The 144179-nt window shown below is 42.4% G+C and overlaps 2 protein-coding genes and 1 pseudogene across 3 annotated transcripts; 2 read left to right on the plus strand and 1 right to left on the minus strand.

Annotated features, from left to right (window-relative positions):
• Nucleotides 1-2371: 2371 nt before the first annotated feature.
• SLC2A3 (solute carrier family 2 member 3) lies at nucleotides 2372-91486 on the plus strand. Of its 2 annotated transcripts, XM_087855585.1 has the most exons (11): nucleotides 2372-2405; nucleotides 4586-4663; nucleotides 79573-79665; nucleotides 80206-80366; nucleotides 82068-82308; nucleotides 82841-83003; nucleotides 83314-83501; nucleotides 86196-86300; nucleotides 86688-86789; nucleotides 87255-87458; nucleotides 88968-91486. In XM_087855585.1, the coding sequence occupies exons 2-11, from the start codon at nucleotides 4643-4645 to the stop codon at nucleotides 89205-89207; spliced, it is 1518 nt and encodes a 505-aa protein (XP_087711711.1). In that variant the 5' UTR covers nucleotides 2372-2405; nucleotides 4586-4642; the 3' UTR covers nucleotides 89208-91486. The 2 variants fall into 2 exon arrangements, with proteins under 2 accessions (XP_087711711.1, XP_045637238.1); XM_045781282.2 differs by lacking the exons at nucleotides 2372-2405; nucleotides 4586-4663 and adding an exon at nucleotides 77779-77975.
• A 21383-nt stretch (nucleotides 91487-112869) lies between these two features.
• On the minus strand, nucleotides 112870-117770 carry NANOG (Nanog homeobox). Its single transcript, XM_045781102.2, has 4 exons — nucleotides 117453-117770; nucleotides 115150-115415; nucleotides 113965-114051; nucleotides 112870-113827 (listed from the first exon to the last, which is right to left on the minus strand). The coding sequence occupies exons 1-4, from the start codon at nucleotides 117601-117603 to the stop codon at nucleotides 113384-113386; spliced, it is 948 nt and encodes a 315-aa protein (XP_045637058.1). The 5' UTR covers nucleotides 117604-117770; the 3' UTR covers nucleotides 112870-113383.
• Nucleotides 117771-125186: 7416 nt separating this feature from the next.
• On the plus strand, nucleotides 125187-129193 carry LOC123781599 (UMP-CMP kinase pseudogene; annotated as a pseudogene).
• Nucleotides 129194-144179: the final 14986 nt, after the last annotated feature.

The raw sequence follows: 144179 nt of genomic DNA on the forward strand, positions 1-144179 counted from the left end.
CCTAATAACCCTCGACCTGGATTTCAGCTTGTAGAGTCTACTTACTTCCATTCATCCCCTTCAGAGGCCCGGATGTAATAAAGCACAGATTTTTTTTCATGTCACTCTTCTTGTTCAAAAGCATTCCGTAGCTACCAACTGTCAATAAAATATAATCCAAACTATTCGGCTTGGCATTCAAGGCCCTCCTCAAACTGATCCTAATCCTTACCTGATCCGCAATTCCCTGCCCTTCAAAAAACAACTGGTACCACCTGAATGGGTGCCTTTATTTGTTACCTAATTACCCCCCATTTTATTTCAACAAATATTCATTGAGTTTATTGAGCATCTTCTATGTGCCAGACTCTGTGTTAGAAACTTCAGGTTCAAAGATCAATCAGGGGGCGCCTGGGTGGTTCAGTCAGCTAAGCATCCAATTCTTGACTTTGGCTCAGGTCATGATCTCAGCGTTGTGAAATCGAGCCCTGTGCGGGGCTCCAAGCTCAGTGGGGAGTTTGCTTAAGGATTCTCTCTCTCCCTCTGCTCCTCTCCCCTTCTCAAGAAACAAAACAAAGCAAAACAAACAAACAAAAAAAAACAAAGATGAATCACTCTCAGCCCCTATTAGAGTGACTACCCATCCCAGGTTGCCCAGGACTATCCTGGGGGTTTCCCTTAGTCCTGGGAAAACTGAGACAGTTGATCACCCTAGTTCCTGTTCACAAGAAATTATAAGGATCTTAATATCTGTTTTAACTCAGAAACTCTGCCTAGATGCATATTTTTTCCCCAGCCTTCTTCAAGAGTAATTATTTTGGATTTCCCTAACAATTAGCATAGTATCAAAGACTATTCCCCATCAATGTCTTTTATGTTTGTACCACCGCCTAGATTATAGAATCCTGGAAGGCAGCTACTTCTTTCCAGGACTCCACAATGCCTACTAGAGCCTTATAATGATTGTAAAAGAAATGTAGGTTGAATTGAACAGAGAAGTTGGACAAATTCATATGTCAGGCCTTTTTGTTCTTAATTGACAACTTTTTAAGGTAAAACACATCAGGAAAAATGTTTCATTGTATGATTGTTTTTATAGAGTTAACAGCATCCAGACCAAGTGACAGAATAGACCCCAGGAGCCCTGCTGTCCCTTCCAGTCACAATCCTCCAAAGGGTAACCAGAATCTGGATTTATGACACCATAGATTAGTTTTGCTGTTTTTGACCTTTATATTTAAATAGAATCTTTCAGTACCTTCTCTTTTGCACCCTGGTTTCTTTCACTAAACTTTGTGAGATTCGTCCATATATCGTTGCATGTCACCATAATACATTTGCTCTCATTGCTGTATCCTACTTCGTTGAGTGAATATACCACCATGTATTTATCCATTCTTCTCTCAATGTGCATTTGGATTATCTCCAGTTTGGGAGCTATTATGAATACAGCTGAGATGAACATTCTAGTACCTATGTTTTGGTGAGTATGTATATGCATGTCTATTGAAATACCTTGGAATGAAATTGTTGGGTCACAGGGTAGGCCTATGTTCTGTTTTAATAAATATTGCTAGTTTCCCCAAGTCATCGCACCAATTTATTAATGTATACCACCAATTAACAGTGTATGGGAGTTCTGGATGCCTCATATCCCCTCCCACGTTTGGCATTCCTTCTTTCTTTCCTTTTCCTCCTCCCTCATTTTAACCATTCTGGTGGGTGTGCAGTGGAATCTCATGTAGTTTTAATTTGGAGTTCCCTGATGACCAATTCAATTGCATACCTTTCCATGTGTTTATTGTTCACTGGGACAATCTCTTTTGTGAAGCTCAGTGTAGATCTTTTTAAACAAACGAACGAACAACAACAGCAACAAACCGTCACTCTTGCCTGGCCTCGTTACTAAAGGCCAAGCCATCACCGTGAGGCTCCAAATAATTCCAAGTTAGGTTCGGGGAAGAACAATCTCTCCAAAACCCTTTTGTGTTCTCTCGGGCCCTCCCCTCCCCTGGAGAGCACCAGCAGGGCAGCAGGGCAGCAGGGCACGACTTTTATTGGAAACTCGGAAGAGTCCTTTCTGGGAGGTGGAAAGAAAGACAGTTGGGCTTTTCATCAGAAAACAGCCACTGGGGCCAAAAGAACTACCAGGAATTGCCCCCCACCCCCGCGCGCCCCCCTCCACCCTCTCGGCGCCCACTGCGGCCCGCCCCGCGGGGATATCTGGGGGCACCATCTCGGGGGCGAGGGGGCGGTGAGGGGGACGGGTATCTCTTAAAGCAGAAATGTTAACACCCTCCTAACGGCGACTTTAAGGGTGGTGGGGCCCAGCACTGTTTCCCCGTAAAGGGTTCCCAGCCGCCTTCGTCCGAAGACGCCGGATGGGTCTGGCGGCGGCCTCCAGGGCTGGTCAGTTTGGTGCGAAGGTGAGAAGTAGGGCTGGGGCCGCGGTGGCCGGGACTCGAGAGCGGGACCCCGGCGCAGCCCGCGGGTGGGAGCGCGCGTCTTCTTTCCGGAGGGAGCCGGATAAACGAGTCACGTTTTACTACCGCATCAACGGATCCATCAGAAAAGAATCCTTGGCAGTTGGCAGCAGAGCGGGGGTCCTAACGGCTGCTCAGCGAGCCCGGCGGAAGCGCAGTGGCCCCGTCACTGCCACTCCCGGGCGCGGCGGCCTGGGACCAGCGGAAAAGCCTGGGGGGCCCCGGAGATGGGCGGTTGAGCGGAGCCGCAGGGCCCAACTGCAGTTGCCGGGTCCGGGTGGTGGGCGCGCTGCGCTGTCCCAGTGGCCGGCAGGTGGGAGGACCAGCCCGCGAGCTGGGATCGGGTAAAGGGGGGTGGTGACCCAGACTTGGGCTGGGCTGAGGGAAAAGGGGTCCTGCGGCTCTGGAGAAACCAGCAAGTCGCCTCTGAGTATTGGAGAGAATATTGGTTATTTCCCGAGGACCTATTGTGTCTCAGTTCCTGTTCTAAATACTGGGGATCCCACTGTGTACCAGGTAGACAATGGCCCTGCCCTCCTGGAGCTTATATTCTAGCGAAGAGACAGACAAGAAAACACGGTGATAAATCTTATGAAGAAAATACACAGTAAGAGATGGGGAGGGAACTGTTGTATTAACCCGGGCGAGGGAGAAGGGATGGTATATATTAAATCTGGGGAAGGGAATGCGGTGGGTCTGAGAAGTCCTTTCCAAAGAAGTATCTTTTGACCAGAGACCTGAAGGAAGTGAAGGAGCCACGAAGAATGGTCCAGGCAGAGGGAACTTGAAAGATGTCTACCAGGAGTTTAACTTCTGTGCAGATGAGATTAATTTTGTAGGTTTTTGCAAGATGAAAAGTGGAATTTTCTTAGAAAATTATGGATCATCCATTCCTTTAGTGCTTTATTCCTGAACTGTAAGAGAAGGGGAGTAAGGCCAGGTGCCCTTGGCAAAATGCTCTTATTAATTTTGTCCCAGTTTAATACATAGACTAAATTTAGAATTTCCATTTGTTTTCAAGAAGAATTCATCTGAATTTCATAAATAACCAAGTAGCATCTCCCTTTTTAAGAAAACTATATTTACTCGAGTTTAAAGAGTTATGGGCCGTTTTTGTTTGTTTCTGGTTTTGTCCCCTCCCCCCACCCCCTATCCCAAATGAGGATGACTTAGAAGATAAGAAGTAGCAGACAGAGGAAAGGAGAGAGATGAGACTGGGGTGAGAAGTTTGAAGAGAGAAAGGGAAAGGAGAAGTAACAGGGAGGGTATGGAATAGTCCGAGGAATGGTCTGTCCTAATTCTCTGCCTCCTCCTGATAAACTCAGGAAATAACACTGGTGCTTCAACATGTGTCATCCCAGCTGATCCCCACAGCTATGCATCCACTTCAGGAGAGGAGGGAACAGACTCACGACTTCGTAACTGGTTAAGCAGAATCATGATTTTTTTTTTTAAGATTTTATTTATTTGACAAAAAGACAGCCAGTGAGAGAGGGAACACAAGCAAGGGGAGTGGGAGAGGAAGAAGCAGGCTCCCGACAGAGGAGCCTGATGTGGGGCTTGATTCCCGAACGCCGGGATCACACCCTGAGCTGAAGGCAGACGCTTAACGACTGACCCACCCTGGCCCCCCAGAATCATGATTTCTGACGGCACTGCAGCTCACTGAAGCACTTTAGGCCATTTCCAAGCCAAAAGTGGCTTATTTCCAATATTTTAAATTTTATATGACAAAATAAGCCACAGTAAGTCCCAGAATTTTGTAACAGCAAGATTACGTAACCCCTGCTTATTTTGCTAATGGGGAAACCACTAGTTGATGACAAAGCAATGACTCAAAATATAGAGGTTCCATTTTCACCATATCCAGCTCTGTCCCTTTTCTCTCCCCAGAACCCTTAACTTGATAAAATTCTTCCCACCGGCTACTGAACAAGAGGAAAGAACTTTGTTGAAGACCCCAGAATTGAGTTAATCTAAGACATCATTAGAATTCTGTCAAGGTTTCACATTCTTCCCCAAGTATTTATTGGTGTGCCCAATGGTGGGCTAAGTCATACTTAAGCTCTCAAGGAGTTTAAGTAGATAGAGCGAATAAATAACTAGCCAATTACAATTTACAGGAAGCAGTACCCTGAAGAGGAATTGGAGGGAGAATCAATTCTTAGTATAGCAGAGAGATGGAGAGCAACAAACAGGATGTGAGTATTAAGAATTTGTCAGATTGGTATCAAACTGTTTTGTCATGGTTGTGTTAATAATCATAATACCTATCATCTTCCTAAACTTTTGTTGTCTTGATCGTGTATGACATACATAAGTGGTGGTGGGAGAGACTATTGCAGCCAGTAGACTTGGTACATTCCCACATTCTCTCTTTTCACAATTAATTAGTATTTGCCACTGGTGGTGTTTTATGCTTTAATATTATCAAGAGTAATAAGAATGATAGAATATCCATGTTCAGCATTGTAATTGCAAACAGGCCTTGGTAAAATTATACATAACTGGTCTTGGGGGAATGTCTTTGAAAAGAAGTGTGGCTGTGGAGGTGTGAAGAGTAATACAGAGTAATATATGAACGCACGATGGTAAGAACTCTTATAGAACAGGCTCTAGAGGGAAACTGAGTCCTCTTACTTGCGAAGCATTGTGATAAGCATCCCCAAAAAGGTATTCATGCTTTGGAATGAGATGGGATAGGGTAGACATCATCAGGTGGCTAAAATCACATATTGCCTGAAGTCAGGCACTTGTGATTACGTCTAGAAAGACTTTAAATAAGGTTGTTTCTGGGAATTCATTGGTATCTTGAATGGCTGGCATCTCAGACTACCTGATTCTTTTTCCCTGAACTTTTTAATAGTCATACTAAGGGAAGAAAAGAGGGGGAGCAATCGCTTTCCCTTAGCCTATTTTCCAAAAGATGTACATTTTGGAAAAGTATAAAAGTCAACACATTTTAAAAGACGATACATTTACATGACAGTTGTTGAGACTACTTTGGAGAGACGTTAGAGGAAGCGCTACAAGAGCAAGATATGAAACACGGAAATTAGAGTGGTTATTTTTTACAATGTGTTCACTTCTCGACCAATTAAGAGGAAAGCCACCGTGCCCCTGCCATCCCAGACCCCTATCTAGTCCCCCCACTGCATATTTATTTAATAATTAGATTAGACCCTTTACTTTGATTTCCGTTTCAAAAATCACAGAATTGTCTACATCTGTTATTTGTGGGCTTCTAATTATGCCAGCTTTATCATTATTAAGATATCATATATTGTTGTTGTGTTATTCTAAAAGAATTACATATCTATGAAACATCCCAATAATTCAGAAATTAAACATCCCAAAGTCTCCTGAATCTTGATGGTAATTAAGGGTAAGTAAAGGTTTAAGATGGTTGTTGCTGTTGTTACTGGCATTAAAAACAGTGACTTTACTTTTAAGAAGGTCATTTTGACATAGCCAGATACAAATGGCTGTGCAAGTTTGTCCTATTTCATATCTATTAGCTACACCATAATTAGCTCTTTGCATGACATCTCTCTTTGCCAGTTATTGTAACAATTAAACTAGAACATATATTCTAAGTACTTGGCAAGGTATTTAGCTCTGTAGGGAAAAATCCGGTTCTCCTCTGCTGTGATTCTTTCCTTTGGATCTTGTTTACTACTCACACAAAACACGTCAGTTCTGGTCACCAAATGTGTGGAGGGTTTTCCTCACACCAAGCAATTTTCTGTGACACCACTTAGTTGTCCTACAATTTAATTCAATTCGGACGCTATCGTACCTGGAGACAGTATCAGATTCCACAGGTTAGGGGCCCAGTCCTACGAGACTGACCCTCCCCCCAACACACTCACACACTTTAGACACCAGTTGCAAGCCCTGGTTATACCCGTACTTCTGACCAACTGGCGGTAGATCAGAGGTTCCAGCAACCCCCTCTTTGGGTTTGACTAATTTGCTGGAGCGGCTCACAGAACTCAGGAACACTTACGTATGTTTACCAGTTTATTAAAGAAGATGATAAAGGACACAGATGAACAGGCAGATGAAGAGATACATAGGGCAAGTCTGGGGGTTCCCGAGTGCAGGAGCTTCTATCCTCCCGGACTTGGGGTGAGTCACTCTCCCAGTATGCGTTTGTTCACCAGCCTGAAAGCTCTCTGAAACCCCTACTACTGGGATTTTATGGCGCTTCCTCACGTAGGTATGATTAATTATTAACTCGTTTCTAGCCCCTCTCCCTGCTCTGGAGGATGAGGGGGTAGGGCTGAAAGTTCCAAGCTTCTGACCATGGTTTGGTCTTTCTGGTGACCAGCCCCCATCCAGGAGTCCTCTCATTAATGTAATGAGTCACTTCATTAGAACAAAAGATGCTTCTAGTGCTCTCATCACTTAGGAATTTACAAGGGTCTTAGGATCTCTGTGTCAGGGACAGGGTCAAAGACAAATATTAGAACAAGAGATGCTCCTAGTATTCTTATCGCTTAGGAAATCACAAGGGTTTTAGGAGCTCTGTGCCAGAAGATAGGCATATAGAAAATATTAAACTTCTGATTATTTACATACATTGATTTGTGAGGCAGATGTTATTATCTGAATTCAAGGTTTAAGATCTTGAGATAAATTTTCAAGGTCACTTAACTAGAGCATGCTAGAGCTGGCCTGTGATCAGTGTCTTTATACCAAAGTCCTCTTTCTTTTCTTTTGTTTTACGTTGTTCGAATAGACAGATCAAGAGGTTTAGAATCCAAAGACAATCAGGAGAAATCAATCACAGCGTGAAAAATATAACTTACAGTATTATTCACCCATTGGATTTTAGTTTAGGTTCAAGAGGAGATCAGGAAGGACTACAGAGTTAGAAAACTAAATCTAGGGGCACCTGGGTGGCTCCGTCGGTCGAGTGTCTGCCTGAGGCTCAGGTCATGATCTCAGGGTCCTGGGATTGAGGCCCACGTTGGGCTCTCTGCCCAGCGGGGAGCCTGCTTCTCCCTCTGTCTGCTGCTCCCCCTGCTCTATGCCCTCTCTCTCTCTCTGACAGATAAATAACTAAAATCTTAAAAAAGAAAAATAAATCTAAAGACATTCAAACATCCTTGCCTTCTAGCCCTCTGTAACTCCTCGGCTTACTATGTTAAGGAATACCACAGACGTAAAATGACACATAAACATCACTTATACAAATTATGATGGGAATCAGATACATAGTTCTTTTATTCAAGTATTGTTCCCCTAATAAAATAATTTATGGAGTAAGATTGCTTTTCTCAAAACTGTGATGGTTCTCTATGATTCATTTATCCATTCAAATATTTCAAATAGTACCTCTGGTAGGTACTGTTGGTGCCAAGAACTACCCTCATGTAGCTTATATTCTGGCAAAGGAAGTGATACATTCCATGAAGAAAAATAAAGCCAGGGAAAGGCCTAGATGCTGGGATGAGAAGATAGGTTGCATAAATAATGTGATCAGAGAAGGCCTGTCCAACATGAATTTGAGCAGGAAGCTGAGTGACAATAAGCAGCCGGCCATGAGAAGATCTGAAAAAAGTGTTTCAGATGAAGGGAAGAGTAGATGTAAAGGTGCTGGAGTAGAAAGGCTTAGCAGATTAGGGCAGGGAGTCCACAAGGTTTTCTGTAAGGAGCCAGACAGTATTTTAGGCTATTCAACTCTGCTGTCATATGTTAAAGCAGCCACAGACATTATGTAAACAAATGGGCATGGGTGTGTTATAATGAAACTTTATTTATAAGCACAGGAAGAGGCTTGACATCAAAAGCATAAACCATAAAAAAAAAAAAAAGAAAGATAAATTGGGCCTCACCAAAATTAAAAGCTTTTGCTCTGCAAAAGACCCAGTGAAGATGGTAAAGAGACAGGCTACAGAGAAAATATTTGCAAACCACATATTGACAAAAAGCCCTCTCAAAACTCAACAGTAACTGTAGTCAAAACATTGTGGTATTAGCATAGCATTAGACATAGATCAATAAAATAGAATTGAGAGTCCTGAAATAAACTCCCATATACCTATATTCAACTTTCAACAAGGATGCCAGGACCATTCAGTGAGGAAAGAATAGCTTTTCAACAAATGGTGCAGGGACAACTGGATAGCCACATGCAAAAGAGTGAAGTTAGATCCTTACCTCACACCATTTACAAAAATTAACTCAAAATGAATCACAGACCTAAATGTAAGACCCGAAACCATAAAACTTTTTTTTAAGATTTATTTATTTGAGAGAGAGAGAGAAAGGTGAGGGAGGAGCAGAGGGAGAGGGAAATCCTCAAGCAGATTCCCCAATGAGCACAGATCCCAGGACCCTGAGATCAAGAGTGACACCTGGACCTGAGCCAAAATCAAGAGTTGGCCAATCAATGAAACACCCAGGTGCCCCTAAAACCATAAAGTTTTTAGAAGAAAACATGTATGTAAACCTTTGTGATCTTGCATCAGGCAATGGTTTCTTAGATAACATACCAAAATCATGAATAACAAATTAAAAAAATAGATATATTGGATATAATCAAGGTTAAACACTTGTGCTTCAAAGGACACCATCAAGAGTGTGAAAAGATGGGGCGCCTGGTTGGCTCAGTCGGTTAAGCATCCACCTTTGGCTCGGGTCATGATCACAGGGTCCTGGGATTGAGCCCCACATCGGGCTCCCTGCTGTGCAGAGAGCCTGCTTCTCTCTTCCCCTCTGCCTGCAGTTCTGCCTGCTTGTGCGCTCTCTCTGTGTCAAATAGATAAATAAAATCTTAAAAAAGAGAGAGAGAGTGAAAAGACAATCCACAGAATGGGAGATAATATTTGCAAATCATGTATATGGTAAGGGACTTGTATCTAGAATATATAAAGACTAATTACAAGTCAATAATAAAACCAATTAGAAAATAGCCAATGATCTCTTTGGACATAGCTCAGAAGATTAACACATGACTAATAAGCACATGAAAACATGCTCAATATCATTAGCCCTTAGGGAAATGCAAAGCACAGCCACAGTGAGATACTATTTAACACTTACCAGTTGTCTATAATTGAAATACAGACACTGAAAAGTGTTGGCAAGGATATAAAAAAATTGAAAACCCTTTTTATACATTGCTGGTAGGAATATAAAATGGTACAGCTGCTTTGGAAAATAGGCTAGCAGTTCCTCAAAACATTAAACATAGAATTACCATAGGACCCAGCAATGCTGCTCCTAGATATATACCCAAGAGAAATGAAAACATGTTTACACAAAAAACTTATACTTGAGTGCTCATAGTAGCATTATTCATGATAGTGGAAACAACTCAAATGTCCATCAACTGGTGATTGGATAAATAAAATGTGGTATATCCGTACAATGGAATATTATTCAACAATAAAAGGAAACAGGGTGCTGCTGATACATGCTACAATATGGTTGAACCTTGAAAACATTGTACTGAGTTTATGAAGCCAAGGGCAAAAGTCCACGTATTATATAATTCCATTTATATGAAATGTCTAGAATAGGCAAATCTGTGAAGGCAAAAAGTAGATTAGTGGTTGCGTAGGGCTTGGAATTTGGGGAAAATGAGAGCAGCTGCAGATAGGTATGGAGTTTCTTTTTGGGTGATGAAAATGTTCCAAAATTGATTGTGGTGGTGGTTGCACAACTCTGTGAGTATACTAGAAACCACTGAATTGTACGCTTTGATAGTGAATTGTATAGTGTGTGAGTTTTATCTCAATAAAACTGTTATTTAAAAAACCTTAACAGTTTTTAAAAGAATGCACAAAAAGGGGAACCTGGCTGGCTCAGTTGATAGAGCATACCACTCTTGATGTTGGGGTTGTGAGTTCGAGCCCCATGTTGGGTGTGTAGAGATTACTTTAAAAAAAAAAAAAGGAATAAACTATGGGTACATACAACAACTTAGATGGATCTCAAGGGAATTATACTGAGTGAAAAGAGGCAATTTCAAAAGGTTACATATTATATGATCTTGTTATGGACTGAATGTTTGTGTCTCCCCCCCACCACCACCACCAAATTCATTATGTTGAAATCTCATCCCCAGTGTGAGGGTACTTGGAGGTGGGGCCTGTGAGAGGCTATTAGGTTATAAGGGTGGAGCCCTCATGAATGGGATTAGTGCCTTTATAAGAAGAGGCCAGAGAGGTCCTTTGTGTGCTCTCTGTCTGCCATGTGAGGATACAATGAGAAAGTGGCTATCTGTAAACCAGGAAGAAGACCTTCACCAGAACCTAGCCATGCTGGCACCCTAATCTTGGACTTCCAGCATTCAGAACTGAGAAATAAGTTGTTTACAGTACCCAGTCTACAGTACTCTATTATAACAGCCCAAACTAAAATAGGTCCCATTTATATAACGTTTTTTTAATGACAAAAATATAGAGATGGAGGACAGACTAATGGTTGGGATCAACCAGTAGTGGTTGGGATCAATAGAGAAATAACTGGCTATACGGTGAGTAGATTGACCAATAGCAATCCCCTGGTTGTGATACTGCACTATGTTATGCAAGACGTTGCCTTTATAGGAAACTGGGTAAAGAGTATATGAGATCTGGGTATTATTTTGTACAACTAGATATGAATCTATAATTACTTCAAAAAGTTAAGAAAACAAACTACAGACACAACAGAAAACAGGTGGTAGGCTGCATTTGGCCCTCAGACCATTGTAAGAACAGCAAGGAAGGAGTGCAGTACGTCAAGGAGAAGACTAGGAAATGAGATGGGGAGACAGCCCAGGGCCGGATCACCTACAGTCTAGCAGACCATGGTGAGATGTTTGATTTTTTTTTTTTTTTAATATGATATAAGGCCACTGGAAAGGTTTTGGCTAGGGGAGAAATAAGAGCAGATTTATGTTTTTAAGAGGTCACTAAGGACGCCTGGGTGGCTCAGTCAATTAAGTGTCTGCCTCTGGCTAGGGTCATGATCCCAGGGTCCTGGGATTGAGTCCCAAGTCAGGCTCTCTTCTCAGCAGGGAGTCTGCTTCCCCCTCTCCCTCAAATAAATAAAATCTTTTAAAAAAATCTCTTTTTTAAGAGGTCACTAAACATGTTGGTTAGAGAATAAACTGTATGGGGGCAAATACAAAAGCAGACAGGTCAGTTATTGGCATACTGGTAGAGCTCATGTTGACTTGAGTAAAGGTGGTAGTAACAGGTAGTGAAAGCAGTCAGTTCAGCAGGCAGGACTTGCTAATGCATCAGGCAGAGGGTGTGAATGTAATACAGAACTCAATACTAGTTCCTTTGTTTTTAGCTTAAGTGGTTGAGGTAGGAAAACTGGAGGAAACACAGATTAGTGGAGGAGTGAGCAGGAGCCTAGAGCAGTCCTGGGTTTGAGATTCCCATTAGCCCTCCTTGTGGAGACATCCAATTCTGTAGCTTAGAGACCGGGTCCAAACTGGAGACTGAGCTTTTATATAAATGGTACTTAAAGCCATGGGTCTGGAGGTGACAAGCCAGCGCGTGAGTGTATGTAGAGAAGGGTTTTAAGGACTGGAACACTGGGGACAGTCCCAGCATTTAGAAATGGGAAGAAAAGGCAGTAACTAGAAACCAGGGCAGACTGATATATCAAAAGCCAAGGGAAGAAACTTATTTGATTAGTTTTGTCAGAGGTTTTTGAGAGGTTGGGTAGGAAAGATAGAGAACTGGCCATTGGAGCCCAGATATGGGGTGTTCATCCTGAGAGTGACTTTATTTCCTTCCTGTAGAGATAAGAATCATTTCCTCTCTATCAAGGAATATATGTGTTTTCGGAATTTTTATGGTAAAAATATATAAACATATTTAGAATTAGCCGGCTAGACTCAGTTCACATGCCCCAGTTTCATTGGCAACATCCAAAGCATCAGTCAGGAGCCGTTGAACACGTACCTTCTCTCCATCAGGCCCGATCAGGGTGTTGGCTTTGGCTGTGTCAGTGTCACACAGCTTCCTCACAGCCCCTTTTGGTCTGGCACTTGTTGGCTTTGACATCCACAGCTGAAACCAAGAAAGTTGTGGTCTTCTTTCTTCTTCATGGCTGAGTCAGTGGTCGAGGGAGACTGATGATGGCATAGTGGTCAAGCTTGTTTCCCCTGGGGTGCTCTTCTGAGACGTTTGGGCTGCCTTTGGAGCCGTAGTGTGTGGACACCTCTTAGCACTGCTTTTTTGGCCTTTAAAACCTTTGCTTTTGGCTTCAGCTTTGGGAGGGTGAGGGGTTTCCTTCTTCACTTTCAGCATCATCTTGGTAAAAAAGGCAAGATTTTTTTTAATGAACATCTTACACCCACCTCCCTGCTTAAGAAACAGAATCTTGTAGGGGGGTGGGGGGATGGGTTAGCCTGGTGATGGGTATTAAGGAGGGCCCGTATTGCATGGAGCACTGGGTGTTATACGCAAACAATGAATCATGGACCACTACGTTAAAAACTAATGATGTACTGTATGGTGACTAACATAACATAATTTTAAAAAAAAAGAAAGAAATAGAATCTTGTAGGTAGTGTAAGACTCTCTAGCTTCTCACCCTGCCTGAAGTCTGCACCTTTCTGAATTTTGTCTTTATCTAAGGGAAAGTCTTGGTATGGAGATGCCCGGGTGGCTCAGTCCGTTAAGCATCTGCCTTCGGCTCAGGTCATGATCCCGGTGTCCTGGAATCTAGCCCCACATCATTGGGCTCCCTGCCTAGTGGGGAGTCTGCTTCTCCCTTTGCCTCTGACCCTTCCCCCTGTTCGTATTCTCGCTCGTATGCTCTCTCTCTCTCTCAAATGAATAAATAAAAATCTTAAAAAAAAAGAATCCTTGAGTAAGACAAGGAAAGGGATCCAGTTCTCTAGTGGAGGGGCTGGCCGTAACAGATGGGAGCAAGAGACACGTCATCCATTTTAACAGCAGGGAAGCTGCATGTGTGGATACTGACACAGGCAAACTAGTAGATTTGATAGCAAAGTACAAAAATGAAGAATTTCTTTTCTCTAGGTTTCCAATGAAATTAGAAATGAGATTATCAATTGAGAGTGAAAAAGGAAGACGAGATCTTAGACATTTCAACAGTGAGGAAAAGGTGTGAAATTGTTTTCTTGGAGAATAGTTAATTGATTTTGAAAAATAAAGCTTTGCAGAGCAGTGCTGAGAGCCCACTTGAGATTTTCATCTAAATTTAATATGAGACCAGTTAGCACGGTTGTGGATTTCCCCACCTGTGTTTGCTTAGTTAGTGAGTGGAAGCAAGCAGAGTAAGTAGGGCTGGAATTAACCAAGGGTTGGGATTTCACCAAGAAATACAACAGGAAGGGAAGAAGTGCCAGGGAATTGCAAGTTTGTGCAGAGGAGTGTGTACCGTGATGAGTGAAATAATTTAAGCTGGGTGATGTGGGAAGTAAAAATAGAAGAAGTGTAATCAGCAATGAAAGCGTAATAGAGCTGATGGCTTAGAGATCCTGCGTCTACTAAGAAGCTGTTGCAGAGGGGGTGATTAATGGTCAGTGTGGGATGCCAGAAACAGAGGTTTTGGAAGGAATGCATTTATTATTAATGACCCGGACTGGGGGGTCACCATGGGAGTAAGTGACGGAGGTGGGCTGGAAAACGAGATGACTGGAAATGAGTGGACAGAGAGTCCAGAGGCCAGCACACTGTTTCCATGGATGACAAAGTCTCTAGGAATGATGATGGTAGGAGTGGTGTAACCAAAGGAATGAATCAGGTCTTAAAATTTCCACGGAAAGCGGGGAAGTAACCCAGGATATCAGCAGATGATTACAGTATCCTGATGGCATGTACCTCAAAGGATCAGAGGTTTTGAGAATATCGTTTGGAATAGGCAATGTGGAGCTCCGTAAGAATTACAAGGGAGATGCCGAATCAGTCACTAGTACTTTAACAGGAGTGAGATACTCTAACTTGGAAGTTCAGAAAGGGGATCATGGAAAGAGTGGCACTTACGCCGGACTTTGAAAGGTGAGAGAATTTTGAGAGAAATTTTTGGAAAGATCTTTCCAGGCAGAGAAAATATTATTACCAAAGAAGACGGAGTTCTCTCTGTCTGTTCCGCCCACGACTCGCGCTTCTGCGCATCCGCCTTCAGCTCCGTTGCTAGGTTGTTAATAGCGCCCTGGCGTCGCCCCCTCTCTTTAATAGTTGGCCACCAGGTGGCAGTGTAGATCCTTGAGGCACCCTGCCTAGTACAGTGGGTTTGGGAGGCCCAGAAATGGAAATCTAGCGCAGTATAGCTGAAGCGAGGCAAGGGACGTGTGGATTGGTGTATTTACTAAGGCTTGAAATGTTGTCATGGACCTAGTAATGGAAGTGGCAAGGCCCTCAAGAGAAGAGAATAAACCTGAGAACATTTAGGCAAGGAATCAGGAAGAAAATGAAAGGAAGCTGTCTCAACATAAGGATATGATGTGTAAGAAGTAAAGGCCGGGGGGCGCCTGGGTGGCACAGCGGTTAAAGCGTCTGCCTTCGGCTCAGGGTGTGATCCCAGCATTAAGGGATCGAGCCCCACGTCAGGCTCCTCCACTATGAGCCTGCTTCTTTCTCTCCCACTCCCCCTGCTTGTGTTCCCTCTCTCGCTGGCTGTCTCTATCTCTGTCAAATAAATAAAAATAAAATCTTAAAAAAAAAAAAAAAAAGAAGAAGTAAAGGCCGTGTTTTCTTACACCCCACACAACAATAAACTCAGTGGATTAAAGACCTAAATGTGAGACTTGCAGCCATAAAACTCCTGGAGGACAACATAGGCAATAATCTCTTTGCCATCAGCCTTAGCCACATTCTCCTAGGCCAGGAAGCAAAAGGAAAAATAATCTATTGGGACTACACCAAAGTAAGAAGATTCGCACAGAGAAGAATGTCATCAATGAAACAAGAAGGCTGCCTACTGAATGGGAAAAGATATTTGCAAATGGAGATGCAGTGTGTGTATATATAATGAAATATTAGCCATAAAAAAAGAATAAAATCTTGCCATTTGTGACAACACGGATGGAACTAGAGGTTATTATACTAAGTGAAATAAGTCAGACAGAGAAAGGCAAATACCATATGATCTCACTTATATGTGGAATCTAATACACAAATGAACAAACACATGAACAACAACAACAAAAAGGCAGAAACGGACCCATAAATACAGAGAACACACTCTTGGTTGCCAGAAGGGAGGTAAGAGTTATGAGGTTGGGCAAAATGGGAGAAGGGGCGTGGGAGATACAGGCTTCCAGCTATGGAATGAATAAGTCATGGGAATGAAAGGCGGTGCAGATGGTAACCACACTTACTGTGAGTATAGCGTGCCATACAGACTTGTGGATTCGCTATATTGTACACCTGAAACTATTTTTACGTTGTGTGTCAAGTATACTTAAGAAGAAGTAAAGGCCAAAAGACGGAACCACAGAGAAAGGAAGAGACTTGCAGACCTGCGGTATTACAGTGGGAAGTGGACACCAGAGCAATACTGAAAGAAAGACAGAAGCAGTGATCATCTTCTTCTCCTTCTTCTTCTTTTTTTTTCTTATTTACTCACAATTTTGAATAATTTTGAAAAAGTATATATCCTCCTCACACATTTTTAAACTAACATCTAAAATAAAAAAATTTAATGTTTAGGGGCGCCTGGGTGGCACAGCGGTTAAGCGTCTGCCTTCGGCTCAGGGCGTGATCCTGGCGTCCTGGGATCGAGTCCCACATCAGGCTCTTCTGCTATGAGCCTGCTTCTTCCTCTCCCACTCCCCCTGCTTGTGTTCCCTCTCTCGCTGGCTGTCTCTGTCTCTGCCGAATAAATAAATAAAATCTTTAAAAAAAAAAATTTAATGTTTAAATAGCTTCCAGGGATTAATTTTTTGCAGTCTAGTATGTTAACTATGTGCTTTGAGGGCCATTGCTAGACTTTACAGTGCCTTTGTGCAAATTTGGAAAAGTTGTCCCTCTGGGAAAAAGCTGAATGAACAGGTTTTCTAGGGATGATGCCCTTGTGCAAAGAAAAAGATGTCCCTCCTTTCGGCGGAAGAGCAGGGCCTGGCCAGTGGACTGCAGACTATATTTCAGCCTCCCTAGAAAGCTGCACAATCGTGTTTCAGCCTCCACTTCCCCCCCCTCAACGGCACAGCCATACACATAGGCCTTGTAAAATTTTGTGTCTGGAAACCTTTAGATAAAGACATAGCTCATTGAGTTGGGAGAAATACGAACTAAATGGCAAACCAGTAAGCCCATTCACACTTTCTGTCCAAAAAGTCTGAGGTTTTTTATTTGAAGTAAAAATGCTAATTTATATCCGTGTCAGCCGTCTTCCTTCTTAATTCTAAGAGCGACAAAAGCTATGGAACTCTGCATAGTGTTTCTTTCCCAGTTGACGCTTCTAGAACTTTAGCACAAGTGTCTGCCTTCGGCTCGGGTCGTGAGCCCAGGGTCCTGGGATGGAGCTCCCTGCTCAGCAGGGAGTCTGCTTCTCCTCTCCCTCTACTTCTCCACCCGGCTCATGCTCTCTCTCTCTCTCAAATAAATAAAATCTTTAAAAAAAATAAATTGTGTTACAAATAAATAAAACTTTCGCACACTTAAGAGTCACTTGGAAGGTTTATTAATACAGATTTCTCGGCCCCACCCTGCAGGCGTTCTGACTCTGCAGGTCTAGGGTGGAGCTGGAAATGTGCTGGTCTTCTGAACCCCCAGGAAATGCTGATGGTGTCCATCCGTGGATGATCACACTTTGAGTAATGCTGGATGAAGGCAGGGATTGCCTGCTTTAATATTTCCCATCAGTGCCATAATGACTGCCACAGCTCTGTCCCTCAGGAGCTGTGCGCGCTCGGATTTTGCCTATCGCACCACAGCAAAAATTTAAGATGGGTTAGAGATATGTTTTTCTTTTACAAAGGAGGAGAAAGCAGTGACAAGTGGGAAAGAAAAAAGAGCAAATCAGGCACATTCGTAAGAAAAGCTGTTTTATGAAAGGAAACACATGAAAGTTGAAGATGTAGAAAATTATTTCATTAAAAGTGGGTTGGAAGGGAAGGAAGGGATGAGTAGGTGGAGCATAGAGGATTTTTAAGGCACTGAAACTACACCGCATGTTACTGTAATGGGAGATACAAGTCATTATACGTTTGTCCAGACACATAGTATGTGCAACACCCTAATGTAAACTATGGATGTTGAGTAATGATATGTCAGTGTCGGTTCATCAGCTGTAACAAATGTAACATTCTGGTGAGGGATGTTGACAATGGATCTTTAAACAACAAAACCCAAAAGCCCTGTCATCAGAAAATAGGAACTGCAATTGGCATGAACTGCAATTGACATAACTCTCTTAGGAGGTAAAGACGGGTTGCCTAATGTCCAGAGTGGGAGTTAAGAAGGAGTTACCCAGGGAAAAGATGAAGTCATTTTGCTGTGCAAACAGCACTCTGATTTCCGAAGCTACATATGAAGAGAAATGCCTCTGAAGAATGACCCCTGTGTGATGAAGCCATCTCCTGACCTCTGGTTCAAGGAATCCTCACTTCTGGTGCTTTGTGGGACTCTGCCAACAGCGCAGAGCTTTACAATTTCCAAAGAACTTTAATACGTGTTATTCAGTCCTCCCATAATTCAATGCCTAGCACTGATTCTATGGATCTAAACCTTAAAGCAGAACTCAGCCAAGGCATACAGCTTGTAATAAGCCTTTACACTTACATAATAAATTCTAACGTCTGAAGCTGTGTAAGATAAAACTGATTGTGCTAATGGAAGCTATTGTACGCTTAAACCACAATATTTATGACCACTATCCATTAGCAGATTTCCTTTTATTTATTTATTTTTAAAGATTTTATTTATTTGAGAAAGAGAGAGAGGGAGAGAAAGAGAGCACAAGTGGGGGTGGGGGGTGGGGGGGAGAGGCAGTGGGAGAGGGAAAAGCAGACTCTCTGCTGAGCAGGGAGCCCAATGCTGGGCATGATCCCAGAACCTGAGCCAAGAGCAGATGCTTAACTGACTGGACCACCGAGGCGCCCCTCCAATTTCCTTTTATACTCATGTTTCACTCAATACTAAGTATTTTTCTTATGTTTCATTTCTGTAGCTGAGCTAGATGGATGGTGGGGGTGAGGCAGAAATGAACCAGAAGTATGCTGGGTGACTGAGACAATCTACACATGAATAATTGAAAATTATTTGTATCATATTCCTCAGCCTAAGGAGAGGCAAGAAGAACTTTTATTTATTGTTATTGTATTAGGTACTTTGCCGCTTTATCTGATTTAATCCTCCTGACAACCTATGAGATGGAACTTTAGCAGCCTGGTTAGGGTTGCCAGATAAAATAGTCTTTTGGCATCAGTATGTCTCAGACATTGCATGGACGTATTTATAGTATAAAAAGTATTTATTATTCATTTGAAATTCAGCTTTGGGCGCCTGGGTGGCTCAGTTGGTTAAGCGTCTGCTTGCAGCTCGGGTCATGATCCCAGAGTCTTGAGATCGAGCCCCGCATCGGGCTCCCTGCTCAGTGGCGAGCCTGCTTCTGCCTCTGCCTGCAGCTCCCCCTGCTTGTGTTCTCTCTCTCACTCTCTTTCTATGTGTCAAATGAATAAATAAAATCAAAGGAAGGAAGGAAGGAAGGAAGGGAAAAAGAAAGAAAGAAAGAAAGAAAGAAAGAAAGAAAGAAAGAAAGAGAAAGAAAGAAAAAAGGAAATTTAATTTTAATGGCATTCTGTTTGTTTTTTGCTAAATCTGGCAACTCTCCTTGTTTCTTTGATCCTTCATGGTAAGAATGAATTACTTTTCTTCAAGACACATTGCACTACTTAAACAAACTGCCTAGTTAATACAGACGTATCTCAGAGATATTGCAGGTTCAGTTCTGGACCAGCACAACAAAACATATCACAATAAAGCAAGTCAAATGAATTTTATGGTTTCCCAGTGCATACAAAATTTATGTGTTCACTATACCATAGTTCATTCAGTGTGTACTAGCATCATGCTAACAGAACAATGTACATATCTTTTCTTATAAGTAAGATTTTATTTATCTGTCAGAGAGAGAGAGAGCACAAGCAGGGGTAGTGGCAGGCAGAGGGAGAAGCAGGCTCCCTGCTCAGCAAGGAGCCTGATGCAGGACTCGATCCCAGGACCCTGGCATCATGACTTGAGCCGAAGGCAGGTGCTTAACTGACTGAGCCACCCAGTTGTCCACAATATACATATCTTAATTTAAAAATATTTTATTCCTTGAAAATACTAACCCTCATCTGAGCTTTCAACGAGTGGCAGTCTTTTGCTGGTGGAGGGTCTTGCCTTGAGGTTAATGGACTGATGACTCATCAGGGTGGTGGTTGCTAAAGACTGGGGTGGTTGTGACAATTTCTTTCTTTCTTTTTTTTAAGTAAGCTCTAGGCCCGACATGGGGCTTGAACCCAAGACCCCAGATCAAGAGTCACATGCTCTACCAACTGTGCCAGCCAGGTGCCCCATGGCAATTTCTTAAAATAGAAAACAGTGAAGTCTGCCCCCATTGATTGACTCTTCCTTTCACAAATGTTTTCTCTGTAGTGTGCGATGCTGTTCGTTAGCATTTCACTCATAGAACTTCTTTCAAAATGGGAGTCAATCCTCTCAAACCCTGCTGCTGCCTTATCGGTAAGATTATGTAATATTCTCAATCCTTTGTTTTCATTCCAACAATCTTCACAGCATCTTCAACAGGAATAGATTCCATCTCAAGAAACCACTTTCTTTGCTCTTCCATAAGAAACAAGTCCTCATCTGCTCAAGTTTGATCATGTGATTGGAGCAAATCAGTCCCATCTTCAGGCTCCACTTCTGACTGTAGTTCTCTTGCTGTTTCCACCCCATCAGCAGTTCCTTCTCCACTGAGTTCATTACTTCTCAAAGTCATCAATGAGAGTTGGAATTACCTTCTTCCAAACTCCTGTTCATGTTGATATTGTGAACTCTTCCCATGAATCACGAAGTTTTTTTTTTTTTTTAAGATTTTATTTGTTTGACACAGAGAGAGAGAGCACAAGCAGGTGAAGAGGCAGGCAGAGGTAGAAGACAGACGCTTAACCAACTGAGACACCCAGGTGCCCCAAATCACAAATGTTCTTAATGGCATCTAAACTGGTGCATCCAAATGAGTGAATGAAATAAATAAATAAATAAATAAATAAATAAATAAATAAATAAAATGGTGAATCCCTGGGGTGCCTGCATGCCTCAGTTGGTTAAGCATCCAGCTCTTTTTTTTTTTTTTACATTTTTTTTAAAGATTTTATTTATTTATTTGACAGAGATAGAGACAGCCAGCAAGAGAGGGAACACAGCAGGGGAGTGGGAGAGGAAGAAGCAGGCTCCCAGAGGAGTCTGATGTGGGGCTCAATCCCATAACGCCGGGATCACGCCCTGAGCCGAGGGCAGACGCCCAACCTCTGTGCCACCCAGGCGCCCCAAGCATCCAGCTCTTGATTTTAGCTCAGGTCATGATCTCAGGGTCCTGGGATCAAGCCCCCCATTGGGCTCTGCACTCGGTAGAGAGGCTGCGTAAGGATTCTCTCCCTCTTCCTCTGCCCATCCCCCTCCTCACACTTACAGTCTCTCTCTTCCCCCCCATCAAAATAAATAAATAAATCTTAAAATGGTAAATCCCTTCCAGAAGGTTTTTGGTTTGCTTTGCCCGGATCCATCAGAGGAATCACTCTCTATGTTAGCTATAGCTATGTTAGCCTCACAAAATGTATTTCTTAAATAAGACTTGAGGAGTGCATGGGTGGCTCAGTTGGTTAAACATCCAACTCTTTTTTTTGGTTTAGGTCATGATATCGGGGCCCTGGGATTAAGCCCTGCATCAGGCTCTGTGCTCAGCAGGGAGTCTGCTTGAGATTCTCTTTGGCTCTCCCTCTGCCCCTCCGGAGCCCTGTACATTCTCTCTCTTTCTCAAATAAATAAATAAATAAATAAATAAATATTTAAAAAATAATAAGGACACCTCGGTGGTTCAGTCAGTTAAGTGGCTGTCTTCAGCTCAGGTCGTGATCCCCGAGTCCTGGGATAGAGCCCCGCATCAGGCTCCTTGCTCAGCAGGGAGCCTCCCTCTCCCTCTGCCTGCCACTCCCCCAGCTTGGGCTCTCTCTCTGTATCTGACACATAAATAAAATATTTAAATAATAAATAAAAAATTAAAAAATAATAATAATAGGACTTGAAGTAGACTTATTCTTTGATTCACAGGCTACGGAATAGATATTGTATTAGCAGGCATGAAAACAGCGTGAATCTCATTGGACATCTCCATCAGAGCTCTTGGGTGACCAGGTGTATCATCAATGAGCAGTCATATTTGGAAAGGACTCTCTTCTTCTGGGCAGTAGGTCTCAACAGTGGGCTTAAGATACTCAGTAAACCATGTTGTAAACAGATATGTTGTCATCCAGGCTTTGCTATTCCATTTAGAGAGCACAGGCAGAGTAGACTTAGCATAATTCTTGAGGACCCTAGGATTTTCAGATGGTGAATGAGCATTGGCTTCAGCTTACTCACCAGCTGCATTAGCCCTTACAAGAAGGTCAGCCTGTCCTCTGAAAGTTTGAAGCCAGGCGCTGACTTCTCCTTTCTAGCTATGAAAGTCCTAAATGACACTTACTTTTCTTTTCTTTCTCTTTCTTTCTTTCGTTCTTTTCTTTCTTTCTTTCTTTCTTTCTTTCTTTCTTTCTTTCTTTCTTTCAGATTTTATTCATTTATTTATTTGACAGAGAGAGAGAGAGCATGAGCAGGGGGAGCCTCAGGCAGAGAGAGAAGCAGGCTCCCCGCTGAGCAGGGAGCCCAATGTGGACTCGATCCCAGAACCCTGGGATCATGACCTGAGCCAAACGCAGATGCTTAACTGACTGAGCCACCCAGGCTTCCCAACCCCCTCTTTCTGTAGAAGGCTGTCTGTCTCCATTGAACATCTGTTGTTTAGTGTGGCCGCCTTCATGAATGACTTGAGCTCGATTTTCCGGAGAACTTGCTGCAGCTTCTCCAACAGCACTTGCTGCTTCACCTTGCACTTTTATGTTATAGAGATGGCTTCTTTCCTTGAACCCCGTGAACCAGCCTTTGCTAGCTTCAAACTTTCCTTCTGCAACTTCCTCATCTTGCTCAGCCTTCCTAGAATTGAAGAGACTTAGGGCGTTGCTCTAGATTAGGCTTTGGCTCAAGGGAATGTTGATCTTCTATCCAGATCACTAAAACTTTTCCATATCAGCAACGAGACTGTTGCATTTCCTAATAATTTCCGTGTTCACTGGAATAACACTTTTCACTTCCTTCAAGAACTTTTCCTTTGTATTTACAACTTGGTTAACTGTTTGGTGCAAGAGGCCTATCTCAGCTTTCAACGTGCTTTCCACACTAAGCGTAATCATTTTTAGCTTTGATTTCAAGTAAGAGAGTTACAACTCTTCTTTCACTTGAACGCTTAGAGACCATCGTAGGGTTATTAAGTGATGTCATTTCAATATTGCTCTGTCTCAGGGAATTGGGAGGCCCGAGGGGAGGGAGAGAGTCAGGGGAATGGCCAGTGAGTGGAGCAGTCAGGATTCACACAACATTTCTCTGTTAAGTTCATCATCTTATAAGGGCACAACTGGGGGCACCCCAAAACAATTACAATAGTAGCATCAAAGATCACTGATCATAGGTCACCATAACAAATATAGTAATAATGAACAATTTTGAAATATTGTGAGAATTACCAAATATGACAGAGATACCAAGTGAGCAAATGCTGTTGGAAAAGTGGTGCTGACAGACTTGCTCAATCCAGAGTTGCCACAAACCTTAAATTTATAAAAAATGCAGTATCTGCAAAGCACAGTAAAGCAAAGTGCAGTAAAACAAGTTATGCCTGTAATTTTGTCTCCCTGGCGATTGGATTATAAGAGGAGCCAAAAGTTAGAGGCAAAACGTTGTTAATGTTTTGGGTAACTTGTATAGGAAGCTACTGAAGGAACTGTAGGGAATCCCAGAAATTTAACTTCTGTTATTCCAAGATTTTTCTGAGTCTCAAGTCCTCAATCCTAATTTCAATGAAGAATGATTTCTCTTTACCTGTCTACCTTATGAATAGATATGTTGGTGAAATCTTTCAGTGCAAATTGTAAAATTTTTAAATTGGAAGACCTTAGAGACTGTCTAATTTTTTGTTTCTAGAAGCTGACTCTGACTCTTAAGCAAGAACCATTGTCCTCCAGGACTTTGCAGATGGACATTCCCCTACCTACTGCCAGGGGGTGTCAGTGTACCTCATCTTTTCCCTTTTCTTGCCTAGGCTCCCTCCCAGACACCTCTCCCTGTCTGAGTACCCAACATTCCAAATAGTTTTTGTTCTTAAGTTATAAAGTGTTATCTATGCCTCCAAAGTGACGGTGATAAAAGCCAAGCAGGACAAAGAAAGTGATATGGAACAATTAGAGATGAAAATAAACATGCCCCAGACATGGGGAAATCCCCATGGTGAAAGTGTGGCGTGCCTGAGGAAGAATAGCTCTTTCCAACGTGGGGGGTGGGGGGGGTGGGGAGAGGTCAATCCGCACAGGCTCCTTGTAGTGGATAAATGAGAGGTTATTCTTCCCAAGCCAATAGAATTCAAGGTCATGAATGCTAAAGGGGAGTTAGTCAGCACCTGATCTTCTAATGAATATATAACCTTGCCTGTGTTCTGGAGAAACAAACTGAGATTAGCTGAAATATTTTCTAAAAGACTTTACAAGGAGGGCCGCCAGCTCTCAGAGGTCTCTTCTCCATGATCAGCTAGCTCATATCTTCGAGCTTACCAGAGGCTTTCAGTCATAAGAATGTCTGTCTACGGGTATACAGAGAATTATGCCAAAGACTCAATTTATAATAGTTGATCAGTAAATGTTTATTGAATGAAGACCCCCAGGTCAGGTTCTGTATTATTTTTCCTGCTTTGTCACAACTATTTTTATATCTTATTTTTGTCATCAGAAGTCTAGGAAAAACCGGGACGCCTGGGTGGCACAGCGGTTAAGCGCCTGCCTTCGGCTCAGGGCGTGATCCCGGTGTTATGGGATCGAGCCCCACATCAGGCTCCTCCGCTAGGAGCCTGCTTCTTCCTCTCCCACTCCCTCTGCTTGTGTTCCCTCTCTCGCTGGCTGTCTCTATCTCTGTCAAATAAATAAATAAAATCTTTAAAAAAAAAAAAAAAAAGAAGTCTAGGGAAAACCAAATCAAACAAGAAATCATAGGATCTGCCTCTCAAGGAAATTTATTTGAAAACAGAGGTTGGCATGAGGTTTATGTTTTAAGTCCTTTCGATACCTGGTATTCTGAGCCCACTTGCCAGTACCTCAGTTCAAGTCATTGTCATCTATTCATATAAAAGCCCCCAAAGAGTTTTAGTAATCTTAGTCAGTAATCTTTCTAAAATTCATGCTCATGTTATTAGTGTGCTAAACCTGCTAGATCTCTGTGGTACTCAGAATAAAGTCCAAACTCCTTAACCTAGCATATTAGGCCATGCGTGATATGATCCCTTCTTGCTTCCCAGCCTCTTCTCATCCCTTGGTCCTCTACACTTCGATGCAGAAATTTTTGCAGGATCACAAACATACCATACTCTATCCTTCAAGCTCTTTCTCACACTGTATCCTCAACCTAGAACACTATTTTCTGCTATCTCCCTCCCTCCTATATTGTCAGGGCAACTAGTTGCAAGCCTTCAGGTCTTTCTCAACTTATCTTCTCAAAGAGGAAGCCTTCCCGGACACTGTCACACCCTTTCTTCTGCCTGAATTTTGTATCTGTCCCCCAAGTCCCCCATGCGTGATGGGAAGTCATGCACTGCTGGGGTGTGGGGGAAGCATCACGTAAACTCAGATGCGTGTGGTAATCTGGGCTGTGCAGACACAATCTGCAGTCTTCTGTGGTGTCACCATGGGAGTTTATGAGTCTCATGGGTGTCCTATGCTTCTCTCTCTCGTAAGGCTGGTAATTCTGTAGTGACATGGCCTATTGCCATTCTGCCCTACATAACTACTGCTTTATAATTCTAGGCCCTGTACTGAGTGCTGGGAGAAGACGAAGGGAAACTAAAGAAATTAATGTGTGCATTCAAGTTTAATACATAACAAGGTTATGGCTAGTCTTATAATAGAACTGTAAAAAAAAAGGTACAGTGTAAGTACTCAGGGGAGCATAATTAATTGTTTCTGGGCACTGAAAAGAGCACAAGTGGAGGGACTTTTGAGCTGGGCCTTCAAGGTATGGCAACTGGCAGAAGCAGTAAGTAACCATATTTCAGAGAGAGAAAATATAACACAAAGAGGACAGAGGTAGGGCTCACGGGCAGCTCAGTCAGTTAAGCGTCTGACTCTTGATTTTGGCTCAGGTCATGATCTTGGGGTTCTGGGATCGAGACCCGCATGAGGCTCCCTGCATGGCAGGGAGTCTGCTTGTCTCCCTCTCCCTCTCCCCTCCCCCTGCTCCCTCTCTCTCTCAAAAAAAAATAAAAAAATAAATAATAAATATTTTTTTTTTAAAAAGAGTACAGAGATAATCTGTGTGACCAGATAAAGTAGGAGTGAATGAGGAGGATGGAAATAAAGGTCAGTTGTGTAAGATTTTTGAGTACCTCATTAATCAATATGAATTTTATACTACAGGCAGCAATCATTGAAGAATTTTGAGCACAACAGTGATGTAATTAGATCAGTGTTTAAAAATATTTTTCTCTATTACTTATTACCACAAAACAAAGCATGCTTAATTCTTTTTTTTTTCCTCCATTTATTCCAGAAAAATATATGTCAGATAAAGTGCTGAAAGGTCTTTATAATCTCACTCACTGGAATTAACCATTTGGTGCACTGTTCCATATTATTTCCTGTGCACATGTACATGTGTGTAATGTGTTTATATATAACTCATTAATTCACAAGAATGAGATCATTCTAACCATATTTCGCCTTTTTTGAAGTAATAGTATCTTTTTTTTTTTAAGATTTTATTTAAAAGAGAGAGAGAGAGACCACAAGTGGGGGTTGGGGGGGGCAGGGAGAAGCAGACTCCCTGCTGAGCAAGGAGCCAGACCCAGGGTTGGCTGTGGGGCTCCACGTGGGGCTCGATCCCAGAGCCCTGAGATCTTGACCTGAGCCGAAGGCAGATGCTTAACCGACTGAGCCACTCAGGCGCCCCGTAGTGAGTATCTTCCATGAGGAGGCAGATCACATACACATTATCAACTACAACAAAAACAGGAGCATATGTTAATATACTCCACTAATAATAATCAGCATAAACATGATATCCTATTTTTACCCATGAGACTGGGCAAATTTAAAAGAATGATTAAGGGACATCTGAGTGGCTCAGTCAGTTGCGTCTGACCCCCGATTTTGGCTCAGGTCGTGATCGCAGGGTCATGAGATTGAGCCTCGTGTTGCATCAGGCTCTGTGGGGAGCCTGCTTAGGATTCTCTCTCTCCCTCTGCCCCTCCCCCCCATGTGTACTAGCTCTCTCTCAGAAAAAAAAAAAAGAGTGATCAATATTTAGTTTTGGTGGAGATATAAGAAACACTACACACTTCGTAGGAATAAAAATTCGTACCTTAAAGGGAAATCTACCAGTTTTTTTCAAAATTTAAAATATGTCTACCTTTGAAGTAGTAATTTCATATCTATAAATTTTTCCTACAAAACTCTCTCAGAAGTTCACAAGGATAGGGGCGCCTGAGTGACTCAGTCGTTAAGCGTCTGCCTTCTGCTCAGGGTGTGATCCCAGCATTCTGGGATCGAGCCCCGCATCGGGCTCCCTGCTCAGCGGGTAGCCTGCTTCTCCCTCTCCCACTCCCCCCGCTTGTGTTCCCTCTCTCACTGGCTTTCTCTCTGTCAAATAAATAAATAAATAAAATCTTAAAAAAAAAAGTTCACAAGGATAAATGCACAAAGATGTTTACTGCAGCATTATTTGCAATAGCAATGCATCCTAAATGGACAAAAAATTATGGTGTCTGCTACCATATTATGGGCCACTGTGTAGAATATGGAAGTGTACTGATACGAAAGAATGCTCGTGATACATTGTTGAGTGAAAAAAATATCAGAATGGTAAAATGATATATGTATTTATATAGCACCATTTTTTAAATTATACATAATACAGAGAGCGTGTGTATGTATTCACCTATAATGTGTGTATATGTATGTGTGCTCACGTATTGTGTATATACACCCCCAAAGTTCAACCAGCTAATCTTGAAATTGAATAGGAATGCAGTGCCTGTCTTTAACTTTTTACTTTTTATATTTGTGTACTTTTTACCTTTTTAAACAATGAATATATATTATTTTAAAACTATACAGTGAAGAGGGGCACCTGGCTGGCTCAGTCAGTGGAGCATGAGGCTCTTGATCTCGGGGTTGTGAGTTCGAGCCCCATATTGGGCATAGCGTGCACTTGAAAAAAAAAAAAAGAATAAAAAAGACAGTGAAGAAACATATACCTAGACATGTTTTCAATCAGTAGATGTAGTTATATTTTATTCTTTTTAATAATGACATAGTATTTTTATTGATAGCTATACCATTTATTCATTCTACAGTTATTAAGAGCCCACTCTACAGCAAAGAGACCAAGCTGGGCATTGAAGGAAGCAACAAGCACTTAAAACAGAAATTAACAGAGAAGGATCTTCTTTAGGAAGAGTGAGAAGGGAAGGCCTTTCTTAGACATTGAAGTTGGGACCTGAAAGAATATGCTAGCTTTGGAAGAAAAGAGCATTCTTGGCAGAGGGAACATATTTCTAGGCCCCTAAGGTGCAACAGAGCTTGGTATTTTTTGGGAAATTGAAAAAAAATATCAGTGTCATAACTGGTAAGTAAAGGAGAGTAATAGTGCAAGATGAGATTATAGGCAACATTTTTTAAAAAACAAATTTCCTTAGACATTTGTCTTGTTTCCAGACTTTTCCTCCAATTCAATGCTACAGTGGTCATCTTTGTACTTTATTCTATTATACTGCGGCAGTATTTTGTAGGATCACTGCACAGTAGAAATCATGGGTCAAAAAGTATAAATATTCAAGTTTTAGTAGATATTGTCAAGCTGCTGTTTAAAAAGGTTTATAAATTTTACATTTATTCCAAGTGTCTATCTTCTAAAACTTGAGCCAGGCCTCGGTATTGTCAGTCGTCATAATTTTTACCAATCCCTATAGGAGAAACAAAAAACAAAACAAAACAAAAAACAAAAAAACAAAACCCTTTTTATTTTCATTTGTTTTGTTACTCAAATTTGGGTGTCTTTTTGTTTTGGCCATTACTAATTCTTCCTGTACGAATGCTTGTTCCTGTGTTTGGCCTATTATTGTCGTTTATTGTTTGCTTTTTTTTTTTATTGCTCTGAAAGATTTCTTTGTATATTATGAAAATTAAGCCTTTGTCCTATGAATTGCACACTTCTTTGCCAATTTTTTTTTAATTTGATGGTGTTTTATCACAAAAGAAAGTTTTAACTTTATGTGGTCATATTTATAAGGTTTCTCCTTTATAATTTGCACGTTACGTGTTTTGCTTAGAACAGATTTTAAATTTTTAAATTTTTTAAAAAGCAACTATAGGGGCGCCTGGGTGGCTCAATAGGTTAAGTGTCTGACTCTTGATTTCGGCTCAGGTCATGATCTCAGGGTCATGGATCAAGCCCTGAGTTGGGCTCCCTGCTCAGCTCAGTCTGCTTGTCCCTTTCCCTCTGCTCCTCACCCCTCCCCCAAGCTCTCTCTCTCTCAAATACATAAATAAAATCTTTTAAAAAAGGCAACTATAGTGTTGTGAGTTTTATGATTATACCTGGGAAAATTGAAGAAAATGAGACTAGTTAGTATTCACTGCAAATAAAGGCAGTGACTATGAGTATGGGGAATAGAACTCACCTACTTAAAGTGTTACAATTCATGGGTTTTTAGTATATTCACAGAGATTTGCAACCATTAATCAATTTTAGAACATTTTATCACCCAGAAGAAGCCCCATAATCATTAGCAGTCTTTCTGCACTCCTCCTTAATCTTTCCCAGCCCTTGGCAACCGTAAACTACTTTCTGTCCCTATGGATTTGCGTGTTCTGGACATTTCATGAAGGGAATCATAAAATACATGATCTTTTGTGACTGGCCTCTTTTACTTAGCATGATGTTGTTCAAGATTCATCCAGGTTGTAACCTGTACTTCATTCCTTTTTATGAATAAATAATATTTAATTATATGATGATTATACTGCATTTATTTATCCATTGATCACTAAATGAACATTTGGGTTTCTTCCATTTTTGACTATAGTGAATAATGCTGTTATGAACATTTTTGTGCATGTTTTTTTGTGAACAGAGGTTTTCAGTTCCCTTGAATACATACGTTGGAGTGAAATTGCTAGGTCATATAGTAACTCTGTATTTAACTATTTTCCAAAGCACCACACCATTTTACATACTCCGCAGTAATTGTGAAGATTCTTATTTCTCCATATCCTTGGAACAGTCGTTATTTTGTCTTTTTTATTATAGCTATTCTAGTGCGTGTAAATTGGCATCTCAATATGAATTCAATTTGCATTTCCTCAAAGACTAAAGATGTTTTTTGCTTATTGGCCATTTGTGTATCTTCTTTGGAGACATGTTTATTCAAGTCCTTTGCCCATTTTTAATTGGATTATCTTTTTGTTAAGTTGTAGATGCTTTTTTTTTTTTTTTGGTGAGCTCTACGCCCAATGTGGGACTCAAATTCACAACCCCAAGATCACAAATCACATGCTCTACTGACTGAGCCAACCAGGTGCCCCAAGTTGTAAATACTGGTTTTTTTGTTTTTTGGTTCAAGATGGGGCTTGAACTCAGAACCTTGAGTCAAGACCTGAGCTGAGGTCAGGAGTCAGACACTCAACCGACTGAGCTACCCAGGTACCCCCCAAGTTGTAAATTCTTATATATTCTAGATATATTCTTTATCAGATATATGAATTCTATTTTCTCACACTATATAGGTTGTTCTTTTACTTTCTTGGTGGTATTCTTTCAAACACTAAAGTTTTATGTTGATAAAGTCCAATTTATCTCATTTTTCTTTCCTTACTTGTACTTTTGATATTATATCACAAAAAGCTTCTTCCTTGGGTCAAAAAGGTTTACATTTAGATCTGTGAACCATTCTGAGTTAATTTTTATGTATAGTGTGAGGAAGGAGTCCAACTTCATTCTTATGTTCATGGATATGCAGTTGTAAACAGCACCATTTTCAAAGTAAAATTTGATCTTGTCAATAACTAGTCCAGTATTGAGGGACATTTTTTGAAAGCAGATTTGAAAGTACTTGGCAGATTGAAAGTGAAGGAAATCGAAGCATCAGAAGTTTTCGTTTAGGAGCTAGATAATTAGTAATGCCATTAACCCAAGTGGGGAAATCAGTTCGGGGAGGAAAAGCACAAGCAGATTTGGAAGATCAGTTTTGAGCATGTTGAGCTTGAGGTATGTATAGGATATCCAGGCGGAGATTCATAACAGGCAATTACACATTTGGTCTGGAATTGAAAAGTTTGTTTGGGGTGCCTGAGTGGCTCAGTCATCTGCCTTCGGCTCAGGTCATGATCCCAGAGTCCCAGGACCGAGCCCTGCATCGGGCTCCCTGCACAGAGGGAAGTCTGCTTCTCCCTCTGACCCTCCCTGGTCTCGTGCTCTCTCTCTCTCTCAAATAAATAAGTAAATAAATAAAATCTTAAAAAAAAAATATTTTGAGCGAAAACCAAATTTTGAAGTCCCTTCTTCTGTGAGAGAGGTTGAGAGCACAAGAAGCTGTTCGAAAATGAACCTGATGTTTAAGAGTCATTGAGGAAGAAGAACCAAGGGGAAAAAAGTAGAACTAAGAATTAGAAAAGTTGAAGACTACCTAGAAAATGGTGTGGAAACTGAAAGAGATTGGGGGGCTCATAACAGTTTAAATGATGAAAAGAGTTTCCATTGGACAATAGCTAAGAAGATCACTGGTTTTACAATCAGGTTATTCATGTCTTTTGCAACTGAAGCTTCAGCAGAGAGGTTGCAGTGGAATGTGGGGAAGAATGCTTGAACCTTCAAGCAAAAACGTTTTTTCTTTGGAAATTATTGCTAAAGACACTACCTACCATCTTGGTAGCCTCAAGGAAGGGGCACAAGGAGGGCAGAGTGCTTTTCTTTTCCTCTAGTTTTGTCTCTACACTCCAATACTTAATATAACTGAGATAAGCCTGGAATGTCGTAGCAAGACTTTCCAAAGACTAGGAGATAAAAGAAGAGAAAAAGAACATTACAAAAGTTATGATTAATAGATACTTCTCTTTCAGTGAAGTGGTTCAGGGAAGACCTATCTTGCTGAGAAGCCCTTGGCCTAGTTCCATGTATCAGAGGCCAACCTTGTACTTCTTGGCGGGTCCTCAAACATCAAACTCAAAGTCTAAGGGAACGAGGTCTAGTTTCCTCATACATACATGTAAGAGTTCTGGTTTCCTTTTTATGGACCTACCTCTTTTCTCCAGATGAAAGAATGTCTGCTTGAGGGGAAACCATATCTTCTCACAAGCATGTAGCCATAGGCAGAGGCCATAGCCTTATTTCATAAAATAAATAAAATTCTAGTCTTACCAAAGATATTGCTGGTGGCAGGTATGTAATTTCATATAAAGTTCTGAACTTCTATGCAGACCACTAGCTATTCTGAAATATGTTGATGCTAAGTGGGAGGGTAAGAAATAGAAACAGGAAGTATAAATCACTCTTTTGGAGGAATTCAATAGTAAGGAGTACCTTGACAGAGTACTTTAGAGAAGTTGAGGTATAGGAAGAATTTCAGGATGGAAGTACTTTAGAATTTCGTTGGCAGCAAGAGAGGACAAGCAGAAAGTGAGAAAATTAAGACAGAAATGGAAATAATAGATGGAACAGTGTCCTGGATCAGAGATGGGATAAGATATGGAAGATAAAAATTTCTAAAATAGGCAGGATTTTAGAATGAATTGGATTAAGGGTAAGGTGAGGGTAAGGTATGAAAACTAACCAAATCCGTTTTCTTAAAAAGCATGGGTTCTGGTCATCTGGGTAAATGCGGAAGACAGGGGTGAGACTGGAGTTTGAAAAGGCTGGCAAAGGTTTGTTTCTCTGGATGAAGTATTTTCTCCGTACCTTAGAATCTTGCGCAATACTCCTGTAGAGAGATGTCATTTCCTGTACTTAAACCCTCTGCATATAACTGCTTGGTTGTCGGAATCTTTTTTCTGTCCTTCTATTATATTAATTTCATTTCTGCCACAGGGCCTGCCTGGAGTTGTCTTCAAATACCAGATTCCTGAGACTCTTGCCCAGTAGTCCTCACCACCTTAAAACCCCCAGGATTGGTTTAGGCTTCTTTGACACTACACCCTGCATGCTGAAAAAAGTGAACAAACTAGAAAGAGGATAGATACTGTTATAAATGCACAGTCATTGGGTTACCCAGGCGGCTCAGTTGGTTAAGTGACCAATCTTGATTTCTGCTCAGGTTGTGAGATCGAGCCCCACGTCAGACTCCGTGCTCTGCACAGAGTCTGCTTGAGATTTTCTTGTTCCCTCTCGCTCCCCCATCACTTGTGTTCTCTCTCTCTCTCAAATAAATAAATAAATAATTTTTTTTTAAATTTAAAAAGGGGCACCTGGGTGGCTCAGTCAGTTGGCCATCTGCCTTTGGCTTGGGCCATGGTCCCGGAGTCCCAGGACTGAGCCCTGCATCAGGCTCCCTGCTCGGTGGGGAGCCTGCTCCTCTTCCTGCCCCTCACCCCACTCATGCTCTCTTGCTCTCTCTCTCTCACCCTCTCTCTCAAATAAATAAATAAAATCTTTTTTAAAAAATAAAATAATAATAAAATTAAAAAATAAATTCACAGTCATCAATCTCACTGAGTCATTCATAATGCTCAGCAATCTGTAATTATCCAATTTCCTACCAAATGTAAGAAGTTAATTCAGTTCATCTATATTATTATTTGATTATCCATTTATTCAACAAATATTAATTGAGCATCTAGTATGTGTCAAGTTCCTTTTAGACATTAAGAATATGGGTCAAGTAATGTTGATAGACAAGGTCCCTGTTGAAATAGGGACAGACAATGACCAAAGAAATAATTTCAGATAATGATAAGACCTAAAGGAATCTGGCATTTGAAGACATCTCCAGGCAGGCCCTGCAGTAGAAATGGAATTCATATAATAGAGGGACAGAAAAATGGCCTAATATGGCTGGAGCTTAGTGAATCAGGGGAATAGTGGTAGAAATAAGGCAGGAAAGAGAGAGAAGTAGGGGCCAGATCTAGTTTTGATACCTCTGTGAAGAATGAATTATAGGATAAGAATGAATCAGTAAGACTGATTAAAAGACTTATTGCTGGGGTGCCGGGCTTGCTCAGTCAATAAAGCATGTGGCTTTTGATCTCAGGGTTGTGAGTTCAAGCCCCATGTTGGGTGGAGAGATCACTTTTAAAAAATAAATAAAATCTTTAAAAAGAGAGAGCCTTTGGGCGCCTGGGTGGCGCAGTCGTTAAGCGTCTTGCCTTTGGCTCAGGGCATGATCCCAGCGTTATGGGTTCGAGCCCCGCATCAGGCTCCTTGGCTGGTAGCCTGCTTCTTCCTCTCCCACTCCCCGTACTTGTGTTTCCTCTCTCACTGGCTATCTCTCTCTGTCAAATAAATAAATAAAATCTTAAAAAAAAAAAAAGAGAGAGACTTACTGCAATAGATGAAGTGACAAATTATGATGGTTTTGACAAGGGTGGGGCAGTAGAGAGTGGAAGAAGTCTGGGTATATTTTGGAGGTAAATCTGACAATACCTGCTGTTGTGTTAAATGTGGAAGGTATGGGAAAGAGAAATCCTGAAGAACTCCTAGCATTTTGGCTTTTGTAAAAGGATGAATAGTGATAATGTTTACTAAGATGGAGAAGACTAAGGAAGGAAGGAAACCATCTGAAGATTTGGGAGAGGAATCAGTACTTCTCTTTTGTCTATGCTTAGTCTGAGATGCCTTTTAGCCACTGAAGTAGAGAGAGCAGACAGGCAATAGATGTATGACTCTGGAAATCAGGTCAGCAGTGAGAAACTTATCACCTTACAAGGCGGCCCATTTTTGGATGGCTTTAATTACTAAAAACTTCCCTCTATGACGTTGAAATTATTAAAAATGAAATATAATTGTGATACCTACTTCCATTTGGGATTACTGAAAAATACCTATTTTGGGAAGCACGACATATTTGAAGAAAGTTATCATGTTGTCCCCCATCCTCTTATTCTCTAAGCTAAATAACCCTAGTTCCCTCAGCTGTTCTTCATTACCTTCTTTCAAGATACTTCATCATCCTAGTCATATCTTTTGTAAAGTAGGACCCCAAGGACTAAAGTGATCTGGATAACACATCCCAACCCAAACATAAGACTAATATCCCTCTGATTTGTTATTCTTTCCAAAATATGTTTGTTCACTTTTTTAAAAAAGATGTTATTTATTTATTTGAGAGAGAGAGAGAGAAAGCAGGAGTAGGGGGGAGGGGCAGAGGGAGAGGGAGAGGTAATCTCAAGCAGAATCCACACTGAGCGCAGAACCTGATGTGGGGCTCAATCCCAGGACCCTGAGATCATGATCTGAGCCTAAGGCAGACGCTTAACTGACTGAGCCACCCAGGTGCCCCTATGTTTGTTCACTTTTTATAATTTGTCAGTTTCCTTTCCTGCTGTCATTAGTGTGTTAGGCCCCTGCCAGTGGCATAAGACATTCTTCTAATTTTCTTCTAATATAGTGTTGCTGATTTGGAAATCAGATAACAAACTTATGCTCTGCATCAGATATTAACATTTTGTATTGTATGTTGGGAATAATTTATAGTAATTTAGAAAGAGAGAAAGAGTATGGTTTCTGAGAAGGGCCAACAGAGCCCTCCTATGAAGAAGACTTTACAATCTAGTGAAAAAATCTTTTTTCCTTTGTTTTTCATAACTTATATTCAAAATAAGTTAGTTTCAGACCCCTGGGTGGCTCAGATGGTTAGGTGTCTGCCTTCCGCTCAGGTCATGATCCCAGGGGCCTGGGATCCAGTCCCACAGCGAGTCCCCCATCATCATCATCATCATCATCATCATCGGGCTCCTTGCTCTTCGGGGAGCCTGCTTCTCCCTCTTCCTGCCCCTCCCCCTGCTTGTGTGTGCAAGTGCTTGGGCGCATGCTCTCTCTCTGTCTCTCTGATAACTAACTAACTAACTAAATAAATAAATAAATATAAGCTTTAAAAACAAAAACAAAAACAAACCCAGAAGAAGTTAGTTTTCCAAATAGTTGAGTTCCAGATGGGTTAGGTATTGCAGTCTTTTACCCAAGGATCTCATTAGAGATTTCCTAAGGGAATGGTTCTCACTCAGCAGTGATTTTGCTCCCCAGGGACATTTGGCATTTTTCTGCAGACATATTTGGTTGCTGAGATCATAGCAAAGAGAATGCTACTGGCATCTAGTGGGTGGAGACCAGGGATGCTGCTAATCATCTTACAAGGCACAGGACTAGCCCCAGTAACAAAGAATTACCTGGCTCAGAATAGTACCTAGGTTTTAAAACCCTGTTCTGTGGTATTTCTTTGCCTTTTCTTTCTTTCTTTCTTTCTTTCTTTCTTTCTTTCTTTCTTTCTTTCTTTCTTTCTTTCTTTCTTTTGGCTAACCTTATTGGAAAAAAGGTTAGTAAAACCTTAGGTGAAAAATTGATATGATGTAACTTAATGAGTTAATTCTGCATCCAATTAATCACTCCTCTTTCCTTTTATTGCATGTCAATCATGTTAGTAATCTTTCTAGAATTTAGTGGGAAAATAATAAAGCAATACTTTTTCTCACTTCAAAAAATTTTCATAGCTTCCAGTTTGTTGTTGTTGTTGTTGTTTTGCTTTTTAAGTTTGTTTATTGTCTTTTTAGTAATCTCTGTACCCAACGTGGAGCTCAAACTCATGACCCCAAGACCAAGAGTCGCATGCTCTTCCAAGTGAGCCAGCCAGGCACCCCTACAATCTTTTGTCACGTCTCCCAGTCTCCATAATTTTTAGAATAGTAACAAGTGTAAAAAAAAAAAAAAAAAGAATATTAATTAGTGTTCAGTGATCCAATTTGAGTATTTTTATATCCTTTTTATTTAAAGGAAAATTACACTCTCATTTTTCTCATTGCCATTCCTGGCCATTCGTTTTTCTTCCCCATACTTCGTTCATTTTTTCCAGTAGAAAGGTCATGTTTCTTGAGAAGAGGAAAAATCCTGCTTTTCTTCTGTCGTCTCTTAATATTAGATAAATACAATACAACTGAAACTGGAAGCTTTGTTCTCCTTATCTTTCAGGTGCTCCAATGAGGCGCGCAGCTATTTTGGGATGTGGCTATACTCAGAAAGCTCCCTAGTTTGTTACTAGTGAGACAGGCAGGGGCAGAAGTCACCGTCCTGTCACTGTTTGTACTTAGAGGTAGAGGTGTGGGAGACAAAAGAATGCTGTTCACTGCACGTCCTCCACGGTGGGAACGTGCCAGTCTTTTCCTGGGGCTGTTTCATTTCTTGGTATTGACTGCAGGTGTCAAGATCAAAGAGGAAATAATGAGACAGGAGTAAATAGCTTCATTCTCCACGTACCTGAAAGGAGTGAGGGCGGACAGAAACTAAAAAGTAATAGGGAAGAAATAAGTTCTTTCCTCAGCCATACCCAAAAAGAACAACCAGGTAGCTCTTTTCAGATGCTTCTAATTTTTCAAATTACAATTGTGTTACCACCCAGAATCTGGTGGTAAAAATAATCCTTCCCCTATCCTCTTATGTTTAGAGCTGGAAATTCATTCATTCATTCATTCTTTCATTCAGATATGTATTGAATGTGTCTATATATACCAGGCACATAAATGAACCAGGGAAGCTTCTAAAAACTTGGAAATTTCAAGTGTATATTTGAAATAGGAATGATAAGTGAGTACCTAATTAATAGTCAAAATACTTCTCTAATTTATCACCTTTCTTCCTGGGGGTAACGAATCACTAAGCATTTGTATAGGCGGTATACTTGTGGAACTCTTGAGATCACAGAGAATAAAACAGCTATGTCCTTCTCCTTCAACCTTATGACCACATTTTAGGGATGCCTGAGTGGTTCAGTTGGTTAATTGTCTGCCTTTGGCTCAGGTCATGATCCCAGGTCCTGGGTCTCGTTCTCTCTCTCTCTGACAAGTAAATAAATAAAATATTAAAAAAAAAAAAAAGACCACATTTTAGAATGAGGGGACCGAGACACAGGTCGAATGACTTAACGAATCACTAGCTAGTGTGTAGCACAGCAGGTCAGGACCATAGCTGAGCTGCTACCTGGGTTTTCTAATTTTCAACCTTGTCTTTGTTCTAAAAATAGAAGTGAGAGAAGATAGTTTGCAGAAAGTGCTTTCCACCACCACGGCACCAGGTTGGTTTCTATCCAGAAAGCCTTCTGACCTGAAACAGTGGACAGGATAGTGAACTGAAACAACAGAGTTTGGGGTTCAGGGGTAGGGTTGAGGGAAGCAATGGAAAGAGGAGGTCAGAAAAAGCTCAGAATGAAGGGAACATATTTTAGTTGGGACAAGGCGTGTAAGATAAAAGTGACACGTCTCGTATCTCTGGACGACAAATAGTCCTGTAAAAAAAGGAAAAAATGCAGTAAGATTTTACTTCATTCCCCACCTAAGGGCATAGAGTCAAAGTAGCATGTCTGGTATTCAAAGACTGCAGCAGCATAGACTGAACTTGCTTTTCCAGCATTATCTCTCACTGGCCTCCTGTAGGCACCCTGCTCTTCAGCTAAATTGGTCAGAGCCCTATTTCCCGACCCTCTGCCCAAACTTCCTGCCACCATGTCTTTGCCAGGGCCCTTCCATTTTCCTGAAATACCCTTCTGTAATCTCTGCCTCTCTCTTCTCTCACTCATCTTTCAAGACCAAGTCCAAATTCTAACTTCATGAAGCCTCTCTGGATTCTTCCCACATGAAGAGAATCTCTTAACACATTGGCTTCCTTCAGAACTTTTTTATCTTGTCCCCTCCATGGCCAGATTGTAACCAACTTGAGGGGGAGGGACTTTGGTCTTCTGCATTATTCCGTAGAGTGCTGTGCATTTTCTAGGCTCTCTGGATACATATTTATGTATATATCTTCATTTTTCTCAATGTTGCCTTTTTAAAAATTCATTAAAATTTTTCTGTATTCATGGGACTCCTGAGTGGCTCAGTTTGTTGGTTGTCTGCCTTCGGCTCAGGTCATGATCCCAGGGTCCTGGGATCGAGCCCCGAGTCAGGCTCCCTGCTCAGCGGGGAGTCTGCTTCTCCCTCTCCCTCTGCTTTTCCCCCTGCTTATGCTCTCTCTCTCTGTGTCAAATAAATAAATAAAATATTTTTTAAAATTTGGTTCTGTATTCAGAAAACCATTGCTTCTTATTGTTTTTATTAGATATTATCTTATCCAAAGATGGAGAGGTCCAGGTAAGCACGCAGCTAATAGGTGAAAACGAAGAATGGAATTCAAAGAAGCCCAAGTTTCTGGCTAGCGTGTGGGGACAAGCCTGACTTTTGGAAAAGAGAGATATTGGAAAAGAGAATGGGATAGACAAATGGAATATTAAGATGGTGGCTTGTAGCCTGGGAGAAATGGAAAGAAAAAAAGAAAGAGAAAGAATTGTAGAAATTCTGAGATACAAACATTGAAAAGATGGAAGGAGGAGTAGTCAAGAGACCAAAAACGTTAGGTCTAAGGGAAAGATCTTAGCCTTTGTTGTCTTTGGGAGGTTCCTTTCAGAAGACCACAAGCAAGAAAGGGAAGTGAAAACCAACACAGAAGTAAGGTTATCCGCTGTATAACCTCCCACCGGTCCCTTCCTTGGAAATAAGAATGACTCAGGAAGGCATATGAGGATAAAAAAAACACTTCCTTGGAACTGCCGCTGTTCTCAGTGAGGTTGTGTGTGAAGCTGTTTTCACCAGAATCCTGTATGATCTGGTTCAACCCCTGACTGTGTGTCTCCCCTCCTGTGTCTCTACACATATTTCAGGTCCTGGGTTTGCTTATGTCTGTTGCCTTAGAACAACCTCTAATGTGTGCCTCAAACTGTGGGCAGCATGCCCCCATCCATTTCTGTAAGGTGTTGATGGCACCTTATTACTTATGCAGTTCCTCATTTGACTGTATCAAGTCTCATCTGTGTCTGTGTCTTTCTGTTTTGTCTTAATCTTGTATTTTTCTCTCTGCCCTCTCTCCCATTCTGCTTCTGTCACAGTTTTTCTAACCAGCTGGCTTACTATGATTTCATCTCCATAGCAACCCCTCCCTGGGGAAGAATGAGGGGAAAAGGAAGGAAGAGAGAGCCTAGAATAGATGGACAATGAGAAACAGGATTGGAGTTGAGGACAACCTTCTGTCCGGGAACAGAGTAGAAACAAACTATGTGGGTGGGTTCCAGTGAAGTCACACGAAAGCCTAAGGGAACACAAATTGGAGGCCGACCCCAGCCCCTGCTAGCATACTCATTCAGCAAATTCCTTCTATTTATGCCAAGCTGTCATCTGTTTATCCCTCCCCCGGGATCCAAATTAACTAGTCTTTCTTTCTCTGTTTCTAGGCTTCATAGTTCTTATACATGTATAGTTTCTGATAATGTTAAACTTGAAAAGTGATTTTCTTTAAGATTCATGAATATTCACATTGGAACCACAAGGCCTTTATTTTTTATTTTTTTAAGATTTTATTTAGGAGCGCCTGGGTGGTTCAGTGGGTTAAGCATCTTCCTTCTTCTCAGGCTCAGGTCATGATCTCAGGGTCAAGGGATCGAGCCCCACATCAGGTTCCTGCTCAGCAGAGAGCCTGCTTTTCCCTCTCCTCCCTGCTCGTGCTCTCTGTCACTATCTCTTGTCTCTCTCAAATAAATAAATAAAATCTTTTAAAAAAGTAAAAATAAAAATAAAAAATAAAATAAAGATTTTATTTATCTGAGAGAGAGAGAGATCAGGAGCAGGGGGGAGGGGTAGAGAGAGAAGCAGACTTCCCGCTGAGCAGGGAGCCTGATGCCAATGCCAATGCCGATGCCGATGCTGTACTCCATCCCAGGACCTTGGGATCATGACCTGAGCTGAAGGCAGATGCTTAACCGACTAAGCCCCCAGGTGCCCACAAGGTCTTTCTTTAGATGTGCTGTAGTTTTTCCCTAGAATTCATTCTGGACATTAAGCGATCATTAAGTGATCATGAAGAACTCTTGGAATGGCCTTAGAAAAGGACAAAAAAAAAAAAAAAACGGGGTGCCTGGGTGGCTCAGTCAGTAAGCGTCTGCCCTCGGCTCAGGTCATGATCCCAAGGTCCTGGGATTGAGTCTGCCGTCAGGCTCCCTGCTCAGAAAGAAGTCTATTTCTCCCTCTCCCCCTCCCCACTGCTCTCATGCACACGCATTCTCTCTTTCTCAAATAAATAAATAAAATCTATTTTTAAAAAGGACAAAAAAGGGGCACCTGGGTGGCTCAGTTGGTTAAGAGCCTTCTTCTGCTCAGGTCATGACCCCATGGTCCTGGGATTGAGTCCACATCAGGCTCCTTACTCGGTGGGGAGCGTGCTTTTCCCTCTGCCTGTCGCTCCCCTGCTTGTGCTTGCTCTCTCCCTCTCTCCCTCTGTGTCAAATAAATAAAATATTTTTAAAAAAATTTTAATGATATTGTGCACTCACATGTAGGACCAGAATGTTAGATATGAGATTCAATAAGCGGGAAAAGGTTTTACAGGGGCGTCTGCGTGGCTCGGTTGGTTAAGCATCCTACTCTTGATTTCGGCTCAGGTCTTGGGGTCCTGGGATCGAGCTACATGTCCAGCTCCACACTTAGTGTGGAGTCTGCTTGAGTTTCTTTCTCTCTCCATCTCCCTCTGACCCTCCCCACTCTCTCTCTCTCAAGTAAATAAATGGATTTTACCAAAACAACAACAACAAAAAAAAACTTTAAAGAAGGTTTTGCAAACAATGGTATTTGTTTTACTAAGGAATGTGAGGTAGTGGAATCATTCTGCCCAGAGATTTTTTTTTTTTAAAGATTTATTTATTTATTTATTTGACAGAGAGAGAGGGAACACAAGCAGGGGGAGTGGGAGAGGAAGAAGCAGGCCCCCAGCAGATGAGCCTGATGTGGGGCTTGATCCCAGGACCCCGGGATCACGCCCTGAGCCGAAGGCAGACGCTCAATGACTGAGCCACCCAGGCGCCCCGTGCCCAGAGATCTTTAAAACCAAATAGGTATCCTTATATCTTTAAAGGAAATTGGCTAGATCAGCAATCGCCTTTTAAGCTCTGTTTTCCCACAGCTTCCCTTGACCTTAACCTGGAGAGCTTGTTAAACACACATTCCTGAGCCCTAACCTTCGAGATTGGGATAGCATCCTCCTGGGGCTGGGGGAGGGGTGGTGGAAGGGGTATGAATCTGTATTTCTAACAGGCTCCCTGGAGATGATGGGGCTGATCCATGGACACATTTGAGTAGCGCTAGTCTAGATGATTTCCGACGTCACGGAATACAGTTGACGTACGTGGTACGTGAATGCGTGGATACTGGATATTGCATTCCTCTTGGGTTAAAATATCTTTTCTTTGGGAGTGGAAGAGGACAAATGAGCTAACTCATACAGGTTTTGTTTTTTCCTTTGCAAACTGTGATATCCATTTGACAACTTTTTTTTGTTCTGTAGCATGACCAACCATCCCCATTTGCCCAGGCCCTTTTTCAGGGCTTAAACTGGGACAGTCCAGGGCACAGGGTACATTTGGGTGACTTCTCCATTCACACGAGGCCAGTGAAATAAGAGGAATATATTTTTTTAAAACAAATTTGACTAGAAATCAGAAAACGTGGTTTCTAGGGGCGCCTGGGTGGCTCAGTCCTTAAGCGTCTGCCTTCGGCTCAGGGCGTGATCCCAGTGTTCTGGGTTCGAGCCCCGCATCAGGCTCCTCGCTGGTAGCCTGCTTCTTCCTCTCCCACTCCCCTGCTTGTGTTCCCTCTCTCGCTGGCTGTCTCTCTCTCTGTCAAATAAATTAAAAAAAAAAAATCTTAAAAAACAAAAAAAAGAAAATGTGGTTTCTAGTTCTAATTCATAATGTGTTAATTTTATGACTTTAAATGGGACATTTAAATTGTCTTTGTTTCACTTTCTACACCAGTAAAATGGAGATAGTATTATCTATTCCACTTACTTCACAGAAATGTTTTAAAGATCAATTGAAACAATGTGTATAAAATTTTTTTATTAAAACACCATACGTATATTAAGACACAGATGTAGCTCACTTGTTTTTATTTAGAATTGATTACTTACTGACAAAAAATAGCAACCCAGCAATTCTGTTCCTAAGTATATAACCAAGAGAAAGGAATTCATACATATGGCAAATGCCAAGAATGTTTATGATAGCTCAAAACTAGAAACAGTAATGTGCTTGTCAAAAGGAGAATGGATAGATAAATTTTGGCATATCCACAAATGGAATACTACTCAGCAGTAGCAAGGAATGAACTCGTGATACACACTATATAATACAGATACTATGTTGAGTGAAAAAAAAAAAAATCCTAGCTCAAAAGAGTACATACTATATAATATGACTCCATGTATATACAGATCAAGAACAACGTAATTCATCAATGATGATAGAAGTAAGTATAGTGGGGCGCCTGGGTGGCGCAGCGGTTAAGCGTCTGCCTTCGGCTCAGGGCGTGATCCCGGCGTTATGGGATCAAGCCCCATATCAGGCTCCTCCGCTATGAGCCTGCTTCTTCCTCTCCCACTCCCCCTGCTTGTGTTCCCTCTCTCGCTGGCTGTCTCTATCTCTGTCAAATAAATAAATAAATAAATAAATAAATAAATAAATAAAAAAGAAGAAGTAAGTACAGTGGTTACCTCTGGGAAGGGAGGCTATATACTGGAACAGACATGAGGAAACCTTCTGGGGAGCTGGAAGTGTTCTGGGTTCTAGATCTTGATCTGGGTAGTGGTTATACGGATGAATACAGATGTAAATCTTCACCTTCGTGCATTTTTACCTGCTTTATTATATATTAAAAAGAAAAAGAAGGCATAGAGAAAGAACTCAGTCTCAAATCTGAGCCCACTAGAAGACACATTCTTTTTGTTGAACTGTTTCTAACAACCTTCAAAGAGGCTTGCTTTTGTGACTCGTACATCTACTTTGTGATCTAGAGGTCATCCCCTCGTTCAGCAGCTGTCTTGGTTTCTAGACTTGAGTAATATGTGACAGTAAAGGGAAGTGGAAACCCTGTGTCACTGGTGAGGAAGAGGGCCAGGTTTACATCAACATTGCAACAAGTCTTTGTTTTTATTGCCTCTTTTCTTTTTTTTTTTTTTTTTATCTTGGTGCCCCTAAACCTGCTTTTCTTAGATTGATTTTTCACCCTTCCGGATACATCATACCCTTTGGTGGAGGGGAGTGGGGGTTGGCCTTCACATTTTCTTTACGTCTCGTCAGTAGCGTACTTTCCCATATTTTCTAATACATCTCATTAAACTCAGTGAGTTTTCTTTTATGAGTCCATTCTGGGGATTCACTTCCTGTTCCCCTGCCAAGGAGACTTCCAGTAGCCTTTACGCCTGTGTTCCTAGACTTGACTTGTTTTTGAAACAGTGCCTGGGATATGCCCAGTACCAGCCCCCTGGGGAATTCTTCCTGATGTACCCTTCTCATCTCACTTTGTACTCAGCAGAATTCTGTGTCTGGTATGTTGTATTCACCCTCAGCCTGCCTTAGGTAAAAAAGAAAACTGAGGAAAAAAGAAATCATTTATTTCTCAGGAAGGTTTAGTCAGGTGACCAAGTTGTCAGGGGTCTAAAAAGGAGAGATTATCAAAAATACATACTAAGTGGAGGGAGAGCAGAAAGCATGAATGCCATTGCATGTGCTTCCCCCTTTTAAACTGTGCTGCTCTAGTTTCTTACTTATTTCTGCAACATCAGTGTTTGTTTCATAGAAGGCACTTAAGTGTAATGCATGAGAATATATGTAAGGTGCCACTGAAGAAGACAGAGTAACTGCAGCAAGGATCAGGGGGTTAGAGGAACTTTCCGAGATGCAAATCTGCAGGGTTACAGTGTTTGCGTGCGTGTTTATATCTGTCAGAAGTCATGACCCTGCACCTAAAATGTATGAATTGTATCTATTTTATACATGAAATTGACTTTAAAAAACAGAATCAAGGTGCTACAAGGGCATAAAGAAGATTTGTAAAGATCCGAGGCCCGATGACATGTGAAATGTGGACCGTACATAGGAGAGAGGGAGGGAATAAGAGGTGAGAAAATAAGAGAAGAAAAAAAGAAAAGACCAGACCGGACACGGGGCTAAACAGGCATGGTTGGGGGGCAAAATGGAGGAGTAGGGGGCTTGCAGACTGACCGATACCGATGAGTGATGCCAAAAGGGATGTTTGGGGATTAGTTGTGCAGAACAAAAACATGTGCCCTTGAGGCAAAAACCTTTGTATAACCTTTTGCATCTCTCTAGAGATGCCTCGGATTCCTGGAAATTGTAACTCTCTCTGGCCAATGGGGTGGCGGTTCCTCCAAGCCCTCTCGGCGGCTGAGCGGAAGGGCGGGCGCGGCGGGTGGCCGGGTGGCGGGCTCGGAGCTCAGCGTCACCTTCTCGTCACTGCCTGGGACGTGCCGCGTGGCACGGCGCCCGCGGCGCGCTGGCATCCTGTCCCCCTCCCCCCAAGCTGGGAATCCCTGTGAGGGGCTGCACCCCATAGAGTCACCTGCACGCGGTCTTTTCCTCCGGACCAGTTTTGGCCAAGGAGGATATGCAGTGAAAAGAATGAAAGTGGAAAGGGGCACGGGGAGCTTAGGAGAAAAAGACCGAGCAGAGTGCAAGGCTGGGGAAAGAGGGGACATGGAAACCGGGTAGCAGAATGTGTGTGAGGAGGAGGGAGAAAGCGCAGTTAGGGGAAGAGGTGGACTGAACTAGTAGGAGAAGAGACAGAAAAGCAATGATTTTGAATTAATCAAGATGCCGAGAAACGTGTGGCAAGGTTGGGAGTGGAAGAGCAGTGAGGATGGAGGCCTCGAAGAAGAGAATAAACTTGTAGAGGGAAATGGAGAAAAAGCACGTTGCAGATGTAGGGCCCAAGGGCAGGCTCCCCCCAAATATGCCCCTTTGGGATATTCATTAATTTAAATAAAAGTTAGGTGTTGGGTTTTTTTTTTTTTAAGATTTTATTTATTCATTTGAGACAGAGATACAGAGAGAGCCTGAGCAGGGGAGAGGCAGAGGGAGAGGGAGAAGCACACTCCCTGCTGAGCCGGGAGCCCCATGTGGGGCTGGATGCTAGAACCCCAGGATTATGACCCGAGCCAAAGGCAGTTGCTTAACTGTCTGAGCCACCCAGGCGTCCCTAAATAAAAGTTAGTTAAGAGGGGCACCTGGGTGACGTAGTCGGTTAAGCCTCTACAACTGGGTTTTGGCTCAGGTCGTGATCGCAGGATCCTGGGATGGATTCCTCCTCTCCAGCACTGGGCTCCCTGGCTTGCTCCTTTTCTGCCTCTCACCCTCTCCCTCTGCCCCTCCCCCCGCTCGTGTATGTAGGTGCGGACGCGCTCTCTTTCTCTCTGATAAATAAATCTTTTTTTTAAAAGTTATTTAAGAGACAGCCTATGCAATAAAGACATTCAGACATCCCTCTGTCCCCTGCAAGCAGAAAATAAATCTCCCGTGTGAAAGGTAGCGTCCCTGTACCAGGAGCTGAGGAGACATCCTTATCACTAGACATAGGAAATGTAGAGCCCAGAAGGCTGTCCAAACAACCTTTGTTACTTTGTACTAATTTACCATCCCAGCCCAAATTCTGCTTAGAATTCCTTACTGATTGAAGCTCCCAAAGTTAAATTTTCTCTGTATTGTCAATTCCTCGGATTTATTGTCTCTGTCTAAACAGTGTAAAAACTACCTACCTTGGTTATTTCTTTAAGTCTCAATTTCATTATTGGGCCTCTCTGTGCACATAATAAAACTTTGGGGTTTGGTTTCTCCTGTTAATCTGTCTCATGTAAATTTTTTAAAAAGATTTTATCTATTTTTTTTGTCAAAGAGGGAAAGCACAAGCAGGGGGAGCAGCAGCAGGCAGAGGGAGAAGAAGGTTCCCTGCTGAGCAGGGACCCCCCCCCCCATGGGGGACTGGATCCCAGGATCCCGGGATCATGACCTCAGCAGAAGGCAGGCCCTAACCCAACTGAGCCAACCAGGTGCCCCTGTCTCATGTAAATTTAATTCTTAGTACAGGTGGAAGACTTTGAAGGATACAGGAAGAATCTTTCCTACCATTCACAAGCAAATGGGTTTGCACACCCCTTGCCATGGCAGAAGGGGTGCCTGAAAGGAGAACAAGTAGAAACCAGGAAAGGGGGAAAAATGTAAATCAAGAACTCCCCTTTTCCTGCCTCAGTTCCCTTACCATTCAGGTGTAAATTCCTCTGTTGGTGTTTATCTTTCTTTCCCTTCTTGTACTATGGAGAAAAACAAGCACCATGTTTTAAAAACAAGATGACTTACATATCATGACATTCTATTTGTATATTATATTTTAGTTATGCACTTGGTAGTATCCCTTCGTGCCAGTTAATGTAAATTTCTATGACTTTGGGTAGATATATTCAGCATATATGTGTCTTCAAAGCAGTATTTGTCATATTGCAGAAAGTCAATCATTAGAAAATTCAATTATGTTCTACTTTAAACACACCGACTGTGCCACATTAAAATCTGAATTTGTAGAGAAATGAATTAGAAGAGTCATTTATATTACAGAATTATGCAGGGCTTTAAAAATTATTAGTTTTACTTTTGCTTTTTATAATACGCTTTCATAGTATATTTAAAAATATGATTCAGCAGGGCCCCTGGGTGGCTCAGTTGGTTAGGCGTTTGCCTTGGCTCAGGTCATGATCCCAGGGTCCCAGGATTGAGTCCTGCATCAGGCTTCCTGCGCAGTGGGGAGTCTGCTTCTCCCTTTCTCTCTGCTACTCACCCCTCCCCCGCTTGCGCTCTCTCTTGCTCACTCTCTCAAATAAGTCTTTTTTAAAAATAAAAAAATAAAAATATGACTCAGCATCTAGCAGTGACAGAACCCAGTAAGTGTAGGATCAACAAATTAATGATCTGTATTTAATAATGTATTCTATTTATAATGATTTATTCAGAGACCTAATTCCACTAAGGTCCTTATTCCTCTGCTGTTCTCCACAGAACCCCATTTCTCACCCATCACTTCATTAGGTAAATGGGCAACGAGTGGTAACATTTTGGCTCCAGCTTTTACAACTTGCACTTCACTGGAAAAATGGGAGTTCCCTGGCAACAGGGCATTACATCTCTCAGTGCGTTGCTGTACGCTTCGGACATCCCCACGACCCTCTTGCCTGTACCATTTTCGGCGGCTATATGAAATGCAATGTGTCTGCTACCTTTTGGGGTCACAAAAAATGACCATGGAGCTAAGAAAGACAGAGAGATTGGACTTGAGCATTAGCCATCAATCCGTCTTTCATTAACCACTTCTCTAATCCAGGTCTTAGTTTTCCTCTCCCTAATAATTTGGAAGTCAGATGTTCACTATGTTTGGAGGTCACTATGTTCAAAATGGCCACCTGGGATTTAGGCGTTATTATACACACTGTGTTTCTAGATAAGTAAAAAGAACCAGGTGAACCTCTTAGCCCCCAGTAAACCTAGGGAACCAGTTTGAGAGGGCACTCTCAGCACTAGTAAGTGTTCCTCCCATTCCCTGTTACAAGAAAGGAGAGAAATTTGGGGCGCCTGGGTGGCACAGCGGTTAAGCGTCTGCCTTCGGCTCAGGGCGTGATCCTGGCGTTCTGGGATCGAGCCCCACATCAGGCTCCTCCACTGGGAGCCTGCTTCTTCCTCTCCCACTCCCCCTGCTTGTGTTCCCTCTCTCGCTGGCTGTCTCTGTCTCTGTCAAATAAATAAATAAAAATCTTAAAAAAAAAAAAAAAAAGAAAGAAAGGAGAGAAATTTGGAGAATAAAATCCTGTCCTAGTCTCTGCTTTTTACACCTCCTTGGTAGGCCCACTTTTTTTTTGCATTCCCTAACATGAATTCCTCAGAGATTGTTACTACTCAAGATGTCTGTACCCGCCCTCCTGCCATGTATTCCATTCTCCCCTTACTCTGTAACCCAGCTGCACTGCCCGTTGCCTTCCTTCCCCTGACTTGGACCTGGATAACCCCCAGGATTCTCACAACTTTATGAAACTGTTTCATTTGATTCATCTATTGTCTAACTCAGGAGTTGGCAAATTTTCCTTAAAAGGTCAAAGACTGTGGGCGCCTGGGTGGCTCAGTTGGTCAAGTGTCCCAGGGTCCTGGGCTCGAGCCCCGCATCCAGCTTCCTGCTCCCTGCTCAGCAGGGAGCCTGCCTGTCGCTCCCCCTGCTTGTGCTCTCTCTCTGTGTCAAATAAATAAAATCTTTAAAACTGAACAAAAGGTCAGATACTAAATACTTAAGGCTTGGTACGGCCCTATAGTCTCTTGTCACAACTGTTCAACTCTGACATTATAGGGCAAAAGCAGCCATTGACAATATATAAATGAATGAGCGTGGCTGTGTACCAGCAAAATTTTACTTATGGATACTGGAATTTGAATTTCATATAATTTTTTTGCAGTAATGTCTGTGCCCAACATGGGGCTCAAACTCAAGACCCTGACCGAGATCAAGAGTCACATGCTCCACTGACCGGGCCAGTCAGGCAGCCCAGAATTTCATAGAATTTTTACAAGTCACAAAATACTATTCTTTTTTTTTTTTTTTTAAGATTATTTATTTATTTATTTATTTGACAGAGAGGGAGACAGCCAGTGAGAGAGGGAACACAAGCAGGGGGAGTGGGCGAGGGAGAAGCAGGCTCCCTGCAGAGGAGCCTGAGGTGGGACTCTATCCCAAGACGCCGGGATCACGCCCTGAGCCGAAGGCAGACCCTTAACGACTGAGCCACCCAGGCGCCCCACAAAATACTATTCTTTTAAATTTGTTTTCAACCATTTAAAAATGTAAAAACTATTCTTACTTTTTGGGTGGTACAAAAACAGGCTCTCCAGATCCATTATTCCTGAAGTTAGTGTGGCCTTTTTCCCCTTTGGTATATTCTGTTGTCAGAGACAGCACTGATAAGGAGCAAGAGCTTTCTTTCCCTCACGTAGCCTCCTTCCCTGCTGTCCTCATCTCTCTCCACCTATGAGGATCTCGCCATAGCCTGAAAATAAGGATCTTTACTACAGCAGTCGGGGAGGTTGGCTCCCTTTCCCACAACTCTTGAACAGCCACATATCATCAGCCTCCAGATTTACTGCACCCCAACCATGCTTCCTGTTTATGACCAGTGGCTTAACTAAGAAGGGAGCAAACACGGGCTCCACTTCTAGGAGGAAAGAGATGGGGGGTGGGGATGGGGAAACACTGGCTATCCCAGATACTTTTTTCTAAACCCACATTTGACAGTATCTTTCTTGGAATATACAGCAATATAGCGTAGAAGTACATTCGAACTAGTTCTGCCCCAAACTGTGGTCATAAGCAAATTACTTGTAGATTTCTTTTGGGAAATCAGAATGGTAATACTAAATTTAAAGTACTGTTGTGAATTGTAAATGAGGTAACATGATAAGTACCTGGCACTTAACAAATAACAGCTTCATTTACTACAGAGAAGAATATTTGAGTTTCTCACAAGCAATTGGAGAATCTTTGGAAAGTCTTTAGGTTCTTAAAAAGAATGAGGATCTAGACTTTTTTTTAAAAAAAAGATTTTATTTATTTATTTGAGAGAGAGAGAGTACGTGCAAACGCAGCTGGCTGGAAGCAGCAGGGGGAAAAGCAGACTCCCTGCTGAGTGGGGAGCTGGGCCAGCTCAGTGCAGGACCCTGAAATCCTAACCTTAGCTGAAGTCAGATGCTTAACCCATTCAGCCACCCAGGCACCCCATGGATCTAGACTTTAACCCAAGACCTACAGTAATTTATCTCTGAGCATACATATTCATCTGTGAAATTCGGTAGATATGTCTGTTTCTTTTTTCTTTTCTTTTTAGACAAACACTTATATGATGTTAAATATGGGGGACTGTTCTAAGTGCTTTACACATATTAATTGATTTAATTTAATCCTCCTTACAAATCTGATGAAGTAGACTCTATTATTACCTTCATTTTACATATGAGGAAATAGAAGCACAGTGAAGTTAAATGACCTTCCCAAGATCACACGGTGTAGGTAGCAAGCAGAGCTAGGACTCAAACCCGGGATGTCTGGCTCCAGAATCCATGGTCTTAGCTACACTTGCTTTAAAGTAATTTTTGAGGGACAGCCTGCTGGCTCAGTCGGTGGAGCATGTGACTCTTGATCTTGGGGTTGTGGGTTGGAGCCCCACGTTGGGTGTAGAGATTACTTAAGAATAAAATACTAAAAAAAGAAAGAAAGAAAATATTTTATTTTATTTATTTTTTTAAAGATTTTATTTATTCGATAGCTAGAGACACAGAGAGAGAAGGAACACAAGCAGGGGGAATGGGAGAGGGAGAAGCGGGCTTCCCACTGAGCAGGGAGCCCGATGCGGGGCTCGATCCCAGGACCCTGGGATCATGACCTGAGCCAAAGGCAGATATTTAACTACTGAGCCACCCAGGTGCCCCAGAAAATAATATTTTAAAGCATAGAAATAAAAAGTAAAAATATGTACATAACCTCAATACACTTGAATTTAAACTCCATTCAAGCAGCAAATGGAGTTCTCCTACCACCTTCACCACCGTATCCCTGATATCTAAAACTGGGCCTAGCAACATAGATCTGTATGAATGAATAAATGAATTAATCCAGACCCATATCCCATTGTAGATTTTCCAGGCCATTTGTCTTTCTTCTTCACTATTGCTGTCAGTGTGTTTATCTGCTGTTGCTTCTTAATAGTATTAGGAGGGAGAAAGCCAGTGAATATCAAGTTAAGGCCCAAAGCCCTGAAAGGGCCACAAGTCAAGAGTGTAAGATTTAATGGACGACCTGTTTTCCTTTAATTTTGTAAAAACGTGTGTAAACTTATTTCTAGTTATCTTAAAATAGCCATCTACACGTAACTGGAATTAAATTGGGTTAAAAAGTCCCCCTGGAACCGAATATTTAAAAAATTTAGATTGTGATTTTAATCAGAGTAATACATTTGAATAGTTACAGGATTATAGGGACAGACTATCAAAGTCAACATTCCTTCCACACATTTTTTCTATTAGGTACATATTCATTCAGTAAATCTGCACCCAGCCATGCAAGAACAACTCAGGGTTTTACACACCCATGAGATTGTACAGATTCATGTCAAATAGAGAAGAACCAAAGAGGATGAGGAAAAAACAGGACAGTAAGGGACATACAGATATTGCCTGCGTCCCTGGGTAGCATCAGCGTAAAAATAAATTCCGCGGCAGGAGGGGAGAAGCAGAAGAGTACAAAAGAGACGGGAACCTTTGGTCAGCCCTGAGTGATGGAACTAGTCACTTAGGAGATTTGGCAGACGCTCTACAAAGCACGTCTGCACTCGATGATGTAGCCTCCTAAAAAAACGCAGGCAGGCGGGGCTTAACCTACGGGGTAGCACAGAGGAGAGGAGATTCTTGGGTTTCTGGGCCCGCCTCATCCAAATACTCCAGGGACTTCCTGATTCAAGTGGAGGCTGAAAACAAGAAGGCCAATGGCCTCGACTATTTGTAAAAAAAAAATAGATGTGTAAATTAGGGAAGCTGGTTTTTCACAGAAAGATAACATGGCACTTGTAAATGAAGCATGTATAGGAGACATAAAATGATTATAAGTACAGTGGCTAGAAGACTGTTTAGCACATAACAGACACTGGATAAAATTTGCTGAGCGCACATAGTATGGACAGTTTTAGTAAGAAGAAGACACGGTTCTGTTTAGCTCCAGAGAACTTTACCTCCGCTGCTTCACATCTCTTCCTTTTTGAGTTGCTAAAGGCAAAAGCTAAAATATCAAAGTGGCCGTTTGGATGAGTTAAGGTGAAGATTTTTAGTCTCCTCCAACTCTGACCCGTGATGAGGTTCGGCTGTACTTCTCACTAAAGTCCCCTAATAATCAGTGGCCCTGTGACTGCTTGCTCTTAACCTCCCCCCTGCTGGGAGGGAATTAGAGCCTCTGACTTGAAAAGGGCAGGTTCTTTGTGGGGCCACCTGCAGCTCAGACCAGCTCTGAGTGGGTGGAGAACTAACTTGAAAGCAGACAATGCCTGCAGTTTCCATCCTGTAATTCCACTGATGACCCAGGAGAGGTCAGATTCTTTTCCTCCCCCTTCTTACCACACCCAAGGTTTGGCAGCAACTTTGGCTGTTTTCTGGGTATTGTGCTCCTTTCTGAGCCTGTGATAAGAGCTTGTGCTCCCCCTGCCCCCTCAGAGTAGTACTCTGAAATCCAACATTTGCAGTCACTTTAAGGGCATTTTTGTACTGTCCAGTCCATCTTAGTAAAACCCCACATTAATAAACACCCTAGGGCTTCAACAGCCTTTTCCTAGAGAGCTTGATAGATTTTTTTTCTGAGGACTTGGCTTGTACTGGGCCGGGAGGGTCACCAAAGCTGGGGAAGTGCCCTAATAAAAGAACGCAAAACTCTAATTATGAAACATTGTATTGAACAGTAGAGGCATTGCTCCCGACGTCATCCACAGATTGGCACTTGCTTATGGTTTTCTGAAAGGGTGGATATGAGTCAGTTCGGTTATCAGTATTCAGTAGCTGTCTTCCTGTAAATGAGCCAGGCAGGGGTATCCTGGTGATAGTGTCAGACTAATAGCCACAAAGGGAACGCAGGACATTTATGGTTTTAGAGCACTGCCAGAGTCAACTTAAGGAACCTAAAGAAAGCTGTTTGCTTCTTGCAAGCATCTATGTTCTCTACCAACAACTGATTAAAAGTTGACACTTAATAATACCTGTTTATGATCCAGCAGTCACACTCCTTGTTATTTACCCAAATGAATTGGAAGTCAATATCCACAGGCGCACCTGTGCATAAATGTTTATAGCTTTATTCATAATTGCCCAAACTTGGAAGCAACCAAGATGTCCTTCAGTAGGTAAATAGGTAACAAGATGTGGTATGTCCAATGAAATATTATATAGTGCTAAAAAGAAATGAGCTATTAAAAAGAAAAGAAAAGGAAAGAAGAAAGGAGCTTATCAAGCCACAGAAAGACACGGGAGGAACTTTCAATACATATCAGTAAGTGAAAGAAGCCAATCTAAAAAGACTGCGGACTCTCTGATTCCAACTGCAGGTATACTTCATTTTCTTTTCTTTCTTTTTTTTAAAGATTTTATTTATTTATTTGAGAGAGAGAGCACGCACAGAGGAGAGCGAGAGGGAGAAACAGACTCCCTGCTGAGCAGGGAGCCCCATGTGGGGCTCGATCCCAGGATCCCAGGACCCTGACCTGCGCCAAAGGCAAACACTTAACCAACTGAGCCACCCAGGCACCCCATACTTCATTTTCTTGAGCTTCCCTTCATTGTTCTCCACAGATACTACTTTTTTTTTTTTTTACAAATTGTAGCAATCTTGGATCAGTCAAGTCTATTGGCAGCCATTTGCTGATTTGGTGTCTCTGTGTCACGTTTTGGTAATTTGCACAGTATTTCAAACTTACTCATTGATGGTACATTTGTTATGGTGATCCATGATCAGTGATCTTTGCTGTTACTATTTTTTCTTTTTATTATTATCATTATTATTTTAGAGAGAGCACAAGTGGGGTGGGGAGGGGCACAGAGAGAGGGAGTGAGAATCTTAAGCAGGCTCCACACCTCCACGCCCAGCACAGAGCCTGATGTGGGGCTTGATCTCATGGTGCTGAGATCATGACCTGAGACGAAACGAAGAGTTGGACGCTTAACCAGCTGAGGCACCCAGCCGCCCACCCCTAATATTGCTATCGTAATTGTTTTCAGGTGCCCCAAACCACACCTATACCAGATGGCAAACTCGATACATGTTTTGTGTGTTCTGATTGCTCTACCAGCTGGCCATTCATTCCACTTGCCCTCTCCTCCGACCTCCCTTTTCCAGGAGACCAACAATATTGAAATTAGGCCACTTAATAACACTACGAGGGCCTCTCAGTGTTCAAGTGAAAGAGTCATATATCCCTCACTTTAAATTGAAAGCTAGAAATGAATGTGTTTAGTGAGGAAGGCATATTGAAAACCAAGCTAGTCTGAAAGCCCAGTCTCTTGTACCAAACAGCCAAATTATGAGTACAAAGGAAAAGTTTTTGAAGGAAATGTGTTATTCTAGTGAACACGGAAATGATAAGAAAGTGAAACGGGGCACCTGGTTGGTTCAGTTGGTTAAGTGTCTGCCTTTGGCTCAGGTCATGATTCTGGGGTTCTGGGATCGAGTCCCATGTTGGGCTTCCTGCTCTGCTTCTCCCTCTCCCTCAGCTGCTCGCCCTGCTTGTGCTCTAGCTCTCTCCTCTTCCAAACGAATAAATAAAATCTTAAAAAAAAAAAAGAAGAAGAAGAAGAAAAGAAGAAAGAAAGAAAGTGAAACAGCCTTATTACTGATATGGAAAAAGTTTTAGTGATCTGGGTAGAAGATCAGACCAGCTACTACATTCCCTTGAGCCAAAGCCTCATCCAGAACAAGACCATAACTCTCCTTAATTCTATGGAGGCTGAGAGGCAAGAAGGCTGCAGAAGAAAAGCTTGAAGCTAATGGATGTTGATTTGTGGGGTTCAAGGAAAGAAGCCATCTTTATAACATAAAAGTGCAAGGTGAAGCAGCAAGTGCTGTTGGAGAAGCTGCAGCAAGTTCTCTGGAAGATCAAGCTCAGATCATTCATGAAGGCGGCCACACTAAACAACAGATGTTCAATGGAGACAGACAGCCTTCTGCTGAAAGAAGGTGTCATCTAGGACTTTCATAGTTAGAAAGTAGTCAGTGCCTGGCTTCAAACTTTCAGAGGATAGGCTGACCTTCTTGTAAGGGCTAATGCAGCTGGTGAGTAAGCTGAAGCCAATGCTCATTCGCCATCTGAAAATCCCAGGCCCTCAAGAATTATGCTAAGTCTACTCTAAATGGAACAGCAAAGCCTGGATGACAACATACCTGTTTACAACATGGTTTACTAAGTATTTTGAGACCTACTGCCCAGAAGAGAAGATTCCTTTCCAAATATGACTGCTCATTGATGATACACCTGGTCACCCAAGCCTCTGTTGGAGATGTCCAATGAGATTCACGCTGTTTTCATGCCTGCTAATATAACATCCATTCCATAGCCCACAGATCAAAGAATAAGTCTACTTCAAGTTTTATTATTTAAGAAATACATTTTGTGAGGCTATAGCTAACATAGATAGTGATTTCTCTGAGGGATCTGGGCAAAGTAAATCAAAAACCTTCTGGAAGGGATTCACCATTTTATTTATTTATTTATTTATTTATTTATTTATTTATTTAAAGATTTATTTATTTATTAGAGAGAGACAGCCAGCGAGAGAGGGAACACAAGCAGGGGGAGTGGGAGAGGAAGAAGCAGGCTCCCAGTGGAAGAGCCTGATGTGGGGCTCGATCCCGGAACACCGGGATCATGCCCTGAGCCGAAGGCAGACGCTTAACGACTGTGCCACCCAGGCACCCTGGGATTCACCATTTTAGATGCCATTAAGAACGTTTGTGGTTCATGGGAAGAGGTCACAGTTTCAACATGAACAGGAGTTTCGAAGAAGGTAATTCCAACTCTTATTGATGACTTTGAGAAGTTCACAATCTCAGTGGAGAAGGAACTGCTGATGGGGTGGAAACAGCAAGAGAACTACAGTCAGAAGTGGAGCCTGAAGATGGGACTGATTTGCTCCAATCACATGATCAAACTTGAGCAGATGAGGACTTGCTTCTTATGGAAGAGCAAAGAAAGTGGTTTCTTGAGATGGAATATACTCCTGTTGAAGATGCTATGAAGATTGTTGGAATGAAAACAAAGGATTGAGAATATTACATAATCTTAGCCAATAAGGCAGCATCAGGGTTTGAGAGGATTGACTCCCATTTTGAAAGAAGTTCTATGAGTGAAATGCTAGCAAATAGCATCTCACATTACAATCATTTGTGAATCAAGGGGTGGGGAGGACTTCACTGTTTTCTTTTTTTTAAGAAATTGCCATGGGGCGCCTGGCTGGCACGGTTGGTAGGGCATGCAACTCTAGATCTGGGGTCTTGGGTTCAAGCCCCACATTGGGCCTAGAGCTTATGAAAGAAAAAAGAAAGAGAAAGAAAGAAAGAAAGAAAGAAAGAAAGAAAGAAAGAAAGAAAGAAAGAAAGAAAGAAAGAAAGAAAGAAAGAAATTGTCACAACCACCCCAGTCTTTAGCAGCCACCACCCTAATCAGTCATCAGCCATCAACATCAAGGCAAGACCCTCCCCCAGCAAAAAGATTACCACTCACTGAAAGCTCAATTAATGGTTTGCATTTCTAACCAATATTTTTTAAATTATGGGATTTACATTGCTTTTTAGACATAGTGTTATTGCACATTTTAAGATTTATTTATTTATTTTAGAGAGAGACTGTGAGCAGGAGGAGGGGCAGTGAGGGAGAAAGAAGGAGAGGGGGAGAATCGCAAGTAGACTCTGTGCGAAGCCTGGAGTCGGACAGGGGACTTGATCCCAGGACGCTGAAATCAGGACCGGAGCCAAAATCAAGAGTCCAATGCTTAGGGGCGCCTGGGTGGCTCAGTCGTTAAGCGTCTGCCTTTGGCTCAGGGCGTGATCTCGGTGTTCTGGGATCGAGCCCCACATCAGGTTCCTCTGCTGGAAGCCTGCTTCTTTCTCTCCCACTCCCCCTGCTTGTGTTCCCTCTCTCGCTGGCTGTCCCTCTCTCTGTCAAATAAATAAATAAAATCTTTAAAAAAAAAAAAAAGAGTCCAATGCTTAACGGACCAAGCCACCCAGGTGCCCCTATTGAACATTTAATAGACTACAGTATAGTGTACACATAACTTTATGCATACCAAAAAAATTCGTTTGAGTTGATTTGTTATGATATTTGCTTTATTGCAGTGGTCTGGAACCAAGCCTGCAGTATCACCAGGGTATGCCTATATATGGCATTCTGCAAGAGGCAAAACTATGGAAACAATAAGAGCACTGGTTGCTAGGGGTTGGGGTGTCGAGTGGAGGATGGATGAATAGGCAGAGCACAGAGGTTTTTTAGGACAGTGAAATTATTCATTATGATACTGTGATGATGGAGACATGTCATTATACATTTGTCCAATCCCATAAAATTTACAGTGCCACGAGCGAACCCTGATGTAAAGTGTGGACTTTGGGTGACTCTGTTGTACAAATGTACTACACTCAAGCAAAATGTTAATAATAGGAAAGCTGAGATGGTATATGGGAACTCTATGTACTTTTTTTTTCCCTCCTCAAAAATTTAATTTAGTTATTTATTTGAGAGAGAAAGACAAAGACAGAGAGCATGAGCAGGGGGGAGGGACAGAGGGAGAAGGAGAAGCAGGCTCCTCGCTGAGCAGGGAGCCTGATGCAGGGCTCGATCCCAGAACCCTGGGATCATGACCTGAGCTGAAGGCAGACACTTAACCAGCTGAGCCACCAGGTGCCCCTGTATGTACTTTCTTCACTGTTTATCTGTAAATTTAAAATTGCTCTCCCTAAAATAAAGTCTATTAATAATAACATTAATAATCAAAACACAAAACACTGGTTTATATGTTTCTCCATCCCCTTCCATGGGACCTTAAAGAGAGAAACCGTATTTTTTGTTTCTTTATAATCCCAGAATTTTAGGATGAGAGAAGAGTGCCCTATTGTTAGGCCTATTGTTAGATATTGGTTTGTTTTTGGTTTTGTTTTTTTTTAGATTTTATTTATTTATTTGACAGAGTGAGAGACAACCAGCAAGAGAGGGAACACAAGCAGGGGGAGTGGGAGAGGAAGAAGCAGGCAAGCAGGCTCCTAGCCGAGCAGGGAGCCCTATGTGGGGCTTGATCCCAGGATCCTGGGATCACGCCCTGAGCCAAAGGCAGACGCTCAACAACTGAGCCACCCAGGCACCCCTATTGTTAGATATTGTTAACAATATCTCAGACTTTAGGGATGCCTGGGTGGCTCAGTCGGTTAGGCGTCTGCCTTTGGCTCATGTTGTGATCCGGGGGTTCTGGGATCGAGCCCCACATCAGGCTCCCTGCTCATCGGGGACCCTGCTTCTCCCTCTGTCTGCCGATACTCCTGCATGTGCTCTCTCTCTCTGACAAATAAATAAAATCTTAAAAAAAAAAAAAACCGACACAATATCTCAGACTTCACATGTCTAAAACAAAACTCTTGATTTGACTTCTCAAATATGCTCCTTTCTCTGCCTTCCTGATTGAATAAATGGCAACCCCAACTCTCCAGCTGATCAGGCCAAAACCCTGAAGATCGTTTTTTACTCTTTTTTCTTCTCTTATACCCAACATGTAGACTGTCAGTTAACCCTGTTGGTTCTAGCTTTTTTTTTTTTTTTTAAGATTTATTTGAGTGAGGGAGAGAGAGAGAAAAAGAGAGAGAACATGAGTGGGGTGGGGACAGAGAGACAAGCAGACTCCCCACCGAGCACTGAGCCCAATGCTGGGCTCTGATACCAGGCTTGATTCCAAAACCCTGAGGGGCGCCTGGGTGGCTCAGTCGTTGGGCGTCTGCCTTCGGCTCAGGGCGTGATCCTGGCGTTATGGGATCGAGCCCCACATCAGGCTCCTCTGCTGGGAGCCTGCTTCTTCCTCTCCCACTCCCTCTGCTTGTGTTGCCTCTCTCGCTGGCTGTCTCTATCTCTGTCGAATAAATAAATAAAATCTTTAAAAAAAAAAAACAAAAAACCCTGAGATCATGACCTGAGGCAAAGTCATATGCTTAACCAACTGAGCTACCCAGGGACCGCCTTGTTGGCTCTATCTTAAAAATATCTTTCAAATCCAACAACTTACTGCTTCTACTACTTCTACTACTCCTACTACTACTCCTACTACCCTCTTTCAAGTCCTGCCAACTTCAAGTCCTCATCATTTCTTACCTGGCCCAGGAGCTTCCTAATGGGTTTCTACTCTTGCTCTCCACCAGCAACTTCTCTATTCAACAGCAAATACTTTTTTGGAAACATAAATATATTCATCCTAAGGCAGGATTTCTCTCCAAATATGAACCCCTGAAACCAAATAAGTTATGTGCTTCCAAAATATAATAGTGGGACAGGCGTACGACAGACGTTCTCTTTCCAAAAGGGAGAAATTAGAAAGAAAGGGATGACAAGTACCAAACAAGTCTAAAATGTAGCAAGGTAAATCCCATTGGTTTTTTTCTTTCTTTCTTATTGTGGTTTAAAGCACATAACATAGGGGGGCGCCTGGGTGGCACAGCGGTTAAGCGTCTGCCTTCAGCTCAGGGCGTGATCCCGGCATTATGGGATCGAGCCCCACATCAGGCTCCTCTGCTATGAGCCTGCTTTTCCCTCTCCCACTCCCCCTGCTTGTGTTCCCTCTCTCGCTGGCTGCCTCTATCTCTGTCACATAAATAAATAAAAAATCTTAAAAAAAAAAAAAAATAAAGCACATAACATAAAATTTACCATCTTAACCATTTTTTAGAATATTTTATTTATTCATCTGAGAGAGAGAGAGCACAAGAGGGTGGAGGGTCAGAGGAAGAAGCAGACTGCCCCCTGAGCAAGGAGCCTGATGTGGGACTCGATCCTGGGACTCTGGGATCATGACCTGAGCTGAAGGCAGTTGCTTAACAGACTGAGCCACCCAAGTGCCCCATCTTAACTATTTTTACGTGAACAGTTCAGTAATGTTAGGTATATTCATATTGTTATGAAACAGATATCCAGAACTTTTTCGTCTTGCAAAACTGAAACTGTATACCCATTAAAGAGCAACTCCCCTTTTCTTCCTTCTAGGTTACTAATCTAGTGTTTGTTTCTATGAACGTGGCTACTTTAGATACCTCCTGTAAGTGGAATCATACAGTATTTATCTCTTTATAACTTGCTTATTTCACTTAGCATAATGGCCTCAAGGTCAATCCATGTTGTAAGATGTGACAGGATTTCCTTCCTTTTTTAAGGCTGAATAATATTCCCTTGGATATTTATCTATTCATCTCTTTATGGCCACCTCGATTGCATCCACCTTTGGCTATTGTGAAGAGTACTAGGTGTGCTTCGTGAGCGGGCATATATTTCTGTTTAAGACCTTGCTTTCAGGGCGGCTGGGTGGCCCGGTCGTTAAGCATCTGCCTTCAGCTCAGGTCATGATCCCAGAGTCCTGGATCAAGTCCCACATCGGGCTCCTTGCTCAGCAGGGAGTCTGCTTCTCCCCCTGCCCCTCCCCCCACTTGTGCTCTCTCTCACTCTCTCAAATGAATAAATAAAATCTTTAATTAAAAAAAAAAAGAAGACCTTGTTTTCAGTTCTTTTGGATCTACACCTAGAAGGGAGATTGCTGGATCACAGGGTGGTTCTAGTTTTAATTTTTTGAGGAACTACCATACTGTTCTCCATGGCAGCTGCACTACTTACAATCCTACCAACAGTATACAAGAGTATCAGTTTCTCCACATCCTCACCAACACTTGTTATTTTCTGTTGTTGTTTTTCATATTGACCATTACAAGAAGTGTGAAGAGATTTCTCATTGTAGTTTAGATTTGAATTTCTTAATGATCAATGATGTTGAGCATCTTTTCATATGCTCATATGCTGTTGGACATTTGTGTATCATATTTGGAGAAATGTCTGTTCAAATCCTTTGCCCATTTTTATTTTTATCTTATTTTTTAAAAGATTTTATTTATTTATTTGACAGAGAGACAGAAACAGCCAGTGAGAGAGGGAACAAATGCAGGGGGAGTGGGAGAGGAAGAAGCAGGCTCCCAGCGGAGAAGAGAGCCCGATGCGGGGCTCAATCCCAGGACCCTGGGATCATGCCCTGAGCCGAAGGCAGACGCTTAATGACTGAGCCACCCAGGACCCCCCTTCGCCCATTTTTAATCAGGTTATTTGAGTTACTGTGTTGTTGAGCTCTTTACATATTCTGGATATAGCCCCTTATCAGATACATGATTTGCAAAATTTTCTTCCATTTCAGAGGTTGCCTTTTCACCTTGTTGATTGTATCCTTTGATAAACAAAAGTTTGTAAGGTTAATGTAGTCTCATTTGTCTATTTTTGCTTTTGTTGCCTGTGCTTTTGGTGTCAAATCCAAGAAATCTATGTTTCATTAGAGTTAAGTCTCAAGATAACCCTCAGAGGCTCACTGCTCTGCCCTCAAGTCCCACTGAGGTGACTGTTGTCCCTTCAGTCGTGGGGGCCAGTCCAGCCCACTGAAACTGAAGAGTAGATGGCCTTGTCTTGAGGGCCCTTGTGCTCTGGGCCTGTGGTGGGGGTAGCAACTCTGCTGACCTCAGAATCAACTTCAGTGACATTCTTACCTCTTATTGAAAGATAGGAAATTTTGATAGCTCTATTGTCCCATTCTGTGGAATCCTAGCAGACTTAGCCTTCCTTCATCTTGTCTTCTCTCTGTGCCCTTAGTCCTAGCTGGCAGTGTGTCTGCTGGCATAACACCATCTCCATTCCTAGATTCTGCTGAGATGTCTGATGAAACCCATGAGTTGTGTTCATGATCTCTTTATCAAATGATTTTCCAGTCACACCCTTGGTGTCTTCAGAGAAAGCATTCTTGTTTTTGTAATACAGATAGGTGAAGAATTTTCCAAATCTTCACCTTCTGGTTCCTTTTTGCTTGACAATTCCTCTTTCAATTTATTTCACTCCTCTCAGGTGTTACTATAAGCAGCAAGGAGAAACCAAGTCATACCTCTAACAATGTGCTTAGAAATCTCCTCAGCTAAACATTCTATTTCATTACAAACAAGTTCTAATTTCCACAAAACACGAGAACACAATTCCACCAAGTTCTTTATCACTTTATAAGAAGGATCAGCTTTCCTCCAGTTTCTAATTGAGATTTCACGAGAATCACCTTTCTTTTTTTTTTATTTTTATTTTTATTTATTTATTTGAGAGAGGGAGAGAGCACAAGCAGGGGGAGGGGCAGAGAGAGAGGGAGAAGCAGATTCCTCGCCAAGCAAAGAGCCCGAAGTGGGGCTCGATCCCAGAACCCCAGGATTATGACCTGAGCTGAAGGCAGATGCTTAACCAATTGAGCCACCCAGATGCCCCCAGAATCACCTTTCACATTCATATTCCTAACAACAATTTCTTCAAGGCAATATAGGCTTTTTCTAGCATGTACCTCAAAATTCTTCCAGCCTCTATCCATTACTCAGTTCCAAAGGCACTTCCACATTTTTAGGTATCTGTTACAGCAGCACCTACTTCTTGGTACCAAAATTTATCAGGGTTCTCCAGAGAAACAGAACCAATAGGATGTGTGTATATGGAGAAAGATTTTTGTTTTAAAGAATTTGCTCACATAATTATGGAGGCTGGCAGGTCCACACAGGTGGGCCAGCAGGATAGAAACTCTCTAAAAGCCATCTCCGCAGAATTCTTTTTTGCTTGGAGGCAGGGCAGTGGAGGTTAGTGTTAGTTCTATTCAGGCCTTCAACTGATTGAACATGGTCCACCAACATTATGGAGGGCAATCTGCTTTATTCAAATTCCCTCAATTTAAATGTAAATCTCACTTGAACACACCCCCACAGAAACATCTAGAATAATATTTGACCAACTATCTAGGCACTGTGGCCCAACCAAGTTGACATATAAAATTAACTATCACAGAGGGACCTGGCTGGCTCATTCAGTAGAGCATGCAACTCTTGATCTCAGGGTTGTGAGTTTGAGCCCCATGTTGGGTATAGAGATTACTTAAAACCAAAATCTTTAAAAAAAAATAACCATCACATATGCCTTCCATATTAAAATTTAAGGTTAGGGTATGGACTATGAGCATCACTTGTTTCGGTGATATTTGTATTACTTAGCGTATAGTGGGTAACAAATTGACTGGCTAAATGAACAAATGTATATAATTGCCAGGCCTTTAGAGTTTATCAGTTTTTTTCTTTTTTTTTTTTCTCATTTCTCCCAATAATTCCATGAACTGCATATTACGGCCGCCAACTAAAATCCTGAAGTTGAGACATAGGAAAGTTAAGTGACCTGTTCATATGCCTAAATTCTAGTTCATGTTCCAGAGCTGGGACTCAGATTCTGTTCTTTTGACTTCCCATCCTCTGGTTAGTCAATTACACTAAACTGTAATTCTCTCTCTCCTACCTGTTCTTCCTGGTGTTGATAATAAGAGGAAGTAGATAATGTAATAACGGCCAACCTCTGCTGGGTGTTAAGAAGCATATATGATGAGTAAGGATGGTATGTGTGCCCCACCCAAGGCAGCTGTAATCAGTAAGGGGAGGTGTGGGAAAGGGAGCTTCAGCTTTAGTGGGAGATGATCATTTCAGGGAAGCACTAGATGCTCTGCAAGGAAAGAGTGTCACTTGCTTCTCTAATCCTGAAAGACCAGTTAAGTAAACACTAGAAACTGTCTATAAATATAAACCCAGATATTTTTTTCTGTGTTGCTTATCTTTCAGAATTAGGTTGGCATGGGGGGAGGGGAGAGTATGGGGCTACTTGTGGGCAGCTATTGTATAAGGTAGTGGTATTTTTTAGTTTGAATTGTGACATAGATACTTCCTTTTCTTAGTAGCCTGGTTCTTCCTTTTTCTTCAGATCTTCCTTTGTCAACTATAGTGACCTACTTATCTATCTAGATAATGTTTTGAGCATATTAAGTCAATATTATTATTGATTATTAACAATAAGTATCATATACATGATGTTTGGGCACGGCAAAATCAATTTAAACTCTGCCAAGTATTAAAAAATACTTGATTCAAAAAAATAATTATTTGGTATTGGCAAGCAGACTTAAAAGCATGAAGTGACGTTTGTAAGGAAACGAGTACCAAATAAAAGCACATATTCAAATTAGTTTAGAGGTACGCCATTCACTGTTCTTTTCATGGGACATTCTTACAAACCGATTAATTGTTCAACAGAAATTAATCATTGGAGGGGCGCCTGAGTGGCCTTGGGTGGCCGGTCCGTTGAGCCTCTGCCTCTTGGTTTCACTTCATGTCATGATCTCAGGGTGGTAAGATCGAGCCCCGAGTCAGGCTCCATGCTCAGCATGCAGGCTGATTAAGACTCTCTCTCCCTCCCCCCACCCCCACCGTGTGCTCTCTCTAAAATAAATAAATTTAAAAAATTTTTTTTAATCTTGAAAAAAAAGAAATTAATCATTTGATTTCATTACAGAGGTAACAAGGAACAAGCCTAGCTGACTGATTAGGCAGGGCTTAAAGGCAAGTTGTGCTAGTGAAACTGAAAAGAGATAGATTATAAAAAAATTTTTTTTAAGATTTTATTTATTTATTTAACAGAGAGACAGCCAGAGAGAGAGGGAACACAGCAGGGGGGTGGGAGAGGAAGAAGCAGCCTCCCAGTGGAGGAGCCCGACGTGGGACTCGATCCCGGAACGCCGGGATCACGCCCTGAGCCGAAGGCAGACGCTTAACGACTGCGCCACCCAGGCGCCCCAGATTATAAAATTTTAATTGGCATTCTGGTCTCCAGTAAGAGTGAAGAGTTTACGTCCGGTCAATATATTCTCTCCCATAGAGAACCGTCTGCCTCCAAAATGAAACTATTTAATTCCCCCCAAATACTTATCAAATGTCTACTGTACCAAGTATTGAGAGGGTGATGGAAATGATGTTGGAGGAAGAGACACAGAAATGAAATAAGCACAGCCTCTACTTTTAAGATTGGATAAGATTGTATAGGAAACTGGTCACCTTTCCTTTTTCTTTTTTTTTTAGATTTTATTTTTTTTAGAACAGTTTTGGTTCACAGCAAAATTAAGAGGAAGGTACAGAGATTTTCCATATACCTGTTGCCCCCACACCCGCATAGCATTCTCCATTATAAACATCTCTCACCAGAGGGGCACACTTATTACAATTGATGAAGGTACATTGACACATCATAATCACCCAAAGTCCATACTTTTGCATTAGGATTCATTCTTGGCTTTGTACATTCTGTGAATTTGGACACATGTCATAAGGACATGTATCCCCATCATTTCAGCATCATATGGAATAGTTTCATTGCCCTAATAATCCTGTGTGCTCTACCTATGTATCTCTCCTCGCTCCCCCACCCCAAGTCCCTGGCAACCAGTGATCTTTATACTTTCTCCATAGTTTTGCCTTTTGCAGAATGTCACATAGTTGGAACCATACAGTATGTAGTCTTTTCAGATTGGCTTCTGTCACTTAATAATATGCATGTAAGAGTCCTCCATGTCTTTTCGTAGCTCAGTAGCTCATTTCTTTTTAGCACGGAATAATATTCCATTGTTTGTACCACGGTTCATTTATACATTCCCTTATTCAAGTATTCTTGGTTACTTCCAAGTTTTGGCAATTATGAATAAACATGTAAACATCTGTATGCAAGTTTTTGTGTGGACATAAATTTTCAACTCCTTTAATTAAATACCAAAGAGCAGGATTGCTGGATTGTATGGTAGGTGTTTGTTTAGTTTTGTAAGAAAACCACCAAACTGCCTTCCTAAGTAGCTGTACCATTTTGCAATCCCACTTAGCAATGTATGAGATTTCTTGTTGCACCACATCCTCATCAACATTTGGTTTTGTCGGGGCGCCTGGGTGGCTCAGTCGTTAAGCGTCTGCCTTCTGCCCAGGGCCTGATCCTGGCATTCTGGGACTGAGCCCTGCATCGGGCTCCTCTGCTGGGAGCCTGCGTCTTCCTCTCCCACTTCCCCTGCTTGTGTTCCCTCTCTTGCTGGCTGCCTGTCTCTCTCTCTGTCAAATAAATAAATAAAATCTTTAAAAAAAAACAAAACATCATTTGGTATTGTCAGTGTTCCAGATTTTGGCCATTCTAATAGGTGTGAACTGGTATCTTGTTTTTTGTTTGTCTGTTTGTTAAGATTCTCAGAGAGAGGGGTGCCTGGGTGGCTCAGGGCGTGATCCCAAGGTCCTGGGATCGAGCCCCATATCAGGGTCCGTGCTGGGAGCCTGCTTCTCCCTCTCCCACTCCCCCTGCTTGTGTTCCCTCTCTCTCTGTGTCTCTGTCAAATAAATAAATAAATAAATAAATAAATAAATAAATAAATAAATAAATAAAATCTTTAAAAAAGAAAAAAAAAGATTCTGAGAGAGAGCACAAGTGGGGTGAGGGGCAGAGGGAGAGGGAGAAGCAGACTCCCAGCTGAGCAGGGAGCCCGATTTGGGGCTCAATTCCAGGACCCTGGGATCATGACCTGAGCTGAAGGCAGACGCTTAACTGACTGAGCCACCCAGGTGTCCCTCATTGTTATTTTAACTCACATGTCTCTTATGACATATGATGTGGAGCACCTTTTCGTATGCTTATTTGCCATCTGTATATCTTGTTTGGGACAGTGTTCTTCTGTGGTCCTTGGCCTACTTTTTAATCAGGTTGGTTTTTTGTTATTGAATTTTAACTGTTCTTTGTGTATTTTGGATAATGGTCCTTTATCAGATATGTCCTTTTGCAAATTATTTTCTTCCAGTCTGTGGCTTGTCCTCTTATTCTCTTGAAAGTGTCTTTTGCAGAGCAGAAGTTTTAATTTTAATAAACTTACCATATATTGTTTTCATGGATGGTGCCTTTGGTGTTCTATCGAAAAAGTCACTGCCATACCCAAGGTCGTCTAGTTTTTCTTCGATGTTATCTTTTAGGAAATTTATTAGCTTTGTGTCTTACATTTAGATCTGTGATCCATTTCGAGTTAATTTTTGTGAAAGGTGTAAGATCTGTTACTGTATTCTTTCTCTTTTCTTTTCTTCTTTTCTGTTTTGTTTTGTTTTTTGTTTTCCTGCATGCAGACATCTTGTTGTTCCAGCACCATTTGTTGAGAAGGAGACTACCTGCTCCACTGTGTTGCCTTTGTTTCTTTGTAAAAAAAAAAAACAAAAAAAACAAAAACAAAAAAAACAGCTGTATTCATGTAGGTCTTTCTAGGCTTTCTATTCTGTTCCATTGATCTATTTGTTTATTGTTTTCACCAATATCACAATGTCTTAATTACTGAGACTTTATAGTAAGTCTCAAAGTCAGGTAGGCAATATCAGTTCTACAACTATGTTGTTCTCCTTCAATATTACGTTGGCTATTCTGGGTCTTATGCTACTTCATATAAACTTTAAAATCAGTTTTTTGATATCCACAAAGTAACTTACTGGAACATTGATTGGGATTGCTTTGAATCTATAGTTCAAGTTGGGAACACTAACAACAATATTGAGTCTTCCTATCCGTAAACATGGACTACCTCTCCACTTATTTAGTTCTTCTGATTTCATTCATCAGAATTTTGTAGTTTTCCTCATGTAGCTCTTGTACATATTTTGTTAGATTTATATCTAAACATTTCCCTTTTTGGATGCCAATATAAGTGGTATTGTGTTTTTAATTTCAAGTTCAATGTTGTTTTTTTTCTGCTGGTCTATAGAACTGTGATTGACTTTTATATATTAACCTTGTATCTTACAACCTTGTTATAATAATTTATTAGTTATAGGAATTTTTTGTCAATTCTTTTGGATTTTATTCTTATAGACAATCCTGTCATGTTCAAACAGTTTTATTTCTTCTTTCCTAATCTGTATGCCTTTTATTTCCTTTTCTTGTCTTATTACATAAGCTAGTATTTCTAGCTAATGTTGAAAAGGAGTAGTGAGAGGGAACATTTCTACCTTGTTCCTTTTTTTAAAAAGACAATTTATTTATTTGACATAGAGCACAATCAGGGGAAGCAGCAGGCAGAGGGAGAGAGAGAAGCAGGCTCCCTGCTCATATGGGCTATGGGACTCGATCCCAGGACACTGGGATTATGACCCGTGCCGAAGGCAGACACTTAACCAACTGAACCACCCAGGTGCCCTCTTCCTTGTGCCTGATCTTAGTGGGAAAACTTTTTATTTTTCACCATTTCAGTGTTTTTAGTTGTAGATTTTTTTCTTTGTCAAGGAAGTTCTCCTATGTTCCTAGTTTACTGAGAGTTTTTAATCATGAAAAAGTGTTGGATTTAGTCAACTTTTCTGCGTTTATTAACACGACTATATGAGTTTTCTTTTTAACCTGCTAATATGATGGATTACATGAATTGATTTTCAAATATTGAACAGGCCTTACATATCTGCAGTAAATCCCAATTGGTCATGATGTATAATAATTCTTTTTATTCATTGTTGTATTATATTTGCTAATATGTTCTTAAGGACTTTTGTATCAATGTGCATGAGAGATTTTGGTCTATAGTTGTCTTGTAATATCTTTGTCTGGTTTTGATATTAGGGTAATATTGTACTTACAGAGTGAGTTAAGAGGGAATTAGTCATCCTATGGTGGACAGTATCAAATTTTAACCATCAAACGAGTATTTCTGTTTAAGAAATACAGACCATTGGGGCACCTGGGTGGCTCGGTCAGTTGAGCATCTGACTCTTGGTTTCCGCTTGGGTAGTGATCTCAGAGTCCTGAGGTTGAGCCCCCTGTTGGGCTCCACACTCAGTGTGGAGTCTGCTTGTCCCTCTCCCTGCCCTCTTCCCCCTCCCCCTTCCCCCTTCCCATGCTCGTGCACTCTCTCTCTCTCCCTCTAGGATAGATGAATAAATTTTTAAAAATTTTAAAAGAAGGAGAAAAAAAAAAAAAAAGAAATACAGACCAGTGGGGCACATGAGTGGCTCAGTCAATTAAGCTCTTGATATTAACTCTGACTTTTGATATTAGCTCTGACTTTTGATATCAGCTCAGGTCTTACCTCAGGGTTGTGAGTTCAAGCCCCACATTGGGCTCCATTGGGCAGCCTACTTAAAAAAAAAAAAGGAAAGGAATGGAATACAGGTCACTATTCTTTTGTTTACTAACACATTCATTTTAGAGTGGTGCCTGGGTGGCTCAGTAGGTTAAGGGTCAGACTTTTGATTTCAGCTCAGGTCACGATCTCAGGATTCTGAGCATCGAGCTCCACACTGGGCAGAGAGCCTGCTTCAGATTCTCTCTCTCCCTCTCCCACGGGACCCCCCCCCCCCATAAAAAAATTCTTTTTAGAGACAGCCAGGATATAAATACAATTAAAATTACGTTCAGGGGCACCTGGCTGGCTCAGTCAGTAGAGCATGTGACTCTTCATCTCCAGGTTGTGAGTTTGAGCCCCATGTTCGATGTAGAGATTACTTAAAAATAATGTCTTTAAAGAAAAGAAGACTATGTTCAGTTCTATTTGAATCCTGAGAAATTACTCTTTGATCACCATTCATTTCTTCAGTTTTCTCAACAAACATTTATTTATAACTTACAGTGTATCAGATATTCAGAATATTTAGGCAAATAAGGTGTGGACACTGTTTTCAGGAAGCTCACTGTGTGTTTGGGGGAATAAATTTGTAAACTAGTAATAGCAAAGCATTTCTTAAGTAATATACACAATAATATGGCACGATAATAGATTCATCTATGCTAAGTACATTTAGAAAGTATCCACTTTGAAACTGGCAACAGACCTAAACATAAAATTAGATGTTCTAACAGGTAAGATATTGACCATTTCAAGATACCTATTTAGATTAGGAGTATAGCTTGTAGCATTAAAGAGTACGGATAACAAGTCTTCAACAGTATGTGCTTACAAATTAACTGATAATAGCCTAGACTATTACTAGAGGTTTTTTTGTTTTGTTTTGTTTTATTGTCATACAGAGGGCTTAGCTGACTGATTAGACAGAGCTTCAGAGATGGGTAGTGCCAATAAAACAAACACAAGACTGATGGTACATTTCTTTAAATTGGTTTTATGGTTTACAAATGAAAAAGAAAGCTTCACGAATGCTAGTATACTTGTAATCTTCGAATACATTAAGGAATGATTCTTGGGAAATAAAGGAAACTGTATCACCTTCATCAAGTTATCAAGTTGCATCCATGTATATCCCTAAAAGAAGTTTATTTTCTAAGGGACCTTTTTTCAGACATCTATGAATCACTACCTTTATTAACAAATCATTTCTATAATCATGTTATAAAATTTACTAATTAGGAAGGCGCCTGGCTGACTCAGTCGGTAGAACATGCAATTCTTTTTTTTTTTTTTAAAGCTTTTATTTATTTATTTGACACAGAGACAGCCAGTGAGAGAGACAGCCAGTGAGAGAGAGACAAGCAGGGGGAGTGGGAGAGGAAGAAGCAGGCTCCCAGCAGAGGAGCCTGATGTGGGGCGGATCCCAGAACGCCGAGATCACGCCCTGAGCCGAAGGCAGACGCTTAAGGACTGCGCCACCCAGGCGCCCCAGAACATGCAATTCTTGATCTCAGGGTTGTCAGTTTGAGCCCCATGGTGGATGTAGAGATTACTTTAAAAAAACAAGAAAATTTTTAAAAATTACTAATTAGGTTATAGATTGTTTAGATATTCAGTGGCCCTGAGGATATGCTTTGGACATGTTTTTTTCAGCTAATTTAACAAACATTTTTTGTTCACCTATTTGTTGGGCACTGTGGATACAAGAAACTGTCTGCCTTCAGCGTACTCAATATTTTGGAAAGTAAGCAAATAAGTTTACAAATAATTACTATGGGATTTAGTAAGTACTATAATATAGATATGTTTGAAATAGATTGTGGCCCAAAGTAAACCATAGCTTCTTAGGTTTGTCTGGGAATGTTTCACAAAGGGGAAGAGATACTGGTTATTGTATGTATGACTAGGAGTTAGTCAGTTGGGAAGGATATTCAAGATTGAGTGAGTCTTTAATAACATGGTATTATGGGCTGACTTGTGTTCCCCCAAAATTCGTATGGAAGGCATAATCCCCACCCAGTTCCTCCGAATGTGATTGTATTAGGAGAACCGGGCCTTTAAAGAAGTGATTAAGTTAAACTGAGGCCTTTAGGTGGGCCCTGATCCAATCCTATTGAGGTCCTTATAAGAACAGGAAACGTAAACATTCAAAAGACAGCGGGGATGCATGCACACAGAGAAGACCATCTACAAGTCAAGGAGAAAATCCTTAGGAGAAACCAAACCTGCCAACACCTTGACCTTGGGATGCCCAGACTCCAGAATTGTTAAGAAAATGAATTCCTGTTGTTAAGCCATCCAGTCTGTGGTGTATTGTTATGGCAGCCTTCAATGTGTGTTTTTTCACACCACCAAGCAATTCCTCAATTCTCAGCTGATGATAACGGAATACCTTCCCAATTCAACTCAATTCTATCTACTCTGAGATAGCGCCCAGCCGGGTAAGACTGCCTGCCTCTCCCTCCACTTGAGATGCCAGTGGCAAGCCCAGGTTATCAACTGCTGGAGATTAGAGGTTCCAACAACTCGCTCCTGGGGTTTGATTAATTTGCTGGAGCAGCTGATAGAACTCAAAGAAACATTTACTCACATTTATGAGTTTATTATAAATGATATAGTAAAGGATACAGGTGAAGAGGTACATAGGGCTGCTCGAGCACTGCGTTTGAACACTGACAACTGGTTCAGTTTGGCTTGGGCAAAGGAGAGATTTACCTAAAATGTGACTAGTGTGACTGAGGAGTTTAATTATTGATTTCATCCCATTTTAATTCATTTAGCTTGTATTTAAAAATGGAAGCAGTGTTGGGGCACCTGGCTGACTTAATCACTAGGGCACGCAATTCTTGATCTTGGAAATTGGAGTCCCATGTTGGACATTGAGATTACATAAAAAAGAAGAAAGAGAGAACAAGAGAATGAAAGGAAGGAAGGAAGGAAGAGAGAGGGAGAGAGGAAGGAAGGAAGGAAGGAAGGAAGGAAGGAAGGAAGGAAGAGAGAGGGAGAGAGGAAGGAAGGAAGGAAGGAAGGAAGGAAGGAAGGAAGGAAGGAAGGAAGCGGGGAAGGAGGAAAGGAAAGAAAGAAAGAAAAGGAAGGAAGGGAGGAAGGAAGGAAGGAAGGAAGGAAGGAAGGAAGGAAGGAAGGAGGAGAGAGGGAGAGAGGAAGGAAGGAAGGAAGGAAGGAAGGAAGGAAGGAAGGAAGGAAGGAAGGAAGAGAGAGGGAGAGAGGAAGGAAGGAAGGAAGGAAGGAAGGAAGGAAGGAAGGAAGGAAGGAAGCGGGGAAGGAGGAAAGGAAAGAAAGAAAGAAAAGGAAGGAAGGGAGGGAGGGAGGGAGAAGGAAAGAAAATGACAGAAGCAATTAAAACAAGTGAGGCCGTGTAAAATATTAGAAGTACCGTAAAGTGTTTTTGTTAAACACAACTTCATTATTTTAGTCAGACTACATTTCATCTTAATTGTTGAAAATTTAGTGTCCCAATTAAGATGTGCTGTAAGTATAAAATACAGATTGGATTTTTAAGATCTAGTACCAAAAAAAGAAGAGAGAGAGAGAGAAATATCTCATTAATAACTTTTATATTATTTATAGATTGAAATCACAATATTTGGTATATATTAGGTTAAATAAAATGTAACATTGAAATGAACTCATTCCTTTTCACTCTTTTTAAATGTGACTACTGGAAATTTTTAAATTTCTTCTGTGGCTTACATTATGTTTCTGTCGGACAGCACTGGTCTAGACTGTGTTCAATCATCATTGAAGATATGATAACGGTTTTGATTTAGTGTAATTCGTCTATAGCACTGGTACATGATAGGTTGATTTTTGAAGGACATTGGAGGAGGGGAGATCCCCTTAGAAAGTGATAAGGGTCTTAGAGCTGGGATTCCGTGCTTAAAGATCAACTGGAGTGATGAATGGTTGAAACCCAGTTTAAACAGGAGAATCAACATTTCTCAAATTTTTTCTTTCTTTACCCTGGTGTTTTCTCAGTCAAAGTGAATTTTGACTACACCTAACCTAGTAGAGGAAAATTAGTAAATAACATGCAACAAAAGTTGTTCTTTATGAGAAAAATTACAATGCAATCAAAGAGTAGAATTCAATCAGGCCATCTTTAGAGTAGGCATTAGCTCTTTTTGTGTACTTTGAAATGCCATGACACTGTTCTATGAAAGAGGCAGTTTTCTCTGTCTTTAACTCTCGTGTTTCCAGTCCTGTATTCCTTGATTTCAGGATTTTTTGGTTTGTTTGTTTCCCTACTCAGTTATAACAATGGCAAACATCCTCCCACAGAGCAGCAAGAAGCTAGCTGTGTTTGGACCTAAGAGATTTCTGACCATTCTTCATTAATTACTTTTCTTCTTAGCAGACCTACATTAAACTATTATGTGGGAATTTCATAACATTTCTTCCCAATCTAGTCCATTTTTAAATGGATCCACCACGTTTCTTCTTTTGTTTTCTATAAGTAAGGATGGAAGAACACCTCAAAGGAATCAAATGATACAGGATACATGTTTTAGGACATTTACCTTACTGGCCTTATCCTAGTGTAATCACCAGATCAATCACCAGAGCTGTATCTCCGGACTGACTGGAGCTGGGTTTCTGTGGGACCTACTCTCAAAGTGCATCAAAGACCCCAATCAACCAACCGATCTCCCCAAAACATCAACACACAGTTGTATTGAGCAACTGTTATCTATTGCCCAGGGTGAGGATTGCTTAACTTGGGCGTCTCTTACTCTGGGCATCAGCCCAGCACTGACTGGTTTCTGGTCAGCAGTTTATTAGATCTCTCTTACTCAAGAAGCATTTATCTCAATACGTTCAGCACACGCGTTTAGATTCTTGAGATTTAGTTGAATTCCAGTTGTAACCTTTAAAAGTACATATATTGCTAGAAGTAAAATGCTCTCTGTCCCTATTAACTTTTTTAAGGTAATTTTCTCAGACCGAGTTAGCCAGACAAAACATATTTCAGATCTGTCTCACTTTCACCCTCCCTCCTTTTTCACCAAGAAGAAGATACTCTACAGAACTCACGTCTAAAACATAACCTTCAGTGTTGTCTTTCTCCATAGCTGTTTTACACAAATTAATTTGGGACACGTAAATTCTGCCCCTTCACAATTACATTTCTTCTTTCATTAACGATTGGGCAAATAATTACTGGGGCAAATACTGTTTTCTGGAATTACATTGGAGCCTGCGCTGAGTAAATGAAGGGGGTAAGTACAGACCTACTTTGTACTTTTACTCGTGCAATTTGCTCTTGCAAAACATTAAAGACTAATTATACTAAGCCTAGGAAGAGGGAGGAAGGAAAAGTGATTTAGAGCCAAGAATGACACTGTGAGACAACTAATAAATAAAAGCAAAGATATGAAATAATGTAGAAAAGACCGGAGGAAAACAGAGCATCATGGTCTTCTTACTCTAAGCTGCAAGGTCCAGCCACAAGCCTCACGTGGTGTTGAGACTTACATGTGGCTAGTACAACTGAGAAACTGAATTGTTGATTTTTATTAATTTAAAAATCGGAGCAGTTTAAAATATTTTCCCACCAAACACAACTTTGTTGTTTTGATAGACGCCATATTTAACTGTAGAAAACTTAGAGTCTAAAATGGAGATGTGTTATAAGTGTGAAATAGACTCTTAATTTCAAAGATTCAGTAGGGGGGAGAAAAGGTAAACTACCTTAGTAATAATTGTTATATTGATGTCATACTGAAATGATATTCTTTGGGCTATAGTGGGCCAAATAAAATAATTATTTAAATTAATCGCTCCTGTTTCTTTTAAAATTTTTAGTGTGGCTACCGGCAAATTTTATATGACATAAATAGCTTGGATTATGTTTCTATTGGACCTCCCTGCCATACAGGATATTCTTTGTCCTTTGGCTGCTAAATTCAGTTGCTGTGGTAACTAAAGGGGCCTCTAGGCTCAGTGTTTCCTGGAAGGACAGGAATGAGGTGGGGGAGGGGAGGTGTGACCTCAGGGAAGGTTTTCTTGGATGTCACGTTTCACTCATACTTGGTTCTCTCAGCTAACAATCAGATTTAGAAAATATCCTCATTTAAAAAAAAAGAGAGATAACGGAATATGGTTTATTTCAGGTCCAGTAGCTCAGTTTGAATTCTAGGCTGTCAACCAAAACCCAAAAGAAAGATGCACTTCCACCAGTTTACCAACTAGAAAAATTGGGTCCAATTACTGTGCTCTGTCACTGCTAACCCTCTCCCCCCACAGTGAAGGAGTTGCTAGGCTACAAATTAATGGGTATTAGGAAATCGACCATTGATATTCCCTACCCTCCCTCCCCTGCCAGCAAAGCCTTGATACTATCTCTCACTTACCCAAATCTTTAATCAGAACTAAATTGTTTTCTTCGTTTACTCTCACCCTGGGGCCTCCTCTCTCTCTCCTTTCGTTATCCTTCATCTTCCTCTGTTCACATTTTTCTTATCTGTTTTTCCTACTCATCTTGCTCAATTTTCTTGTATGGCTGAGTAATTAAATACTTACCTCACACTTCTTTCAAGAAATTCACAGTCCGTAATTAATAGGCTATTGATCATTCTCTCCAGTTGCGTAAGAATCAGCTGGGCTTGTCCCTTTTTTATTTCGTACATGGAAGCATTACAGGACTTTTGTCCCCTTAGTGCCTGCGGTCCTTGGTCAAGCCGCTTGGAAGACAAGGAAGACTAGTGCACAGCAAAGCAAAGTTTATTGAGCGAGAGTATAAAGATGCTGGAGAGGGAGGGGGGCCTGAGTGGGTTGCCCCTGGAGTTTCTAAGTTTAGGGGTTTTTATGAGCTCTTTTTCAGAACTTTATTAAGTAATCGGGGTGTGCTGAGTCGTTCCAATCCGGGCTTTGGTCAAGTATCTGTCTACCTAATAGGTTAATGTCTCTGTGCTTTAGGTCTTGTTTGCTGATGTCTGGGGGCTTATGTCTTAACTATCCCTTGGCCGTCACAGGGACAAATACTTTTGTCCCTATCCACTCCTGGTTAATTGTCTTACTTTGGGATGTTTAGCAGAAGTCATTTCTGCAAAGGCTGCAAGGCAGAATGCTAGTGCGGTCCTGTCTAAGTGGCAGAACAGGATGTCAGTGCTGTTGTATTCTAGCTGTCCTGACTCCATATTTTCTTGTTGGGGACCCTGACCCTGACTACCTAACTGTCCAACTAACTCCTAACAGAATAAGAAGGGAGATGCTACAAATTCCTTAAAAGCCAGGACATGTTTTGTCCTATATACTGATGAATCCCCAACTTCTTGGAGAGTACCGGACGTTGTGTGCACGCAGCCAACACCTGTTTAACTGAATTTGGTCATTGCTCCATCTCTAGGTGCGATGAACCTGAGATGAGAGGCAAAACATTGCAGAATGGGTAGGATTCAGAATAGGTCAAATGGTGAATGCCATATTAAGGAGTTTTAATTGTATCCCATAAGCAGTTGATTCTCTCCTTCCTGCAGCCCAGGAGAGTTGGTCTGGCTCCCAGATACTCAGGTTTTCTTCCTCCCAGGAGAGATTGTGCTAATCAGAGGACAAGGAGAGCCAAAAACTGGCCCAATTCGTCCCTTGCTAGCTTTTCTTCTCCAAACTGCCCTTCCTTCCCCTTCAAGATTGTAGACCCAGCCTATAATCAAAAAGCAGCTGATAAATTCATAGCATTGTGAATCTTTCTGCTTATACTCCTTCAAACAACCGTAACTCTCAGATAGTAGCATCCAGTCGACTTTACCTTACATAAATAACATTTAGTCTCATCTCTTTATAGATTGACTTAATTCCCAGCAGATGCGAGAGCAAAAATTGAAGTGAATTTGCCCTCCCTCGAGGCTTTTCTGGTTGCATTTTGTCTGTGAAACTAAGAGGCTATCGGGGCTATTAGAAGAGGGAAGGAGGGCGAGCTTTAAAAAAAAAAAAGAAAAAACCCGGAGTGGGGAGGGTATAGGATGTGGTTTTAGAGCGGGGCGGGGGGGGGGGGGGACGGAGTTTGTTGCCTAGGGCGGGGGCAGAGTTTGAGGTCACAAAATTCCGAGAGGTCACGGGATCCTTTGAGCCGGGAGTGGGGTGGGGCTGGGGGGGGGCTTGTCTCCCTTGCAGGCTCCACCCTTTGCAGAGATTATAAATACGTGCCTGGCGCGCTCTAACGGTGAGTGAGGGTGAGTTGTGCATCGGTGCTGGGCATCAGGAAGAAAACTTGCTGCGGCCGAGAAGGACATTTTGGAGGTTTTGTTGACTGGAAGAGCTGTCTCTGGGATCCCACTCCTAGATCTTTGTTGAATATTGGAAAAGAATTAAATCAGGGCCATGGGGACACAGAAGGTAAGACTAATACAATTGTCAGTTATTTTTGCTTATTTGGGGTACACTCAGAAAGGCCGGCCTTAACGGAGATTGCTGTGCTCTGTTTCATTCTCAGTCATCTAGCCGTCCGCGTCTTCTCCATCCTGTGATGCGGTAGTTCCGCCAGTTCTCTTTGGACGTCACAGCGTCTCAAGGGCTTACCCCAGTCCCATTCACCTTCCTGTCACAGGGAAAGTCACCTGGAGAAGTTGTGTGTGTTTCTCAGGGTGGTTTTTTGTTTGTTTGTTTTTTAACATAATCACGTGTTACTGAGGATGCGGGGATGAGATGGTTGAGTGTTGGAGGCAGCTTGGCTGTGTTGATTACGAGTGTGGGTCTCTTGAGCCAGCAGGACGATTTCTCTGGAAGCATTGAACCTAGAAAGGACCTGGGATTTGTTCGAAGGCATGGGTCAGTGTCCAGCCATCTCTTCTATAACCTCTAGGAGTCCTTGCCTACTAAAGAGAGAGAATCCCAGTTGTCCTTGTTGTGGTTGTGATTATGAGTGCATGATACATTAATGCGTTATTGTGTGTTACATATGCAGTATTTTTGCCAGGAGAAAATCATTGTCACCAAGGTAAAAGAAAAGATAAGAGATGAAAAAACAGGGAGGAAGAGGAAAAGGCCCAGAAGGATAGTAAATGATGAGGCAAGGCAGAAAGGAGGAGGTCATTACTGATGAGAAAAGGATTAAACAGAAAGAGCTGTGTCCGGGTGGGGGCACTTCGGGTACTTAATGCCTGGTTGTCTGGGGTGCAGGTCAACTTGGAGAACTGAAACTTGTGGCTGGCCACTCTGTCTGACCTAAAGGGGGGAGGGAGTTTAGGGTAAGGAAGGATTGGGGGATACGCCGCAGATGATGTCCTCAGCCATGAAAATTGAGCTTACCTTGAGCTGGAAATCTAAGATAAACATACACACTCGAGTTAGTCCTAGCAAGGTGAGAGATGACTCCCTCCTTCCCACCACATCTCCGGTCTGTTAGGTTGGGAGTGAGCTTATGCTCTCCCCCTGCTGGGTGGGGGTAGTGGCACAAAACGAAGTAAACAGGAACAATTTCAAATGGGACCAGGATACCGTGGGTAGATTTTGTAGATTACATTATCCAGAGCAATAAGAACAGCCCAGTGGTGAAGATACCACCACCACCAGTCTGGGCTTCAGTGGGACCTGGGTACAGGAGGAGACCGCACAGATTGATATGTTTCCAAAAGAATCCATTTTTAGGACTCCCCAAGGCTCTCTTCCTGCAGTTCTGTGCTTGCTTTTTATATGGGGCAATTTTTCTTTAATAGTTTGAAACCAATTAACCCAGTCCTCTTAAATTTTCTTCCCGAATTTTCTTGCCACTTTTTCCAAGTTTGTGTGGTGGTCTGTTTATCTCCTGAGAAGTTCTTCAGTATAACCTGTTCTTTTATGTTCCCCCATTTGTTACCTAAATTTCGTTAAGGTTTTGTTCTTTTCACACCACTCATAGGCCAAGTGGTCCTAATGTATCTCCTTAATAAGAGACCATTATCAGTTGAGAGCTTTAAGGACTGTTTCTTCCTTTCTCCCCTCCCCCCCACCCCAGGTCACAGCGCCTCTGATCTTTGCCATCTCCATTGCTACAATAGGCTCTTTCCAGTTCGGCTACAACACTGGAGTCATCAATGCTCCTGAAATGGTGAGTGCCAGGTAACCAGAGTTAGAATTTGGAATAGGGAAATTATTCCTCTAAGTAGGGTTTCAAGAATGAAGAATTTCAGACAAACTTGATACACAGCTTGGTGAAGGCTGAAGAGGCAGAGTGATATTGGTGGGGAAGTCTAACTGAATTATTATATTCAAAGCAAAAAGTTCAGTTGTTCCCCATATTCCCTACTGGACTGTATCCATTCATCCTCTCACCCTATTGGGATACATTTTTTTTATTATCCCTCAGGGGTTAGTTACAAGGAGCCTGGGAGGGTCTTAGGGGAGGACTGGAGTAGTCACTGAGCATCAGGGCTACTACCTACTGGGATTTCCAGGACAAATCAAAGCTGTTTTCAGAGCCACCGTGAACCTCCAGTATGTTCTGTCTCTCTTCCATCCCCATCCATTCATTTCCTTGATTCTCTACCAGTAATTGTAATGCTGTTTTCTCAGGGAGGGGAAGATCCCCAATGTTTGCCTCTTCTCATTCAACTCTAACAGTCTGCCCACCAATCATTTTAATTGGCAGATCATAAAGGACTTTATCAATTACACCTTGGAGGAGAGGTTGAAAGACCCTCCCACTGAGGTGTTACTCACTTCCCTCTGGTCCTTGTCTGTGGCCATCTTCTCTGTTGGCGGTATGATTGGCTCCTTCTCCGTTGGACTCTTTGTCAACCGCTTCGGCAGGTATTGACCGGAAACTGGGTGAGGGAGGGGGCCGTACTGGTTGCATTGAGAACAGGTATTGAGAATTAGGATGGGGAGGTGATGATGCATTGAATGAGAGCATCCCAAATTCCCATCGAGGCAAATTTAGGCCAACTGGCACTGAATAGGACTCCTTGGAGCTCTGCTGCCCATCAAGATGTGAGCCTTTGCAGTCCAGCTGAAGCTAATTCAGTACTCTCTAATAAAGTGCACTGTGGAATTTCCCAGAAACCTACTTGACTTACGAGGTCAGAAGGTGTTTGCTTTTCTTAAAAAATTTGGGGTTTCATGCAGGTGTTTACAAAGCAGGATTGGAAGGAAACATTTTATAATCCTTGGCCTGTGGCAAATGTGGATAATGGCCAAATAACTGACATTCCCCCCCCCCCCCCCGCAAAAGAAAATTGAATCTTCTCATTTCTATGCTGACTTAATAAAATGTCTTAGCAGAATACTTTCAGTAATGACTGGTGAAGAAACCATTTCATTTGCTAACTAAACGTTCTGGAAACACAAATGGAATTCAACTTCTAAAAAAAATTAAAGCAACCCACTTTATTTGAGTCTGCATTTTTGAGGCCACCTTGTGTCTACTAAAGTCACTGAAATTTTAATGTGGCCGTCCAATAACTCGGTGACTTTGTTGCTGTCTTCATTTGATTAGCAAAAGAACCTAATAGAGGAAGTAGGGAAACCAGGAAAGGAATGCAGAGAAAGGTGAAAGTGAGAATGAGGGATGAAATTTTTCTCTTAACAGCAGGTTCTCTCCTTCGGGTGCACATTTAGGATCTCCCAGGGAGCTTTTAAAAGTACCAGCATTTCACAGTGGGTAATTCCAGCAGGCCACCCAAGGGCAGAGTCCCTGAAGTTTCTTCCAGACATCTGCAGTAATTTTTCAGTGTTAATATCTTTCTTCCGTCGTCTTCTAGTTGTTCTGTGGCTTTGCCTCCCACGTATAACACATAGATGCAGTGATTTATTATTTTATACTGGCTATCAGTACTTACTGTAAATGGCCTCACCACAGGCTAGCTGAGAGCCAAGAGAGCTGAAGCTGGCTACTTTTTTGCGCATAGAAAAACTTGTCTGAAATCTGCCTTAATTAGTATGTTGGTGGCATCTAAGCAACTATATGATAACAAAATGCAGTAAGAAGCATAAAAAGATCAGCACTGGTCCCGAACTTTCTCTTGAGGGTGTGCGTGGACCGGCTGTATCAGAATTGCCGGGAGCTGTGGTTCTCAGACCTTAGCTAGAATCCTATCACCCAGATGGGACGGCTTTTGGGAACAGATTGCTGGGCTCCATCCCAGAGTCAGACCTAACGATTTAGTAAATTGGGGTGGGGCAGGACAAGTTTAGTATCTTGTAGACTTCTAGCTGATGCTGTTAGTTTGTGGACAACTTTGAGAACTACTGGCCTTTGTACTTGCTGTATACAGTCCTGGCTACCGCTGGGTATTAAAAGAATCTTCAATGAGTCCTCTAGGTGAGTTCACACGTACAGAGGTGTAAGAACCATTGATCTTATCCCAGCTAGAAATGTTCTGATAACAGAAAGAGGAAAACTTAAACGGTCAGAGTAGATAATGCAAACCAGCAGAAGGGTGGAGAGATAAGGAAAGAAAGATCTGGCCTGGCGGATTCTGCTAACTTCTCTTTCTTCCTTTAACCTTTCAGGCGCAATTCAATGCTTATTGTCAACCTCTTGGCTGTCGTTGGTGGCTGCCTTATGGGATTCTGCAAAATAGCCAAGTCTGTTGAAATGCTGATCGTGGGAAGGTTGATTATTGGCCTCTTCTGCGGCCTCTGCACAGGTTTTGTGCCCATGTACATTGGAGAGGTCTCCCCCACTGCCCTACGGGGGGCCTTCGGCACTCTCAACCAGCTGGGCATCGTCATTGGGATCCTGGTGGCTCAGGTACTCTAGAACTCAAACTTACTGTGTGTGAGGTCTTGGCTCAGTAAATGAGTTAACATAGATAAAGCTCTTAGGAAAACTGGCATATAGATTCACCTAAATGTAAGTTCCAGGTATTATTACTATAGCTCACAGACAGCTAAAGAAGCAGATAGGGTAGAGAAAGGAGAAGAAACAATTTATCTTTTCCTGTAGTAAAAGAATGGATGATTTTCTGAAATTTTTTTCTGAAATTTTTTTAAATTATTTTTTTAAAGATTTTATTTATTTTTGTGAGAGAGAGTGCGCGCCCGTCAGCATGCGAGCACAAGCGGGGGAGGAGGGCTAGGGGAGGAGGGCGAAGCAAACTCCCTACTGAGCAGAGAGCCCAGTGTGCGGGACTCAATCCCAGGACCCTGGGATCATGACCTGAGCCACTGGCAGATGAGTAATGGACGGAGCCACCCAGGCGCCCTGAACTTTTTTTTTTAATTGACTTGTGGCTTATATAAAGTATGAGCTTTATAAACTATCGTCTTTATTTGGTTTCTAGATCTTTGGTCTCAAAGTCATCATGGGGACTGAAGAGCTTTGGCCCCTGCTTTTGGGCTTCACCATCATTCCAGCTGCCCTGCAAAGCGCTGCTCTTCCGTTTTGCCCCGAGAGTCCTAGATTTTTGCTCATCAACAAAAAGGAAGAGGAGAATGCTAAGGAGAGTGAGTATCCTTCCCACACCTTCGCTGTAGGAGTTTTGGGGTCGTGGTTGGTTTCAGGATGAGGGCATTTGGATCTGTGTTTTGTCCACTCCTTTCCTCGCCCCTCCGGACCCAAGTGGAGACTTTCCTGATGGATGTGGAGTCAGAAACTTTCGACCCCTGAAGAGTGAAGTGAGAAGCAGGTTAAGGCACAGATGCTAGTTCATTCGCCATATCCAGGGCTCATCTCAGTGTGGCTTCTTCCCAGCTGTGTTACAGGGAAAATGAAGTTGGGACAGCGCCTTATCTTTACCTTTGTTTGTTTGACCAGTCCTCCAGCGATTGTGGGGCACCCAGGACGTGAGCCAGGACATCCAGGAGATGAAGGATGAGAGCGTGAGGATGGCACAGGAGAAGCAGGCCACGGTGCTGGAGCTCTTCAGGTCGCGCAGCTACCGGCAGCCCATTCTCATTTCCATCATGCTGCAGCTGTCCCAGCAGCTGTCTGGAATCAATGCTGTGAGTAGCTACGCTGTGTCCCAGCTGGTCCCACAAGGGCCCGAGGGGCGGAGCGAGGGCGCTGCTCACCTCCTTAGACCTACAGAGCCCCCATGATGCTCGCCACACCGCAGCCGCACCAAAAACATTGATTTATCCTGGTTTTGACTTGGGGTGTTTTTTGTTTTTTTTTTTAAGTTCATTTACATAATATCCCCAACCTGGGGCTGGAACTCACAGCCCCAAGCTCAAGAGAGGCCTGCTCTTCCAACTGAGCCAGCCCTGCGCCCCTGTTTTTATTTCTTTAAAATTCTATCTGCAGTACATGTTTTTCATGTGGGAAAATAGGAAAATATAAAACGAAAAATTCATCACCTTTAGTCTTAGAACTTGTGGTTAACACTGTCCTCTTTCAAACTTTTTCCAGTATATAGGACATTACACATTTATCTGCTTTTCACAAATCCTCTTTCTGACCACTCATTTAATTTCCAGTTGTCTTTTTCTCTGATCAGTCTTACCTGATGTCATCAATAAGGCAGGCCATACAACTAAAGTAGATCCAAGAATGTATATGCCATGGCTTTTTTCCAGGACCTTACAGTCTAAAAAAAATCATTGTTGGGGTGCCTGGGTGGCTCAGATGGTTAAGCATCTGCCTTCGGCTCAGGTCATGATCTCAGGGTCCTGGGATTGAGCCCCGCAAGGGGCTCCCTGCTTGGCGGGGAGCCTGCTTCTCCCCCTCCCTCTACTGTTCCCCTGCTTGTGCTCTCCCACTCTCTCAAATAGATAAATAAAATCTTTAAAAAAAATTCATTGTAAAGCCCTGGGGAATAAGTAGGAAATGAATTCAAGAGGTCTGGGGGCACACTGGGAATTTCAGATTGAGCTGGCCTTACTATTCTGTCTTTCTGTTCACAACTAGAATAGTCACTCTGATAGTTTAAAGTGGAGAGCAAGATGGAAGCCAGCATTGGGCAGGTAGCTTGTATCTGTGCGGATACTGCCTTCCGGCTTTTGGGTCCTAGTGGTGGTAAGAGGATAGTCCTATACCTTCTATCCATTTGCAGATCCGATTTTTGGATATGAAGCACACCCTTGTTCTGATTCATGCCCAAAGGGTTTCTCATCCATCTTTGATCGATCTGTTTAGATCATTCTGTAGCAGAGTATTTGGCAAAACACAATTACTTGATGCTCAAAATAGTAAGTTGGTCCTTGGCCTTTTCTCCCTAATACACAGGAAGTTTACTTGTATTTGAAACAGCAGAGCTTTTCATGAAGGGTTAGAGGCTGTTGTATCAGAAATTGGGGGGAAAATAGTTTTAAAAAAGCCTCTGAGGTGATTTTGATCCCAGTTTCAGATTTTGTCATTTTAAAAATCACTGTGGGGGGCGCCTGGCTGGCTCATTCCATAGAGCGTGCGACTCTTGATCTTGGGGTGAGAGTTTGAGCCCCGCATTGGGTGTAGGGATCACTTAAAAATAAAAAACTGAATTGTTTTTTTTTATTATTATTATTCATTTGAGACAGAGCAGGAGCGGTAGAGGGGGAGCAGCAGAGGGAGAGGGAGAAGCAGACTCCTCATTGAGCAGGGAGCCCGACGTGGGGCTTAATCCCAGGACCCTGGGATCATGATCTGAGCCAAAGGCAGACGCTTAACCAGCTGAGCCACCCAGGTGCCCCAAGAATAAAGACTCTTACGAGGGAAAAAAAAACCAACACAGCCTTATTAGTAATAGAAATATACATAGTTTCTATCCGAGGTTGTAGGTATTTGAAGAGTTGTTTCTTGAGAAGGTAAATCCCAGTGTTGACGCATATATTCAAAAAGTGTGATGAATATGGCTATAGAGGCAGACAGGCTGGATGAAATAATAAACTCCTGACCCAAACCTGAGCAACTGAGCCTGGCTGATCTAGACCCTGTTCCCTTATTACCTTGTGGTCTGAGTTCAGTATTTTGACATCTCTTTAACTGTGGTAGCTGTAGCAACCCTACATTTCAGCACACTGACCAGCATGTAATAAAAAATAGTGTATAGCAAACAGTAGCTTATTTAATAATATATGTCAAATTAAAATGATAGCCGGTGTCATTTCCTAAAAAACAGTTGGAAAGGACCTGGGGCTAGGTATTCCAGCCCAAGTTCTGTTTCTAATTACATGAGCAGGCTGAGGTTACTCCTCAATTGCTTCACTGTCAAATGAGGATATCAGTGTGTGCCTACCACTGTTTTAAGGGTTAGAGGAGTTGTCCCGTTGAAGAAGCCTAATTGAGGAACTTGCTGCTGGTTGGCTTTGTTGGAAGAGCAGGTGACTCAATCTCAGGGTTGTAAGTTCGAGCCCCATATTGGGTGTGTAGAGATTACTCAAAATAAATAAATAAAACTTAAAAACAAGCTTTAAAACAAACCAAAAAAGCTTAACCTTTATATCTAAATAAAGTAGACGTAAGGAGGAGACTTCAATGAACAGAAGGAATAAGCATTGAAGAAAAAATGGAAACGTGTAGCTAGAATTGAGAATTAAGAAGAGAATAGAGGTAAGATACAGAGGATGATTTCGTTGCAGAAAAGACACTGATTGAACCAAAAATCCCGGAAAGGACTCCTTAACCTCCTGGGATGTGCAGTGTATTTTTCTGAGGGTTCTCTTGAACTGCTGTGCACAGCTGCTGTTTCAGAGTTGCATCCTCTTTTTGTTTCCTATCAGGTGTTCTATTATTCAACAGGAATCTTCAAAGATGCAGGTGTTCAGGAGCCGATCTATGCCACCATTGGCGCGGGTGTGGTTAATACCATCTTCACTGTCGTCTCTGTAAGTTGGATGGTGTGATCGTTGGGGGGGCGGGGGGGGCAGTCTTACTGCAGGTGCTCAAGGCAGTGTTTCGTGTCCTTTCACCTCCCTCCCTCCCTCCCTCCCGACATTTAAACCTTTACATTGTTTCGTTCTTCTTTGGGGAGGAAGAGCTATTGATTGATGGGGATAAGTAGTCTTCACTCTCTCCAAGCAAGTATGAACTGGGTGAGAAAGAGGGAGGTATAAAAGGGATTCTGTTCTGTAGGATGCTTTAAACTCAGAACTAAAAGGGGAAGTGTGACCATGACAAGTATCCTGCTACAGGTAAGGCAGATTCAGGTAGTTCATACAGTGCTTTCCTGAAAGGGAAAGCAGAAACTTTATGTTATATTTTTCTTCTTTCAGCTGTTTCTCGTGGAAAGGGCAGGGAGGAGGACTCTCCATATGATTGGCCTTGGAGGGATGGCTCTTTGTTCCATCTTTATGACCATCTCGTTGTTATTAAAGGTGAGTGCTCTTTGCGTGAAAGAAAGGGAGGGGAGGGGAAGAGGAGAGGTTACAGGTGACTCTGTGACATGGAACCTCTGTGAGGTTGGAGATCATAAAGTCACATGCCCAGAGTTTTAAGAAAAGTGAATCATCAAAGATAGGTAATTAAACTGTAATGATTCCTGTATCTGTGTAACATACAGATTGGATAATACCTTATGTAATTTAATTCTTCAAGTAATCTTGGGGTAATTATTCCTATTTTATGGGTGATGAAATGATCTTAGTGCAAAATGACACGTGTGAGCACAAGGCTAGGATTCAAAAACCCAGGGCTTTTGACTCTTAAGTTAAATAACTCCATTGTACCCCAAGACAGAGGGAGCTTTTCATTCTCAGTCAGTCCTCATCTCTGGGAGGCTAGATCCTATCCAGGTCGAGCTGTCTTCACTACTAACTTTCCTTTGTTCCTTCCTCATTTAGGATGACTATAACTGGATGAGCTTTGTTTGTATCGGGGCTATCTTGGTCTTTGTGGCCTTCTTTGAAATTGGCCCGGGCCCCATTCCCTGGTTTATTGTGGCCGAACTCTTCAGCCAAGGACCTCGCCCAGCTGCCATGGCAGTCGCTGGGTGTTCCAACTGGACCTCCAACTTTCTGGTTGGGCTGCTCTTCCCTTCAGCTGCAGTAAGTAAATTAAAACAAAACTCACCGAGCCCATCTCGGAACCCGCTCACTTAAGCCGACAGGTTTAAAATCTGGTAACTGGGGGCGCCCGGGTGGCGCAGTCGTTAAGCGTCTGCCTTCAGCTCAGGGTGTGATCCCAGCGTTCTGGGATCGAGCCCCGCATCAGGCTCCTCTGCTATGAGCCTGCTTCTTCCTCTCCCACTCCCCCTGCTTGTGTTCCCTCTCTCGCTGGCTGTCTCTCTCTGTCAGATAAATACATAAAATCTTTAAAAAAAAAAAAGAAATCTGGTAACTGACACCACAGAGGATTAGATATCAAGTGTTTCGTCTTTTGTTTTGTTTTGTAAGAGTTTATTTATTTTAGAGAGAATAAGATTGAATGTGGGAGGGGGAGGAGTAGAGGAAGAGGGGAGAGAATCTCCAGCAGACACTGCATTAAGCACGGAGCCTGACCCAGGGCTTGATCTCCCGATCCTGAGACTGGGACCTGAGCCGAAACCGAGAGTCAGACACCAAACCACCTAAGCCACCCAGGCGCCCCAGATACCACGTGTTTTAAACCGGATTTTCTTTCTCATTTTCAATGGCACATAGAAGAAGAAGGAATGGTAGTGGAAAAAAATTGAAGCAGGAGGGCAAAAGTGGGAACCTTTATTTTTTTAAAGTAAACTCCACCCCCAACGTGGGGCTCAAACTCAAGACCTGGAGATCAAGAGTCACATGTTCTACTGACTGAACCAGCTGGGTGCCCCAAAACTGGAAACTTTTAAAAGACCACTGGTCTGAGGTGATTATAGGCATAGTTCTGCCTAGACAAAATGATTGTGATAAGTTTCAAAGGATTCCAGACCAACACTTAAAATCCACAGTTTGAATTAGCTGGCATTAATGACTTCATGACCTTGAAGACTCACTAATAGTCACAGGATGTTAGTGAATGAATGAAGTAGGTCCTATTACAAAATGACATGGAAGCTGGTTCCTTAAATAAAGGCACTTGCAGTGGACTTCTAGAATGCATTTCCTAGTTCTGTGAGTCTTTCAGAAACCTGGATTTTAAAAATAATCATCAAAAGTCCTAGGGGTGCCTGGGTGGCTCAGTCGGTTAAGCATCTGCCTTCGGCTTGGGTTATGATCCCAGGGTCCTGGGATCAAAGCCCCATGTTGGGCTCCCTGCTCAGGGGGAAGCCTGCTGCTCCCTCTCTCACTGCCCTTGCTTGTGCTCTGTCTCTCTGACAAATAAATAAAATCTTTTTTAAAAAATAGTGCTAAAATCTCAGTAGGTATTTGGAAGCAGGGATCTTTAACGAATAGGAGAAGGAATGACCCAGAATTGCAGAGATGCAGTAAGAGAGCAGTGGCATCATAAACACCCGAGGAAGGCTTCATGTTCTCGTTAAATGTGGAAGGGTTGTGTCCCGAAGCCTCCTAGAGCTGGGCGGGAAGGAAGGGGGGTTGGCAATGACCACGATTTACACTGACACTCCTTTTTCTGTATCTTTTCACTAGTTCTATTTAGGCGCCTATGTTTTTATCATCTTCACTGGCTTCCTCATTGTTTTCCTGGTCTTCACCTTTTTCAAAGTCCCCGAGACCCGTGGTAGGACTTTTGAGGAAATCACACGAGCCTTCGAAGGGCAGGCTCAGGAGGCTAACAGAGCTGAGAAAGGCCCCGCCATGAAAATGAACAGCATCCAGCCCGTGAAGGAGACCGCCACTGCCACTGCCACCGCCACCGCCACCGTCTAAGCCATGCCTCCGTCCCGCCTCCCTCCCAACATGGAAAAGCAACCTCTCCCCGGATGAGGGAGAGACCTCACCAGGTTGTAACCCAGGACTGTTTCTGAATGCTGCTACTTGATTCCTTTCTCTTCCCACACACTCCATGAGCCCTCAGAGGAACCCAGTGCTGGAGTTATTGTATCTTCGATAGCTTTCGAAACATTTCAGTTCGTGGACATTCTCTTCTGTTGAGGAGAGACAAGCGAACCTGCCTTCATTTCAGGAGGAACTGGCCACTTGCCATATGACAGCATTGCCAGCTCTTCTTCCCTTGGGTTCTCCTAGGGCCCCACGAGGGCTGATAGGGGAGTAAGAGTGAGGTGCAGTTTCGTGAGCCCAGACTTCCCAGGAAGCGGATGTACACGAGTGTGGAGGGAAGAGAGGGATTAAATAAGAGCACCTTCCTCGCTTCCATACAGCTCGGCAGAGCAAATTAACTTGAGTTTTATTTATTTTATCTTCTGGTTTTATTGCATAAATATTTATTTTTTTAAGTGTAAAATAATTTTACCAAATAATGCAAAACATAAGGAAATTGAGGGAGGCGCTTGAAGAGAGGTTATAGGGTAGAAAATTGGATACTGGAGAGGTTGAGGTGCAATGAGGGAAGATTCAGGGAGAAGGGTGACGTGTTCTCAGAGGGCACGTGATGACGTGTGTGAAGTTTGCATGTCGCCTCTTAACCTTCAGGTGGAAACTCTCAAGTTTAATTTCTCAGAAAAGTCATGTGCCTGTATTAAGAAGCTACTGGTTACCTTTGGAACTTTTTTCTTTGTTTAAAATTATATGTAGTATTACTTGAAATCTAGGGTTATTATTAAGATGGGCATTATAGTTAATGGTGGTTGACGGGTTCTAATTTTGGTTGGAGTCCAGAGAAGGGAAGGTTATTTTCAGAAATCCTTTCTCCCCTCACTGGATGAAACAACTTCTTCCCCTTGTAGTGGGCTCATTTTGGGGGGTGGGAGGGTGTTTTTAAAGTATTCCTAACACCCGCCTGGTGGGAGAACCTTCCAAATGAGCAACCCCAAATAGTGGTTCTTGGTAGAGGTTCTGTATTTCTCCATTTTGTTCTTTAGGAGATTTTAGTTGTTAGTTATTATTTGGTTTTAAGCCATAGCTTTAAAAGAATTCAGAGGAGAATGTTCATAAACTAACTTGGAATTTGTAACCTCAGCTCTGGGAGAGGATTTTTCCTGAACGATTATCGCCTAGTTGAAGTATGTTGTTAAGGGTCATCGCATGCTTATTCTGTTACCATATTTGCATAGTATGACGTCAAGTGCCCTTAGTGGACCATACATTTGGGGTAGTATGAGTAAATGTGCAGTGTAGCCCACACTTGAGAGAGTATGAATGTATGTGCACTGTCACTTTGCTCCGGGTGGAAGTAGATGGCTGGTAACTTGTCTCCTCTGTGTTCCTAGAGCCCCTCTTTGAATAGAATGTGTTCAGACTCATCTCTACGTACATAAGTGACACTGCCACTGCTGGGTGGGATTTGCATCTACGGTTTTCTTCCAGACTTTAGAGTTCAGGCTCATCCGGCTGCCTTTCCTTGTTGGACAGTTGGGGGAGAACTCCTCAAATCTTCAGATTGAGGGTGGAGGACTCCACCTCCCTCTAGACCCAGACAATGGCAGTAGGAAAGGAAAGTGTGAGATCAGAACATGTGGCCTCTTGGAGGGGAGTCGTAGGGGGAGGGAGCCTTTGTTTTCAGGTGATAAGAATCAAACCGAAGACTTCTAACTCTGGAGCATTTTAGAAAGTCAGATGAGGTGGAGGCGTGTATGCCAGCCCCGGCTTATGGGCCCCTCCACAAATCATCTAGTTTCCGGGTATTTTTATGAATGGAGATTGGGCCCCATGACCCCTACTATGTCTTCCCTCTTTCATATGTTGCTTGATCACCCTCTCTCTCCTTGGTGCTTACATACTTCAGACCCTTTGGCCAAACCCTTGCCTGTGACGGTATTTTAGTCACCAGTTCTTACTGTTCCCCCTGGTCATTGAACCTGTGGAAAAAAAACTCAGAGATTCACGTGGACGGGGCTTGGGTGAACAGGTTGCTTCCTCGAACTGCACCTGTGCGTCTGCTCCTCACAAACGGTGGGTTGGCAGTAACGCCGTGTGGAAGTTTTCCCATTTCTCAGTGACCAGATTGTGAATATTTCCAAATGGATTTTCTATTATTAATGTTACTGTGGTTCTTTGTTTTGAAATAAAAATTCTGAATGTACATATGACCTCACAGGCTTGGTTTTGTTTGTTTGTTTGTTTTGTTTTGTTTTCTTTTTTTTTTGTCCTTCCTGTAATGGCAAAATCAGCTTTAAATCCTGGTTTGGCCACTCAGTACCTGTTAACCTTGAGTAACTGTCTAAGCGTTTAATACATAGGAACATAGCGGTACTTGTTTTATGATGCAGATGAAATGAGCCTTGGAGCGTTGCTTTGCACACTTAAATAAATTGTTGCTTTCTTTCCCCAGTGAGATTTCTTTTCTCTCTTCTGTTTTCTTACTTCCTTTCCCCTCTAGTCTTTGCTATCTTGAAATCCATTCTATGCTGATGTCAGAATATCCATACTACATTATTTAAGATTTTATTTTGAGTAATCTCTACACCCAACATGGAGCTGGAACCTACAACCCCAAGATCAAGAGTTGCATATCCCACCAACTCAGCCAGCCAGATGCTCCCATATGTTATATCACCATCCTACTTAAGATCCTTCGGCAGCTTCTAGTCAACTACAGAAAATAAAACGTAAGCCCCCTACGGATCACAGACACACAGACACACCCACCCCAGGACAAGGTCCCTGCTACCTTTTTAGCTTATCATTTCTTAGCTCCCATTTATACAAGAAAACACACCCACGTAATCACTCATTAACACCTTCATGCCTTCGTTTATGGACTTCTGAGTTCCTTCCCTACGTTTCCCTATCCTTACCAAAGCTATTAGAATGGCTGCTTCTTATTTGCGTTTAGCCCAGGCATGAGCTCCATAAAGCCTTCCTTACCGACAAACATAATCCTCACACTGCCACTCTGTACGTCAGAAGGAATGAGAATGGAGCCCTGAGTGTCCTGAAAGCTTGGTGACTGCACCATATTCTCCATACTTGTGGGGATCTTAGCTCCCTTTGTCCATCTTTGCTTTTAATCCATTCTCCGATAACCAGAGCAGTCAAAATAGATCATGTCACTCTGCTTTAAAACCTTCCAATTACATCTTCTCGCACTTAAAATAGCGTCCAGACTCCTTTACTGTGGCCTGTAAATTCAGTGACCATAAATCTCAGCTTGCTTCTGTCTCCCTGGTGTAACTTGGAATATACTGTCTTCGTTATCAAAACCCTTCTAAAGGGGCGCCTGAGTGGTGCAGTCGTTAAGCGTCTGCCTTCTGTTTGGGGCGTTATGGGATCGAGCCCCACCCACATCAGGCTCCTCTGCTGGGAGCCTGTGTCTTCCTCTCCCACCCCCCCCACCTGTGTTCCCTTTCTCTCTCTGTCAAATAAATAAAATCTTTAAAAAAAAACAGCCCTTCTAAAAATACAGTTACTCTACCTAAAAGGTTTGCTTCTTCAACTTTGCCTTGTTACTCTTGCTCACAGAAGTGCGGCCCCATTGGGCCTCCTAGTTCTCAAATACATCAGGTTCATTATCAATAGGTTCTGTGCATTTGTCCCCGTGTGCTTAAACTATTTTGCCTCAAAATCTTGTATGGCTCAGTCCATCTCGTGAGTTAGGTCTTAGTTAACAACCCCTAGAATACAAGCTCCGAAGCAAGTTCCTTGTCTGCCTCGAACACTGCTAGATGTACAGCGGATTAAGTGTTATCAATCTGGCTGGCTCCTATCAGAAGACAGAAACTACACAATGGTTTAAACAGAGAAAGTGGAATATAAAGAATGTAAAGCTGGGGCGCCTGGCTGGCTCAGAAGAGCTTGTGACTCTTGATCCCGGGGTTGTGAGTTTGAGCCCCACGTTGGATGTAGAGATTACTTAAAAAAAAAAAAAAAAAGCTATAATAAGAGTAAATAAAAAATAGGGGGGCAGCTGGCTGGCTCAGTCAGTGGAACAAGTGACTCTTGATCTTGGGGTTGTGACTTCTAGCCCTACATTGGCATGAAGCCTACTTTGAAAAAAAATTTTTTTTTCAAGATTTTATTTATTTATTTGAGAGAGGGAGAAATAGTAAGAGAGCAAGTTGGGGGGAGCAACAGAAGGGGAGGAAGAAGCAGGCTCTCCCTGAGCAGGGAGCCCAACACAGGGCTTGACCCTGGGACCCTGGGATCATGACCCCAGCCAAAGGTAGAGGCTTTACTGACTGAGCCACCCAGGCGCCCCTAAGGCTCAGATTTTACTGGAAAAGGCGAAGTTGCAGTCTATAGGATAGCAGAGAAATTGCTGGATTGCACAGGCCAGAGCTGGTGTGGCCTGGGAAGCTGGGGACAATGGTAGGTGAACCACAGCTGGTGGCCAGCCATGTGAGTCAGGGCACCAATATTGGGGGGGGGGGGGTACTTGGGGCCCTTGGGGGAAGTGAATGCCAGACAAGGGTTGGGGCTGTGAGGTGACTGATGGAGCTTGCATTCTGGCTGCATGACGGGCAGGGTGCTACCAAATATTGTTATATATGGTGTGGCCACTGGACACGGCAGGAAAAGCCCCCTTCTTCCTACAGTATCCTAACAGCACCGTCTACCGAAAATACTTCATTGTGCTTCATTTCTCAAGAAGAAATGACTTAAAGGAATCCCATCCATTACCAAAAGGTACTGAAGGATGAATTTGGAGCCGAGAGGCAAAAAATCAGTAACTGGCACAATAAATGTTAGATGGCTGGCTGGCTGGAGTGGTCCTGGGTCGAGAGAATTTACTCTTTCCACACCTCCCAAAGCCCACTTGTGCTTTTGATAAAATCCAAGTTGAAACGTACCACTTTTTTTTTTTTTTTTTTTTTTTTTTGAGCCTTAAGTGTTTGTTGCAGAACCTTTGGCCACGGTTCCAACAGGATGGCTGCAGCTGAAGTTGGGCTGGTGGCTCCCACCCAGGGTTGGGAAAGGTTGGAGGGGAGAGGAAGAAGGAGAGCCCCTGGGCCTGGAGCCTGGCGCTGCGAGATGCTGGGGACCAGGCCGCAGGTGAGCCCCAGTCCTCCAGCTCTGGCTCTACGTTCCGGGGCTTCCCTCCGCCATCCTATCACCATGGAGAACTCCTTGGGTGTCGACTCCCAAAGTGAGCCCAACGAATCACCCCTAGTGTCACATATGTGTCCTGGATCCGGGCCCTGGTTGCGGCGGCACAGGGTCGCGCCAGGCGCCCACCTTCCTCTTTTGAGCCGCTGCCCCACTCCCTCCGTGACCGCTGCCCGCTGCCCGCAGTGAGCTTGGAGCGCGCAGGTTTCCGGCCGAGCCTCCCCAGCCCCAGGTGTGGCCCTGCGGCCGCCCCCGCCCACTTCCTCCGCCCTTCCCCCCGCCCTCCCCCGCGGCGTGGCGGGAGGCCTGCCTGGCGCCGGGAAACCGCAGACCCTGCGGGAGGCGGGGCTTCGGCCGCGCCCTGACTGCGCAGGCGTAGACAGCCGCAAATCCGTCACCCGTATTCCGTTTGGTTCGAGATACTTAAAACGGGGGGCGCCAGGGTGGCACAGGGGTTAGGCGTGAGCCTTCGGCTCGGTTCGTGATCTTGGCGTTGTGGGATCGAGCCCCACATCAGGCTCCTCTGCTGGGAGCCTGCTTCTTCCTCTCCCACTCCCCCTGCTTGTGTTCCCTCTCTCGCTGGCTGTCTCTCTCTCTGTCGAATAAATAAATTTAAAAAATCTTAAAAATAAATAAATAAAATCTTTTAAAAAAAATCCTTAAAACGATTTTCTGGTTCTAGTCCAGGTCATAACCCAGCAAACCTTACAATGTAGGTGTTTCTCACCTGTCTTATTTTGAAGTGAATTTATCTACCCTTCCTGGATTGCTCTAGGCTTAGTGACTTGATTGATAAGCCTGAATCATGTGAGTTAGATTAGATAGATTTCAGAAAGAAAATCCAAACTTCATTTTTTTTTTAATGAGGAAATTGAGACCAATGAATGAATTGGCAAAACTGGAGCTGGCATGGTACCTCTGTCTCCTGACTAAATGCTCAAGGACTGGAATAAAGTTAGCCAATAAGGTGTAAGGGTGCCAGTTTCTACATATATTTACCAAAATATTTTATTAAAAAGTGTTTAATCCTGGGGCGCCTGGGTGACTCAGTCGTTAAGCGTCTGCCTTGGGCTCAGGGCTGATCCTGGAGTTCCGGGACCGAGCCCCACATCGGGCTCCTCTGCTATGAGCCTGCTTCTTCCTCTCCCACTCCCCCTGCTTGTGTTCTCTCTCACTGGCTATCTGTCTCTGTCAAAATAAATAAATAAAAATCTTAAAAAAAAAAAGTGTTTAATCTTTTTTTCTAAGGTTTTATTTATGAGAGAGAGAGCATGGGCAGGGGGAGGGGCAGAGGGAGAAGGACAAGCAGGGTTCTGCTTGGGGCGGGGGGGGGGGGGGGGGGGGGGGCCAAGGCTGCACCACCCTAGGATACTGAGATCATGACCTGGTCTGAAGGCAGACCCTTGATCAACTTAGCCACTCAGGCACCCCAACAAGTATTTAATCTTTATTAATCTGAAGTGAGAAAGGGATCCTATACTTTTTTTTTTTTAAGATTTTATTTATTTATTTGACAGAGATAGAGACAGCCAGCGAGAGAGGGAACACAAGCAGGGGGAGTGGGAGAGGAAGAAGCAGGCTCTCATCAGAGGAGGCTGATGCGGGGCTCGATCCCAGAATGCCAGGATCACGCCCTGAGCCAAAGGCAGACGCTTAACGACTGAGTCACCCAGGCGCCCCTATTTAACCTATCTTGATAACCAAAATAGACCATAAGACCAAAATCATAATGAAGATTAGAGGAAGATCACTTCATTAAGACAAAAGACCCAATTCACCATGGACATATAAGTTTTAAATATGTGTAGACCAAATAAAATGATATCAAAATATATAAAGCCGGGACGCCTGGGTGGCTCAGTCAGTTAAACATCTGCCTTCAGCTCAGGTCATGATCCCAGTGTCCTGGGATCAAGTCCCGCATCCGGTTCCTTGCTCAGTGGGGAGCCTGCTTCTCCCTCTGCCCCTCTCCCTGGCCTGTGCTCGTGCTCTCTCTCTGACAAATAAATAAACTCTTTAAAATTTATACACACACACACACACACACATATAATAAAGCAAAACTGATAAAATTAGCAAATCAACCATAACAATTGGAGAATTCAACATGTCAATTTCAATTAACCATAGGTTAAGCAGAGTAAGAAACCTGCATACTCAAATTCTTTATCATGGACTCTCCTTCTTTGTACAAGGAAGAAATTAACATTTTGTTTGTCATATATTTTGCAAATGTAGATTTCTTCCCCCACCCTATGGAATTAAAAAATTATTAATCAAATTTAACAATCTTTTCCTTTATAAACTTTGTGTATTAATTCCTTCTTTAAAAAAGACTTTTTATTCCCATACGTATTAAATATTAAAAATATTTATCAATGTTTCTTCTAGTAATTTTATAGCTTTCACTTATGTTCAAATCTTTGATTTCTATGAGATTTATTTGTGGGTATGCTGTGAAATAAGGATTCATCTTTGTGTTTTTTTCCTCAATACCTAGTTTTTTCCTCAATATCATTTACCCAACAATCCATCTTTTCTTCTTTGATTTGAAATACCGACTTTACTGTATATTAAATTTTCATATGTACTTAGGGCTATTTTGGGCCATCTTTGTCCCATTGATCTATTTTTTCTGCAACACCAAATTGCTCACATATTTCAAAAATATCTGCTGGGCTACTCCCTCCCCGTTTTCCTTTTGTGGAATTTTCCAGGTTAATTTTTTCAGCTTCCAGAAAGAAACCCATCCTTCTAGTATTTTAATTGGGATAACATTGAATATAAATTCATTTGAGGAGCACTGACATTTTTACAATATTAAGTTTTCCTATCTGTATATTCCTCAGAAGAGTTTTGGGTTTGGGGTTTTTTTTTTAAGATTTTACTTATTTATTTGAGAGAGATAGTGCGAGCAAGGGGAGGGGCAGAGGGAGAGGGAGAGACTCTGAAGCCGACTCTACATGGAGCAAGGAGTGCGGAGCCCGACTTGGAGCTCGATCCCAGGACCCTGAGATGATGATCTGAGCTGAAATCAGGAGCTGGCCGCTTAACTGACTGAGCCACCCAGGCGCCCCCTCAGAAGAGTTTTACAGTTTTATTCATAGACCTTCTCAAATAAAATACTTAGGAGATATTTTGTATCATTTTATTTTATTGGTGCTTATTGCAAATGGCATCTTTAGTATTGAAAAATAGGTTTAATAGAATCTGGAAAATAAAACACTGGAATAATTTCCGTCACTGCAAGAGTATCTCAGCAATGTTTTATGTAAGAACTCTTTAAAATACTATTTTGGGGGCACCTGGGTGGCTCAGTCAGTAAAGTGTCTGCTTTTGGCTCAGGTCATGATCTCAGGGTCCTGGGATCGAGCCCCGCATCGGGCTCCCTGCTTAGTGGGGAGTCTGCTTCTCTCCCTCACTCTCCCTCTGTGCTCTCATTCTCTCTCAAAAAAAATTAAATAAATAAATTTAAAAAAATAAAACACTATTTTAGGAGCACCTGGGTAACCGTCAGTTGAGCATCGGACTCTTGGTTTGTGCCCGGGTCCTGATCTCAGGGTCATGAGATCAAGTCCTGAAATGGGCTCCACGCTCAGCACAGAGTCTGCTTGAGAGTCTCTCTCTCTCTCTCCCTCTCTCCTCTGTCCCTTCAGCTCATGCCCTCTCTCTCTCTCAAAAATAAATTAATTAATAAATCTTTATTTAAAAAGTACTATTTTAGGGGCGCCTGGGTGGCTCAATCATTAAACATCTGCCTTCGGCTCAGGGTGTGATCCCAGGGTCCTTGGATCGAGCCCCACATTAGACTCCCTGCTCAGCAGGAAGCCTGCTTCTCCCTCACCCACTCCCCTTGCTTGTGTTCCCTCTCTCACTGCCTCTCTCTGTCAAATAAATAAGTAAAATCTTTAAAAAAATAAAATGAAATAAAAGTACTATTTTAGTCCACTGGTGTATCCAATCAATGTGGGTGGAAGGGTGGATTTTTATGCCTTCTGTTTTACATGCTAAGTAGGGAAGCATTTCCCAGTCAGACACATTAGCCATTCCTATAAATATTTTCAGGTAAAGGAGACACAACCGTTTTACATAAAGCCTCTTCAAACGTACCAATTTCTGTCCAAATTTTCATCCCTTGAATTCTTATATCCTCCCAACCAAACTGTAGCCCCCATTAGGACTTCACCAAGACATTTTGGAACCACAGTGCATGGGGCTGCCATGTCAAGGGTCCTAGAAATGTCACTTCTCCACCCAATGACTATTTTACCTACTCATGTGCACATGGCTTTTGGTTCCCAACTGGGGTCAGGCCAAAGAACCTAGGCCCTCTCAACATTTCTTTTTTGACTAATTGCAAGAACATCACCCCAGGTAATTGGAGGTCAAGTTTCTTGAATTTCTCCAAACTGGGACAAATAAAGCAGGTTTATTCATCCCGCAATTTTGAAGGAACAATAGTAGTCTCATATACTATTCTTACAATCCAGATCCTTCCAGTAATATGCCAGTTTTTTTGTAGAAAAAGAGCACAGAAACGAATTAGAAATAAGACATTGTAATTTATGAGAATGATAGTGTAGAAAGTAAGCAAAATGCTTATTAGACAGGACCAAGGTACCAGCACCCCAGGCTTTAAAATTAGGATTATAGGGTCTCCTTTGTATATGTTAATATACCAGATTTGCCTGGGGGTAAGTAGAGAAGGAAGGGCTTCATGACACTGGTATGGAAGATTAGACTTTTTTTTTTTTTAAGATTTTATTTATTTATTTGACACAGAGAGACAGCCAGCGAGAGAGGGAACACAGCAGGGGGAGTGGGAGAGGAAGAAGCAGGCTCCCAGCCAAGGAGCCTGATGTGGGGCTCGATCCCAGAACGCTGGGATCACGCCCTGAGCCGAAGGCAGACGCTTAATGACTGCGCCACCCAGGCGCCCCGGAAGATTAGACTTTTGACGCTTAGCAGGTAAGGAAAAGGTGGACCTTACCTTAAATTAGCAATCTCCAAAAAGGTTGCTGGAAAGGTACACTGATAACATACATGTGAAAGAGGTACTGAGAACACATATTTGAAAACAAAAGGATAACACTATTTAGAATAACAAAAAGTATATTTAATATCTATAAATATTTGTCCAAAGGAGTTAAGCATTAACCATCTTTTCTGTTAATTGAATGCTTATCTTAATACGTGACTTAGAGTTATTTTTTATTATGGAAAGGCTGATTTCCTCCTTATAGTCTTACTAAGACAAGGACTGAGAATTGCCATTGTGTTTAGCAATATGGAGATCATTGATGATCTTGAGAGGAACAATTTTGGTGGAGTGATGGTGTTGAAAATTTTATTGTCGTGGGTTCAAAATAGAATGGAAGGATTTTAGATGAAATATACTTCAAGAAAAGGGAGTATTAAAAGAGAATAATAAAGGGGCGCCTTGGTGGCTCAGTCGGTTGAGCGGCTGGCTGCCTTTGGCTCAGGTCATGATCTCTGGGTCTTGGTGATCAAGTCCTATGTCGGGCATCCTGCTCAGCAGAGAGTGGGCTTTTCTCTCACTCTCCCTCTGCTCTCCCCACTTCTCATTCTCTCTCTCTCTCAAATAAATAAATAAAATCTTTAAAAAAAAGAATAATAGGATGATAAAGTGATTTTTAAGAAACAAAATAAATCAACATATTAGAAAGGCCTAATACCTTAGTCTTGGATCAAATGTACTTGGATCGAAAATTATTTAAGAACACATGAAGTAGGGGCGCCTGGGTGGCACAGCGGTTAAAGCGTCTGCCTTCGGCTCAGGGCGTGATCCCGGCGTTCCGGGATCGAGTCCCACATCAGGCTCCTCTGCTATGAGCCTGCTTCTTCCTCTCCCACTCCCCTGCTGTGTTCCCTCTCTCGCTGGCTGTCTCTATCTCTGTCGAATAAATAAATAAAATCTTTAAAAAAAAAAAAAAAAAAAAAAAAAAAAAAAAGAACACATGAAGTAAAAATGGACAGAACTAAAGACAGAAGTACACAAAAAATATTGGAGGGGCACTTGGCTGGCTCAGTCAGTGGAGTATGTGACTCTTGATCTCAGGGTTGTGAATTCGAGCCCCATGTTGGGTGTGGAGCCTAATTTAAAAAAATAGAGCCCCACATTGGGTTCCCCACTCAGCGAGGAGTCTGCTTCTCCCTCTACCCTTCACCCTGCTCCTGCTCTCTCTCTCTCTCTCTCTCACTCTTGCACTCTCTCTCAAATACATAAATAAAATCTTAAAAAAAAAAAAAAAGAGGGGGTGCTCCTGGGTGGCTCAGTCAGTTGGGCATCTGCCTTCAGCTCAGGTCATGATCCCAGGGTCCTGGAATCAAGCCCCACATCGGGTTCCCTGCTCAGTGGGGAGCCTGCTTCTCACTCTCCCTCTGTTGCTCCCCTGCTTGTGCTCTCTCTCTCTGTGAAATAAATAAATAAAATCTTAAAGAAAAACAAAATAAATCAATAACATTATGACTAGAAAACCACAAAATCACAAAATACTTGGAAATTAAGAGCAAACTTGTAAGTAAGTAATCCATAAGTCAAAAAATAAATCACAAGGATAATTGGAAAATATTTGTCAATAAATTATAAAGTGCAATATATCAAAATTTGTGGGGGACACGTGGGTGGCTCAGTCAGTTAAGCCTCTGCCTTCAGCTCAGGTCATGATCCCAAGGTCCTGGGATCGAGCCCCATGTCAGGTTTTTCCCTCTCCCCCTCCCTCCTCCCTGCTCTCACTTTCTCAAATTAAAAAAAAGAAAAATGTGGGATGCAGCTAAATCAGTGCTTCGAGAGAAATTTATAGCTGTAAATGGTTATATATATATTTTTAAAGATTTTATTTATTTATTTGACAGAGAGAGAGACAGCCAGCGAGAGAGGGAACACAAGCAGGAGGAGTGGGAGAGGAAGAAGCAGGCTCCCAGCGGAGGAGCCTGATGTGGGGCTCGATCTCAGAACGCCGGGATCACGCCCTGAGCCGAAGGCAGACGCTTAACGACTGAGCCACCCAGGCGCCCCTATAAATGGTTATATTAAAAAATATTTTAAATCAAAATATCATTTCCTCCTTATAAAGCTAAAAAAAGAAACCCAAAGTTAGTAGAAGAAAGAAAATAATACTGAAAACAGTGGAAATCAGTGTAATAGGCTAGAGAAAGAAATTAATCGAGTCAAAAATTAGTTCCTTGAAGATTAATATAATTGATAAATCAATAACAAAGGGAGACCAAGAAGCAAAGGGAGAAAATATAATTTACCAATATCAGAATATTTTTTTAAGCTTTATTTATTTAAGTAGTCTCTACACCCAACATGGGGCTTGAACTCAAGGCCCTGAGATCAGGAGTTGCATGCTCTTCCGACTGAACCAGCCAGGTGCCTCTCTTTGCTTTCCATGGCTGCATCAATACTGCAACATATGGATGTATCAGGGCATATTTAAGCAAAGTTCTATTGATGGACATTTAGCCTTTTTTTTTGTTTTTTGTTTTTTGGCTATTCCCAATAATACCGCAATGAGTATCTTTGTGTAGTTGGCTGAATAATGACTTAGCATAAATTCCTAGTAGTGGATCAAAGGGTATTCGTATTTTATATTTCCATGTCTATAACTGACATTATTTATTGCATATATTCTAGGAGCTAAATAAATCTCATTAAATCCTCACAGGAACCTTTTGAAATAGCTTCAAGCATTACATACAAGAAAATTGGAACGCAAAAGATTACAAAGTAACTTGTCCAAGGTCACAAATGGTAGGGCTGGGATTTTAATTTGGGTGTTTTCTAACTAAGAGAAACTGCTTTGGGCCCTTTTATCTGACTGCATTTCAGAAGGCCATACCAAATTATTCTCTCTTCAGTCTCTCTCTCTTTTTTTAATGTCCCCCCTTCTTTTTTTAATCACGTAAATTTTTAATATTTATTTATTTATTTATTATTTATTTTAACACATGCGTACACACACGCGCAAACAGGGAGGGGGAAGGGCAGAGGAGAGGGAGAGAATCTCAAGCAGACTTCCAACTGAGCAAGGAGCCTGATATGGGGCTTGATCTCAGGACCCAGAGATCATGACCTGAGCCAGAATCAAGAATCCGACACTCAACCCACAGAGCCACCCACATGCCCCCAGTACTAAACATTTTTCAATCCTTGCTATTATTTTGAGACTGAGAATATGTGCCTTCTGTATTATAGGTTTCCTGGATGCACAGAACATCCAAATTTGAACTAATGGTTCATTATATTCTTCTAATTTCTTGATGATTAATTTTTTTTTAAAGATTTTATTTATTTATTTGACAGAGATAGAGACAGCCAACGAGAGAGGGAACAGCCAGCAGGGGGAGTGGGAGAGGAAGAAGCAGGCTCATAGCGGAGGAGCCTGATGTGGGGCTCGATCCCACAACGCTGGGATCACGCCCTGAGCCGAAGGCAGACGCTTAACCGCTGTGCCACCCAGGCGCCCCTGATGATTAATTTTTTAATATTTATGTTATTAATGCATTTTAAATTTATTTTGGTTTCACATGTAGTTTATCAGGAGTTAGGGGTGCCCTAAATCCAAATATCTCAGCGCTATTTACAAAGAAATCACTTTATGATAAAGAAAGGCGGTGTATGGAGAATATAATCTGAAGACTTGTAGAAGTCTTGATAGCAAATATTTGCTGTCCGTGCAAGTTGCTCTGTCTGTCTTTGGGAATCAGGCTTGCTCACCCAGGATATGCAAGTTGATAGTTACTTTTTCACATAGTACAATAAAAGTTGATGTTACAAATTTTCTTTTTCTTTGCAGAATGGTTTCATAATTTGAATAATAAAATCAATGCTTCAACAATTGAGACAGAATTACTAACAAACGTGTGCTCATACACACACACACACACACACACAAATACTTATGCATTTCTGAAGAGAGATCTGTGAATACAATACATATAAATTCTAAAGTGACTTGTGGCTGAAGGTTAGAGAGGGATGGCGGATAGCAGTGATGAAGAGATGACCATTTATTTATTTATTTATTTATTTATTTATTTATTTATTTAAATAATCGCAGCTCCCAGTGTGGGGCTCGAACTCACAACTCCCAGATCAGGCCTTGCATGCTCCGCCCACGGAGCCAACCAGGTGCCCCAAAGAAATGGCCTTTTAAAAAATACTATTGGGGGGGGCGCCTGGGTGGCTCAGGCAGTTAAGCGTCTGCCTTCCACTCGGGTCATGATCCCAGGGTCCTAGGATGGAGCCCCATGTCAGGCTTCCTGCTCAGTGGGGAGCCTGCTTCTCCCTCTGCCTGCCACTCCCCCCACTTGTGCTCTCTCTCTGACAAATAAGCAAATAAAATCTTTTAAAAAATAACAAAAAATAAAAATGCATATTTTGGGGTCCTGAACCCATAGATTCTGATTCTGTACTTTTGTGGTGATTTCCCAGAACCTGAATTTTTAAAAAAAACTCCAAAGATCCTTTCAATTAGGATGGTATACTAAAAAAACACAAGAGAATAGGCAAGTGTGAGCCATTAAAAGATTTTGAGGAGTAACAGTTTTGCATTTTAGATTATTCTCCCTGTATTACGGGGAAGGAACTGGAAGTGGGCAAGACCAGAAATAGAGATTTTAATGATTAGATCTACCAATATGGGCCTAGATCAGAATCCACTGGAAAACAGCAGAATATCTGGGGCTTTGGGGTCAGGCAATTAAGGAGTTGAATAGAGATTTTTCTGCATACAGTCAGTATCGCTCGACATTGTTTAAGTCTGTGACTTCTCTTTCCTTATACACAAATAGTCATGGGGCGCCTGGCTGGCTCAGTCCTGAGGCAGAGCACACAACTTTGTGATCTCAGGGCTGTGAGTTTGAGCCCCATGTTGGATGTAGAGATCAGTTAAAAATAAAATCTTTGAAAATTAATTAATTAAAAATTATTATTAAAATAAAACAAAAATGGTTATAATAACAAGATCTCCTTTAAATGAATATTCAACAGAGTATTTAAAAAGCTTACTATGCACTTGTTGCTCATGACTAGTAGCTAATAAGGGCACCTGTTGGTTGGTTTGGAGTGTAGTAAAAAGGTGGACTTGACTCGTAACTATTCGGATACGGTAGGTGTAGGAAAGTAAATATCCTGGGATAACCGCCAGGCTTCTGGCTCTGACAGGGTGGATTATATTGCCATGAACCAGCCCAGAAAATCCCGAAAGAGGCGTGTGGGAAGAAGATCATGGATTTGATTTTGGACATGTTAGATTTGTAAAATTTCCCTGAGACGTGTGATTACTGAGTGCCTCTCTGGGAGGTTTTGCACACGTGAGCACCAATCCTCCCCACAGAGTAAGAAAATGATGACTTCAATTTATTTATTTTACAGAGGAGGAAACGGACTGTCCGAATTACGTTCTTCTCAATGGCGATACGAGCTGGGCAGATACTGAGGTCTGGATACTGCGGACTCTTAAACTGAAGATCCAGATGTGAGCACAGGCAGCCTCGAGGCGCTGAGGTGCAGTGAAAAGGCCGGGGCTACGGCATGAGGACTGAGAATAGAACAGGTCTGGTGGCAGAACCTGTGGAGTATCTTAGTGAGGACAGGAGGAGCAGCCCATAATAAGTCTGCAAGGCAACAGTGGGTGGTAGAGGCATTCACATGCCTGAAGAATAGAGAATTGTGTGTTGTTGTTTTTTTAAAGGTGTAGTGCCATCGGAAATTAATCTGTACTGGGGCGCCTGGTGGCTCAGTCGTTAAGCGTCTGCCTTCGGCTCAGGGCGTGATCCCAGAGTTCCAGGATAGAGCCCCGCATCGGGCTCCCTACTCAGCGGAAGCCACTCCCCCTGCTTGTGTTCCCTCTCTCGCTGGCTGTCTCTCTGTCAAATAAATCAATAAAATCTTTAAAAAAAAAAAAACCTTAAAAAAAAAGAAATGAATCTGTACTAAAAGAGTAGGTGTTGTCAATGGAGGCCCTGAGGGCAGGTTGTCCCAAGGTGGGTCATTTCCACACGAAGATTATTCTGAGCAGAAGGCAGTGAAGACCCTATGGGCTCAAGAGAAAATTTTGCCCATCCCTTAGCTACACAGAGGAATCTAAACTGGAGGTCTTTCCCAGAATAAGGGTTATTAGCAGAGATAAATTTTATTTTTATTGCCCTATCCATATAGCAGGGCAAACAGCTAATTATTAAACGTCTGCTCTTGTTATTGCCCTATGAATTGCATTCCTCAGCTTCAAAGTCCCCTATCACCAGCTCCTTGGTTCAGTTTGACATATAAACCTCATTTTGCTTGAGTGCCTCTGGAGTTTCCATGTTGGGGTGGATTCCCCATATAAATGCTATTAAATTTGGTTTTCTCCTGTTAATCTGTCTTATGTCAATTTGATTCTTAGTCCAGCTAGAAGGACCCTTGAAGGGGACAGAATTCTTGCTCCCAGATACCAGCATTCTGAAATGGAAATAAATGTATGGCTTAACCCACTGAGCCACCCAGGTGCCCCTAATTATAATGGATCGAAGAGGGATAGGGCAGTTTCTCAGTGGAGAGAGAGAGGTTATAATCAACTCAAACTGTGAAGAGAAGGCGATACACCTTTGGATGGGTAATTTAAATTTCCAGAATTTTAGTTTCTTTACATATAAATGATAGTTAACCTCAGAGGGCAGCTTAAGGATCATGTGAAATAAAATCTATAAATATTTTCCCATGTAAGAAGGAGTGCTATATAAATGTACTCATAGTTATTTTCCTCCAAGTTGAAACTGGCTTCTTTCTCTTTTTTAAGATTTTATTTATTTACTTGAAAGACAGAGCACAAGCAGGGGGAGTGGCAGAGGGAAGGGGAGAAGCAGGCTCCCTGCATAGCAGGGAGCCCTGATGTGGGGGCTGGATACCAGGACCCCGTGATCATGACCTGAGCTGAAGGTAGATGCTTAACTGACTGAGCCACCTAGGTGCCCACAACTGGCTTATCTTTCACCGTTCTTTTGGAAAATGCAAGTGGCATAAGGAAAGACACAGTTAAGAGCCATTGAGGGAGTCAAGAATAATGATCATATTTCTCATCCTGATGAAGACTGCAGAGTGCAGAGTCTCAATAGATAAAAAGAACCCTTTTTCTTGACCTAATGAATAAGAATTGATCAGGAAACCAGTGGAAATTAGCAATATTCGTGCTGAATGGTTCATCGGGCAGCACCCACGGGACCTGCAGAGCCTACACAGTTTCGGGAATGTTAAGTATGATCGTAGGATTAAGTAGCTGAGGAAGGATTTGAGATTTAAGAAACGAGATCTGGGATCCAGGGGAGGCCGAGAATCAGGGAAGATCTAGGGTTGCAAAAAGGACAGGAACCGTGTGGCTAATCCAGTTTAATGTGCACTTATGATATTGTCTGAGAATATTCACTTCAGCTGTGGAAAACAATTGGAATTTATGTAACACAGAAGGCACATTAATTATAAGTAAGTCACGGGCGCCTCCCTGGCTCAGTCAGTGGAGCACGTGACCCTTGATCTCGTGGTTGTGAGTTCGATCCCCGCATTGGGTGTGGAGATGACTTTAAAAAATCTTTAAAACAAATTAGAAATTAGTAACCAGTAAGACATATTAGATTTAGATAGGCAGGGTACACGTGCAGAGAGCACAGAAAGGAATGGAAAGGGCGAGAGGCACGTAATACTCTTCTTTAGCCTAACACTAGATATCCTTACATCGCTGAGGCACTCAGTCTGGAACTCTGAACTTAACATGGCCGCCATCATTGACACCCATTCCAACCCCACGCGCATTCCGCTCAGGTAGTGAAAATAAATTCCACAGCTGCTCATCAAGCTAAGGAGCTGCTTTTGCGGCCCGAGTACTTGCCGCAGTGTCTGCCAAGAGCAAGCCTGTGGGATTGTGTCCAGGTACCTTCCTTCTGCAGAACCCCGGCCCTTCCATCCCCAGTTCGCGTCCTCCATCCTTGCAACCGCATCATGCACCAGAGACATACCACAGGAACTTCCCTTGCACCCTGCGCTAAGTACGAGGGCGTGACCCATCTCATTCCCCATGAGAGTTTGGGGAGATGCGTGTAATACGATTCTAGCATCTTAATTCGATCCGCGAGCTTTTCTGAGAGCTTGCTTGGTAGTGCACGTGGAGGCAGAGCTACCGGTGCATTCAAGACCTTTCTTAGCCTAACCTTTTAAATTCCTCAAGAACACTTTCTTCTACGGCCACAGAGTCGTCCACCAACCATCCGGCAGCCAGGAATCCTTTAAGGAGAGACTGGCCACCAGCTGCTTCGTCTTTTCAGTCGGGTTTCACTCCAACCTCACACAGAGGAACCTATTCAAATGCCTACCTTTCAGCAGCCTTAGTCGCACCAACTTCCTGTGCCTTAAGCTTTTGTCTGCCCCAACTGGCTTCTTTATTTAACAAATTCCCTTTATCTCCCGCTTGAGGCAAAGCTCACTTGGCCCCAGGAGGCTGCAATATTTACTGAAGTTCCTCCCCCACTTTCCTGCCCCTGTCTGGCAGTTGTCTGCCCTTAGCTGGAGGTTTGCAGTCGTGGCCTGTTTTTCCCCTATAGACACCAAGTTTTCTGAATAGTAGGATTATTCAGGACAGAATGAGACGTGTCCTTTGCTCCGTGAACCGGGTGCTTGAAATTCAGTAAGCACTGAAATTCTAATCCTCCCACTTGAGAGCTTTGAATCCAGACTGTGAAATTCAGAAAAGCCAGGCAAATCTTCCTTTCAGGTACACACTGAGAGGGAAATGCAAGCCGAACATGAAGAAAACGTGAGTTTTAAAAACTAAAATATGATAAAGTAACTAAAATAGGGTACCGGAAGCAACAACTACCTCCCTTTGGAAGATGGAGAGAGCAAGATTTTCAAAAGAGGGGGATGTGAAAAGATGGAGGGCTTGGCAGGTGATTTTATAATTAATTCCCTTTCTGCCTTATCTCTGTTTTACTAGTATAGATTCTTGGTGAGTCTGTGACCAAAAGGTTAAGTGAACAGCTTTAAACTGAGTTCGTACCTCTCCTAATTCTTCCTGGCAACTTTTTCAAGCTTTTATATGGCTTACTTATGAAGATAAGGAATTTGCTTTTATTAACTTTATTCTCAAACGGCAATCTTATACCTACCTAGGTATTACATATACATATATATTTTTAATATATTTTTGTTTATATATGTATTGTTCTATATATTTAAATGTTTATATTGTTATATATATTTGTTTTATATATATACACATATATATGTGTATATATGTATAAATGTTAATAGCAACATAATTTATAGTGGCAAATAACCAAAACAGAAGCAATTTTAAATAAATTGTAGTGCATCTGTAATATCTAATATTATACAACAGTTGAGTCAGATCTTAATTTATTGATGTGGAAAGATCTCTATGATATATTATTTAAAAAAAAACAACACTCATTTTTTGGGTCACCTGGCTGGCTCAGTAGGAAGAGCTTGCTATTCTTGATCTCTGGGTCAATGGGTTTGAGCCCCACGTTGGGTGTGGAGATTACTAAAAAAAACACAAAAAACAAAAAACAACAACAAAAAACAAAACCCACTCATGTTTCTGTGTTCATGCGCAGCGTCCACTTGACCTTATTTATTTTTAAGTAAGCTCTGCGCCCAGCATGGGGCTCGAACTCACAACCCCGGAAATCGAGAGTCACATGCTCTTCTGACTGAGCCAGCTGGGCACCCCCCCATGACATATAGGTATTTTTTTTCTGATATATTCTTTAGTAGAAAAGCAGGTTGCAGAACAAAATGCATGATGGAATTCCATATTTCGAGAGGAAAAATGTGTTAAAATTCTGTCGTGTGTCGTGTGTACACGTGGAAATGTCTGGGAAGATAATTTCAAAATTAACAGTGATGTTAAAAAAGTTAACTTTAGGGGCACCTGGGTGGCTCAGGTCATGACCCAGGACCGAGCCCCCATGTCTGGCTCTCTTGCTCAGCAGGGAACCTGCTTCTCCCTCTCCTCCCTGACTTGTGCTCTCTTGCTGTCTCCATCTCTCTCTCAAATAAATAAATAAATAAATAAAATCTTCAAAAAAAAAGTTAACTTTATGTAATAATCTTGTTTTAATATTGTACAAGTAGTTTTTTTTTTAAGGGAATGACAAAGTCACACTGAGATCGTAGGATGAGTCCCAAAACCTCATCTTTCCCTTAGTTCAACTATCTCAACTTCACCTTTATGTTCTTCATGTCAGAACTGTTTTATAGAGAATATTCTAGAAAGAAACTGTCTCAACCTTGGCTGTACACTTAGAAAAATAAGAAATCTTTTTTAAAAACATAATTATCAGGGTGCCTGCCTGGCTTAATCAGAAGAGCATGTGACTCTTGATTTTGGGGTTGTGAGTTCTGGCCTCACGTTGGGTGTAGAGATTATGTACATAAATAAATAAATAAACCTTCTTCAAATAGATATACACCTCTAAATTCTGACTTACAAAGGCGTCGAAGATACAATGCTAAGTGGAAAAAACACATAACAAACTTTTAGTAGAGAATGTATGGTATAATCCTATTACAATATTCATAAAAATTCACATGAAACCACCCATATTATATATACTATATCTGTAGATATTAAATAAACTGTGCTTACTAGATTGACTTTATGATTCATTTCTCTATTGCTTAAATTTGTTCTCAATTGCAAGTTTTAATTTTGCAATCAAAGAAACCCAGGCATCTTCTGCCTGGGGGCTGTCCACATGATTTCATAAAAACACTTTTTTGCACGGTGCGTGGGGAGGGTTCAGAGGAAAAAAAAAAAGAGGTCCGATCTTTTTAAATATTTTTAGAAGATTTTATGTTTGAGAGAGAGCACAAGTTGGGGGGAGGGGAGAGGCAGAGGGAGGAGGAGTAGCGGGCTCCCCGCTGAGCAGGGAGCCCAATGGGGGCTCCAACCCAGGACCCTGAGATCCTGACCTGAACCGAAGGCAGATGCTTAACCAACTGAACCTCCTAGGCACCCGTATTTATTTATTTATTTATAATTTTTTATTTATTTATGAGAGAGCGCGCAGGGCGGGGGGGGGGAGCTGTAGAGCGGCAGGCAGACGGGGAAGCAGGCTCTCCGCCGGGCAGGGAGCCTGATACTGGAGCTTGATCTCATGACCCTGAGATCCTGACCTGAGTGGAAGACAGACGTTTAACCCACTGAGCCACACAGGTGCCCTAGGAGGTCCTATCTTTTAGGAAAGATAAATCCAGACTCTCTCTGGTTCCCTGATGATCGTGGGTTTCACTGCCCTCTGCCTTTGGGGTTTTGTCTTTACCCAACATTCAGCTGTGGGGAAGAAGAGGCCGTAAATGGCAATTCCAGAATGGCTTATCTCTGAAAGAGAAGGCAGACCACCAGAAATCATCTTTCCTTTATCTTCTTATCTTTCAATCTTTATTTTTCCCTTCTTTTCCTTTCCAGTATCGAGCATGTTTTGAAATAGGTGTTGGGGCGCCTGGGTGGCTTAGTTGGTTAAGCGTCTGCCTTTGGCTCCGGTTATGATCCCGGAGTCCCAGGATGGAGCCCCTGAGTTGGGCTCGCTGCTCAACGGGGAGTCTGCTTCTCCGTCTCCCTCCGCCCCTCCCCCAGCTTGTGCTCTCTTGCTGCCTCTCAAAGAAATAAAACCTTTTTTTTAAAAAAAAAATAGGTGTTTTTTTTTTTTGCCGCTCTAAATCTTTAATTCTTAGCCATTTCCTTATTCCCAATGCTTTACAGCTGAACTTAATCCAGAACAGAAACAAGCAGCAATCAAGGGTGTAAAAACATCTGTTACCAGGAAGGTTCAGTATTGGAGAGCTAACTTTGAAGTTTCCCTAAGATTAACACTTTATAATAGCTATTTTCCCGTTTCTAGGCCCAGGGTCATCGTTTATATTTCCTCAGATGTGTTGGCAATTCATTACGTGCAAAGAATTTTGTGAAAATGACATACTTTTTAAAAATTTCTTAAAAGCAAGCACTAAGCCCAATGTGGGATGTGAACTCACGACTCTTTGAGTCAAGGGTCAGGGCTCCACCGACTGAGCTAGCCAGGCACCCCCGCGACATAGGATTTAAAAAAAAAAAAACCCTCTAATCTCTTAAAAGAATTTTGCTGCCACTCAATACATTTAAAACATAACGAAAAAGCCAGGTGGCAGAACAGTGACATGCTACATTTTTTAAATGTCATACTCAAATCTGGTTGAATTATAAAATTAAAATATGGGGATTTAGAAGTCATTTCATTGTTGGATCAATGCTTTATCATCTATTCTGTTTGTAATATAGTGCCTGGCACAAAACTCAAAATAGACAGTAGAAAAGGATTTTGTGTTGTCCTTAGGTCTGGGCAGAAATTATCCCTGACTTCTGTCAGACGTCTAGATAATTTGATTGGGTAAGGTTTCGCAACATTGGAAAATTGGGGAACCATGAGGGAAAACACCAGGACAACTGCCTGGCTGGTTACTCTCTGCAGCTTCGGAAAACGGAGGCTCCTGGGGAGGAGGCAGGCAGCACTGACTGGAAGTGCCTCAACCAGACCCATCTAGGGGCGGGCCAGGATGGGAAAAAGACAGTAAAAAAAAAAGTATTAGAATCATTCCCAGATGCCTGCCTAGCCCATTCTAAGGTGAGAATATCATTTACCTGAACAAAAAAGCCTATTTCAAACTTGCCTCAGAACTTACATATTTTGTTTCTGACCCAGTTTGTGTTAACATTAATATATTAATAGATTTATACTTTAGAACACATTAAATTGTGCTTTGTAGTTGGTCTGTAAATTTAACAAGGTCCTTTTTTTAAGTAAAAGCTGGCATTTACAAAAGGCCTTAAAAATAAAAAACATCTTAAAATAAGCTTATTTCAACATAGCTCTTTCTGGCAGAGGGTAATTGTACAGAAGCGTGGATGCATAACCTTCCCTGTGTGAGCTGTATTAGCTGACCCTTTCCCTGCTCCTGTAGCTCCCTCTGCCTTCCCTTAGTTGCCTCTTCCCTGGCTGCCCTACTTTCAAGACTCTTTCACAAACTTAAAGAGGTCTGTTTATCCAATTCCCCTTTAACTGACAGTAACCGCCAATTTTACTGTTTCAATACTATTACACATAAGAGAAATAAATTAGTTCAGGTTTATTTGATCAGTCACCTAGCATTGTATACTTGGTTACCTTTCCTTTACTCATTTCTAAGATAGCAGCCTCCCCAATGCCTGAAGAAATTTCAGTTTATTGTCTCCCCCCACACACATCAGAAGGCTATGGAGACCCATGTGGAGTCCAGTTTTTAATCACTGATCCGCTGAACTACTGGTGAAATCAGGATCGAGACAACAAAGGGTAAAGTGGGTATTTATTTATTTGTACTTAAACCTATAAACCAACCAGCCAAACTGGTACTAGTATGACACATTAAAATACAAAACATCTTTCCACAAATACTAGAATAATGAACAAATTAACAGTTCTAGGAAAACATCACATGGGACAGAGGAAATCAATGAAGCATGTTATAGCTTAACCCTTCACCGTTAACAATTGAGGTTATTCACAAGCAAAGCCTCACAATCTCAGAAAATACAAATTCTCCTTCATCACACATCTTTGTATCTTTACTTCCTATTCTTGAGGTTAGGTTCTAGAGCCTGAAGATATCCAAATTAGTATTGTATCTAGTTATCTATAGCCAGAAACGTCTTTTATCATGTTGTCCATAGCAGCCAATGCTACTGAAACCTCTCTGACTCCAATCGTACCCCCTTCTACCCCCTCAATAGATACAGTAAGAATAATGGGAAACAATATCGAGGCAGAGTCACAGAACCCTAAAAGATGAAGCCTATGAGAAGTCATAGCCACCGCCCAAACCGAGATCGATAACATACTCATCGTTACACATCTTCAGGCTGTATGTTCACAGAGTAATTTGGGAATAAATCCATTATTTGCTGGGTACTAAAATACTTAGCGGATTGCTGTATTACACTATGGCTTTCCCCAGAAGTTTCTAAGATGGACTCCAAATCGCTGACAGAATTCTGCTGGAACTGGATCTGGGGCTGCAGGGATTCCTCTCCACAGCTGTGGAGCTGGCTGTTACAGGGTTGGCTATTCCAGGCTTGGGGGCACCAGGTCTGACTGGTCCAGGAATGGTTGCTCCAAGCCTGGCCGTTCCAGGAATGGTTGCTCCAAGCCTGGCCATTCCAGGAATGGTTGCTCCAAGATTGGCTGTTCCAGGTCTGGTTGCTCCATATTGGAAGGTTTCCGGAAGTGTTCATCAGGTACCCCTGGTGGTAGGAATAGAAGCCTGGGTATTCCGCGGTTGCTGTGCTGTTCTGAAAGGGAATGGCAGATTAACGGAAAAGCTCAGAGGAAGATCGGAATTGTCCGTGGTTAGGGTTGTATGGTTTAGCCATGAAAAAAACTAAGACATCAGTGAAAAGAAAGCGGAAGAATAAAAGCTTCCCATCACCTGAGTCACACTCTTGCTCTCCTTTGGCCAATGGTTTTTCTGCCACCTCTTACATTTCATTCTCTGGTTCTGGAACCACGTCTTAACCTACAAGAAAAAAGTTGACAGGCAAACGTAAAATACCAGTAATGTAGATATACTAGGGATCAAAGAATATTAAACGTTTTTTCCCCCTGACAGGTACAACTATCTATAGCTCAGGGACAAGATGGAAACTTCTGGAGTCCTTTCTGCAATCTGGAAACAATGTTCTATTTCCTAATGTCAAAGCCCCAAGTTAGCTGGCTGCTTTAATAAAGCTAACCAGTTACAGAAAACACACTACATATCTACTCACCAGAAAGTTCACATTCAGATGTCTACCCACCCCCCTTTTCATAGTTGAGCCATGCCACTAGTCACAGTTAAAAAGGTACTTGGCAGTAAACACCCTCCCCCCATAAACAAACTTCCATTTACTAGGATAATGGTGGTAATAGCACTAGAACAACTATTTAGAAATTATCAAGTTATATAACAGCACACAATAAACATCAATTTCCAGACGATTTATAAATTATAATTAGAAAATGAGATTAAGGAGGACCAGAAGTATGTACGTACAGGTGTACACACCCATAAATGGAGGGCTTTCTCCAAGTAGGGCACCAGTGATAGAAAACCATAAAATAACTGAGTAATAGGCAAGAATATGAAAACTGATTAACCTCATTACTAATCAAATGCACACAGACAAGCAAAGATTCCATTTTTTATCTTAATGAAAAGCAGTGCCGGTTAAGGACTCTCATAACCTGGAAGATGGGAATATACAGAACTCCTTTATGAAGGAGAAATCTGGAATATTTTTATAGTTTTGAAGGGGTTAAATAAATGGCATATTAAAGAGAACATTTAAAGATGGTCATGTGGGGGCGCGTGGGTGGCTCAGCTGGTGAAGTGTCTGCCTTCGGCTCAGGTCATATCTCAGGGGCCTGGGATCGAGCCTGCTTCTCCCTCTCCCTGTCAAATAAATAAAAATCTTAAAAAAAAAAAAAAAGATGGTCATGAAATGTTACAAAGATCCCACTTGCATATTAAAATCATTTGTAGGGGTACACACACAGAGCACACAGATGTTAGTTAATGCTCTTCTGCAAATGAGCCCTTTTATTTCTCACTGCAAGGACAACAAAACACACCCACCTGCTTATAGCTAAGATTCAGAATGTTGGAAAGTTCTTGCATCTGCTGGAGACTGAGGTATTTCTGCCTCTGAAATCGATCATTGAGGACATAGAGCTGCGTCTGAGAGAACACGGTCCTGATCTTCTGTTTCTTGCCCTGGGCGGTGTCTTCCTTCCTCACGGTTCTCTCTTCTACGGAAGTGGGGGGCAGTTTTCCCCGGGGGCTGGTGGAGGAATCGGGGCTGTCCTGAACAAGCAGATCCATGGAGGAAGGAGGAGGGGAGACTGTTGGGAATAAAACAACACTTTTCCCTAAAACTTTGCAAATACTAAATCATATTTGCAAACGTACTGTTTTCAAAGCATTTTTAAAGTCTCCACCACCTCAGAATTAGGTAGTAAGTAAAAACTCTCAGGTGACCCTGAACATTCTGCTAATCTTTATATATGATGCCAGTCCAGTTAAGTGTCACCATTTCACATCCAAAGGATATGGCCAATAGCTTACCTGCTGGGAAGCAGAGTAGGACGCAAACCTTTTTTTTTTTTTAAAGGATTTTATTTTAAGTAATCTTTAGGTAGACCCAACATGGGGCTCGAACTTAAAAGAACTGAGATCAAGAGTCACATGTTCCACCGACTGAGCCGGCCAGGCACCCCTCGACCCTCTCTGACAAAAGCTTTTTACTGCAAATTGGTGCTTAAGAGCCCACACTGCGGCTGCTCAGAAAGGTGGGAAGGATCACTGGACCCCCTTTTGTAAAATTAATCATCACCTACATCAGATTCTGGGGACTGTTTAAAATCCAGTTTACTACTGCGCAGTTCCAAATACCAGGACTGGCAGGAACTGGGAATTGTGATAGGCTGCTGTGTCACTACACTCTTTACTAGCTCAGGGTCCGCATTTCCAAACTCATTTCTCTCCCTCACCGAGTTCCTTCGCTGATGAAAGCGAAGTAACAGAGAGAGGTGTCTAGCACAGGCACCTGCTGTATGCTGGCTTTCCACCTAAAAATTAATTTCCTACATTGCCTACATTTGGTAGCCACTTAAAACTCTTAATCGCACTGAGGTGCGCACTGAGGAGACAGCCTTTACGGGGCAAAAATTCACTATCTTATGCTTGTTAAGTAGACCTAAAGGAAAGAAAGCAGGGCTGAACCAAAGACTACAGTGGGGCATCTCCTAAAAATTCTCTCTACAAACCTGCACTTGGCTTGCTACGGAGGGCGTGCCCACTTGCTTATTCCTACCCGCTCCCAACCGGGCTGTTTCTCATGACCCAGCGCTGTATTTCCAACATTTGAAATTATGAAAGGACATCAGTATGAAGTTTAGGAAAACAGGGTAACATTAAAATCTAACATTCCAACTTAGTAGTTGCTTGCTTACCCCTGCCCCACAGCTTAGTTTGAGGGGTAATCATCACGTAATTTTTTTTAAGTCATTATCTTTACCGTAAATCTTTAAAAAAATGTTATTTTTACCACAAATCTTAAAAAATGGTAAAAGTTTACATTTTCATTTTTAACAACTACTGCCCAGTTGATTTACAAGAAAGTACTGCCTTTACAGTGTCCTGGGCACACACACCCCCCCCCCCCCCCCGGCTGTGGTTAACCATTTAGAAGCCAAACTGGGTTTCCAATTTGGGCTCTAGCCACTTTGTCAGTAGATTAAACCTTCTGGAATTATCTACCATAAAATGGGATGAACATTTCCCCCGGGAGGTAGGAGACTTGGGCATAGCAGGCTCCCAGGACCTCAGAACTGCCCCAGTTAACACCCACAGAACCAAGGAGTGGGAGAAGAACCGATTACGACTCTTGTAGAAGGGCAAAACATTTCATTGACGTGAGATTCGTAATTAGCCATGCCATTTCTGGCACTCCGTGAAAGACAAATCAAAAAGGGGGACGCTCGCCGTATCCCCCACCCCCCGCTGTGATGCTAGGATTTCTGGCTCAGCAGTAACACCGTTACCGCGTGCTCACACCGCGTTACGATTTAGACATCAGCTCATTTATCACAACACATCTGCGTTTCCACTGTGCCTATGCAGGTAACCTCTCAAATATCCAGTCAACAGTCGAAATGCCGGAGTCCTGGGGCCCTCGTCTCTTGACTGACACCTGGAACAGGTGAAAGGGCACCCGCCACCAAGTTACAAGTGAGACAGGTGCCGAGAGGATTAACTGAGGACACCTGCTTACATTAATAAGAGTATAATTGATCACGAGGAGACGAAGGACCCTTACCCTCCTCTCCTTTCACCTTCCCTTAAGGAAATCAGCTTTTCGAGGATTACTTTTCCCGTACCTGTCTCCGTGTGGGGTGTCTCAGCAGGTGACATTTGCAGGGACGCGTAATTTTCTTCAGGCCCGTAAATCTCAGGCATTGGATTAGAGTCCCTAGAACTGGGTGCTTCAGGGCCAGGCGGGCATTGGGGCGGAGCCGGATCCACACTCATGTTGGTGAGTTGACGGTAGAGGGAAAAAAAAGAAGAGCGAGACGGTAAGAAAGGCCCAGGCTTATGGATCTACGTGGAAGAGTTGAGAGAAAAAGGAAGATGTCCAGACGTAGTGTATGAGAAAGACAGGATGAAGTGGACCACCAAGGAAAGAGGAAGAGTCAACCACCCCAATGAGGCCAAAGGTGAAAATTTTGCAGGCTCTAGATTTATAAGGAAGGCTGGACCATCCTTAGACCCGCCCCTCCTGGCAGCCCCACGCCCACACACACCCTTGCGAATTCTCAGTTAATCCTGTCTGCCAGTCTCACCAAGGCCATTGTAATGTAAAAGGTAGCTGCCGGGTAGTCCAGACTGGGTGGGGAACGGGAAAACGGGGGCCACAGAACCTCGAGAAAAAGTAAACCCAACAATTAAATATTTCTGGGTTCACCACGTTTCCATCTTTTCAAATCAAAGATGCACCTGAGGCTACCTCGGGTGATCGAACCTTCCACTAGAACAGTTACATTCTTGATTTAAGACTTTAGGGTCTCAAGATCGAGCTGGTACTGGCAGAAACTTCAACCAGGTAGCTGTTTTCCTCTTCGAGTCCCCCTAAGGTCACAATAAAACACATATTGTATGTTGCTAAGGTGTCAGTTGATATTAAAAATAGTATTTGTTTTCAAGGCCCTCTTATTGTTTTTTAGCTTTCAGGGAGACAAGCAAGTCTTTCCCCCAGGACTGTTGTCTCCTTTTTAACAAAAGCCAGAGGAAAGGAGCTGCGGCCTGCGGACCCGCTGACTTTGTGCCCTGCAGGTAATTATGCATATGCCATCAGTATAGGAAATTTTTAAGTAGTTTTTGTATACACATTGCTGGATAGACTCTTGGCTCAGTTTCCTCATCGGTACCTCTTTCTGCGTTGCTGCAAAAAGTAAAGAAAATAAAGAGCTAAATCCTCGTAACAGTTGACACACGAGTGATCTACAAACGGGGGTGTTAAGAGAAATTCTGTCTCTATCACACACTCACAATCTCCAAGTTTGAAATTACCTTTTTGGGGTGATTATTATTTTAATCCAGTGAATACCATGATAGATTGAGAGCACCCCCTTCTCATTTTATCTGGGACATTCCTCGATGTAAAATAATGAAATATCTTGACCAACCAACCCAGTTGAAAAGAGGGAGGTCAAGAAGAACCTCCCCTAGGCCAGTGATAACTCCGTAAATGGTCTCGCCAAAGCATTTGCGACGTTTCTTTTTAGAATCTGTGTTGGGCCCTCCTCTCTCTTCTTCCTTCTTCTCATCTTCTTCTGGCCTTTCTTTTCCCCCTCTGGCTCTTTTTTAAATCAACTTTTCTTTCTCTGGCCTGGCATTTCTGTCATGTCCTGCAACCCCACTGCAACCCACTCTCAATTTCATTTTTGTTTCTGTTGTTTTTTCGGTATGTTTTCCAAAGGACCAGTTTTTATGGCTGGGTTTCAGCACGAACATATTTATAGACAAAGATAACAGTCTGCAGTTTTCAGTTTTCCTCCTTGCTCTCGAATTCAATATTTGAGAAACCCAAGATTCCCTCCTCTTTTCCAATCTCCCACTCCTCAAAGTAAACCCTTAGCAAATTCCAATGATAGATTTTTTGGAGATGTAAGCCTGGCTAATGCTCACATGTACTCTGCTCCTTGGGTCCCCACGTAGAGCTGCTGGCTCTGTCCCCACGGAAAGAGATTTTTGTTCCTAACTCAAGGATGCCAGTTCGTGAGCACAGGAGGATTGCCGGCACCAAAGCATGGAGATCGATTCTATGTAACCTTTTCTTTGTCTTCTCAGACCATCATTCTGAAAGGGAAAAAGAAACAGGAGTGTCAAGGAAGGGGTGGGTGGAAATACATTGCGCTCAGAGAGACAGTCTCTGTCTCATTAGAGAGAGAGTATGATTTCTTTTCAAGGGGGAACTCGAGTGATGGATGGAGTGAACTAAACTTATTGTGGTAATCCTTTTGCAACATCTACGTATATCAGTCCATTGGGTTGCAGTCTCAATAAAACTGGGGAAAAGTAAATAAAAAAGCAGAAAACTTGACTTCCTGGCTTTCAATTAGCACAGTTGGTAAATGAGTGCAGTCAAGGCCACCGAACGCCTTGGTTTGCCCACAGCTCTCTAAACTGCACGTACCAGAAGTGTTGTTCTTTGCTGACGGGGGTCTTTGCCTGGAAGCTGGGCCGAATTCGCCCCCATCCCCCACCTGCATCTCATTGCATCTAGGGTCAGAGCCTCTGGAGCGAAAGACCAAAGGGAAGGGGGCTGGTCGCTAGAAGGCAAACTTACTACATTCTTTGCCCAGGAAAGCGATTTGAATAAGGTTGAGAATGCTTAGGAAGGTGTCGAGACCTTGGGTTTGTTGGGGTGGGCTGTGTGGGTGGAGGAGGGGTGTGTTACAAGGTGCTTAGCGTCCAGGGCTGCAAATGCAAAAGTGATTTTAGATTTTGTTTTCCTGGGAGCATCCTCCAGAAGGGAGAAGAAAAAAAAGAGCTAAATAATAAAAATGAAAAATATCTTTTCAGAAAAGATTTATTCCTCACTTAAAAGTAAGAAATGCACGTTAGGCAACATAATCTTTTCAGATCACAGGTGTCCCAACTTTGCATCGGATTTTGCCAACCTGTCAGGATAAAGAGGAAGCGACAGTCATCGAGTATTAATATAGACGTCACTGCCCCTCAGTTTTCAGGCATAGTGTACATTTCAAATGTGGAATTATCAAATTTATTATTAATTTATCACTGGTAGGATCATCGGATTGATTATTGATTTACCATTGTTTTTACCCTTCGCCTATTGTTCATTCGAGTTTACCTGAGTGTATCCAAACTGGGAGGCCTTCACCTGTTTTCACTTACTTCTGTAAGTTTCTGCTCCTGTTTCTCTCTTTACATTGTTTCACTCTACCTAATAAACCCAGTCTATAAATAACTGTTTCTTGTCCCTATATGTACAAACATATGTGTGCTTTTAGATATGTTTAGTGATTTTTGACATTTATTGGCCAGGAACTATTTATTTGTTTATTGCTTATTCGACTAATAGCTCATGAGAGCCTATCATGTGCCGGAGAGAAAAGAAATTCAACAACATCTCCACTTTTGAGGAGCCAGCGGTTTAGTAGAGCAGATCAAAGTAGACCAAAAAGACAGGAATAATGTTGTGTGATGAGTACTGAACATAAAAAGTAGAAAACGAGGTATGCCCTAGTGCTAAGGGAGAACAAACAAGGGAAGGTGTGGCCAGGGAGGGGAATCGGAGAAGCCTTCCCGGAGGATTTTCTTCAACTGAGCCGAGAGGGAAAAAATGTTTGAGAGTATAGGGAAGGGAATTCCAGAAAATGAATGCTTTTAGGAAAAGCGGTGGCAATTTCTTAGAGAAAATAATGGGTCATTGGAAAATAGGGTCGAGAGACTTGAAAGGTATGAAGTGACCACAAATAGTAAAACAAAAAACAAAAAAACCCCCTGCCCGTCTTGAATTAAATCTCCTTTCCTTAGTTTACACTCTATAGGTGTTCTAACTGCTAACCCGATGGTTCTCTCTCTGTCTTCTTGCTGGTTCTTCTCATCCCGGACATCTAAAAGTTAGAGTGTACCAAAGCTTAGTTCTCAAACCTCTTTCTTTTTTCTTCTTTTCTCTTTTCTTTTCTTTTCTTTTCTTTTCCTTTCCTTTCTCTTCTCTTTTCTTTCTTTTCTTTTCCTTCCTTCCTTCCTTCCTTCCTTCCTTCCTTCCTTCCTTCCTTCCTTCCTTTTCTTTCTGTCTTCTTTCCTTTCAAGATTTTAGAAAGTGTGCAAGTGGAGGGAGGGGCAGAGGGAGAGGGAGAAGCAGACTCCCTGCTGAGCAGGGAGCCTGACACAGGGTTGGATCCCAGGACCCTGAGATCCTGAAGGCAGACGCTTAACCAACTGAGCCACCCAGGCACCCCTCAAACCTCTTTTCTATCCATACTCACTATATCGGTGATTTACGCTTATAACTTTCAATACCATCTATATGCTTTTTTTTAAGGTTTTATTTATTGATTTGAGAGGCAGAGTGAGCACAAGTGGGGGGATGGGACAGAGGAAGAGGGAGAAGCAGACTCCCTGCTGGGGGTGGAGCCTGACCTGATGACCTGACTTGACCCCAGCTGGATCACAGGATCCTGGGGTCATGACCTGAGCTTAAGTCCCAGGCTTAACTGACTGAGCCACCCAGGCGGCCCCCCCAACAATATGCTTTTGAATTTTAAATGTTACGTCTTTATCCCAGACCTATTCCCCAAACTCAATCTCATATATTCAACTGCCTACCTAACATCCCCATTTGGATTTCTAAAAGGCTGCCCAAGATTAGTATTTCAAATTAATGTTGAAATATTAGATGGGAGCCTCCTATAGTCTTCTCCATCTCCGTGTATGACAATTCCATCTTTTTAGTTGCTCAGGCCAAAACTTTAGCACCATTTTGGTTGACTGTGCCTTCAAAATATGTCTAGAACCCAACTGCTTCTTTCTTTTAATCTTTTGTGTCCTCTAGTGTTTCTTTTTTCAGTTCTTGGAGTGAGTTTTGATCCCATGGACTAGGACTTGGAGAACCAACAGAGTAGCAAGAAATGGTTATTTCTTTTAAAGAACATTTATGTATTTTGTTATTGCCTGCGTCACAAGAGAGCTGGGGGCTTGAAATTACCTGTGACCTCTGGCAAGTGTGCCAACCTGATCTGCACTGGGCCTTTTCTGACATCTCCAAGACTACCACTCTCTCCATACCACCATCTATCTCTTGGATTATTCCAGTAGCCTCCCAGCTGGTCTTCCTGTTTGCACCCTAGCCTTCCTACAGTCTAGTCTCAACATACTGGCCAGCATGAATTTTTCTGAAGACACGTCCTATCAAGCTATTCCTTTGCTCAAAATCCTCTTTCGGCGTTCTCATATCTAGAGTAACAAGGTGAAGTCCTTACCTGAACTCTCTTGTGGCCTTGGATTTAACCTCCTTGCTAATCCTGGAACCAGCCAGAAAATCTCCCGAATCAGGGCTTTTGCTCTCACTCCCGTCCCTCGCGGATCTGTTCCTTCCCCAGAAATCTATCCAGGTTGATCTCTCACCTCCTTCCCATCTTTATTATTATTATTTTTTAAGATTTAATTTATTTATTTGAGAGAGAAAGAGAGTGTGAGAGAGAGAGAGAGAGAGAGAGAGCGCGAGTGCATGAGCCCATGGCGGGGGAGGGACAGAGGGAGAGGGAGAATCAGGCTGTCCACTGAGCAAGGAGCCTGATGTGGAGCTTGATCCCAGGACCCTGAGATCATGACCTGAGCCGAAGGCAGCAGCTTGACTGACTGAGCCACCCAGGCGCCCTCTTTTCCATCTCTAATACTACCTTCTTAATACTATCTCCCACTCCCTATCATTTTCCTCTTGATTTTTCTTCATAACTTTGTCACCATCTTGTATATGTTTATCTATCTATCTATCTATCTATCTATCTATCTATCTATCTATATCTTCTATCATCTATCATCCTCTATTTCCCTACAACTAAAATATAAGCTAAGGGGTGCCTGGCTGGCTCAGTGGGAAGCATGTGCGACTCTTGATCTCAGGGCTGTGGATTCAAGCCCCATGTTGGGTGTAGAGGTTACTAAAATAAATAAATAAACTTAAAAAAATTGTTAAAATATAAGCAATGTGATGGCTCAGTCATTGGAGCATGTGATTCTTGACCTCGTGGTTGTGAGTTCAAGCCCCATGTTGGGTGTAGAGATTACTTAAATAAATAATAAAAACTTAAAAAAAAATAAAAACCTTAAAATATATATATATATATAAGCTATGTGAAGGCAATTTTTTAAATTTTTGCCAATTTTGTTCAGTGTAGTGTCCCTAGCCCTAGAAGAGCGTGGTCCATAGGCTGCCGTGCTCAGCATCACCTGTGAGCTTGATTGGGATACAAATGGGTGGCCTTTACCACAGATCTACCGAATAGGAACCTCCGCTAGAGGTGACTGGGGATCTGTTTAAAAAGTTCTCCAGGTGGGGCACCTGAGTGGCTCAGTTGGCTGAGTGTCCGACTCTTGATGTGGGCTCTAGGTCAGGATCTCAGGGTAGTGGGATTGAGTCTGTTCTGGCTCCGCACTGAGTGTGGAGTCTGTTTGTCCCTCTCCCTCTGCTTCTACCCTCCCTACCCCCTGTTTCTCCCTCTCAAGTAAATAAATAAATAAAATCTTAAAAAAAAAGAAAAAAGTTCTCTAGGTGATTGTTTAGCATACCTTTAAGAACTACTGTCTAGAAAGACACTAGGAAGATAGTAGATATTTGATCATTATTTGTTGATGAAGGAACAGTTTAAATGAGGCCTAGGACTTTGTAAACAAATAGAGGGTAGGAGCTATTTCCTTACATATGAATATTAAATTGCATTTCAATGTACTATACAAAATAATCTCTAAAAAGCAACAATGCTCTTTGCCTCAAGTCCACTAAACTAAATTCAGTGAGCCTGGAGCTCTTCTAAAAGAGTCCATTTTAATCTTTCTGGCCCCTCTGGGAGCTAGATTACCGTCAATTTACCTGTGTTGTCAAGACAACCACACAACCATCAAAGCTGCTGCGGTAGAGATTACAACGGAACTACAAAAGCATATTCTCCACCTACTTTGCCTGTTACAGCTATAAAAGCAAAACCATGCTCTTCTGCCCCTAAAAGAAACTTATATAAGAAACTTCACACTTACATAGTGGTCAACACGCTAAACTCTCCTAATGTATTTGTCATCCAATTCAAATAATTTATTCATGGCCACTCTTGTTTCATCGATGACTTTACCATGAGCACAAGTTTTGAAGTTCAGTAAAAAATTCACCCAACAAAATATGTGAGACATCACTGACCCCCTTTTCCACCATCCAAACTGCTATTCAGTCCATCAATAGCTCTGTCACCATGATTTTACTTTCCAACACTTTTCCAGGCTGCCATCGAAATGTTCAACACCACTCCCTTGATCCTGGTTCAGGCACCATCTGTTGCCCAGATCTCTTTCCACTTCCAGTAATCCTTCCACAGACTGAACCAACTGTGTACCAGAATGATCTTTTTTTTTTTTTTTTAAGATTTTATTTATTAGAGCGCCTGGAAGAACACACAAGCAGGGGGAGGGGCAGAGGGAGAGGGAGAAGCAGACCCCCGCCCCCGCCCGCCCCCAGCAGGGAGCCCGGGCGAGCCTGATGGCGAGCCTGACTCGAGCCCGGCTCGAGGTTCGATCCCGGCTCGAGGTTTGATCCCAGGATCACGATCTGGGCGGAAGGCACTCAGCCCACTGAGCCACGCGGACGCCCCTGGAGTGATCTGCTTTCATTCAGCCCTACTATCCCTCTGCTTAAGTGTTGTCTAAGGAAGCGCACTGTCAACTGTCTACCTGCCTCTCAAGTCCATTCTGGGCTTTGGCAAATTGCTCTACCCAAGCAATCCCTTCTTTCCTGAATACTTCCCACCCTCTCTGTTTGGTTCCTTTTTAGTTATCTTTTTTGAAGTTTTTTTCCCCACGTAGTTACCTTTTGAGACATGGATCAGGTGTCCACTTCCCCAGCTCCCTCTCCCAGTGAATTCAGTGTCTCTCTTCTGTGCCTCGATGGTCCCACAGCAGTGGTCACTGCATTTTTGTTGCAAGTTTTTGCGTTTGGAATAATAACTGGCTGGAATAAGAACTCCTTGAGGGCCTGGTTTGTTACTATAACCTAATGCCATGCTACTCAAAGTATAGTCCTTTCTGGCAACATCAGCATCCCTTGAGAGCTTGTTAGAAATCGAAGTCGTGGGCTCGGTGTTACTCCAGACCTAGTGAATCAGATTCTCTGGGAGTGGGACCCCAGAACCCGTCTTTCAGGAATCTGCAATCCTTGCGCATCCTAAAGTTTGAGAACCACTGCTCTAGAGAGAATACAGTGCTTAGCCATGGGGGGGGGGGGGGGCGGCGCGACAAAACAAAACTCAATACATCAATACATATTTATTGAATTAATGAATCAGCTCTTTTGTTTAAAACACTGATATTCAGAAAATTGGGGAATTACAAGAATTCTCAAAAAGAAAAAAATCCCCAAAGAACAGCTTCCCTGTGATTCTGTTTTGTATTTGTCAAAGTTTAACTAAAGGCTTTTACTATTTAAGAACTAAATTATTATGTGTAGCAAATTCTAAGGTCTCCCTGCGGAGAATTCTGAAGGGTAAACTGAATCGTCAAAAAGCCCTGACCCTGAGCAACACTCTTGCAATCAAGGCGTTACTCCCTCTTTCCCACCCTATCCTCAGGGGATCTTTGACGGTAAAAAGGGATTCCTTTTTCACCCCTATTTGGGCAAGCCCCTAGGGAGGGGAGGAACACCTAGGAATGTCTACTAAAATTTAGCGAAGTATAAAATTGCCCTGGAACAATGTGATATAATTGGCCCAGAAAAGAACAGGCTCCTTGGTTTCTCAGTAGCTGTGAGAGCAGGGGAAAGAATTTGGGAAAGGAGGTGGTGGGAGTGGCTGAGGAAGTGGCGGTGGTTGGGGGGGTGTTGAGGGGAAGATTAAGGGAAAAATCTAGCACCTTAGTTGTTGCTCTAATTAGCTGGTAGTGGGATGAAATAAAGCTGTTAACTCTCAAAATGCCGCATCTAAATATTTTACTTATAATATCTCAGGACACCAGAGTATTCTAACATTATAAAAGGAATAGAGGAAGGGGAACAAGAGGGTCCTGCCTTCCAGGAGTAAATAAATTTAATTGTGGAAAAGAGTTCAAAGCTAAGGCAAATAGTGTGAGGTCGAAAAAGGAAATTGTTTTTTAAGTAAGATTTTCTTTTTTTAAGTAACGTCTACACCCAACATGGGTCTGGAGCTCACAGCCCTGAGAGTCACATGCCCTTCCGACTGAGCCAGCCAGGCACCCTGGGAATTCAAATTTAAGGAAGCATTTGTTGAATGTACTATTAAGCGTTAGGGCGAGAAAGTGAGGCTAAGCTTTTTTCTTTTTTTTTTTTTTAATTAAAACTGAGAAATAACTTGCATATAATGAACAAATCTCAAGTTGAAAAGCTTGATGAATTTTTTACTTACGTATAGAAATCAAATGAAGAGAGAAGCCACTTCAGCACCCAGCCAGGTCGGCTTGCATTTTTGTTAAATGCTCAGAATCTCAAAATCCAGTGTCCCTTAGATCGTCAATTTCTTTCATGTTTCCGACATGAGGTAAGACAACATGTTTTTTTTTTTTTTTTAAGTAGTCTCCATACCCAACATGGGGTTTGAACTCAGGCCCTGACATCAAGAGTTGCGTGCTTTAGGGACTGAGCCAGCCTGAAGTTGAATCCCCGTTCTACCCACTCACTATGTGACAAGTGGTTTCACATTTCTATGCCTCAGTTTCCTTCATATGAGTAACAACAAGTGAGGATTATAATACATAGAAACTGATCAGATGTGGACATGGCATATTGGAAATGCTCCATATATGTTAGCCGCTTTATTTTCTCTATGCAAGTTCTATTTTAGAGAATCCATTAATTCACTCCCTTCACACGTAGCTATTAAGCAGGTCTGAAAAGTCAAGTGCCAGGAGAAAGAAACGAGTTATGCGTGCTTCCTCTACCAAAGCATTTTATAGTGTAGTATAGAAAAGAAGCCACGCGAACAGATGCGCGCATTAAGATACTGTGAAACTGTGGTGTGAGCGCAAGATACAGCGGGAGGACAAAGGAGGGACTTCTATCTAGGAGGAAAATCAGTTAAGAGTACCAAGTATCATCATACCCCGCCGCTGTCAGCGCGCTCAGCGGCCGGCAAGCGGTGTACGCTGAACCGCTATGGCCCTAGCCTCCCGTGGCCGACCGGTGGCCCCTCTTCCTCTGCGCTCCCCGCCTGGGAAACCGCTGGCGGTGTTCGTCCTCCGCGGTCGCGGCGCCGGCGTAGGGACCCGGTGCGCCCTCGTGCGCGAGAAATACGGCTGCACACCCCCCCTTTCTGCGGGAGAACGTCTTCGTGATGAAAAGGAAGAAGCCAGATTCACAGGACGGTGAAGTCTTTGAAAAGTACATTAAAGATGGAAAGGTTGTGCCAGTGGGATAACCATCAGTTTGTTAAAGGACGAAAGGGATCAGATCCATGCGCAGAAGAAGAGATTTCGTGATTGAGGGGTTTCCAAGAAATCAAAGACAACCTTCAAAGTTGGGGCAAGACCATGGGTGGGAGGGCAGACTGTAGCCTTCCTTCTGTGGTTTGACTGTAATAATGGGATCTGTATTGAACCATGTGTTGGGAGGAGAAAGAGAAGTGGTGGAAGTGATGACAACCAAGAGAGAGCTTGGAAAAGAGAATTCAGACCCACATTCAGTCAACAAAGCCAATTATTGGCTTAAACGAAGAAATGGGGAAAGTCAAGGAAACAGATGCCTCTAAGTCTGTTGATGAAGTTGTTGTTTTAATATTTATTAATTTAAGTAATCTCTGCACTCAGCGTGGGGCTCCAGCTCCCAGTCAAATCCCATGATCTTCCCACTGAGCCAGCCAGGCGCCCCATAGGGGTGTCTTTTTTCCATTTTCTTCTTTGTCTTTTAAGATTTTTATTTATTTATTTGAGAGCCAGAGAGAGAAGAGCACAAGCAGAGGGAGCAACAGAGAGAGAGGGAGAAGCTGACTCCCTGCTGAGCAGGGAGCTGGATGTGGGGCTCGATCCCAGGACTCTGGGATCATGACCTGAGCCGAAGGCAGATGCTCAACCAACTGAACCACCCAGGCGCCCCCTTTTTCTATTTTTTTTTAAAGATTTTATTTATTTATTTGACTGAGACAGCCAGTGAGAGAGGGAACACAAGCAGGGGGAGTGGGAGAGGAAGAAGCAGGCTCCTAGTGGAGGAGCCTGATGTGGGGCTCGATCCCAGAACGCGGGATCACGCCCTGAGCCGAAGGCAGACGCTTAATGACTGCGCCACCCAGGCACCCCCTCCCCTTTTTCTATTTTTTAAAAGATTTTATTTTTAAGTAATCTCTACAACCAAGGTGGGACTCGAACTTACAACCCTGAGATCAAGAGTTGCATGCTCTGGGACACCTGGGTGGCTCAGTCGCTTAAGAATCAGCCTTTAACTCAGGTCCTGATCCCAAGGTCCTGGAATCGAGTCCAGCATCTGGCTCCTTGCTCAGTGGGGAACCTGCTTCCCCGTCTGCTTGACTCTCTCTCTCTCTCTCTGACAAATAAATAAAATCTTAAAAAAAAAAAAAAGGTGCCTGGGTGGCTCAGTTGGTTAAGTGTCTGCCTTTGGCTCAGGTCCTGATCCCAGGGTCCCGGAATCCAGGGCCAAGTTGGGCTCCAGAGTAGGGCTCAGCCAGGAGCCTGCTTCTCCCTCTGCCTGCCGATCCCCCTGCTTTTGCTCTCTCTCTCTCTCTTTGTCAAATAAATAAATAAATTTTTTTTAAATGATAAAAAAAAAAAGAGTTGCATGCTCTACCTACTGAGCCAGCCAGGCACGCCTATCGATGAAGTTTTTGATGAATTGTGAAGATTTTTGTTTGACAAGGAAGGCTTACTCTAAAGCTGAAAGCATTCTTGAAATCATGCCTGAATATTGCTTTGAGAGCTGCCATTTCGACCCCCTTTTAAGGCACTTTTGATCTTTCATAATTACATCTCCACTAATGGCTGGAAAAATATGTAATAAGATTATTGAAGTTTTTTTATCTTCAATTTTTTTGGTCACGGGAATAGACAGCAGATTCGGGTCTTGCTTCATCTGACCTATGGTCCTCCCAAAACACAGGATATCAGCTAGTTCTTTGTTTTTACTCAAAAAGCATATCCCTTTTGTACCCTTGTATCTTGTGTAAGCAAAACTTTTTGGTATGTGTGTATATCCCCTTAGTAATTACAACGTACTAGGATTAGGGATTCTCTACTTCCCCGTTTACTTAAAGGTTTTAAATTTCCAACCTGTTACGTGAATTTGTGGACCAAATTCCAAAGGAACTTACTGTGTAGTCGGTTCTTGCAAAATGTGTTTGATGAACAAACTCATAAAAATTCCTAGAAGTGTTTTAGTATTTATCACATGACTGACCGTTTCCTATAAAAAGGTAAGAAAACTTAGGCTTCGTTTTATTACAACTCATAGAAAGTTGTGTGACAGGGAATCCTCTTTACTTCCAGGGATTGGGATGGGGTCCCTGGGGTTTCAGAGCCTGGGGGAATTGTCAGTTTATCCTGACACATATCTGAGGAAAAGGGGCAAGAATTACATCTAATGACATGTGTTCCTGTGCCCTATTAAATCGTGCTATTTATGATTAAACTGATCTTAACAAAATTCCTAGCAGTGGAACCTTGAAATGCACGTGCTAGGTTTGTGGTAAAATGATTTGGTTAGCGTTTTTTTTTTTTTTTAAGATTTTATTTATTTATTCGACAGAGATAGAGACGGCCAGCGAGAGAGGGAACACAAGCAGGAGGAGTGGGAGAGGAAGAAGCAGTCTCATAGCAGAGGAGCCTGATGTGGGGCTCGATCCCACAACGCCGGGATCACGCCCTGAGCCGAAGGCAGACGCTTAACCGCTGTGCCACCCAGGCGCCCCTGGTTAGCGTTTTAGTAACGCTTCATTCAGTTTTGTTTGTTTGTTTTTTAGATTAAATGGAGGTTTGGTATGAAGTAAAAAAAATCTAATGGTTAAAATATATATATAGTGTATATATATATATGTATAGTGTATATGTGTGTATATATATGTACACATGTATATATGTAAAATATATATAGTGTATATATATATACTATGTATACATACTATGTATATATACATACTATGTATATGTATACATATATACACTGTATATATATTTATTTACTCTATATATAGTATCTATATATAGGGTTGGTATGAAGTAAAAAAAATCTAATGGTTAAAATATATAGTAAATATATATAGTATATATATAGTATATATCTATATAATAGTATGTATATAAATTTATACTATAAATATATAGTAAATATATATAGTATATAGTTAAAAAATATATATATATACAGTACATATATATATAGTAAAATATATATATATAGTACTTGAATTCAGTTTTGAAAGATGGTCAGGCAGTAAGAATAAAAGGCAGCAAGCATGAAGAAGGCTGATGTCTCCTGGGGACTGTGTATAACCATAGTTTGGTGCAGGGATGGATAGAGAGAATGCTACGACCAGTAGGTAGGAGGGGGATTATGCAGGTCTCTGTCATGCTAAAGAGTTTGGATTTCATACTAAAGGCAGTGGAGCCACTGAAGAGTTTTAAAGTGGGGAATATCAGACAGCAACCTTCATACTGGGCTTCAGCAACTTCTTTGTAGACATGTCTCCAAAGCCAAGGGAAACAAAGGCAAAAATGAACTATTGTGACTTCATCAAAATAAAAAGCTTTTGCACAGCAAAGGAAACGGTGGACAAAACCAAAAGACGACTGACAGAATGGGAGAAGATATTTGCAAATGACATAACAGATAAAGGGTTAGTATCCAAAATCTATAAAGAACTTATCAAACCTAACACCCATAATCTTTTTTTTTTTAAGAATTTATTTATTTATTTGACAGAGAGAGACAGCCAGCGAGAGAGGGAACACAAACAGGGGGAGTGGGAGAGGAAGAAGCAGGCTCATAGCGGAGGAGCCTGATGTGGGACTCGATCCCATAATGCCAGGATCACGCCCTGAGCCAAAGGCAGAAGCCCAACCGCTGTGCCACCCAGGAGCCCCCTAACACCCATAATCTAATCAAGAAATGGGCAGAAGACATGAACAGACTTTTCTCCAAAGAAGACATACAAATGGCCAACAGACACATGAAAAATACTCAACATAACTCAGCATCAGGGAAATACAAATCAAAACCACGATGAGATACCACCTTACACCAGTCAGAGTGGCTAAAATTAACAAGTGAGGAAATGACAGATGTTGGTGACGAAGCAGAAAAAGGGGAACCCTCCTACACTGTTGGGTGGGAATGCAAGCTGGTGCTGCCACTTTGGAAAACAGTATGGAGGTTCCTCAGAAAATTGAAAATAGAGCTACCCTAGGACCCAGCAATTGCACTACTGGTGTTTACTCCAAAGATACAAATGTAGTGATCCGAAGGGGCACCTGCACCCCAAAGTTTATAGCAGCAATGTCCACAATAGCCGAACTGTGGCGAGAGCGCAGATGTCCATTGACAGATGAATGGATAAAGAAGATGTGGTGTATATACACATACAATGGAATGTTACTCAACCATCAAAAGATGGTATCTTGCCCTTTGCAAGGATGTGGATGGAACTAGAGGGTATTATGCTAAGTGAAATAAGTCAATCAGAGAAAGACAATTATCATATGATCTCGCTGATATGTGGAATTTGAGAAACAAAACAGAGGATCACAGGGGAAGAGAGGAAGAAATAAAACAAGATGAAACTAGAGAGGGAGACAAACCGTAAGAGACTCTATCATAGGAAGCAAACAGAGTTGCTGGAGGGAATGGGAGGGGATGGGGTAACTGGGTAATGGACGTTAAGAAGGGCATATGATATAATGAGCACTGGGTATTATATAAGACTAATGAATCACTGACCTCTACCTCTGAAACTAATAATACGGTATATGTTAATTAATTGAATTTAAATTAAAATAAAGTGGGGATTGATATAATCAGTCTTACAGGAACATCTAAAGAGGATTTGAGGAAGAGGATGGAACAGGATCTATTAAGAGAGTGATGTGATCACCTAGACCAGGGGTTGGCGAACTAGTTGGCTACCTGTTTGTTTAGTCCATGGACGTAAGAATAATTTCTACATTTTAATTAAATTAATTTTAAAAAATGTATTTATAATATCTACATACAACGTGGGACTCAAACTCATGACCCTGAGATCAAAAGTCACATATGCCCTACCAACTGAGCCAGCCAGGCACCCCATTTTCTACATTTTTAAATGGTTGGGGGAAAAGGGGGGGAAAAGTCAAACAATAATTTGTGACCTGTGAACAGTATCTGAAATTCAAATTTCAGTGTCCTTAAATAAAATCGTATTGGAACACAGCCACGGTCGTGTATTTACGTACTGTCCGTAGCTGCTTTCATGCTACAACAGCAGAACTGAGTAGTTGTCACAGAGACCATACAGTCTGCAAATCCTAAAACATGTACTACTTGACCCTCTGCAGACAAAGTTTGTCGACTCTGGATGCGGGCAAAAGTGATCAGAATCTCTGTGAAAGTGGGGGGCGCCTGGGTGGCACAGCGGTTTGGCGTCTGCCTTCGGCTCAGGGCGTGATCCCGGTGTTCTGGGATCGAGCCCCACATCGGGCTCCTCTGCTATGAGCCTGCTTCTTCCTCTCCCACTCCCCCTGCTTATGTTCCCTCTCTCGCTGGCTGTCTCTCTCTCTGTCGAATAAATAAATAAAATCTTTAAAAAAAAAAAAAAGAATCTCTGTGAAAGTGGGAGCCATGCAGAGAGAAGTGGGAGTGAATATATTCCAACTACATTTATACAAACTACATTCATAGGCAGAATTGATAGGGGTTGAAAACTAATTTGATGTTGGTGGCAAGAAGAATGGGGATCACTAGGCCACTTTTTCTGGCTCGAGTGTCTCAGTAGACAGAGTTGCCAGTCACTTGATTTTATTTTGTTTTATTTTTCAGGCACTCAGTTGTAAATTATAAGCAGAGAAATAGAGTTAATTAGAGTTCAGGGGTTTTTAGACTGATGTATCTGAGATGCATCCAGATATTGTTGGAATAAGGGATGAAACTCCCGAGAGAGATCTCCTCTTACAGAGATCAGTGCATTCACAGTCTACAGCTGGTCGCAGAGGCTGTAAAGCCAACCAGAGTGTTCAGGCAGCACAAGGTTGCAAACTTAAACATTTTAGGGACCAGGTAGACAGGGTATAAGAAAAAAAGGGGTAGACATGGTTGTAAAAAGTAACTCCCTTTCCCCTTAATTGTTATATAAGGGTGAGATAAACATTTCAATAGGAGAGATATTTTGCAGATCTCGCTCAGGTTGGAGTGCGGCAGGGAGTCCAGGAGACAACAGTGCGTGGTGGGGACTAAGTGATGACAGGGATGGAGGTTATGTAGAGACTCAGCAACAGGGACTTTCACTCACTGAGACTCACCTGGCTACGGCCCCTGCTGAGGGCCCCATCTGCCAGCAGGAAAGACCAAGATTGCATCCCCAACATGGCACCATTCCCCAGCATGGGGCATCAGCTGTCTACCTAGTGACAGGTGGATTACACTGGATCACTTCCATCTTGTAAGAGGGAGCACTTTGTTCTTACTGAAATCGACACTTACTGCGTATACAAATTTGCCTTTCCTGAATGCAATGCTTCTGCCAAAATTACCATCTGTGGACCTACAGAACGCGTTATCCACACAGCACTGCTTCGGATTGAGGAGCTCACTCCATTGCAAAGGGAGTGCTGCAATGAGCTCATGCTTATGGATTGCACTGGTCTCACAATGTTTCCCATCATTCTAAAGTAGCTGGGTTGATGAAATGAGGGAACAGACTTTGCAAGACTCAGTTACAGTACCAGCTAGGTAGCAGTACCTTTCAGGGCTGGCGTAGTGGCCTCCAGGAGGCTGTGCGTGCTCTAAGTCATCGTCCAATACATGGCTTTGTCTTCCCGTAGCCAGAATAGGAGGGGTATCCCTGCTATTATCTCTAGTGATCCACTAGCAAAATTTTTGCTTCCAGTCCCAATGACGTTATGCTCTGCTGGTCTAGAGATCATGCTCTATCATCAAGATCAATAGAAAATTACAATAACCCAATCTAGGAAGGACCACTAATGGCCTGGACCCCTGAAGACTATAGGTTTAAGTCACTACCAGGAAAAAAATTACTATCAGCTGAAGTGCTTTGTGAGGACAAAGGGAATGTGTGCTAGTCTCTTAACAAGTTTGGTGATTATAATATTGTTGTCCATATTCACTAGCATTAGATCTCCAGTGCATATTTGCTACTCGTTGGATTCAAAAGGAATATGGAATGAGTAGTGAAAGAAAGTAGATGTAAGGGGCGCTTGGGTGGCTCAGTAGTTAAGCGTCTGCCTTTGGCTCAGAGCGTGAGCCCAGGACCTGGGATCGAGCCCCGCATCGGGCTCCCTGCTCTGCTGGGAGCCTGCTTTTTCCTCTCCCACTCCCCCCGCTTGTGTTCCCTCTCTTGTGGGCTGTCTCTCTCTGTGCCAAATAAATAAATAAATAAATAAATAAATAAATAAATAAATAAATAAAATCTTAAAAAAGAAAAAAAAAGTAGATATAAATACCAGCTATGACCAGTGACCAGTTGCAGAAACAGAGACTGTGGTTGTAATCAGTGTTTCTGCCCTTTCTGTTACTGTGTAAGTCTACTCAGGCTGCCATAACTGAAGACCTGATCACTTAAACAACAGAAATTCATTTTCTTACACTTTTAGAAGTCCTACATTACAGTGCTTGTATGGTTATGAAAAGGAAGGAGAAGTTACCTTAGTCCACATTTCATCTAGCAGGACTAAATTAAATTTACATAAGACAGATTAATAGAAGACCCCGAAATTTTATTATGTGCACACAGAGGCCCAATGATAGGCTTGAGACCTAAAGAAATAATCGAGACAGGTGGTTTTTATACCGTTTAGACAAAGAGACAATAACTCTGTGAGGAGGTGACAGGACAGAGAAAACTGAACTCTGGGAGCTTTAATCAGTAAGGAATTCTAAGCAGAATTTGGGCTGGGGTGGTGAATTAGTACAAACAAGGGTTGTTTGTACAGCCTTCTGGGCTCTACATTTCCTGTCTCTGGTGAAGGATGTCTCCTCAGCTTCTGGCACAGGGAGGCTATCTTTCACATGGGAGAGTCATTTCCTACTTGCAGGGGGACAGAGGAGGCTCTGAGAGTCCTTATCGCATAGGCCGTCTCTTAAGCAACTTTTGTTCTAAGTAATCAATAGCCAAAGTGGCACATTTTGGGGCAGCCTGCAGTTGGGTTCTGGTGAGAATGCTCTTCTGGGATTGCAGATGGTGGCCTTACTGGTGTGTCTTCACATGGACTTTCCCCTGTGTGTGTGTACTCCTGGTGTGTCTTCCTCCTCCTCCTCCTCTTTTTTTTTTTTGAAGACTTTATTTATTTATTTATTTATTTATTTATTTATTTATTTATTTAGAGCACGAGCAGGGCGAGGGACAGAGGAGGAGGGAGAGAGAGAATCCCAAGTGGACTCTGCACTGAGCACAGAGCCCAAGGTGCGGCTCAATCCCATGATCCTGAGATCATGATCTGAACCGAAATCAAGAGTCGGTTGCTTAACCGACTGAGTCACCCAGACGCCCCTGTGTCTTACTCTTCGTACAAGGACATCAGTCCTTTTGGATTAGGGCCCTACCCTTGTAATCTCATTTAACCTTAATTACCTCTTGAAAGGTCCTTTCTGCAAATATAGTCACATTGGGAGTTAGGGCTTCAGCATATTAATTTGAGGAGGGCATAGCTTAGTCCATAACAGTTATAAATGTGTGTGTGTAGCAAATATTTTATTTACTTCCTTCTAAGATTTATTTATTTATTTGAGAGACAGAGAGAGAGAGTAGGGGAAGGGCAAGGGGTGAGAATCTTCAAGCCGATTCCCCTGCTGAGCGGAGAGCCTGACACAGGGCTCTGATCCCAGGACTCATGAGATCATAACCTGAGTCAAAATCAAGAGTTGGACACTTAACCAACTGAACCACCCAGGTGCCCCAGTTTACTTCTTTCTCTTATCCCCATATCATCTAACATAAGATGTATTAATAATTGTTAACTTTTTTAAAAAAGATTTTATTTATTTATTTTGGGGGGGAGAGTGCAGAGGGAGAGTGAGAGGGAGAACCAGACTTCCTGCTGAGCAGAAAGGAGTCCCACAACCCTGAGATCATGACCTGAGCCGAAGGCAGACACTTAACCGACTGAGACACCCAGGCGCCCAATAATCATTAACTTTACAGCAGAGTATTTAAGTTACAGGGTATCAAGGAGAAGAGTGAACATTACCCAAAGACTTTGCATCATCTTATCGGAAGAGAGCATGTTTCTGGTTGTATGCAGAATAGTTGTATTATGTTAGGCAGAAGTATGACTTTGCTATTTGCCTTATTTGGAGATTAAATGTGGTTTAAGATGTATTTGGGTGCCGAGCTGACAAGGATTGTTTCCAGTTTAGGGCTATTGCTAACAATGTTGTAACATTCTTGTATATTTTTCCTGGTGTATATAAGTATTTCTAAGGACATATACGGGGTAGAGGAATTACTGATTTATGTGGTATGAATATTTTTAGCTTCAAAAGATACTGTAAAACATTTTGTTTCAAAATGTTTTTGCCAATTTATATTCCTATTAACAGTCGATATGTGGTAGTTACTACATCCTTGTCTATACTTGGCACTATCAGTTATTTGTTTATTTAAAGATTTTATTTATTTATTTGTCAGAGAGAGAGAGAGAGAGAGAGCACAGCAGGGGGAGCAGCAGGCAGAGGGAGAAGCAGCCTCCCCACTGAGCAATGAGCCCAATCCGGACTCAATCCCAGGAACTTGGCATCATGACCTGAGCTGAAGGCAGACACTCAACCAACTGAGACACCCAGGTGTCCCAGCACTATCAATTTTTAAAATTTTAGCTATTCTTGTGAGTATATAATTATATTTCATAGTGTTTGCAACTGTCGTTTCTTCGTTGGTGTCAATAAATTTGGGTATTTGCATTTCTTTTGTGAAATGTCTACTTAGCTCTTTTGCCCATTTTTCTACTGGATTGTTTGACTTCTTATTGATTTTTATGAGTTCTTCATATCTTTTAATGAACAGAAGCTCTTAATGCAGTCTAATTTATTGATTTTTTTTTTAAGATTTTATTTATTTATTTGACAGAGATACAGACAGCCAGTGAGAGAGGGAACACAAGCAGGGGAGTGGGAGAGGAAGAAGCAGGCTCATAGCGGAGGAGCCTGATGTGGGGCTCGATTCCGCAACGCTGGGATCACCCCCTGAGCCGAAGGCAGACGCTTAACCGCTGTGCCACTCAGGCGCTCCTATTGATCTTTTTCTTAATGCTTTTTGTGTCTTATTTGAGAAATCCTTCTCTGTCCTGAGGTCATTATATATTTCCATATTGTTTTTTCCCCCATTTTTTTTTATTGTGGTAAAATGCACATAACATAAAATTTACTATTAATAATTTTTCAATATACAGTTCAGTGGCAATAAATACATTCATAATGCTGTGCAGCCATCACCACCATCCTTCTCCATAACTCTTATCTTGTAAAACTGAAACATTACATCCACTGAACAGTCACTCTGCGTTCCGCCCTCTGTCCAGCCCCAGGCAACCACCATTCTACTTTCTCTGATTTGACTATTGTGTCTCATATAATTGAATTCATACAATATTTGTCTTTTTTTTTTTTTTAAGATTTTATTTATTTATTTGACAGAGACAGCCAGTGAGAGAGGGAACACAAGCAGGGGGAGTGGGAGAGGAAGAAGCAGGCTCTGATCGGAGGAGCCTGATGCGGGGCTTGATCCCAGGATGCCGGGACCATGCCCTGAGCCAAAGGCAGACATCCAATGACTGAGCCACCCAGGCGCCCCTGGTGCACAAATTTTTAAATTTTTACAATTTTAGAATTTTATATTTTTTAAAGGTTTTATTTATTTGAAAGAGAGAGAGCGAGAGAGAGAGCATGAGCAAGGGGGAGAGATAGAGGGAGAGGGAGAAACAGACTCCCCATGAGCAGGGAGCCTAATGCAGGATTCAATCCCAAGACCCTGGGATCATGACCTAAGCTGAAGGCATTTAACTGACAGAGCCACCCAGGCGCCCCTCAATTTTAGAATTTTGAATTGAAAGTCCAATTTGTTTATATTTTGTTGCTATTATCTGTGACTTTGGTGTCATATCCAAGAAATCGCTACCCAGTTCCAACATTGCGAAACCTTTGCCCTATGTTTTCTTCTAGGAGTTTTATGGTTTTAGGTCTTACAGTTAGGTCATTGATCCATCTTCGGTTAATTTTCATATATGGCATTAGGTATGCATCCAACTTCATTCAACTATATTGCTTTTTAAAAGTTTTATTGTTTTGCTTTTCCCATTTAGATCCATAGATACCTGGAATTGGAAATACCTGGAATTGATTTTTGTGTATGGTGTGAGGTAGAAGTCTAACTTTATTATTTTTCATATGGATGACTCCATGGATAAACAAATGTCCTAGTACCCGCTAATGAGATTATTTTCCCATTTTTCTTCAGTGCTACCTTTAATGGGTCTCCATATATATGTAGTTTATTCAGTTTCACGAGTCTACTTGCCTACTTGTATGCAGGGCTAGCTATCTTAATTGTGATAACTATAATAAATATTAATATCGAACAGAATAAGTTCACATATTTTATTCTTTTAAACCAGTGTCTAGGCTATTTTTTGGCTCATGTTATGGAGTCAATTTGTCAAATTTAAGGATTTGTTTGTAATTACAGTGAATACATAGAAATTTGGAGGATATTTACACATTTACACATTTAAAATATTGAATTTTGTAATATAGGAAAGATCTACCTCTCTCTTGTCTTCTTTTTTTTTTTTTTAAAGAATTTATTTATTTATGTGACAGAGAGATAGAGACAGCCAGCGAGAGAGGGAACACAAGCAGGGGGAGTGGGAGAGGAAGAAGCAGGCTCCCAGCGGAAGAGCCTGATGTGGGGCTCGATCCCATAACGCCAGGATCACGCCCTGAGCCGAAGGCAGATGCTTAACGACTAAGCCACCCAGGCGCCCCTACCTCTCTCTTGTCTTAAATTTTTTAAATTAAAATATATTTTCCCTGTAGACATGTTACTTATCTTTTGTTACATCTACTTCTAGGTTCTTGAGATTTTTTTGATGCAATTGTTCATCACATTCTTTTTTTTTTTTAAGGTTTTATTTATTTATTTGAAAGTGAGAGAGAGCAGCAGGCAGAGGGAGAGGGAGAAGCAGACTCCCCACCAAGCAGGGAGCTCCATGTGGGGGCTCGATCCCAGGACCCTGAGATCGGGACCCCAGCCGAAGGCAGATGCTTAATGACTGAGCCACCCAGGCGCCCCATATATATTGATTTTTGATCTAGCAACCTTGCTAATTTTTAAATTCTAATAATTTATCTATAGACTTAAATTTTTTATGTACATGATGAACATGCAAATAATGATATTTTTTACTTTTTCAAATTCATATACCTTGTAATTTTGTGTGTGTGTGTGTCGTTCTTGTACTTGCTAGGATTTCCAATACAATACTAAACGGAAGTGGGAACCACGGGCAGCTACAAATTATTCTCAGTCTAAAAGGGAAAGCTTTTAATGTTTTACCATTAAGTATGATATTTGCCATGGCTCAGACGTAAGCTTTAAGAGGCACGCCTATTTGTAGCAGAACACCCTGTCCCTAGCTCATTTGGTCTGTCTAGAAATGCAGTGCAAGTAGGCCCTGTAAACCCATGAAAATCCTCCAAATGCCCCACCCCTATTCTTGTGGTGGCCCCTGTGGCTGGTAGAGAGGGAGGGGGAGGGGAGGAATTCCCGCTAATGCTTTGTTTACAGAGGGATGCAGTGGGGACCGCAATCTGCCTTTGGGGACCGCAGTGGCTCTTCAGCCCAACACTGACACCGTCTGGATGGAACAGGAATGAACTGTAGCAGCCAATGGGTTGGACGTAGAGCAGTGTTGTTGGTGATTACTCAACAATCCTGGCCATTAACCCCTTGTGCTGACAACTGGACTGCTCTAAAGGGATCTACCCTATGGCTTAGACAATGAGAAGCCAAGGGGTGGATATTTAGCAGTAAGCCCTTGTAGGGTCAGAATATGTAGAAAGAGGGGTGCCTGGCTGACTCAGTTGTGGAACATGAGACTCTTGTCCTCAGGGTGGAGAGTTTGAGCCCCATATTGGGTTTAGTGGAGATTACTTTTAAAATATTTAAAAATGAGGGCGCCTGGGTGGCTCAGTCATTAAGCGTCTGCTTTCGGCTCAGGTCATGATCCCAGCGTTCTGGGATCGAGCCCCCCCTCCCCCCTGCATCGGGCTCCCTGTTCAGCGGGAAGCCTGCTTCTCCCTCTCCTGCTCCCCCTGCTTGTGTTCCCTCTCTCTCTGTCAAATAAATAAATAAAATATTTAAAAAATATTTAAAAATTTAAAGAAGATAGTGGAAAGACTTTTGGGTTCATTCTAAGAGCCTGCAGCAGTGGTTGCCATCTTCCCACGTGTGAGGCACTGACACCCCCTGGCAATCAGGAAGCTAATGCCCCAGTTCTGGTACAAGTCCCGGCAGCTGACCCTGCAGTAGGTGTAGCAGACAGGTGCATGCAGGAGGGGCCGCTGAGGTGCTCGGGGGGCGGGGGGGGGGGCAGCAGTGTGCCAGGGATGCTGGCTTGCTCTTGCAGTACACTGACTTGGTTAATGCAGTGACAGCATGCTCTGTGTGTTCTGAACAACACCCAACACAATTGCCAAAGGAGTGTGGGTCCATCCACCACTCTTCCCAACCAGTGAGTGGTTGGCAAATTGATTATAGTGGCCCCGTTCCCTTTGAATGAAGGTTCTAAATCTTCCCTGGTTTGTGTAGACGCTGCTTCTGGTTGAACCCAAGCTTTTCCCTGTCACTATGCAAATCAGGCTGCCACCGTTAGGGAATTAGAGAAGCTGGTACTGAGTACTCCCACTCAATAGACGGTGTTTGGGAGGTCACGTTTCAAAGGTCGTGGTGTGCAAGACTGGGCAAAAGAACATGGCATTGAGTGGAGGCTTCATCTCCCCTATACCCTGCAAGCAGCAGGGTTGGTAGAAAGGAAACACAGAATAGTGAAGCAGCAGGTTACATTATTATTATTATTTTTTAAAGATCCTATTTATTTATTTGACAGAGAGAGACAACCAGCGAGAGAGGGAACACAGGGGGGAGAGTGGGAGAGGAAGAAGCAGGCTCATAGCGGAGGAGCCTGATGTGGGGCTCGATCCCATAACGCCGGGATCACGCCCTGAGTCAAAGGCAGACGCTTAACCGCTGTGCCACCCAGGCGCCCCTGCCTTTACTACTTTTGAATGATGAACCAGTAGGGCCTATTGCTGTGTGCCAGACTGGGGACTCCTGCTGAGACACTCAATGTCATAAAAGTATAAAAATTATGGGAAACAGCCGATGCCCCAACTCTTACTATGGATCCATGTGCACGCTGCTGAGCACACCAAGCCCCATCGTGCCTGAAAAAGGAATTATCTACCAGAATTTGCAATGGGATGTCCCACCAGGGTGGGTGAGTCACTTTTCACCCCTGGGCGAGGCGGAACTACTCGATCTCACTGGGATCCTGGTGTCTTGCTACAAGCTGCACCTGTGGAGACGCACTCTCCCTGGAATGGAACATGCAGGGGATGAAGAGGGGAGGGGGATCTTCATCTGGCATATCTCACCCCTAGTCCATTTCCTCACACTTGACAGTGCTGTCTCCCCCCAGCCAGCATGTATGGTATGAACGACCAGGTTGGGTTCCTAGAGCTGCCAGCCTCCTTCTCCTTAAGGTCACGGGGGCATATTCTGTTTTCACTGTTATTAGACTGTCGTCTCTGTCTCTCTGTGTGGGCCTGCAGAAAAATGTGGCATACATAGAAGTCCTTATAGATTTACCCAGCAGCTCTTAAATGACAGCTGACAAAGCCTGTATTCACTAAACACTGAAATGTCTCTAATGAGAAGAACTGTCCCCCAAAACAGGATGACTTTGGACATTATTATGCCTTGCAAGGTGGCACCTGTGCCATTATCTAAAGAGAATGTTGTGTGGTCTACCCCATAAGTCTGCTAATGTGTTATTTTTGTTAAATCACATGACGGGGCACCTGGGTGGCTCAGTCGGTTAAGCGTCTACCTTCAGCTCAGCTCATGATCCCAGGGTTCTGGGACTGAGTCCCACATAAGGCTCCCTGCTCAGGGGGAAGTCTGCTTCTCCCTCTGCCTGCAGCTCCCCCTGCTTGTGTGCTCTCTCTCTCTGTCAAATAAATAAATAAAATCTTAAAAAAAAAAAAGTTTTAAGAGCCTGTCACACAAGACGTAAAGTATTGGAGGGAATCATGCAAGAGGCTGTGATCTCTGGTTGACCTGTGACCCAGCCCTGGGCAACTGAAGGCTCCTCACCCCCTCCCGTGTCCTTGGAATGTATATTCTGTCCACTGCTCGCACAGCAGGAGCGATTTTCAAGGACACAGCCTGGAGAGAGCGAGGTTTCGTCGAAACCATCTGGACGGCATACGTGACTGAATGCACTTCAGGCCTCTATATAACTTTGAAGATCCTGGCAGGCAGATTCCGAGATCCATTCATCTTGTGCTGCCCAAAGCAAGGCTCATAAATCAGTTCCCTTGCTTATTAAATCTGCCACCTACTAATCTGGAGTGGTTGGCCTCTTTCTTCTTTCATTGCCCTCAGGGTGGGGGCCGATTTCAGATTTCACTGGGGGAAATCATGAGGTTACAACCAACAGTTAGGGTGGAAGGCAAGGGAGTTTTTGCTTTTTTTTTTTCCCTCATGAATTTCAAGTATTTATTTAGAAGGTCCTAGTTCATACTTGGGGTATTTTTCGGGAGCTCTTATTTACTGCTGCTGAAAAAGAATAATGCCTTATTTAATAGAGTGCACAGCAGAGTGCAAGGTACTTTCAGGAATAGTATCGCCTTGGGCTTTTGCAATCACCTTGAACTTAGGATGTGGTCACCATTGCTTTCAGGATCAGAGAGACTTGAACATGTTCATAGCCCAAGAGGAAAGAATGAGTGGAAAGGGTTTGGTGGATTTTGATTGATGAAATCTGAGTTGAAGGGAGTGAGGTCATGAAAGGAGGGAAGATGAGATTAAAAAAACAAGGGATAGAAGCATAATATATTTATAACCTCGATATATCTTTTTTATGTAAAGTTAAAGAAGCCAGACACGAAGAGTCATATACTTATGTAAAATGTCCAGAATCAGTAAATCCAAGGAGACAGAAAGACTGGGTTGCCAGGGGCTGGAAAGGGGAAATGGGGAATGTTGCCTAATGGGAACCTGGCGTCTTTTAGAGGGGATGGAAAGATTCTGGAACGAAATAGAGGTAGTGGTTGTACAACAGAGCGGATGTACTAAATTATTTGTCAGTGAGAGACACCACAGCAGGGGGAGAGGCACGCAAAAGGAGAAGCAGGCTCCCTGGTGAGCAAGGAGCCCAATGTAGGACTCGATCCAGGACCCCGGGATCATGACCTGAGCCGAAGGCAGATGCCCAGCTGACTGAGGCCCTCAGGAGCCCGCCTTCATTGTTTTTTCTTAAATGAAATCAATGAATGTACCTTATATATAAAAACTTCAAATCCATGGTAGGGCAAAAATAGAATATTTAGAAACTCTTTTACACTCCCCTTATCCAGTTCTTTTCCACCGAATTAACAA

This window comes from Ursus americanus, chromosome 25 (genome assembly GCF_024610735.1).
Source record: "Ursus americanus isolate L20-20 chromosome 25, mUrsAme1.1.p, whole genome shotgun sequence".
NCBI classification, from domain to species: domain Eukaryota; kingdom Metazoa; phylum Chordata; class Mammalia; order Carnivora; family Ursidae; genus Ursus; species Ursus americanus.

Excerpts from the sequence above, each read along its gene's own strand:
- SLC2A3 (XM_087855585.1), top strand. The coding sequence starts at position 4,643 with ATGGAGAGCAACAAACAGGAT. Across the intron at positions 4,664-79,572 it reads TGGAGAGCAACAAACAGGAT|GTCACAGCGCCTCTGATCTT; the intron begins GTGAGTATTAAG and ends CCCCCACCCCAG. Across the intron at positions 79,666-80,205 it reads TCATCAATGCTCCTGAAATG|ATCATAAAGGACTTTATCAA; the intron begins GTGAGTGCCAGG and ends TTTAATTGGCAG.
- NANOG (XM_045781102.2), bottom strand. The coding sequence starts at position 117,603 with ATGAGTGTGGATCCGGCTCCGCCCCAATGCCCGCCTGGCCCTGAAGCA. Across the intron at positions 115,416-117,452 it reads GACACCCCACACGGAGACAG|TCTCCCCTCCTCCTTCCTCC; the intron begins GTACGGGAAAAG and ends TATTCCCAACAG. Across the intron at positions 114,052-115,149 it reads TGAATCTTAGCTATAAGCAG|GTTAAGACGTGGTTCCAGAA; the intron begins GTGGGTGTGTTT and ends TTTTTCTTGTAG.